We start from the raw sequence: 133,032 nt of genomic DNA, 5'->3' as shown, positions 1-133,032 counted from the left end.
AAAACACTCAAAAATTATTCACAAAAATATTTTTCATACATGAATTGTTTGACAAACTTATCAACTCCAAAACCCTTACGCATTTGATGTTAAATTTATCGACATACTATTTTTGGGTCTAGCTCATTTCCCCGAATGACATTTCCCCGAATGCCATTTCCCCGAAAATCATTTCCCCTAATTGACCACATCCCCGAATACCACTTCCCCTAATCAGCCACATCCCCGAATGCCATTTCCCCGAATATCATTTCCCCTAATCGGCTATATCCCCGAATGCCATTTCCCCTAATCGGCCATTTCCCCGAATACCATTTCCCCGAATTCCATTTCCCCGAAGTGACACTTACGCCAATTGCCGTTTATTTAAATTTAATTTTCCCGAATTTTCATATGGGACCATCCATAAACCACGTGGACACTTTTTTGGGAAGCTGTTACCAACCCCCCCCCCCCTCGTGGCCAATTGCCTATACAAAAAAAAACTTTTTTGTATGCTCGTCATACTTAAGTTCGACAATAAAAAATTAGGTATCGATTTTTTTTTCCGTGAAATTTTTCCGAGGCCTTCGGATAAATATTATTTTATTTGAAATAAATCGAGTCTAGACTGCACTAGATTTTTTTTGTTCAATTAACATTTGTATTGAACCGCATAATTAGATGATGTTTTTGAGAATTTTGCAAGGAAATTTGTCTTTTTTCGAATTTTGTTCAAGAACCCAAAAATCGAACAAATAGGTAAAAAAGGCTGGTACAAACTTAATTTAAATTTAAATTTAATTTAAATTTTTCACCAGATCCCAAACCAGCAATGTGAATAAAATGATCAGTGTGAACGGGGTTCTGTACTATGAAAATCGCACGGTATGTTTTTTGAATCATAAACAATAACAAAACTTCTATTGCATTATTATTATAATGTCTATAAGAAAAAAGTATTTGTTTTCAGAATATATAAAAAAAAGTCTGTAAAAATATTTATTGTATTTGAATGAATAGTACCAAACCATTCAACACCCCTTCCCCCCAAAAATGCTACGTCTCTTTCGAATGAAGCCAAAAATAAAGTTGATCATTCAAGGCCAATACGAACCGTTTGGTTTATGTTATAAAAATTGCCATCATTTTTTTTTTTTTCTAAAATGCTATTTTCCCGAACGCGGTCAAGCGGAAATGCCCGGTGCCCAGGAGCGCGCGCGCTCCAGGGCACCGGGCATTTCCGCTTGACCGCGTTCGGGGAAATGGCATTCAGGGAAATGACTTTTCAGGGATATGACTAATCGGGTAAGTGGCATTCGGGATTGTGGCCCATTCGGGAAAATGGCATTCGGGGATGTGGACGATTAGGGGAAATGGGAAATTCGGGTAAACGGAATTCGGGGAAATAACTATTAGGGGAAGTGTCTTTTCGGGGAAGTGGCATTCGGGGAAATGTCCCTTCGGTAATATGGGTTTCGGGGAAATGTCATAGATTCTCAGCTTCAAGATTAATTAATTGGGCTGGGTTTTCATACATAGTTTCCTTTAGTATAGTTGTACATAACTTACTGCAGTTTGAACCTTTTTTCAAAAGTTTTGTAAACAAAAATTTCCAGCTTTTGTAAACATGCTTAATTTTGGTCTAAAAAATAATATTTTAAGTTTTTAAATATTTTACATACTAAACTTGTAATATTTTGAACACAAACGTACATGTTTTATGTGAAATTGCTGTAACTTATAGAAAATTAAAAGTTTGGATGAACAAGAAACATTTTGCTTACGATTTCTTCAAAATGTTGAAAGGGGGAGTTACCCCTACCCCTAACATTTTTAAAATGCCCGTTTAAAATATTTTTTTAAAACGCTTGGCATGATTCGAAGAGTTAATCTGATTAAATGCCCTTATTAGCCAAACACAGATGAATGTTTAAGCTTTCAATTCATGCAAAAAGTTTATAGTTTTGTGAGAAATTGACAGAATTATGTGCGATACAAAAAAGGGGATCAAGTCTCCCCACTCTCCCCTACCATTTGATAGAATAAATAAATAATTCAGCAAAAAAGTATCAAAATAAATTCTAGGTAGTACAAAGAATGAACCTCACTAATTCTCTCTGGAGGTTATTAACAGTCAAGACCCGAAGAAAAAAATTTCCCTGTACAACCCGAAGCCTGCAAAATGCGTTACAGTAAATTTTCGCAGGCTTGGGAAATATGCAAAATAGCACCAAACTTCAATGTTTTATAGTGTTTTGGAATCGTCAGAATGTCTACTTTAAGGAAAAAATATGCAAATTAGTGGATTTTTGGGCGGGGCTCGGGGGGGGAGGGGGTGAACGAAAAAATATCCGAGCAAAATGCGTTACAGTAAATTTGTAAAATTTATATCTTATGCAAAACATGACCAAAACTCAAAGTTTTATAGTGCTTTGGAAAGGTCTTCACATGAACTTAATGTTAAAAATATAAAAAGACTACGTTTTCCATAAAGTTTTACTAAAAAAGTTGAGTAAACATTTATTGTTCTATATACTAATATCAGTAAGAGAATAAAAACATGACTTTTCATTAGAAACATAATCATGCGACATATCTAACTTCTCCAAATTTCATGAATAGTCATTCTGCAACAAAATTGAACCGAATCAGCTGAACCGGTTCATCCAGCCGGTTCGATAGTTGTACCGGTTGAACATGTCTGGCACAACAAGTATCATGCGACATATCTAACTCTTTCAAATTGCCTGAAAAGTCATTCTGTAACAAAATTGAACCGATTCGGCTGAACCGGTTCATCTTACCGGTTGAAAAGTTATGCTTCCTTAAATTCTTTATTTTTTAAAATTCTTAAAATTCTTAAAATTCTTAAAATTCTTAAAATTCTTAAAATTCTTAAAATTCTTAAAATTCTTAAAATTCTTAAAATTCTTAAAATTCTTAAAATTCTTAAAATTCTTAAAATTCTTAAAATTCTTAAAATTCTTAAAATTCTTAAAATTCTTAAAATTCTTAAAATTCTTAAAATTCTTAAAATTCTTAAAATTCTTAAAATTCTTAAAATTCTTAAAATTCTTAAAATTCTTAAAATTCTTAAAATTCTTAAAATTCTTAAAATTCTTAAAATTCTTAAAATTCTTAAAATTCTTAAAATTCTTAAAATTCTTAAAATTCTTAAAATTCTTAAAATTCTTAAAATTCTTAAAATTCCTAAAATTCTTAAAATTCTTAAAATTCTTAAAATTCTTAAAATTCTTAAAATTCTTAAAATTCTTAAAATTCTTAAAATTCTTAAAATTCTTAAAATTCTTAAAATTCTTAAAATTCTTAAAATTTTTAAAATTCTTAAAATTCTTAAAATTTTTAAAATTCTTAAAATTCTTAAAATTCTTAAAATTCTTAAAATTCTTAAAATTCTTAAAATTCTTAAAATTCTTAAAATTCTTAAAATTCTTAAAATTCTTAAAATTCTTAAAATTCTTAAAATTCTTAAAATTCTTAAAATTCTTAAAATTCTTAAAATTCTTTAAATTCTTTAAATTCTTTAAATTCTTTAAATTCTTTAAATTCTTTAAATTCTTTAAATTCTTTAAATTCTTTAAATTCTTTAAATTCTTTAAATTCTTTAAATTCTTTAAATTCTTTAAGAATTTAGAGAATATAAAGAATTTAAAAAAATTAAAGAATTTAAGGAAGCATAACTTTTCAACCGGTTAGATGAACCGGTTCAGCTGAATCGGTTCAATTTTGTTACAGAATGACTTTTCAGGCAATTTGAAAGAGTTAGATATGTCGCATGCTACATTTTGTGCCAGAAATGTTCAACCGGTACAACTATCGAACCGGTTGGATGAACCGGTTCTGCTGAATCGGTTCAATTTTGTTACAGAATGACTTTTCAGGCAATTTGAAAGAGTTAGACATGTCACATGATTCATTTTATGCCAGAAATGTTCAACCGGTACAACTATTGAACCGGTTGGGTGAACCGGTTAAACTGAATCGGTTCAATTTTGTTACAGAATGACTTTTCAGGCAATTTGAAAGAGTTAGACATGTCACATAATACATTTTGTGCCAGAAATGTTCAACCGGTACAACTATTGAACCGGTTGGGTGAACCGGTTCAGTTTAATCGGTTCAATTTTGTTACAGAATGACTTTTCAGGCAATTTGAAAGAGTTAGACATGTCGCATGCTACATTTTGTGCCAGAAATGTTCAACCGGTACAACTATCGAACCGGTTGGATGAACCGGTTCAGCTGAATCGGTTCAATTTTGCTACAAAATGACTTTTCAGGCAATTTGAAAGAGTTAGACATGTCACATGATTCATTTTATGCCAGAAATGTTCAACCGGTACAACTATTGAACCGGTTGGGTGAACCGGTTAAACTGAATCGGTTCAATTTTGTTACAGAATGACTTTTCAGGCAATTTGAAAGAGTTAGACATGTCACATGCTACATTTTGTGCCAGAAATGTTCAACCGGTACAACTATTGAACCGGTTGGGTGAACCGGTTCAGCTGAATCGGTTCAATTTTGTTACAGAATGACTTTTCAGGCAATTTGAAAGAGTTAGACATTTCGCATGCTACATTTTGTGCCAGAAATGTTCAACCGGTACAACTATCGAACCGGTTGGATGAACCGGTTCAGCTGAATCGGTTCAATTTTGCTACAAAATGACTTTTCAGGCAATTTGAAAGAGTTAGATATGTCGCATGCTACATTTTCTGCCAGAAATGTTCAACCGGTACAACTATTGAACCGGTTGGTTGAACCGGTTCAGCTGAATCGGTTCAATTTTGTTGCAGAATGACTATTCATGAAATTTGGAGAAGTTAGATATGTCGCATGATTATGTTTCTAATGAAAAGTCATGTTTTTATTCTCTTACTGATATTAGTATATAGAACAATAAATGTTTACTTAACTTTTTTAGTAAAACTTTATGGAAAACGTAGTCTTTTTATATTTTTAACATTAAGTTCATGTGAAGACCTTTCCAAAGCACTATAAAACTTTGAGTTTTGGTAATGTTTTGCATAAGATATAAATTTTACAAATTTACTGTAACGCATTTTGCTCGGATATTTTTCCGTTCACCCCCTCCCCCCCGAGCCCCGCCCAAAAATCCACTAATTTGCATATTTTTTCCTTAAAGTAGACATTCTGACGATTCCAAAACACTATAAAACATTGAAGTTTGGTGCTATTTTGCATATTTCCCAAGCCTGCGAAAATTTACTGTAACGCATTTTGCAGGCTTCGGGTTTTGACTGTTAAGGGAACTTTCTTAGTTTAGAAAAAAACAATTCTCAAAATCTACTATCGGTAAAAATTGATTAATTCGTGTTTTGAAGTTTTTAAACCTTACAAACTAGCTAAAATCTCATCAATGCATCTGAATGCCCTCAGTAAAACTCTACGAAACCTTGTGAATTTTAATCAAAAAGTGGATAGTCTTTATCATTGATAATCTTTTTCGTGTACATAAGTAAAAACTAAATAAATTCAGATGTTTCATAATTGTGGTAAGCATACCAGCAACCTAATGACTGCAAATGCTGCCACCAACAAAACCGAAGGTTCTTTAACTGCATTGAAAAACGGTTACTATCCACTTTTGGCAAAATCGGGGGTGACTATAAGTCTAATGCGATACACCTATCGTAATTTTTTAATAACAAAAACAGTTTAAATAACATCTAGAATCTTTTTACATAGAATTGTTCGTAGATAGTTTACTAAAATTTTCCCAAAATATGGTGGAATTTGATAAACTCTACCTTAAATGCCAATCGTTTGAAAATTGACAACATCTCACCCCTTTGAAATAAAAATGTTGCTCAAATTTACAAAAATATGTTAAAAAACAAGTCATCCAACAGTGTTTCTTGTTCGAGGTAGTCGTGCTGACATGCTACAATGTTTGAAGTTGAGATTTTCAAACATGTGTGTACTTTTCGAGCAATTCTAACAAAAATATTAAAAAGATGATTTTTCGAGAGGTCATTTTTGACCAAAAAGGTACCTCAATTTTAGACAGCTTCCAAAATGACAGGATTCGTTCTGGGAACGAGATTTTTTCAGCTAGGTCATCATTAGATGTCCCTTACTCAACCCTTTTAACAGAAATTAGTCTCATTGAGAAGAACCTGAGAAATTGTATAATCCGTAAAAAATCACTTTGGCCCAATCTCAACCCCAGACCCAGAAATATTTGGGCTTTGCTTTGCAGCATTTTTTGTTGTTGTAAAAAACAACTTTTAATCTTGAAAAAGCAAGAATATGGTCTAAACCAGTGGTTCTCAACTTTTTTGACCAATTCCCCCCTTGGGACCATCCACAAACCAAGTGGATATTTTTTTGGAAATATCAATCCCCCCAACCCCCCAACGTGGACAATTTCCATACAAATAAAATCTTTTTTGTATGGAGAGTGGACAATCGGCAACCACCCCCCCCCCCCCCCTCCTTTAAGGTGTCCACGTGGTTTATGGATGGTCCCTTTGGATTATTTTCAAGACCTTCATTCCCCCCTTCAATTTTTAATTTTGTATCAATTCACAAAAATCATTGTTTTGACTTTAATTTATGTAGAAAGATTGAAATTTTCTCTACAGAATATTGTTTCTACTCTTGCAAAAAAAGAACTCATTTTTAACGATTTTTTCTAAAAAAATTCATGCTCTGCTCATTTTAAACATAATACAAAACCTCATTAAACATATCTTTTTTAATTATCCATCACATACTGTTTCTGTATTAATAAAATAAAAAAAATCATTTTTTTCAGTCAAACATACTTTACTAAACTGCCTCATAGAAATCGATCTTGGGTCAAGATTATTGGATGACCTCATAAATATTTTTATTACCAAATTTCATTTTCAACGAGCTGTTCATGCTAAAAAAATTATTTAAATTTAAATCTCTTACGAAAAAAAAAGAAGACCTGATAATCAAAAAAAAAACCCAAAGCCCAAGGAAATGATAAAAAATGAAGTACAGCTCAAGTTTGGAAGAATGTAAATGAATTCTGTATCACAAACATTTAGCACTGCTCGTTTTTAAAACTGGAACAAAAATATTCAAGACATGTTTATGTTGCAAAAACCAGAAAATTAAATTCCGAGCAATTAATGTTCAACAAAAATTTATGAATTTGAAGTTTTCAACAGTTAAATCTTAAAAACATTTTTAGGTGAAACTGAGGGAAAAAATAAATTGGAAGAAAAATGCACAATTCGAGCCAAACATTTCATTAGGGCACAAAACCAAAAACCGCGATTCGAGAAAATCGCTTGCAAAAAGTGGACAACTTGTTTCAATTCCTATTTAAAAAAGAAGCCTGATTGTTGGTATTTTTACTGATGATACTATAAAACACATCATTATCCTCAACTCTGCTTAAATGCTTCTTAATTTTTGTTGATTTTCGCAATAAAACTCATAAATTAAGAAAATTTCGTTATTAGGCCCTTTTAACTTTCCAACTGTTGTTCATAATGGGCCCTTTCTAAATGCAATTTCGAAGAGAGCTGAAAGGGCACTAAAGCGCTGTCACCGCATTGTTGTTTGGAATGATGTTTACGGGCCCTTTTGTTTAGTTAGAAATAATGAGGAATTCAGTAGAAATTTTGATAATTAGTGAAGTTTTGTGATTGAATAGTGTAAATAAGGTACGTGAAATATAAAAATTCTTCTAAAGTGTACTGAACAGCAGCCGCGGGACCGTATTAAATATTGTTTTTTGACGAAGTTTTTCTCTGCAGAAATCCTTGGTGAAAAGTAAACCAAACTTTTTTTTGAGGTGAATTAGTGTTAAGAATGCATGAAAAGTTCACTTTATAACACAAAAAGTTCCTTAAGTACGAGAAACTAACGAAAAATAAAAGGGCACATTTGAACTTTTTTTTTGGTTTGCAGTGAAAATGGTTATGTGCCCTTTTGCGTTTTTGATTTTTTCAATAGGAAATTGTTTGTTATCAATCTGATTCTTGGAGGGCATGTAGGGAGTGTACTATTGAATGGAATAGTGGAATAATCCCGAATGTTTACGTTTTGGTTTTGTGCCCTAATGAAATGTTTGGCTCGAATTATCACACGGAGTTCAAAAATCATTTTCAGCATTAAAACTTTATGGAAGAAGAATTCCAGAGAAGGATTTAAGTTTTTGGCAAAAACGTTCAAAAACAAAGAACGTCTACTGCATTTTCCCTCCAAGAATTGCAAAATTCTCTCCCAGGGGGGATATCCTCACCGGTTGAGAAGCACTGGTCTAAACCAATCCCCGATAATAGTCCCTGGGAAATTGCGGCAGAAGTGTTCCAAGTGTGTGGGTGTTCCGAGTAAGTGGGATGATTGTATTTTGTTGAAAACGAACAACTTTTACTTGTAAAAATGCAAGAGAATGGCCTTAAAGACGATAAAAATGGTAAAAACAAATGAAAAGTTAACGTTTCGACGCCGTTTTGACGTTTCGAGAAAAACGCGTTTTAATGTTTGACCTTGAATAAACAAAAACGAGAGTACGCAATGTAAACAATAACAAACACGTTTTGTTTGGCTGACCATTCTGTGCATTCTGTGTTTGGCTGCCGGAGTTCCGAGTTATAATTGAAAATGTTTACGGTAGTCGAGCTCGTCTGTGTCAAACGCGTTCTGACCTGAAATCCCTTTGGCCAATTGTCGCACTTGCATAAATTTTCAGGGTGTGTCAAGATAGCACGACAAGATTGAAACTTCTTTCATATGAAAAGTGACATAAATTCAAGGATTTTTTTTCGGTTTTTATGGAATATCTGAGGATTGAAATCAAATTTCGGGGATCTGTATTTGACCTTCACATGATGAGGCATTGTGAGCTGCACTACTCGATTTGGCCCAAAATGAACGTACGACAAGTTAGCACGACGGCGATGATTTGTATTTATGCGATCATACTTGTTGTGTTGATTTCAGCTAACTCATAGCCTAGGAAACTTTATTTTTATCCCAAAATTATATCTGGAGAAGCTCCTAAAAAAAAACGCATATGCATATCATTAGAGTGTATATTAAACGTAAATCGTAAATACATAAATAATTTATGATTGATCAAAAAAGTCATACTAAAAAGCATTTCTATTAAAAACTGTAAAGCTTGCAAACTCAAAAGAGCAACTAAAATCTAAAACTAATAATAAGCAGTCCATTAAGTTTCTCCTAAAAGCTGTTGAACACCAAGAACCCAAAAAAAAAACATCTCGCCCCATTTCGATACAACCCCAAGCGCCTTCGAGCAATAGGAATCTTAAACACAATACTGATAATGTTCATGATTCACTTGAATTTCGATGTGTATGATTGATTCGCTTCCGTCCGATCTGCCATCAAATTTGCCTCGTAACGGGCAGCGTGAGCGTAAGGGTCATGTAGCTGTCGTTACCACCCGTTTCCCGCCCCTCGGCGTAACCCGGAACTGTTCCGGAATAGTCAAAGCCATCGCCATCCACCGAGGTGCCGCCGCCGCTGGCCCGTTTGGCCAGAACGAATCAGAATATGGCACCGAACTTTTTCGCGAGGAATTCTTTGAGTGGTTGGTAGTACTGGTAGCGCAGGCAGATCATCTCGGGCCAGTTCTTCATCGAGCTGAACATCTCCGAGTCGGACTCGAGGATGTACACGGCGGACACGGCTAGGACCACGACGACGAAGATGAACGACGGCACGAACGCCTGGATGAGGGAGAACTTTTTCACATTTTTCGCACTGTTGGTGGCGTTCTGCTGCTGGATCATGGCCGAGTTGTTGGCCATGCTGTGCATCGCCAGCGACGAGATGGCATCGGAAGTATAGTTTTGGCGGTGGTGCAGATGAGAGCCGAGCCGGTTCTCGATCACGTTGCTGGTGAAGCCGGACTCGGACGACGAGTGGTCGAACGAGTCCCGGAAATAGTAGTCGGACAGGTGGTCGTTGCTTTCGCCGTTGGTTTTGCGCGCCTCCTCCGAGACGGTCTCCAGCGTTGGCAGTGGGTTGTCGGTGCAGTACACGGACGACGCCATGTGGTGATCGTTGCACCCGCCGAGCGGTTCCGACATTGTAGATCGTGGAAGGCTGCTGTATCCTGGAAGCCGAGCAGAAATCGAAATTTTAGCGCTCGTGTGGCCCAAGAAGACGGTACTTACGTGACTTACGGATTTCCGCGAGATCACCTTGGGGACTGGAGGGCGTCGCCGGGACGCTCTGTGCTTTCCTCTTGCTCGGGCTTGTGTTGTTGAGCTTCTGCTGCCGCAGGGCGTTCAACGACTCGGACAGGATTTCCCGCTCGGTTCGACCGGAGTACTTAAACTTGGTACCCCACGAGAAGAACCCTCCGCCGGACATAACCGACGCTTGTTGGCTGTTTGGAAGACTGCAAAAAAGGAACCGTTAAGTGTTGTTGCAATGACAGAAACCTCATAATTCTTACGTAAAAAATAACATTTGTTCGATAGCACATCGCCACACGTATCGACACGCCGATCCCGACGGACACTTGAATCCAACCGTATGCTTTTTCTGCAACAAAAAAACAAATTCTCTCGCTAACTCTGTTAGTACGAACGTTGTACCCAAAACTTACCACCTCGCGCCGATCGTCCGTGTACGCCAGATGGATGATGAACATCTTGCCCTCAAAGTTAATCTTGTGCACCTCGGGCCACCGGAAGTGCTGCGCCCGCCGGCCCGCCGCGAACGTGCTGATGCCGGAAAAGTTGATGCCCAGGTAGAGCTGCGTGCCCCGGTGGTCCTTGACCGGGTGCGGATCGATGCCGTACGTCTCCAGGCTGCGCGCGATCCCTACAAACTCGTCCATCACGCCGGCCGCGTCCTGGCCGGGCTCGCGCTTCTGGTGCAGCTCCAGCACCTTCTTCTCCAGCGGTTCCGTCTGGCGCAGCGCGATCTTCAGTGACGACACGTACTCGCCGGTGTGCGCTTCCGGGTCGTAATCGCCGACCTCATCTACATGGGAGAAACCATTTGTGTGTTAATTAAACACTTTTTGAGTCATTAAACACGTGGTTGAAAAAGTTTAAAGTGAAAATTTCATCGAACATTTCTGTTGGATTTTTGTTCACATTTAACTCAACTCTTAACTGTTGAAGAACTGTTGAATATCTAGTTGTTTTAATATGGCTCAGATATTGAATATTAAAACATTAATTTTATTTTGGATCACTAATCTTATTTTGATTACTTCAACTTCAAAGGTAAAATCAAATAATCCTACATTAAATTCTAAAATATTGAAATTCTTCGTCCAGATCCAGAAAACTTACAAAATCGAATCGATCCGAAAATGTCGTGATCAGGCTCACTACACCATGACACAAAAAGACTTTATTTTTCGAATCACTGGGGGCATAATTGTGATGAACAGCACGTTCGAAGTAGCAGAAACCATTGAGGGACCCTTGAAGGTATCCAAATAACTAAGAACAACAACAGCAAAAAAAAAAATCGAAAATACAAAGTCTTATTCAATCTGCAGCAAATTATCAACATTCGCCGATGTGATGCTGACTTTACCGGTTGTGGATTCTTCAACGCGCTCGGTCAGGGAGACTTGTGTCCCGTTTTTAACGATCCTCTGTTTGCCCCGCTATTTTATGTAGGGGGAAGTGCAACTTTCAGATGTCCTGTTGAGAAGGTAAGCTGCAATTTATTAAAAAATATCCGCCTTATTTTTTAATCTCTTTCTAGGGAATCTATCACCTAAACAATACTTCTTTCAATGTCACTCCAATAATTCAAATGCCATCCGAAGGTTACAGATGGTACACAAAAACTAGTATCGTGGAGGTTAACAGAAATCGTACCGTTTACTGCACCGAGGTTCATACGAGAATAATCCAATTCAAAAGTAGAAAGAATTGATTGGAATTGGCATGTCATTCAGTTTGTAGTTAAAAATGGCGCAAACCAACTAACTGTATAACTTAATTGTTTTTTATTATGATGCCCAGAAAAAAAACAATTCTTGATTTATTACAGAACATGTTTCTTTTTTGTTACTTTTATATATTGTGTCAAATTAAAGCTGAATAGATTAAGGTTAAGGATCCACTACACGCAAATTTTTTTTCTTCGACTTTTTTACGGATTTGTCCTAACTTCGAATAGAAACAGGTAGAATCCCATATTTGTATTAGGTCCTGTAGAAATGTTTTGCAAAGTTTACAAGACCTAAGCTGATCTGATTGTTTCAATAGTTTCTTCAAAAAGCAAAATTTTAATTATTAATTATTAAGTTTTGCAAAGTAAACACAATTCCACTTGAGTCAATTTCAGTTGCAAACATTTCCCTTCATAGTGTGGAATATGAACTTCCTTCAAAAAAGTGGTCTCATGAAAAATGGAACAACATGAACTGAAATTTTTATTTCTGCTGTACACTTTTCTGCGGTAACCAGCTTGCCAGCTGAAGGCTGGTATTTTATTTCAACACAAGTCAACAAAAATCGAACCATGTACTGCCTGGAGATTAGTTCTGGAATTGTTTGATTTAAATCCAGAATAAAATAATATGTATCGACAGAAAACTTGTTGAAAAAATTAAATTAATACAGGTTTTTAAGTGTTCTTACATAGAAATTATAACAAATGATTTTTTTATGGGTCGTTCTTTCCCAACTATCAAAGCAGTTGCCACGACTCCTCTTCGATTTCCGTGAAACTTCACGATTATAAATAAAGAAAAAACAAGTACTTTTAAATTTTAAATTTTTATTCCCACTCAAAAAATTACCTTTCTGAGTTATTGCAGATTTGAAAAGTACATTAAATTTCCCTAAAAATTACATATCTCTCGTTTTTTCTATTAACTATTTTTTACCATTTTTCAGTGAAAAAATCTTTTTCGGGCCTTCAATTTCAATATCTATCGGTATCTATCCACAAAAATATTGTTTCAATGACTTGGTTCGAACAGAATTCTGTAAAAATTTAAGAACTCATACTCAATATAAAGTTTTATTTTTTTGATACTCTCAACCCCCGGTGGTTGGTCACTTTTTCGATTGACACTTTTTTAGTTTGTACCCCGTTGGTTGGTCAAAGCCAAACTAAAAAGTGTCGAACTGTCACTTTTTACACGGCGCTCACGCACACTATCAAAACAAACGTTGAGTAGTGTGTGTGAACTCCGTGTAAAAGGGGTGTCAAACTAAAAAGTGACCCCGTTCGTTTGACAACAATTGGTGCCAAACCATCGGGGTTTGAGTGTATAATAACATATACAAATTCGTACTTTTTTTAAGTGCTTTTGCTATGAATTGCGTATTTGCCATTCTTATTATTTCTTTAAAATAGTAGAGATTTTTTTCTAAGACCAAGAAGCTGTTCATTCGCTATAACTATCAGATAAAAGTATTCATTAATAGAGCATATGCCCATGGACCAACCATGATTATTTTGCCTAATACCTGAATAATTAAACGCACGAAATCTGCATTCACTGGAGCAAAAAATTACACTATCAAAGCATTATAAAAGAGGGCTCCGCCGTGAAGTTTTCACCCATTGAAAATATTCCGTCAAAATGTCCAAGTTGATCATTCTCGCCGCAACACTGCTGTTGTGTATCGTCATAGCAGAGGCTGCAAAGTTTTACCGGGTGGACAAGTACAAGCTGTGTGACGATGTCACGGATAGTGCGGCCAAGTTTAGTGATTTTCACGTTGTTGGAAAATCCCAAGCCATTTCCATCTCTGGAACGATGGAGGTGACCCGAATGGCAAAGATGCCGTTGCAGGTAGCATTGTAATTCTATTCAGACAGACAGAAAATTAATGGTAATTCGATTTCAGTTTCACCTGATGGTGAATCGCTGCGATGTTGACCAAAGCAACTGCGAGCATTTCGATACAATTGTGTTTGAAGACGTTTGCGCCATGTACAATGAAAGTCACCTCATGAAGGCCCACATGGCGTTCTTTTCGCCACCTCTAACCTGTCCGTTAAATGTTGTAAGTAACTTTGGAGCATTTGAGGGAAATTTCAATGACATCCTCGAAATCCAAACAGGGAAAGTACACCTCCAAGGACGGTCTCATGGACATGAAGATGTTTGAGATATTCCCCATCGGGAACGCCCACTGGCAGGCGGAAATGAGACTGATCGATGCTGCGAACAAAACCGCAACCTGTGTCTGGTCGGAGGTGACCATTCTGGAGAAGGACATGTAACAGGAGCATTCATTAGTTACCTTGAACGATGAGTGCCCCCAGCGCCGCAGCTTCCCCGATCGAACAGTACAGCCGCCCATGCCGCAGATCTCGCTTGAGCTGCTGAAACAGCATAACTTTTCCATTTCCCGTCAGCCGGCAGGGATCGGCTGGGTAGAATTTGACACGAAACGACAGCACCAGTGGTTCAACATCTGAAAATAGTTAGAAAATTTTGTATTGCCTAATGCCTGGTGTGTTTTATTAGAAGAAAAATAAAGTTCAAAGTAAAGACACTCAGTTCAGTTTTAGTGATCGAATTATGTTGATCCGAACTTTGCACGAAAAATTATCTTAAGAATCTGATGTAACCATTGCAAAAAAAAAACATGTGGTGCATCAAAACATGTAATCAAGTGTTGAAAGAGACAAACTGCTTAACGGCACGCAAACTCATTAGCAGAGGATGAAGTACATGCCACCACTGCAGTACTTCGTTCTAGAGCTTCTTGACCAGCGGTTCTCAATACCAGCTAACAAACATTTCAAAAGGTTTAAAATCTTATAATTTTATTCTTTCCGGAAACTTCGTGTGAAAATATTAAAAAAAATCTTGTTTTTCACTAAAATCATCTCCTCAGTCGGCAGTTATCAATCCAACAACTTAAATAAGCTAATTATGGATAATTAACCACACCATATTGTTCTTGAGAATTTTTATCAAAAAAAAAAACACTTTTTATCTCAATTTTTTTAGTTTTAGAAATATTGAATTTTGTCGGCTAAACATCAATGTTAATCCTGTAGTTTGGGAACCTCTGCTCCAGAACAACTGCCACAATATCTTACCTTTTACTTGTTTGATAATAGTTTTTGCAAGATCTAGCCAGTGCTGCAATTTCCACGCGTCGAAGAAAAGCGAGAGGAGAAAAAAGAGTACAAAAATTATGATACAAACTATCCCGCACACATTGTCAGCGTGCCACAAGCAGCCGTAGCCACATGTGCTAATTTATGCCAACTACATTATGATGACAGGCCGCCACCACCGCTTACCCTCTGCTTGGCCGAATCCACGAATCGAAGCCCGAAATAGTCCCGCTCGGTGATCTCCAGCGTATCGCAAATGTATTCCAGCAGAAAGCTGCCCTTGTGATGTGGCTAAAATTAGAGATAAAAGGCGAAATGAATCCAACGAACCAACAGTTTTGCAATCAGCAGTATAAAATTGTACGGTGTCCGGCCGCTCGCGTATGGCCCCGACCGTGCCAGGTTGGGGCGTTGCGGTTCCGGGCGAGACCGACCATCATCATGTTTCGTTCGTTTGTTGTTGATTGGTTGTCAAATTTGTGTGAGGACTGAGAGAATTGTGGAGTGGGTATGTTGCATCCATGAAATTTGTTTCATATTGATAAATCAATGTCTCTGTGTTCTCTTGTGTGAACTAGATTGGAACCCCTGCAAGCAGTGTACAAAATAGCACAAAGGCATCGAAATGTGACAATTAAAGAGCATTTAACTTAATTAATTAATAAAAATGTGTTAACTACAAAATTCAAATCGCACTGTAGCATTGAGATTGCTTAGTGGATAATGTAATGTAATATGTAATGTAATGTAATGTTATATAATATTTGGACCCGATGCATATATTTCTCAAAGAAAACAAACAAATGTTTTCTCATCATTTTTTCTACTTTTCTCAAACTAAGACTTGTTATGACTTCAAAATAACAAAACAACCAATATAATATCAATTAACTAAACGCGTGAAAACATTACAAGGTAATATTTGCTGCAACCTTCCATCGGATGAGGAAGTAAAATGTCGGTCCCGGCCTTGGTTGTTAGGCCGTTAAGTCATTATTGCTTATTGGCTTATTATTGAGTGATATACAAACATGGGCTCAGAGGTGGCTCCGTGGCTAAATTGTTAAGACTTCTATCTCACAAGCAGATGGCTCAGGGATTAAATCCCGGTCGGTACCGTTGAAATGGAATCAGGCATTTGAACATTGAATATGAACAAAAACGAAAATGAAACAGGTGGGATTCGAAATCACACCTTTGGATTGGTGGTCTGGGACGCAAAGCAATCGGCCATCAGAAGGTTATTTTCATCTGAAGGGCCTATTCTTACTTTATATACAAATAATATTGAAAAAAATTAAAAAATAACATGCTTGTTATTCACGGTGTGTTTCCCAGAACAATCTTAAGACAAAACATTCGGCAAGTCTTATACAGTCTTTTCTCATATTCGGAACAGTTTACAGATCGACCAATGTTCAAAAAAATCATAGCAAATCGATAATTGAACATAATGATTCGCTCTTACCTTCATGTAAAAGCTTTTCTTGTGATCATTCGATTGATGCATAGACCGGCTGTAAATTTTTACGTTTTATATCAAGTTTTCAAAGAAAAACATTGACTCTTGAAATCCACAAATTCGGAACACTTTTTTCTTACGCATGTAAACAAACTTTGATTCTCTCCAGGAGTACATATTCTCTACAAAATAATGACTTCACATACTTGAACCAATGAAATTAAAGCGTAGTAATGTTTTATGAATGGTCTGATAACTTTTTTTGTGAAAATATCTGTTAAATTCAGGTGTTCTACAATTGTGGGAGGCACAATAACATCCCACAATTATGGAACAAGCAATCTGGAGGCAGTGTTTTACTGCTCTGCATAAAATAGTCTTGAAATAAGGTTTTTTGTTCAAAAAGTACTTTTTTTACTAGCGAAATAGCAAGAGAATGTCCAAATAGCAGGGACGACAGCAAAGTTGCATTTTGCATCCTATTGACAATATACCACAAAAGTGTGCCGAATTTGTTGGTGTTCCGAATATGTGAGATGGCTGTATTGCATTTGAAAACTATTTATTTTCCAAAAAGTTTTCAAAATTATTTTTTAATCCTCTGCCATACAGTCCAGACTCGATTATTCGAAGGCCTCGGAAAAATTTCACGTCGAATAATCGAATCACGAAAAAAAATTATTTTATTTATTATTTTTGCATGACTCATCAAAATCAAACCATCCACATTAACGACCCTCGGGTCTTTTGTGGTCTCTATTGCAAGTTTCTGCTCGAACCTAGGAGTCCGAAGGCTTGAATGAGGAGAGCACCCAAACCTCTTTTACTCCAAGGAACCTTCCACCCCAATGTTTGAACTGACGACCTTTGGATTGTGAGTCCAACCGCCACCAGCGATTCCACCGGAGTAGGCTTGGTTTGGTGTGTTGTTTGTACTTATGGCATGGAGACGACTCCTACACCTGGAATGACTTAACGGCCTAACAACCAAGGCCGGGACCGACATTTTACTTCCTCATCCGATGGAAGGTTGCAGCAGATGGGAATCGAACCCAGAATCATCCGCTTACAAAGCGGACAGCGTAACCATTCGGCCACGCACTTTATGACTCATAAACTACTCTAAAATTATTAAGAATTTTTAATTCCATGATGGCGACCAAAATGGCGGCGACACATATAAAAAAAACATTTTTCAATTTGAAAGGCAACCAAAGATTTAATTAAGACTAAACTGGGGTTGCAGAACTCGAATTTGATGTTTAAAATAAGAAAATAAAAGAAACGAAAAAAAAAGTTTGGTCATGATTCGAATATCCGAAGTCCTATACAAACCTTTGGATAATCGAACCTCGAATAATCAAAACTTCGGATAATCGAGTCTGGACTGTATAACAAATGACGTTTCAAAACAATTCAGAATCAATCACATTGTAGAGAGCAGTTTTCTGAACAAGTTTTAAAAAAGTATCAATTTGGGATCAATATAAGCAGAAATATACCCCACTTTGTAAAATAAAAAATTTCTGGATTCAATTTCCATTCAAACGATGAACACCGCCTGAAAGAGCCTTCTATCATGGTGTCAAATATCAGACTTGCCGAATTTGTTATCTTAATGTTCGCGGAAAAATACACCGTGTGTTATCCTATTAAGCAATTCGTTACATGAGTTCATTTTTGATAGCATTTTATAAGGAGTTCTCGATCCTCAAAATGTTGATAAGAACACGATACACTCAACCCCCGGTGGTTGGTCACTTTTTCGTTTGACACTTTTTTAGTTTGTACCCCGTTGGTTGGTCAAAGTCAAACTAAAAAGTGACGAACTGTCACTTTTTACACGGCGCTGACGCACACTATCAAAACAAACGTTTGGTAGTGTGTGTGAACTCCGTGTAAAAGGGGTGTCAAACTAAAAAGTGACCCCTTTCGTTTGACAACGGTTGGTGTCAAACCATCGGGGTTTGAGTGTAGATGCTCATTTGTTTTACGTTCTCCAACCCTGGTACACAGAAAATAAAGTAGAATCTGTCACTATTTCCGGATAAATATATATCAATATATCAATTTTCATCAGTTGGATCATTACTCCGGGCGATTTGACACCGTATTGCTTTACGAGAACAAATCGCCCGGAGTAATGATCCAACTGATGAAAATTGATATGGAGTGCATTCTTGGTTATCTGGGAAATAACCTATTAGCACTTAACCTTGAAAAAACAAAGATGATGCTGTTTCGAAACTCACAAACCGTCGTGCCACCACATCCACCCCTCAACGTTGCCAACGAAGTGATCGAAGAAGTCCAAAGCTTCAAATATATGGGAGTTCACCTGGACAAACGTCTCACCTGGAGAAAACACATTGACGAAGTGGTTTCTAGCTGCTCTGCGCTTTGTGGTATTCTCAGAAAACTAGCATGGATACTTCCGCAGCATGCTCTTCTGAAGATATACTACGCTTTCATCAACAGCAAATATCAGTACGGAATCGCGATTTGGGGAACAGCGTGCAGGACATTTTTAAAGGACGTACAAACTCAACAAAATCGGTGCATCAAGGCAATCTTTAGGCTCCCGTTCCTGTACCCAACATTCGACTTGTACGCAAGCCAGCAGCATAGTATTTTGCCAATTCTTGGAATGTTCAAGCTGAAAGTATCAGTTCTGATGTACAAAATCGAAACCGGACAGCTGCATCACAACTGGCGATTCACGAGAGCAGTACATCAACATTTCACCAGGCAGGCAGGAGACTTTCAACAAGAAAGATTCAGAACAGAAATTGGAAGGCGAAGATTTACAAATCTTGGAGCTGATATTTACAACCAAGTTCCGGACTTAATTAAAAACCTACCAGAGTTGACCTCGTTCAAAAGCAGATTAAAATATCACCTGAAAGAACATTTGTCATCTATTTTGTAATTGTCAGCTAGTTTTTCATGTTTGTTTAAGTATTTTTTGTTATTTGTTTAATTAACTTTAATGTACATTTAAATGAAACTTAAATGCCAATCGTGTTCCCTTTTAAAGAACAAAAGTTCAATGGGGAGAGCGATTGATATTATGGCGGTGTAATATTATTGTACAACTGAAATAAAATAATTTTGATTGATTAAAAAAAATATATATATTACCATTATTTTTTTCTGTGAAAATTAATGTTGTTGTTCTGTGTCTATACTAACATCAAAGCAAAACAAGATAGGGTGAAATTCTCGTATGTTTGGCAAGTTAAGAAGTCGGCCCTGTTTCCACCTATTACACAAATTGTCACTATTTAACAACATATTTTGCAAAGTTTATTACTTGATATCGGTGGAAAAGAAATTTACTAGAAGCTGTAATCAAATGTCAAAGTGCTGTTATGCCAAAAATAGTGTTATGTATTGCACAAATGTTAATTCTTGCTCTTTGATTTTATTAAAGGCTATCTAAAACAGTTTCAATCAAGTAATAAAAAGCTTACTTTTATTACTGCTGTGTTTCAAAAATATCAAATTAGAACATTTCTTTGTTACAACCATATTTCCACGGAAATCCAAGAAGTTTTGTAAAAAAATAACGTTTTCCAAGGTTTTGCAAACCTTGATAAATTTGAACCGCCCGTGTGAATCAATCGGACCGCGCACTGGACTCACAATCCAGAGGTTGTTGTTTCGAATCCCGCGACGGGCGCTCTAAAATTCTTTGTGTAAATATGGGTATCCGGCGCCGTCGCTCCGTGCCGTACTCAAACACTTGGTAGCCCAGAGCGGCGAAGTCCTTGTAGATAAAAAGGAAGACACTAGTGGTTGGTACTAGCAATAGTGGCCGGCAGTTATAAAGTCTTCGATAAATTTGAACGTTCTTTTTTATTGGCTATGAATAGATATGATTTCAAGATTTCAAAAAAGATGATACTTCCTCTAGTTTAAAAATAAACTAGGAAACATCGCACCCTACCCGCTATAGCAGATGTCGCCTTTCGTTGAATTAATACATCTAATGGATAATTAATTTAAAGTTCTATGTGTATAGTCTGGACAGTGGCGCTATTTTTAGCCTCGCGCGTCCAACCGCCTTTTTTGAAGCGTCTTACGTAAATCGCGGGAGAACGCTGCTGCTGTCCGCGAGAAACAACAACAGCAGAACATCAGCATGAAGAAGCATCATCCCCATATAGGTTAATAAGGTTTTTTTGGGGTGTGGGTGGGTTGACTGGAGAACCTTAACAACGTTACAGCACCCATCCTTTGGAATTCTGGGGGGTTTCTCCCATGTATACGCATACAATCAGCGAATTATGTTGAAAACGATTTGAAAAGATTGATAAATCAGGCATCGACGGCAATTAATAGGCTCTCGAAAAAACAAGAAACAATAGGAGCGTCCCGTCATCCTGGCACGAAACACACTCCAATCAAGGACCTGCTCTATATATTTCCCTTTGCTATGTGCAGCAGCAGGGTGAAAGTGAGTGTGGTTGTGTATATAGAACGCGAACAGGGAACGATCCGTCAGATTTTAAAGGGGCTGAGGACCTTGAGCTGGAATTCGGAAGCCACCTTACCTGGAACTCGCACTCGAGTACGTCCAGATCCTCCAGCAGTCGAACGGTGCACTTGTAGACGACATTTCCCTCGCTACGACTCTTGAACATACTTTCCCCACGACACTGACCAGCGACTCGCAGCGATGACCGACGACCGGAGCAGGTTCCCTTCCAGCAGCAGCACCAGCACCAGCACACTTTTACACCAGAAATGAAAAATCAGCACAAAAAAAAACACTCCCCCACCGTGAGCGAAACGGGACGGAAAATCCACGGGAAAAACCAGCAATTTTCCGACCTTCCCGAAGTGCTGGCCACCGGAACCGGAACCAGTCTGAGGAACTATTTCGGACAGAGAGAAAGAGAGGAGTAAGGAGGAGGACGAGCGCAATCGGAAAAATCCACCCGAGAATTTTCACTTTTCCTGCACAAAATTTTTACGACATTGACATTTTCCACCGTCGTCGTCGTCTTCGTCCCGTTGCTTCACACACTCTGAATCGCTACAACTGGTGTGGCGGCGGCGACGATGGTCCTGCGATTTGGGTGTGTGTGCGTGCAACAGTCCCTTAAAAGTCATGTTCATTCATATAGGTACCTTCTGAAGGGGGAGAGGAGCTAGACGTCAGTTGCTGGATATCGCGCAACGACGGGGACTGACAGGACGATTTTATGGGGTTGGTGGCAGTAGCACAGTTGAGTTGTTGCGCCATAAAATAAGGGTGGTCTCGGGTTTGTGCGCGTGTCAAATAGGGGTGGAAAACTGTTCGAAAATGGGGTGGTGTAAGACAAGAAAGAATGATCTTGGTTTATTTTAGAGAAATGACACGATACCAAAAAAGTCATTGAAATAATAGTTTTTTTTAATAAACCTCATGAAGTTGCAGCAAAAAAAAAAAACAATGGTAAAATCCCACGAAAACCTCCCACATTACTTATATGAGATTTGTTTTCTCTTGTTTACACTGACCTACAAAAATAACACAAATGAAAGCGCAGGCATGACAAGCAGGGTAGCATGAAGTTTGGGATCCTCCGAAACACGCGCACTTTGAATTTTTCAAAGATATTTAGACAGGGCCAAATGGTTTTTCTCCAAAGTTTGTATAGATATTTAGGGCGGTTCGTCGCTGTTGCATACAAGTAAAAATTGCATGCAATATGTGGGAGTAGCGTTCCCCTTGAGTTGAGAGTCTGCGCAATCTATTCCGATTTTCTTTTCCATGTACATTCGTTCAGTTTAAAATATTATTAAGTATCTAATCATAATCGGTGATTTCTCAGCTTAATTTAATATACAGTCCAGACCAGTGGCACCGATTAGTCCAAAATGTTGGGGGTCATGGTTGATTTCCAAAAACGAAGAGTAGGCGTGGAGTTTAAATGTTAAAGTTTTTCGTATCTCATGAATTTTACTAATTTGCATATTTATGCACAAAATAATTAACGATAAGATATGATTTTATTGTATTATAATTATCTGGAAAAAATGTTGGTTAGAAAAGGTAATTTAACTCCAAACTATGTAGAATGTTAATTAGGGAAATTCTTGTTATTTGGAAAGTTTAAGACTCAAATTGAATTCCGTCTAATTTGCAAATTCTTTTTATTTTAACAAAGTATTGCAAAAGATTTGATAGAAACATACTGTTTCACTTCCCATAAGCTATTTATTACTTGATTTTGATTAAAAACGCATTTACGGAAAAATAAAAAAAATGTAAAAGAGTTTGTTTTGACGAAACAAATTGTAAATAAAAAGCTTTTTGCGGTTATGTACTTTGAAATTTCAACAAAATTCCAAAGAGTTTTGAATCAATCCAAACATGCTAAAATTATTTTAAACGTAGAGGAATGCATTTCAAATTGATTTCATTTGATTGCATGTAAAATTCCTTTAATTATTTGAATTTCAAAAGATTTTTTTTGCCCCCTCAAGAACTCTTCAAAATTTAAGAACATTCAAAATTCAAGGAAATGAAATAAGCGAAATTTATGTAAAAATTGATAAAATTTACGAATGTTTAAAATTCAAGAAATTTATGAAATTCGAATGATTTAGTAAAACTTGAGAAATTCAAATTAGATAGAAACATTGATAAAATTAATAAAACATTTATTGAAAATTAAAGAAACCCACGATTTTAAAATGGTTAAAAACAAGGAATTCATGCGTACTTTATCAAAATGACACATTTTTGCTTGTTAGTAGTGGCAACGAACTTAAATAATTTATAAATTGAAGAAATTAAAAAATCAAGAAATTTAAATAAGATATTTGACATTTCTTTTCCAGGAATTGACAAAAAATTAGACATTCATTCATTCATTCATATAACTCAAAAAAATTCAAGAAATTTAAAAACCAACTTGAAAAATTTAGTTAGGCTGTTGCAATTATTTTCCCCCCTTCAAAATTGGTCCGAAAAATCAGGGGGTGAAAAAAATCATAAAACTTCAAAATGTTCATGAAAATAGAAGTCTAATCAACTGAAAATAATCTAAAATGCATTTTTCTGCCTTGATAATCATATTAAGCATTGTTTGGGCTCGTCTAAAAAAAAAGATTTTTATGAAATTTCGATGTACAATAACATTTTTGTCAATTTATTATATTTTGGAAACTAATGAATGCAAAACAACTGGACAGGTGTATAATGCATTTTAAAACATTTTTTCATTAAAATGTCGAAACCATGGCTCATAAATTCAATTTGTATACTTTTTATTTATTTTTTGCCAAAAAATCATTAAAATTCTAGAAATTCAAAAAATTATGAAATTTAAATAATACAATAAAATTTAAAATAAATGCAAAATTCAACAAAAACAATAAAAATGCATGCATGAGGTGAAGCTGTGAATCATTTTTGGAGATAATTGACCATCACTCTAAAATATTCTGTAGAAAATTAAATTTAACGAATTTCTGCACCAAAATGAATCAGCATGTGCCTGTTGTTGCCTTCTTGAAGCCACTGAAGAAATTTTTGATCTAAATCAAATGTGTTTCAAAATTTATATAATTTTGTTTAACAATCATTGATGTCCTAGTTGGCAATCATTGATTAATGACGATTTCCATAACTTCGCAAGGAATGGAATAATCGTTACCAAAAGGTATCAGCATGTGTAGAGCACTATTCTAAACAACCTGTAGAAGGAATTTTGTCAAAATATTGATAGCGATGAACAATTTATATCATTGAACGAAAAATCATGGCAATGATCGAAGTCTTCACGATAAGTAACATGCAATTCTTAATGCTTGGCCATCAATGATAAAAGTGTTTTTTTCTGAAAATTTTCTATTTTTAGCATAATTATTTCTGGAGTTTTTTTTTTTTTTAAAAGGTCCAATAAACCAAATTTTGAGTTTTTGAATTTTGGGTGTTTTTTTATAACCCTGACTCAAGGCGGTTTCAAAACACCCAAAAAGCAAAAACCGGAAATTTGGTTTATTGGACCATTTAAAAAAAAACTCCAGATTTGTCCCCTGAATTATATTTTCAAATTCTTTCAAAAATCGGAGAAGGCGATAGCATTGTGTTTTTTTTTTTTTAAATTATTATGTGGAATTGTTTCAGATTTTGTTTGAATGTCATTTCCAACAAAAACGTTATTTTAACAATTGTGTTTTTCGGCTAAAATTGGTATGAAACGTTTTATGTATCAATTTTCTAATGTACTTAAAATAAACTTTCCAAATTTGACAAACAAAATAGGAAATTTATCTGCATTTTTGTAACTGTAAACCAGTCAAAAAAAAAATTAAAAGTGGAAAAATGTTTCAGTTGCATGGTTAAGTCGTTGCAATTATTTTTCAAAGTTTATTTCTTAATAGGTGTGAAGGTATGGCACCAGGAGAGGGCACCGAAAACCTATATTTACACTTAGAACTGGAACCGGAGACCTTTGGATTTTGAGTCCAGTGCGCGGTTCGATTGATCCACACAGGCAGACAATCTTATGAGCGAACCCATAAAATTTATGTTGATGACATCTCTCAAATTAACACCGATGTCTCTGTACAACGTTGTCAAATTTGATAACTTTTGTATCGAAATCCAGAAAGTTGTAAACGATTTTGTTCTGAAATCGTCACTGACTTCGAAAATAGCAAATGTTTTTTAACATGGATTTTACGTTTTTTACAGTTTTTTGTGTGTTTATGAATAAACAATGTATTTGTAATGTTTTAAATATTATTTTTTAAATATTTCTGTGAAATTTTATTTTCGATGTTAAAAATAAGAATATTTTTTTCCAACATTTGGAGGGGGGGAGGGGCCCAAAGCATGGGCTTGACCTCCTAGACCCACCTTCATTTTTACTTATCGACTCAGAAACAAATTCTGAACAAATGTATGTGCGTGTGTGGCGATGTTGATCAAAAATGTGCACTTGATTTTCTTGGCTTTGGCTGAATAAATTGTGTCCGGATGTGGTCCATTCGGTTCACTTTCAGGCCCTACAGCTTGGTATTGAACTTGAAATTGTTTAGTGGTTAATCGATTCTACGTCTCATTTACTTCAAAATGAGTCCGCGTCGACCTTCTACGATTTGTGATTTCAGAGATAGAGCAGTTTTTTTTTAATTTATCACAAAAAAGGTAAAATTTTCGGGTGGTGCCGAAACTGAAAAATTTGATTTGAGTTAAATTATGGGATTCTTGTTTGTTTTGATGGTATCAACAGCCCCACCAAATTTGAGCTTGATCAGAAAAAGTTTATTTCAAATGCTGTGTACGTTTGAAGCAAGAAACTTCGATGAAATAACTCTAATGGAAGACAACAATTTTACAGCCCCACCGATCTTTGAAATACCAAATGTCACAACACCACTAATTTACAGCTGCTTTTGCCGACCATGACCGTGTGCCGGCGGCTTCAGCCACACACCGCCCCGTGAGTGCGTCACAGTTATGGGAAACTGCTCCCTTTCACGCGCGTGCAACCGCCTCGTCCCGTCTAGAGCAATCCAGAGCAAATCGACAAATTTCAAGTATTCGACCGATTAGACGTTTTAGCAACAATTAAATCGTGCACGCCGACCAACGTCAACAAATTCTCTAGTTTGGTGGGCCATTGACCCGCCTCCACGTTGGGCTAGCGAGGACGTTCCATCCATCCATAAAACGGTCTGTTGAGTGCCATTTTCAAAAATACACAGTAAAAATATTTTGATATAACAAATTTATATTCGTTTTGAACTTTCTAAGTGAATTATTGTTTGTTATAAACTGTAATGCTTAACTCTTTAAATGAACAATCTGAAAGCCAATGCCTTTTTCAATTGAATCTAAATTTCATGTAATGTTTTATATGACTTGCGTTTAAACTGTTCAAAATTTTGGCTATGTGATAATTGACAGAACCGAACACGAGCTAAAATAATTCCTCGTGTCGTGTTCTATTGGGAAAACGCCGGTCCCACAAAAATATCCGACATGTGCAAATTTCGCCCTCACCAGATTCGCAAACCGTTGCAAAAATACAGACTAACAACAAAAACAGACAAAGTAACGCCAACAAAAAACAAGAAACAGAAATACAAATATAAATCTTTCTAAAACCAACCCACCATCGTGTGTACGTACCCGCATCGTCTAAATTTGGTTTAGGAAGATTTTCCTCCCATGTTGCACCGAATTTTCCTCACCTGATACTCTCGTGAAATGCGAAAGATTTCCGCGCCAAGTTTGAAGGTCTGGTGGGTACTTGGGTCAGCTGACCCCGGCGGGGTGGTGGTGGATGGTAATGATGATACTCAGCGCCACAGCAGTGCTAAGGTGAAACCAATCGGTTTGGGGGATGAAGAAATGACACACTTTCTGCTCAGAATCTATGTCACAGATTGTTGCCATTTGGATGGCGATCTGTTTTTCCCGCGGAAAGTGAAAATTGTCCATTAAGCAGCAACGACTTGGGTTTTAACGTGAGCGTGTAAATAAGTATTACCTTGAGCGTAAATCTGTCAGTGGGAAGTGGGCAGACCATGAGGCTTGATGGGAGCTTGTGTAAACAAAGTGTGGTAGTTAATTCTACTCAACTGAAAAAAATGTATAAAAACTCGATGATTTGTAGCTCAATCAAAAATAATTAAAAAGGAGATCTGTACAGCAAAAAAATACGATTTACATGAAGAAATTAAATTTTGCATCATACGTTTTTTTCCGTACGAGTCTCCATACATATCGGTATGTAAATGTGTGCAGTTCGGTATCTTAAGGAGGAATTCTCTGAACGATTTGGTGTCTTCGACAAAGTTGTAGATTGTGATTAGGACTTTTTGGAAAAAAATAGGTAAACAGAATAAACATCAGATTTTAATATAACTTTTTATAACTAAAAGTTAAATTCCCAAAATCTCTCTTTTTTATTTATGAAATTTTATCTTAAGGAACTTGAAACGACATCTCCTGAACTAGAAGGTGACAAGTGGGAATTCCCGGTAAAAAATTCCCGGGAAATCGATGATTTTTGGACCTCTCGATTCCCGGGATATTCGGTTGAGACTTCCGGGAAATTTAAAATTTTAAAATATCGAAGCAAAATAATATAAACGAATCAGAAAATTATTTAAAAAAATAATTGTTTAGAACATTGGATGTTCAAAACCGAATAAACCAATGCTTCCCTAATCATTTTATAAAGAAAGTGTAAAACTTAACTTCAGTTTTTTTAATTCTTAGTCCCTAAATTTATTTCGCTGAATTAAGGTAATTTCCTTTTTTAATGAAAATAAGTCATTTTGTGTTTCACGTCAACATCAATATTCAGTTATATTTTGGAAAAAAACTCTGACAATCTTTGTAAAGTTGAGGACCACCAATTGTGAACATTCGAGTTTTACTGATAACTGTAAATGAATGACAAATTTAAATTTTTGTTTGGAGTCATTATTTATCATATTGCAAACATCCCGATACTGAGAAATTATATATTAGCTATTTTTTACTTACAAAAATATAACAAGAAGTTCATGCAACAAATTTGCGAAACCATTGAAAAATCACTCAGTGCGAATTAAAATTCGTAAACATTTTAAACTACAATGTTGAGTCCCAAAAAGCTCAAGAAATGATCTTGTATTTGCTGATTCAGAAAAAAAAAATCAAAAGGTAGATATAGTTCAAAATAATGCAGAAACTGAAATTAACGTTTCACAGAACAAGTATGAATGAATTGTAACTAAATTCGTTGAAAAGAAACAAAATTATTGCTTTTCCATTCAAATTATTGCCATTTATGACGAAAAAAAACTCCCGGGTCCCGGGAATTCCCGGGAAATGGTCAAATTCAACTCTCGATTCCCGGGAAATTTAAAATCTTGAGAATCGTCACTCTCTATTCTGAACCAACGTGCGTGATAATGCAAAAATTGGTTTAGGAGATATTTATTTTGGGAAAAAATGTTTTTGAAAAATATTGTAAAACTGGACAAAAAAATATTAAAAATAATTTTTTATAGCTAAATTGAATTTGAAATCAAAACACGGTATATTTTTCTTAAAACATAAAGATAAACAAAATCGGTAAGCTTGATATTTGGTACCATAAAAGAGGGGCTCTTCCCAATATATGCCCGATTTTGTAAAATGAAAAGGGACTTTCTACAACAATTCTGGATTTAATTTCCTTTTATATGGTGAACACCGCCTACCGATTTTTCTTAATAAATCGAAAAAAAAATATTCAAAAAAAAAACTTGCTCTAGACCCCTCGACGCAATATTCGATGAACGCCGGAGTATGTCACGAAAGAACCCTTCTTTTATGTTCCAAATATCGGACCTGTTTTTTTTTCGATTTGAAAATACCTTCTAATCATGTGACGCAATTGAATTATCATCACTAGGCTTAGTGATTTTTCACGCTCGAAAATTGTAAATTTCACGGGGACCACAATTTCAAAACACCAAATTTCACGCAAATTTCGCGGAACTTTAAAAATGTTCAAATGACTCTGAAAATCCTATGTTTAAATCACAGAAACTACTTTTTATGCTTCATTATATATTATTCTTCAATAAACTAAAAAAAATCTTCACTTAATTTGAATGCGACACAAAAAAAATCTCCTGGTTTCAAAAAAATCCTTCAGGTTTAGGGATGGGCTCTACACATATTTTGAAACAAAATGTAGGGCACGCGTATTCTCGTTTACTGAACTGCTCTTTTAATATTCGACTAATCAAGCTTAAATGTTTTCGCTAATTTGCTTCAATTATATCATTTTACATTTTATTGAATTTAATATCAAAGCAAGATTTAACAATCTTCTACGGTCAAAATGAGAAAAATAATTTAAATTTTCTGTGACATATTTTTTAAGGGTTTTAGCTCTTTTTTCAAAAACTAAATTTAACAATTTGCAAAAATTATATCATTTTTAACAAAATTTAAATTTTTATTCTAAATGAGAGAGAAAAAAAAGGTAAGTAATATTTTTAACTTTCACTGTAATAATTCACCAAAATAAACAAATAGTGTTAAAATTAAACAGGCCCTACACGAAAATTTGATATGTTTTAAAATATGATTCCAAAGATAAAAAATACTCTTCATTTTATTTTTAATAAAACAAAGCTTAATTCTTTTAATTTCTTTTAAAACTAAACCATTCAAATAAAATAACAGTAAAATTTTTAATGCAGCAATTAAAAATATTACTAAATTTAGTTAGTTTAAAAAAAACTCAAATACTAAATATTTCTTCAAATTGTTCATATCAACTTGACATACATGTTTATTGTATATTCAAGCTTTTTAATTGAAAACTAATAATATTTAATGAAATTGTCTTTTTGGATGAAATATTTATTAAGTTGTTGTTGTTATTAAAAAAAAAGATTTTAGAAAATTGATAAATTTCACGAAATCGTAAAAAATCACTAACCCTATATTAGTAATTAAACCAGGGTATTCACTCTTTTAATTCTACGGTAGTTCATAAAGTTATTTTTATTCCTTTTTGAATTAGATGATATATTTTGAGGAAAATCGTTACATTTTCACACAAACATAAAATTTCACGGGATTTCGCGGAAAAAGCCAAATTTCGCGGATTTCACGCTGTCCGCGAAATCGTGAAATTTCACTAACCCTAATCATCACGTACAATAAAGTTCAACTTTTCGTCGTGGTTAGACTTTCAACTCCAAAAACTCAAAATAAAAGCACAAAAAAGTTGTAGTAATTTGAGTACCGATGTGAGTTACGAGCAATAACTTCACACCACCAATTGAACGGTCACGTTCGATCTCCATCCACGCCGGTTTCTGATCCTCATCAATATCCAACAAGTCACACCAAACAGGAAGAGCACTCATCTGATCTTGGGCGCCTCTGCGCATGACCTCGCTCCGCATACAAACGACTCCCCCCGATCAGAGTAGGGGCCATGGGGTGGTTTCAATTTGACTTTTTTCTGTATAATTTTTTGCAACTTGTTATGATGTCATAGCGAATTCTGAAATGCGTGAATCATACCAAATAATTTTATTATATTTAATTTATATGAAACAACTTTTAATTATCAAACCGAAAATCTTGAGAACTGATTGAAATTAAAAATTGTAAAATTTTTGAAATAAAAGTACACTCAAACCCCGGTGGTTGGTCACTTTTTCGTTTGACACTTTTTTAGTTTGTACCCTGTTGGTTGGTCGAAGTCAAACCAAAAAGTGACGAACTGTCACTTTTTACACGGCGCTCACGCACACATCTAAACAAACATTTGGTAGTATGTGTAAACTCCGTATAAAAGGGGTGTCAAACTAAAAAGTGACCCCGTTCGTTTGACAACAGTTGGTGTCAAACCAACGGGGTTTGAGTGTAGTAGGAATGGGAAAATTAGATTGTATTAACCCGCGGAACATACGAGAATTTAACATGTTTGATATAAGAGGGAAAATAAATTGCAACTTAAAAACAAGTAATTTACCGACAATGTTAAATTTGAACCACCCTACCAGGGACGCACTCTGTGGCCCCAGCAACCCCAGCACGTCGGTTCGTTCTCGGTTCAATTCTCCACACGCGCGCACTCTCCGCTGCTGGCTTAGGCCGGTTGGCTGGCCAGTTGTCGGCCAAAGATTTTCAATTTTCCCAAAAATAATTCCTTGAGCGATCTTCGTACAGACACACAAACACATTTTCCCTCTCTCTCTCTTTCGCTCTTTTGCGCGCACACATAGAGTTTTCCGCGCGCCGGCAGCCGTCGTGTGTGTTTAGGTTCTAAAATAGGATCAATGCCAACTGTTCCGATCAGTCCGCCTCGCCCTCGGACCGGTCGGTCGTCCGTCGGACGGCGGTCTCCGACGGCGGACACGAGCAAACCCACGCCTCGCGGTTCTGCCACGGTGTGTGCGCTTACCGGTGTGGCGATGGACGGAATATTCGCCATAACCAACACCAAGAATTGTACGACCAGAGATACATTTTCGGCCGAAATAGTTTAACCATTGTTCGAATAAAATTTGCTGAAATTAGAAAAAATACTTTTGAAAGCACGCAATTAAGTTTTAGAGGAGAAAACATCGACATACAGCTACCGTCATCGGGAGTGACATTGGGTCTGGAGTGTGTGATTGGGTCATTAGGGTGTAATATGGTTGTATGGAAAAAAAAGTTGTCCGAATTTAGTGAGCACAGCTCTTTTTCAGTTCCTTTTGGGTCCCTAAACAACTTCCCAAAGTTTGGGACCGATTGGTTAGTCATCACTTTGCGCAAAGCGATTCAATTTTCCATATAAATTTGTATGGGGAAAACCATTTTTTGGATTATGATAATTATCAAATCCTCGTTTCATGCTATATCAAAACCGGACTCATATTCGGATGCTCTGGAATGTCCCCTACAACTTTCCCGAAAAGAGTATGGTGCTAGCTTGCCACTAAAAAAAGATACAGCGTGTTCAAAACTCGTCTAAAACGTGTTTTTTGCTCGAAAATCACGTTTTAGACGAGTTTCGAGGACGCTATATCTTCTTTCAGGAGCAAGTTAGCACCATACTCTCTTGGGCATCCGAACATGAGTCCGGTTTTGATATAGCATGAAACGTGGATTTGATAAAAATCATAATGAAAAAATATGGTTTTCTCCATACAAATTTATATAGAAAATTGAATCGCTTTGCGCAAAGTGAGGACTAAACCAATCGGTCCCAAACTTTGGGGAGTTGTTTAGGGACCCAAAAGGAACTGAAAAAGTGCTGTGCTGGAAAATTGATTTTTGATGTTGCACCCTATTGGGCCATACAAAAATGCAGAAATTTTTATGACCAATAAACCCTCAGACCCCTGATGGCATGTTTTACCCTCTTTTCGATTGTGTTTTTCATGTATTGATATGTTTTGGTGGAAAATAAATGCAATATACAAAAAACGACATCAGGGATACCCTCTGACTCAATTCGTTAGGCAAAAATAAATATCTGTGCCAATTTTAAGCCAAATCGGTTAAGGTTTAAGGGTCGCTTTTTATCGATGAAGTTTATATGGGGAAATCGCAAAAATGTATGCAGAAAAACTAACTGAATCCACCTATGTGGTTGGTGCCTTCCTCACTCTTTACAAACAGTGGGTGACATGATGGTACACATACATTTGAACACAAATTTCATCTATTTTTTTAGATCCGGAATAAAAAAGTACACAAATACCACTGAAGTGGTCATAACTTGAGACAGGTTTGCCAGATCATCAATGTTTTGGACAAATTGGAAAGGGTTTTCAATTACCTTACCAACGATGGGTCGGAACTACTTATCGAAACTTCAAACAATTCAATAGCAACGTATGGGACCCTAAACCGAGTCTAATGCGACTTTCTCTACAACTTTACCGAAGGGTGCAAAACAATCCGAGTTGATCCTGATTTTTGGTGATTTTTTTAGTAAAAAGTATTTTCTTATATACTTCCTACATACCCCTTGTATACTTTCAAGAACATAAGCCGATTTCTTATCATCGCGTTGCTAATAACTCCTCAGGAGTAACTCGGATCTTCTTGCACCCTTCGACAAAGTTGTAGGAAATTGAATTTCCTAGAAGAATCTCACACTTGAGCAATTTTGGGCGAGTACTGCACTGCCCCCGATCGCATAAATGTCCCATATGCATTTTAATCGATTTCGAGTTATTGATGCAGTTTGGTTCAAAATCGTGTGCTCTTTCAAAAGATCCTATAACATCCAGTACTTTGTTCTAGAAATCAAGAGGAAATCCAGTTTTTTTTCACGAAAACTTAACACGTAGTCATATGTATGGAACAAACTTCGAATGCGTTTTTCTCAGCTTGTTGTTTTTGCATATGGGACATTTATGCGAACATGGACAGTGCACCACCTGCTGCCAAAATCCTGAAGCGATGTTTTCCCCCACATTTTCGCGATTTTCCCCATATAAACTTCAACGATAACAAACCATAGCCTTAAACCATAGCCGATTTGGCTAAAAAAAAGGCATAGTTTACTGATTATTATCTAAAGAATCGAGCCAGGGGGTATCTCTTAAGATTTAACAAAATTTTAAATTTTTCTTGTCACTCTACTGAATTTGCATTTCCAGGATTAAAAGTAAATTGCCAAAATTTAGAAACGGAAATTTCAATTTATAATTGATTTTTAAATTAGAAAAAATAGGTTTGCTTATTTTTGTTAGGCCATTACGATAATTTTAGGATAGCCTTGACAAATCACATCACAACATTAGAAAAAAATATTTTGTAAAACATATTTTTGTTATTTCAATCATGAGCATACAGTGAAACATAATTGAAATTAAAAATTTCTTATAATTTTTAAGATATTTATTTAAAAATTAGCCTTTTTTCAATATTTGAGTAGGTTGTTAATAAAAACTAGAAAAAAATGCTGGACCTGGAATCGAAATCGAAAAATTATTAGAAAATATAGTAGTGATTTAGAAAATTAATTTTGATTTCTTATAAACACTCTAATAATTTGCACATTTTGCGTTAGTTTTATCTAACATTGTTGAATCAAAGAAAACTCTGACATGTACTGTTTCCTCCCTACATTCACACAAGTTCTGCCCATAACACTAGAATACGACAACCAAAGTGTACCCGAGAACGTCACATCGCAACGTCTAGGTTTGGGTTTAATCTTAAAGTTGTGTGTGGACGCGGTCAACTGTCGACAGGTTGTGGTGGTGGTGGTGTTGGTGATGTTTGACAAAAACGGTGGGCGTCCCGACGACGACCACGATCGGCGATCTCGACTCGGGAAACGTCGTCGCCGAGTAGGAAAATTCTGAATTTTCTCGTGCAAATTTTCCACCCGACCACTCAGTGTGAGTTGGACGATGGAACGCGTAACTTTAAGCCTGTGACTATAGAGCAGCAGTGTTGTCGGGTTTTCTCACTTTATTTTTTAATTTTTCGTTTGCTGTCTATTGTTCAAATATTGTCCTTTTATGGGAAATATTGCGCTCAAACGGCGAGTAGACAGAGAGGAACCGACAATCGCACAACAAAAGAAAGAAAAGTGACCGATTTCGAGCAAAAAGAGAAAAGCAAAACAACGGAAGATCCTCATCGAATGAAGAATGATAATTGCACCACCGGCAGCGATCTAGAAGTGTTCAAGGTGTGAAGTCAACAAGAGTATTCAAAAAGTGTTTAACCCCCCGTTAAAAAGAAATAGAAAAAAAATCTTCCCCCTTGAGACGAGCACGCCGACTGATTTATGGAAATTATCGTGAATTCTTTCAACGAGTGAATGAAAAACCACCCCAACAGTGTTTCTCAAAAGTCTCACACTCGGTTTAAAAGTTCAGTTACATTGGATGGTGCTTGAGTTTTTACTCGACAAAAGCGGAAGAGGAAAATCGTGTGTGATCGAACGTGTTTGTGTGTGTGTGTGAGTGCGTGCCCCCGCTGTATGTGTGTACGTAATTAAATTAGTCGCGAAAATCAAAGAGCAGAGTGATCATCGCGGCCGAGAGGACCTCTCACGAAAGAACCGCACGAACCTTTGCGCGTGAAAAAAGCAGCAGAAGCAGAAACAGCAGACTGATCAGCAAAGGCGGCGGACGAAGGATTATAAATCTCGCCGGAAAATGGACAAATCTTCAAGGTAAAAAAGATTACGTTTGATTTACTGTCAAAACTGAAACGGGACGACTGGCTTCAAGGCTGTGGGGTTGTGCAGCACGAGAGTGACATCATTTCTGAAAGTGAAAACTTGTAAGGGTTGATGAACCTGGCAAGGTTTCCAGGAAAGTGATCTACATATTTTAAAATATTTAGTGGACGATGGTTATTAAGAAATTTAGATCTAAACTGTTGCGAAATTAGCACAACTTTTACATTTTATTCAAGATTTTGCTATTTTTTTATTATTTACAATTGGAATGTATTGAAAACTCCACCCATCTATTTCCAAATTTATTGTTTTTTACTGCCTTCAAAACTACTGCTCTATTCATACTATAGGCCCCCGCCAAAGTTGAGAGTACAGACATATATATGAGATGGGATGATTATTTAAGATGAAACGGGACGCCCGTTCAACTGAAATCAATTTCTGAACTCGACAGAAGGCTTTGCTATCTTTATATCTATCGTCTGCAAAAGAAAAAAAAACTTGTTTAAGTTAGGTAAAGGTGCTTTCAAAAACACGAGTCGTGGTTTTGATATCCCTTCCCGTTTCACCCTAAGTACAGCAATTTTCAACACCAAACAAACACTCAAAATGTTAGGCCTTTATTGAAAACTCTGTTTCGCAAATCATTTGAAGTTTCCATACAATTATCAATGAAAAATGTTTTTATTATTCTCAAAAAAGCTAAAAATAACAAAATTCATGAATCTGGCCTATATGAATACGGTACCGATTAGGGTGGTCCAAATTCGGGCTTTTTTGGGGCTACCCCCTGAAATCAAAGATTGACCCATAACTAGGCTAAATTCCAAATTTGAACTCATTCTGACCACGGGAACCAATCCCTCCAATCACTTGAAGAAAAATCCTAAAAATATGATGTCTTCGGGAAAGTTGTTCAAAATTTAATGAAGGTTCTACATCTGAGAATTGATAAAGATTGGACGACTATTGCGCCCTCCACAGGTAAAAAACTGAAACAGTTGCTTTTCTCCATACATTTTGACGATTTTCCCCATACAAACTTCAAGCGATTGGAGGGAGGGGTTCCCGTGGTCAGAATGACCTCAAATTTGGAATTTAGCCTAGTTATGGGTCCATGGGGTAGCCCCAAAATAGCCCGGATTTGGACCACCCTAGTACCGATGTAAATCGTTGAAAACATAAGCAAAAACATAATTTTCCCGCACATGTTTGTATAGAAGCTTCAATCGCTCTGTGAAAAGTGGGTTTCAGCCATAGAGCTGAAATATCTATGAATTTATTACACCATAAATGTAACGTAAGCTCAATTTGTGAAATAAGTATCAAAGAATATAAATCAAATAAAATCTAAAAAAGCAATTAAAAATAAAAGGAAGAGAAAAGATACCGACAAAAAATCGTGCGATCTTTTCAGAGTTCATACTGTTGAAAATATTGAACTAGACACGCCCTAATAAAAAAAAATATTTTAAAAAATCACAATTGATCCAAAGATAAATTTTGGATCTTTCACAACATAGCACACAGTTTTCAACGAAAAAACGAAAATAGTTTATGATCTCAACAAATCATCCTCTGAGTACGCAAAAATTGTTCAAGTGGAAAAAAAACCTTAAAAAAGCGAATTGAACACCAGTCTCCAATTATTTGTAGAAATCTTCTTAAAAAATCTTAATCTGGTAAAAATATTTTTTCTGTTGGTTTGAGCCACTTACCACAAGTTGTAAGGTTTTATGAAAGAAAGCAATTATATAAAAAAAGAAAGCAATTATATAATAAAAATATTTAAATCATATTCAACTGTACAGTGCCATCTGGTTTTGGCAACACGAATTTTTCAAATAATTCTGTTTGCCAAAAAATAACTTCAATTTTTTATTGATTATTATTGTGTGAAGTTTTAAATTGGTTTTCGATCATTAATTTGAAATAAAAATGAAGTAAGTCTCATTCATCAGTCATGTTTTACGAAAAGAAATGTGTCGAAAAGTCGTGGTGCCAAAAACGGGATGATACTGTGTTTTCAAATGGGTCAAATTCGATTTTCAAAATTGGATAATTATTTGCGAAGATTTGCCTTGAATTAAATACTCTTCTGATTGATTTAAACTAACCTTAATTTTTCAAGTTGCAAAATATCTTGACCAAAACTTTGTGAAATTTACCGATCACGTGAAAAAAAAAATAAAACCAACCCTAATATTTAAAAATGCCTTAACAGCTGTTTTTGTCTTAAACATTTGATACAGTAAAAAATAATAGAGATCAATCATTTTAGAGTGAAGAACTTTGCTGTAAACACTTAATCTATCAGAAAATCTCCACCCAAGATAAAGGCATTCAAATATTTTAATTTTTAAGTAGTTTTGGCAAAGAAGACAAAAATAATTTTAAATCACATTTTAGGAATTCACTCGATATTTTGTTGAAAAGTTGAGTGCCCTAAACAATAAAAAAAATACTTCTTTTCGGAAAATTTATACCTGTTAAAAAAAAACTTGCGAAATGAATAGCATAAAGACTTCAAGTTCCAAGAATTCCCGGTAATTTTACTAGGGCGTCCAATTTTCCCGGGTTTTGAATTTCCCGGGAAACGGGAAAAATATTTTTGGAATCCCGGGAATTCCCGGGATCCCGGGAAATTTTTGAATCAGTAATAAAATCTATGTTTCATTATACAGTATGTAAAAAAAGTATTTACACCCCTTGGGCACTATGCACATTTTGTGATGAAACATGTTAAAAATTTAAAGTTTGACAGGAACCTAGTACTAAGTTTTGTTCAGAAACTCATGCCAAACATTTTGCTACAAAAAGTTCATGAAAAGATGATTTCTATAAAAAGTTGTATAACAAATACTATTACGAAAATAAAAAAGGTGCAAAAAAGTTTGTACACCTTTCGAAAAATTAACATAAATAATGTTATTTGTTGACAAATCACCATAAATCCAGTCTCCCAACTCCAAATAGGCATCCTTGACTGATTAAAAAAATAATTTGGATTGAATATAAAGTTAACTAACTACTTAGGATAAAAGTTTATATAACTCTGGAAATTCTATATAAAACTTATCTAAACTTAATTTTGCAAACTTTTAATTCAACTAAATGTCAATATATTACCATAGAATTGCTAAATAAACATTTTGGAGTGGGTATAACACCGTTTTGGGGGTATTTGTATCGTTAGAATAGATTTTTCGTTGGAATTTCGTACCAACCCGGAATTACGTCGTAGGAAAATCCGCCGGCATCCGAACCGGTCCACGATTCACAAGTCAACCTATGTGGAATCGGAAAGGGCATAAAATTTCTGATCTTTTGATACTCATACATCTAGGTTTTCTTTAAAACCTACGTTTTTAAATACCTGGGCAAAAAGTAAGTTTGATCCACGAGAACAAAAATTACGAAATTCCATACATTTTTGGCAGGTTGCTCAAACGAAACCATAACAACGTTTTTGCTTAGGTATTTAAAAACGTGGGTTCTATAGAAAACCTAGTTGTATGGGTATCAAAAGATCGGAAATTTTATGCCCTTTCTGATGCCACATAGATTGACTTGTGAATTGTGGGCCGGTTCAGATGCCGGCGGATTTTCCGACAACGTAATTCCGGGTTGGTACGAAATTCCAACGAAAAATCAATTCTATCGATACAAATACCCCCAAAACGGTGTTATACCCACTCCAAAATGTTTATTTAGCAATTCTTTGGTAAAATATTGACATTTAGTTGAATTAAAAGTTTGCAAAATTAAGTTTAGATAAGTTTTATATAAAATTTCCAGAGTTATATAAACTTTTATACTAAGTAGTTTGTAAACTTTATATTCAATCCAAATTATTTTTTTAATCAGTCTAGGATGCCTATTTGGAGTTGGGAGACTGGATTTATGGTGATTTGTCAACAAATAACATTATTTATGTTAATTTTTCGAAAGGTGTACAAACTTTTTTTGCACCTTTTTTATTTTCGTAATAGTAGTTGTTATATAACTTTTTATAGAAATCATCTTTTCATGAGCTTTTTGTAGCAAAATGTTTGGCATGAGTTTCTGAACAAAACGTAGTACAAGGTTCCTGTCAAACTTTAAATTTTTTACATGTTTCATCACAAAATGTGCATAGTGCCCAAGGGGTGTAAATACTTTTTGTACATACTGTATTTGTTATGTTTTCAAGCTTAAAATCATTGAATTAGCTTAATAATATCAAATGGTTATAATCCTCACTTCAATCTAAACAAAGACGACAGTTTTAAAATATCTTAAAGATTTTTTTTTGTCTTTGTGGTGTTTAGAATTTTATATCAACTACTATTTTTGATTCCAGTATGATTAATCATTTTTTTATTTGCGAATCAAATTACATAATTCTTGAGTTTTTTTTTTTGAAAAGGTCCAATAAGCTTTTGTTTTCCATATGTTTATAGGACCTATTCAAAAAAAACTTTGGAATTCTTTCATATTTTTTTTCTTTTATATATATTTTATATGACATGACTAAAACAGCTAGAAAACAAACAACGACAATAAATAAAATGATACCAGTCAATGTAAAATTTTAGATAAGTTTTGAATTCATTGTTTTATATAAAACATATTTTAAAAATTATCTTCAAGTTACTACCGCCAACCGAGGGAAAATCAGAATTACAGTCTAAATAGGTACAGGAGATTTGAGAGCAATACATTTGGAAGTACAAATTGTTTTGTTCTGTTACTGTTTCAACCGAAGTAGTCCAAAACGTCATGCAAATATTTTTTGCTTTAATAGCTGTATTTATTCGTTACATTTGTACGTATTTGCCCTAGATGCCGGTGTTTGATTATAAATAATTTGATATGAGATTTATTTTTTTTTATTTAAAATCGAAAATATACGTAAATATATCCAGTTTTTCAAAAAAATAAAATAATAGAGAAAAAATGTAAAGCACTAGGCATTTTGCGGACCTGGTAATTCAAATTATAATATTTTTTCCCTTAATGCCAATTTAATGCTGAGATTTGCTGAATACAAATTTTAATTCATTTTATTGTTCTACTATTTTCACAACCAAATCTGAATTTCCAGACCAAAATATGATTTTTTTTTCAATTTCGGGAATTCCCGGGACAAATTATAGAAAATCCCGGGATTCGGGAATTCCCGGTTTAGGAAAAATCCCGGGATTTTTGTCCCGGGAATTCCCGGGATGGATGCACTAAATTTTACGTTATAATTTTCAAGCGTTTTTGTTCTCTGGGTGAACATGACCTCATCTCTAAAAGCAGAGTATTTTGCCTTCCTCACCTTACTGAGGAAAGGCTATAAAATCACTCGAAAATTAAACTTCTTAATTTGACGTCCTAGACCCACCTTCACGTTTACATATCGACTCAGAATCAAATTCTGAGCAATTGTCTGTGTGTGTGGTGGGATGTTGATCAAAAAATTTGTACTGGGTTATCTCGGCATTGGCTCAACCGATTTTGTCTGTTTTGGTCTCATTCGATCCGTCTTGAAGTCCCACAAGTTGCTATTGAAAATTATAAAGTTTAGTTAAGTACCGTCAGTGGGGGTGACATTGGGTCTGGGGGGTGAGATTGGGTCAAAGTGATGTTTTACAGATTTTACCATTTCTCAGGTTATTCTCAATGAAACTGAATTTTGTTAAAAGGGTTGTGTAGGGGACATCATAATCCTAGAACAAATCCTGTTACTTTGGCAGATGTCTGAATTTGGGGTACGTTTTTGTTAGAATTGCTCTAATATTTTTGTTAGAATTGCTCGAAAACTACCCAAATGTTTGAAAATCTCCACTTCAATAAGATTCCCTCGAACAAGAAACACTGTTGTATGACTTGTTTTTACCATATCGTTGTATTTGAGCATCATTTTAGCTTTATTTGACCCAATGTCACCCCCTCTAAGGGCTGAGATTGGGTCAATTTTCAAACTATTCGCATGTAAAGTAATGTTCATCAAAATCCACCATATTTTGGGAGAATGTTAGTAAACTATCTAAGAACAAATCTACGTTGAAAGATTTTCGAAGTTATTAAAATTGTATCATTTGTCGACCCATAGTCACCCCCACTGACGGTACTTCAAAATTTATGCTAAAAAAACGATTTTAGCAAGTCCGGAAGATTGTAAGAAAACCCACCATGATATACATTTTTAGAAAGGTATTTAAAAGAACTTTCCAACGAGTTCAAAAGATTGAAGATCTGACAATCCTATCAAAAGTTATAAGCACTTTAGTGTTATTTATGCACTTTTCGGAGGCCGGATCTCAGATATTTCGATGAAAACGTTGTCCGGATCTATCATGCGACCTGTCGTTAGATAAGCTATCAAAAGACCTTTCCAACGAGTTCAAAAGATTGGAGATCTGACAGAGAGAGCACATAAGTGCCCTGAATTATGAAGATCTAACTACCCATGAATAATGAGTCAAATTGATAGAACACTGAAAGGTCCGCCCTTTTGTGTCATTTTGGATAGCATTACCCTTTAAATGTTGGGAAGGCACCAACCACATAAGGGTGGATTAAGGGGTTACATACATGTATATTGGCAAAAAAGTCAGAGGTTAGTATGAGCACACACCTCAACTTTTTTTAAATTCTTTTTTCACGTCATTAAAATATACATTTTCACCTACTTTCAAAACAAATTTGAAGATATTTGGTTGCATCGTTGCCGAGATATAGCAATTTTAAGTTAGCAGTTTCAAAAAACGGGTGCCACGATATCTCAACACAGTCTTGACCAAATCGGCTCAAAATTTTGGTAGATACTTGTTAAACCGATTCTGTGTGCATGACGAAGCCCGATTTTCAAAAAGTTTATTATAAAAAAAGATAAAAATATTTTTGTGTTTTTCATATTAAAAAACCGTTTGTTTTTGATTTTTGTATTTTTTAAAAAGCTAATTTTAAAAATTGGGCTTCGTCATGCACACGGGATACATCTTGAGAGTCTTCACCTAAAATTTCAGCCAATTTGGTCCATCCCATCTCGAGATATCGTGGCACCCGTAAATCAACTCGGGGTTTAGAGAAAAACGCCAACAAAGTATGACAGTCCGCCTTGCGCATGGCAAAATTTTGAACTTAAATCGTCTCTAACTCAGTTTAATCATTAAATATCTTCATGAAACTTTCAGGAGTGATTAAAAATCATGTCTTGAGTGGATTTATCAAATAATCTATAATATAAAATTTTGTGATTTTCTACATGTATGTAACCCCTTAAGTAACGTTTTTTTTTATATGTTTGATGTTTGAAGGTTAAAAATTAATGCAACGTCATCAGTGGTGAACTTGGGTCTGGGAAGTGAGACTGGGTCATACAAAAAAGCTGAAATTGGTATAACTCAATATCACCCCCCGGCCCAATGTCACCCCTGATGACGGTATCTATGTTTTTATGGAATCTTTTTTGTTTACTTTCAATTAAGGTATTAATATTTTCCTTCCAACTAGATGAGCTGCGATCAGAGAAAAACTGTAATAAATAAAATATTGGTATTATCATTTCTTTGAAATTATGATATTATTATGAAAAACAAAGGAAAGGCTAATTGTATAAAATTTTTAAAAATCGGTCGTTTAATTTCAAATGCTAATGCTAGTATTCCTCACACCTCACAAAAATAAACATTTTATGTATGATAACCACAACAGACGATAAACAATAGCTCCTCGAATCTCAGCGCAATAAAATCGGACTAACTGCCAGTACACACCTAAAAATTATAGTAAACATCCAACATCTAAGTTCTAACCTACCGGCGGCCATTGATCGTGCGGGACACCGCGCGCCGGCCGTCAGGTTATTTTTGATCGCACACCCGTTCTCGCGTAACAAGAAAGTGTAAAAGTTGCGTAACAATTGTGTACTAAACTTCGCAGCATCCCCTTGCGAGAAAATCCCACTTCGTGCGTTTTATGTCACATTGAAGAAAGAAGAAGAAAAAAACGGACGCACATTCAGTATACGCGTATTAAATTACGTCCCTCTCGTGCCGTTCCGACAGCCACCGGGTTTGACCGACACCGCGATCTCGTGATCTTCCCGCCCCTCCCCAAAATCAGTCTCGGTGCGTTCGAATGAAAATTGAAAATTTTGCCTTCAGGTTTTCAGGCGTGAAAAACTGAGCTGCCCTCTTGAGAGACACACACACATTTCGGGTTTACACTTGTTGACGGCGATCAGTTTTTTTTTCATTTTCACGTTTGAAGTGAGGAAAATGAGGAAGAAGATTAGGCGAAAATTTATGAGAGTCAGTTGGGATTTTTTTTAATTCATTGATAGTGGGTACGAATTATATCGAGAAAAAGTAAGACAGTTGTAGACAGTTTTTCTTCTCGAATGAAATCGCTTTACAGGATTTTTTTTCTTCCACCAGATCTGGCTGAAGTGGCTGAAGTTCACGGTCGGTCAAAAAACATCAACACATGAAATGCTTTCTACACACTTTTGATGAAAAACCTAAGATTTTGAGTAAGATTTGCAATTTTGTACATAATCTTTTTACTTGAAATTAACTTTAATTTAAAATGTTGGATTCTAATGATGTTTTTACCTACATTACAGATACACAATGTACATAAATATTTTTTTATAATTGTGCCATGCTCATTAGGACCTTTTTCCAGGTTTGTTTTGTATTGATGTTACGTCCTGCACGTACGCAATGATAATTTTTCACCAGATGACATTTACCTAAGTCAAACATTGCGTCTAAAATGGTTATTTCGCAACATGGAAGTTTGTCACCCAAAACGCACAAAAACGTACAGCAATTAAGTATTTTTAGCTGCCCAACGGTCTATACTCCACGCTCACACACAGTCCACCGATTGAGGCAAATAAAAACGACAACGGCTTTTCATCATTGGTCCCTCTCTCTCTCTCTCTCTCTCTCTCTCTCTCTCGCTCATGGGGTCGTGGGAAATGAATGGTCCAACGAAAGAGAAAATAATAATTTCATAATTTTTCCTTTGGGACGGTCGAACTGGTGGTGTTATGGTGGAAAAAGTTGGGTGATGAGGAGGACTCAAACAGCTGTTTTCAAATTGATTTTGAGAAGTTGTATTTTGAAAGGAAGAACGTCAAGAAGTAAATTTTTATGGTCAGAAAACTAAAACAAAATCGCAATGTAATTATAAATACAGACGGAAACTTATCATAAAATCTCTAAAAGCATTCAAATGAAAATGTTTTTCATTAAGGGTACACAGCACCTGGGTGCTGAATAGTGGTTCGCAAAATGACCTCAGTTTTGAACTGTCAAATTGGAACCAATTTACTGTTTGCCAAAAGTAGAAAGAATTGTTATCGATCATTAAAAACTGTTTTTTTTTTTGCAAGAATGAAAAATGTATGTGTATAGTTGCAGTCAAGAAATCTTAAGAAGGTTGAAATCGAGATTTTTTATAATTATGAATGGAAGTTGTCCATGGAGTCGATGCGGTTGTATCCATCCAGAAGCTGTCTTTATTGTTTGATTCCGTTTAAAAACCTGGTTTAGTGAAAATCTTCTCTGCTTGTTGGATCAGCTAAGCAAGAATTAACGACGTTTTTTCGCTGGACCAGGAAGAGCTGCAGGATTCCAGAATTAGCCAGGGAATTTATTTGCGACATCACAGAATGAAACTCTCGCCGCAGTTCTTCGTCACCCATTAAAAAGAAAAATATCTTCTAACCGATCGAAACGCGACAATTTTGTAGCTAAAAATGTCAAAAACTAGATAAAATAAAACACATACTACTGATTATAAAACAGCTGAGCAACTCTCTACGAAATCGGCCGATTTCGACCATTTTTATTTTTTGTATTTTTTTATTTGACTCAAATTTTGTGGGGGCCTTCCCTATGACCAAATAAGCTATTTTCCCAGCAATCAGCCCACCATTTTCTAATGACAATATCTCAGCAATTAATGGTCCGATTTTCATTGTTAATACATGAAACATTCGTGAAATTTTCCGATCTTTTGAGATATCGTCATTAGAAAAAGGTGGGTTGTTTTGGTGAGATTTAGAAAACTTCAATTTTCGTGTTTCTTTTTCTTAAAGCGGCTCTATCTCAGCAACCCGAGGTCCAATCTTCAATGTCTCTTAGACAATTTTATAGCAAATTTTCTGAACTTTTCAAAAAAAAATTTTTTTTTTTGGAAATGGTCACTCATGGTCACTATTTTTAAAAATTGAAAAACTGCAAATATTTCGCTAAAATCAAACTTTCGGTGGCTATATCTTGAAAACGGAGCCCTTTATCAAAAAATCTGTAAAGAACTTTTCGATTGCAAATTCAATTTTGCATTAAAAAATAATATCAAACTTGTTTTTGCATGAAACTTCGATTTTATCCAAAAATCACTAATTTTTCAAAAAATCATAACTCGGCGGCAGATTTTTTGACCATGTTTCTCTATGGCTCAAAAGTTGCGGATTTTTGTCCCCTAAAACATATCAAAAAATCTCGAAAATCAAAAAATACGTATATTGGGAAATTGAGTTTTAGTGAAAAAAAAGTTGATAAAAAAAATCTACAATTTTTTTCCGTGTACCTATTTTTTTCTCAAAAGTCCTCAACAATACCTACAACTTTGCCGAAGACACCAAATTGATCAGAAAATTCACTCAAAAGTTACAGCTGTTTGAATATTTACATACCATTTTTGTATGGACAGCTGCCAAAATTGTATGGAGACTTGTATGGGTGAACCAATGACACAAAATAGCATATTTGGTCATAGGGAAGGCCCCCACAAAGTTTTAGCCAAATCAAAAAATACAAATAAAATCCATTTCCGGTTTTGGTAGAGAATTGCTCAGCTCATTTACCAGTAAGAAAAAAGTCATGCTTGTGCTTGAACAGCCTCCTACTTTGTAGATGTAAACAAAGTGGAAACATTCGAAAATCACGTTACGCATTCTCTCTATTCCGTAGTAACAGTTCAATAGGACCAATCTGCGTTTGTAAACAAGCAGTCTATCCCCCTCTTACTTGACGTGAACTGTCACTTGAGCGAAAGGGATAGACTGCTTGTTTACAAATGCAGATTCGCCCTATTGAAATGATACTACGGTATTCAGCACCCAAGGAAGTTGTTGTCTTCTTATTCCAAATCTTATTGAATAACCAAGACCTTTTATATGTCAGGTGGAACGAGCCTACATGATTTCTCGGCAAATTATGCTTTAGGCTGGTACATTTTTTTAAATTTTGTTAGCTATGCTACTAACAAAATTTCTCAAAATAGTAATGAGAAATAAAAAGCTAAGTTTTAACAGATTTTGGGTCTTAAATTCGAAATTAGTAAAAAGATCAAAAAGCCTTTATTTGTTTTAAAATGAATGCTATTCTCAATTATTAACAATAGATTTTACAATAATCTAAAAATGTCAAAAAGGGGACTTCAAAAATTATAGGACACTTTTAGAGTTTAAAAAAAATAGATAGAAGAAAAAACTTTAGGGAAAAAAATGTTTTGAAAAATTATTTCCACTATTACCGATTTTGAGAAATTCAATACTTAAAAAAAAGTGCAACAAATAACGAAAATTCCTCCCATTTCACCTGTTCAGCTTTCGCTACCAGGTCAACGATTGCCCCATTTTTCCACCCGTTTGTGTAGGTATTTTGAGTGATGCGCCGCCGGGGCTGATGTAACGGACACACCGCGAAAATTGCGCACTCAAAACAAATCAATCTTGCGCTTAAATTGCGCGCGCCCATTGCGTAAGTGACGATGGAACCGATGGCAAAACGTTTGACATTTTGTTTGGCGCTTGGCCGCCCAGAAAACCTCCGGCTCCACTCCACTGACACGCTCCTGTCAGCGGCGCGTTGGCCGCGCCGGAGTTGTCAATGGACGACAACCTAGAAATGAAAAAAAAGTTAGTTATTCGAACGATTACCATCGCGAGTATTTTGGCGATTTTATTCTATTTGGTTCGCACCAGCGCAGCTGCCGGTGCCGTTTTGCGTGCTCTCATTTAAAAATACTTACTCTGGTGAAAAATTTCCGCTTTCTTCCTGGTCTTTTGTCTTTCTCATTTTTCTATTTTTCATTTCGTCACACGCGGGACGATTTTGGCGTTTTTTTTCCTGTATTTATTTGTCAGATTTATTAGTTCTTATTCTTTTGTGACTTTCCTCGATTTATACCCGTGCAATATGTTTCAGTGTGTCGCAGCACGTCAACTTTTGATACAATGAATGCACTCGCGCCACAAGTGGGCAGTGAGATGAAACCGCATGCGCGAGTGGGTGAGATTAAGATTTGCGTGGGCGCGCGCTTACGAGGTGTTTATTCGGAAATTATAATACCGCCTTGTGCCGCGGAATTTCAAACATTTAAATGAACATTTGTGTGATTTGTGCAAAGCATGGATTTTTTTTCTTTATATGGGATGAACACAATCGTAATCGAATAAATGCATTTTTGTGATATTCGTCATTGCATTATTTCTCAAAAATGTGCTTTAGATTCGTTGTAATGTAGAGCAAAGATTTGTGTTACTAGATAACAAAGGTATGCCAGTCAGTTACTTATCTTTGAAAGTCAACACTAGAAAATCCTACTTGCATGTTGAAATAAGATGACAAGTATGAAAAACTAGTGATTTTACAATTAGCCTCTTTCGTTCATTTAAACCCCATCCACTCTTACGAGTTGTAACAATTTTCAAAAATTAAACTGTCGATGTTTATAGTTTATAACAGGTTTTACCGATTAAATAATAGTGAGTTAAAACACTATTATGATTCAAGTTCCGTTTATCAATAATTTATCCAAGCACGAAGACATACTCTTAATTTTTTTTAAAGTTATGTAGGTATTGGTTATTAGATTTGTTTGTTTTTAAGGGGTTACATACATGTAGAAAATCACAAAATTTCATATTACAGAAAATTTATTGAATCCACTAAAATGATGATTTTCAATCACTCCTGAAACTTTCATGAAGATATTACATGATTAAACTGAGTTAGAGACGATTTTCAGCTCAACATTTTGCCTTGCGTAAAGCGGACTGTCAACTTTTCTGAGCGTTTTTCTCGAAACACAGAGTTGATTTACGGGTGCCACGATATCTCGAGATGGGATGGACCAAATTGGCTGAAAATCGTGGTGAACAATCTCAAGAACTATCCCGTGTACATGACGAAGCCCGATTTTTAAATTTTGCTTTTAAAAAAATACAGAAATCAAAAACTGACGATTTTTTTTACATGAAAAACACAAAATTATTTATATCTTTTTTTTTAAATAAGTTTTTTGAAAATCGGCCTTCGTCATGCACACAAGACCGGTTTAAAGAGTCTTCACCAAAATTTTGAGCCGATTTGGTCAAGGCAGGGTTGAGATATCGTGGCACCCGTTTTTTGAAACTGCTAACTTCAAATAGCTACATCTTGCCAATGATACAACCAAATGTCTTGAAATTTGTTTTGATAATAGATGAAAATGTATATTTTAATCCCCTGAAAACAGATCTTAAATAAAAGTTAGTTTATGCTCACACTAGCCTCTGACTTTTCTGTCGATTTACATGTATGTAATGCCAATGTTTTGAAAAATGTAATTTTGTCAGAGATCGAAAGACTCAAAAAAGACTTCAAAAGTTGTAGATTATGCCTCATAAGACCAGTAAAAAAAACAATAATTGAACAAGAATAAACTGAAGAAGCAGAAGAAAATCAAATTCAGATAAAATATTAACCCTCTACTGCCCAAATTTGTTTCGATGGTCATTTGAGCAATTTTTGTTAGGCCGTTGCAAATATTTTTCAAAGTTTATGTTTATGATTGGAAAGTGACAAGCAACAGTACGCCTGTAAAATGCATTTTAAAACACTTTTTTCATCCAAATGTTGAAACCTAGGCTTGTAATTTCAATTTTTATATATTTTTTTTATTTTTTGAATTGAAAGTGATGTTTGGCATATTTATTGAGTTTTAAATCTATTTTACCAAATATATAATATAGGATTTTACAAAATTTAAATGCTTTTAAGTATTACTTTTGCTAATTAAAGTTTCAAGTTGGCAAAATTGCTCTAATTCTAATATGTTCATGGCAAATTACCTGCAATGGTACAACACAAAAACATGATGTTTTGCTAGACTAGTTATGATTTTGGTGGAGTGTCTAATTGTTCCCCAGCTGTCTCATTGTGCCTGCCAAGTGCGTCTACAATGAGACAGTTAAATAACTGTGGCTGTATACGATCTCATATTTTGGTCAATGTTAGAACACATAAAAATACATAAAATGCAGCAAAAAGCTCATCAAAACATGCTGGTAAAAAATACAAAAATCGTTGAAAGTTAAAAACCAAATGTGTCTCAATGATGACTAGCCTACCCTACTGCATACTTATTTTGCATCAAAAATAGGAAATATTAGTGAAAAGCACAGCCAAAGTTGACCCTAGAAATTTTTTTAAAACATTGGCAAAGTCACTTGAAACAAGTCACACTTCCAACCCAAACATTTGCTAAAATTTCAAGAGTTCTTCTTTTCAATGCGTTTTAAAGACCCAATAAACCAAATTTTCAGTTTTTGCTTTTTGGGTGTTTTCAACACCCCTGACTCAAGGCGGTTTCAAAAACACCCAAAAAGCAAAAACTGGAAATTTGGTTTATTGGACCTTTAAAAAAAAAAACTCCAGAATTGATCTTTGGCGAATTTTCAGATCGAAGACCACCTTGAAGCTGGGTTGGGTTGTAGAGGGTTAAACCACTTTACCCCTGTCAGGCCTGATTTTTTTTAAATACTTTTAAATTAAATGATGGAAAAATAATTCTCGAAAATTATAGCCTAGTTTAGAAAATGTTGATTTTTGTGTCATACAAGACTCAAAAAAACAAAGCAATCCACTTTAACGAGCCCCGGGTCTTTTGTGGTCTCTGTTGCAAGTTTTTGTTCGTTTCTAGGCGCCCGAAGGATATGTGTGGTGAGTCACCCAAAACCTCTTTTACGCAAATGGACCGACGTTTCACTTCCCCATCCGATAGAATTGCATGCAAGTCAAATTCTAATATTAAAATGGCTATAAATATGCGTAGAAACAATCAAATTTAAAAAAACCAGGGGTGTTTCAGAAAGGGGAAAACGTGAACTTTAAGATACATGTATTGGTTTAGTTGTTTATTCAATAGTTCTTTTGTAAAATAGTCGACAAAGTAGCTAATTTTGGCCTAAACTAACATTTCAAACGGGCGTATCTCAAAATTGGGACCATTTGGAGCAATTCTGGACCCGGATTCGGATTCAGCAGGCAAAAATCTACTAGGAACACATATTTTCGTCTCAGAGACAAGAAACATTTGATTTTTTGTTGAACTGTGTTATAAACGACTTGTCACTAATATCAATTTATCTATGCTTCAGCATAATGTAAGGAAAATTAACATCATCGAAAGATGTATTGTTTTGAACACCTATATTTTATCGAAATTATGGTACGTTGCACAATTGTTTCCACCTGCAAATTCCCATCTAGCTCAAATAAAATCGGCGTGCGGCAAGTTTATTTGGAAAGGATACATTTTTAAATTAGATAGAAAACAACTTTATTTAGATTTTTTCAAGGGAGGTCTTAGGCTTGTTGATCCAGAAGCAAAATCTAAGGCATTATTTCTGAAAAACATTTTCTATAATTTAAATGCACATGGAACACAACTGGATGAAAGTTATTTGATAGATTTAGATTCACCGCAGAAACTTACACGTAATGCAAGGGAATGGTTGAATGAAGGGAAGGCAGTTGTTGCCAATCACAATTTAAATACTGTAAAATTGATGTATAATTATTTTGTTTCACTTAAAAGTGAATCACCAGCTATTGAAGGGAAATTGAGTTTAAATTGGACTTTAATTTGGAAAAATTGTAGTGAAAGCTTCCTCGAAATGAAAGATCGTGCAAAAATGTTTGGTTTCGTAAAGGATTTGTTACCTAACAAAGAAAAATTAGTAAGTTACAATATTGGAAATTTGACGTCAGGGAGCGGTCGTGGCTGAATGGTTACGATGTTCGCTTTATAAGCGAATGGTTCTGGGTTCGATACCCATCTGTTCCCAACGAGAAAGTTCTGGACTGATTGAATTTGGAATTAATGAAAAAACTTCAAGCTCACGGCGGGGTTCGATCCCCTGTCCTTAGGATTGGTAAGCAAATTGCTTTCCACTTAACCGTGGAGCATTGGTAGCTTGAGGAGGAATCAGACTGGTATAGTTGAATCCAAGAATCGGACTTAGAATCGCATTGAATGCAAGTTGAACATCAGAACTCAAACAAGATTGCATGCAAGATTTGCAAGCGCAGTTGAAATTGAATCTAAAAAATACCTCGCTATGAATAGCCTGGGCGACTGATAGAATTCATCCAATAAGAGATGAGAAGAATTGAAAGCATTCCCATTAGAAATGAGAACACACGAAGAATTCGAACAACAACGCCAAAGGTCGTTACCACTCGCCTAGGGTGGCTCCTCAGACCATTCACCTTCCCAAAAACCGTCCAACTCCAAGCGAAACTTACTTGAGGATACCGTGGAGATTTTCCCTTAATACTCTTAAAAAAGTGGAGCATCAACACTTCCCGTCTTCCAATTCCCTTTCCTTGTCCCTGGTGCGCGGTGGAGATGAGAGCGGCCGGCAATGGACGGCTGCCATGGTGGTGAGAATCTGGTTCAGGTGGAATTGGTTCTATTCCCAATTATCGATTCCTAGGCAACTTGGGCTTAGACAATCATCACATCACATGGCGAAAATCCAGTCTGCAATCCGCTAAAATCACCGTCTCCTAGCAAAGCAAAGCAAAGCAAAGCATATTGGAAATTTGACGTCAGCTGTCTACGACAAATGTGGTGGAATTGATTCTAATTCACACAGAATAAAAGAGTGCCGTAAAAGAGTGAGTAAAAGAAGTGTGGGAATGGAGTAGCCGTATTGTCCAAAATCGATATAAAATGAATGTAGTTGATTTAGAGGATATTCTTCAATTAGATCTCGATGAGAAAAGCGAATCAGAAAAGGCAGCTTTATGGCTTGCAGTAAAAACAATCAGTTACAATTTGAGCGTATCAGAACCGTCATTATTTGTTTTGAAAAAGGAAATAAGAGAGCATAGATGGAATGAGCTAAAAAACATAAGGATTATTTTTGGAAATAGTTTGAACATTTGTTAAGAGCAGGTTATGATAGTTTGTCACACGAACAATGGGTAAATAAACTATTTTTAAAAACCGAAAAAAACCCAGGCCTTACTGAGGTGAGAGGCTACCACGCTAACCACTGCACCACCGGACCCGGGTCTGCGCAAAAATTATCATTTTCAGAAGCTAATCACTTATCGGCAAAAATCCTTAAAATATGGTGTCTTCAGGAAAGTTGTTCAAAATTTAATAAAGGTTTTACATTTGAGAATTGATAAACATTGGACGACTATTGCGCCCTTCACAGGTAAAAAACTGAAACAGTTGCTTTTCTCCATACATTTTGAAGATTTTTCCCATAGAAAATTTAGAGGGAGGGGTTCCCATGATCAGAATGAGCTTAAATTTGGAATTTAGCCTAATGATGGGTCAATCTTTGAGTGCAGGGGGTAGCCCCGGTAAAGCCCGGATTTGGACCACCCTAATGAACACTGCTCAGCGATATTGTGATGGAGGGCAGTCCAAAAACATGTTCTTTTCTTGTGCGTGCTAGTTGAGCAAGGTTGACAATTTCTGTAGTATTTTCTTTCATGTGAGTGTGCAAATTTAAAAAAATACTAAGAGTAAATATTATGGCTAGGAATATAATATTGTTGTAACAAAATCGAAATTGGCAACACGATTAAAAACGATAAATTAATCAATATAATCATGTATTCATTAGTCCACTGACGTACACTGTTCCGCATGCAAAAAATTTCCAACTTTCGCTCCCGTCAAACCAATGTTTCCTAAATCAGAGGGAAAACGCCACAACGGAAGAGACCACATGGCCAAAGGGTGCAACCAGGCCACTGGGTATGTTCTACCACCAGCCCGAACCGCCACCAGCAGGGGATTTATCAAATTCATTAGCCGACAGAAAAGTGGTAATTTTGCGCAACACACAGCCTCTCCTTACTTGCTTCCTGATTATTTCTCAATCATGCCCGCGACATCGCATCGATGCAAAACAAGTTTTCCGATTTGCTGTGCAGTTGCGGTTTTGCCACCACGGTCGATTCGTTGAGGGGAGATTGGCACAAGCGGCCAAAAACTGGATTTTTGAATCATAGTCTCCTGCATCCGACGCTAAACGGTGATGGCAACTAGTTTCTACGCTGGCCACATTTGGAAAGCAACTTTTCCCGAAGGTGGCCCAACGCAAACGGTTGGTTGGTTATGGTGATGAGTTTGATGGGTTTGGCCCCTGTCAGCCGGACTCTTCCTGCTTCGAGGAAAAGTGTCCGGACGTAAAATGGAACCAGCTCGGCGAAAACGACTGCGAAGACTACGCAGCAGGTTAATGTTTGCTCAATGTATCGCTTAGAGAGAGGTGTTTAGATAGAGATCTTGGTGCTGTCCAATCCGGGCTTGTCACACGAGATAAAATATGGCATTGTTGTTGATGCAGCTTTTTGCCCCGAGGCCATAACGCACTATGGAGAAACGGTGGAAGTTACGCTGAAGATGATGTCGTAACACGTGACTCAAGTGAGGTTATGTCAGGAGCTTTCTTTCGATCCTGTAAGGATCTAAGTTGAGGTGGTATGGAAGATGCAATAACGTATTTCAATACAAACTCATAAGATAGTCAAATATCGAGAATGCTAATTTTAGGAAAACATAACTAAAGAATCATTTTAGGAAATTAATCACCCCCTTATTTGAGAATAAATCCATGGAGAAATGGTTCTGTCGATTGGAACGGCTTCGTGAAGCGTAATTTTATTAAGCTGTGTAATTTAAATGTTAAGAATACGTATATTTCTTGTATTTGAGTAAAATGTATAAGAAAATGCTAAATACATGATAACAGTTATCTTAATTTGAAGAGAGAACTTAATTTCAAGGTATTCATTATTGTGCAATATCGAATTTGAATTTCAAAAAGGACGTGTTTCTAGGGACATCAAAATACATGCTACCACATGACTCGTTTTTTTTTCAAATTATTTGAACCTTTTCAATGTACTGTTTTCCATTTCAGTACTTTAACTTAGAGTTGATGTCATGTCCCAAAAATAGAGTCACTGGGCCAATCGGTTTCAATTACCTCAAGCATGCATGAATGATAGCATCGCAGACGACGCACACCGGGTCGGTTGCATCGTCTCCTATACCATGTGGAGGCCACACGCCGCTCGACCGTCCGAACGAAAGTAAAGGTACAATCAACCTTGGCATTAGGCGACGCTATTTTAGGGCCTAGATCTTCGAGACGTTGCCTTGTAGGTTCGTCGTCGTCGTCCGTCCGTCCGCCCGTCCGTCGGTGATAGCAAAGTGAATGACATTAAGCCACTACTTCCCTATTTTTCTTTTTCGAGCAAACAAGGAAATTGAACCCAGGGCTGGTTGATCGACAAGGATCCCAAACATTGTAAACGATAGCATTTGGCAGGAATGTATGAAGGGGCGAGCAGTGAAAATAGGTTTGAAAGTGAATTAGGTATTCATAAAATTTTATTCTGTTTCAACTACAGTCATCCCTCATATTCGGAACAGTTTACAGATCGGCCAATGTTCAAAAAATCATAGAAAATCGATAATTGAACATAATGACTTGCTTTTACTTGCATGTGAAAGCTTTTCTGCCGATCTTTCAATTGATGAATTTACCGGCTGTAAACTTTTACGTTTTATATCAAGTTTTCAAAGAAAAACATTGACCCTTGAAATCCACAAATTCGGAACACTTTTTTCTTACGTATGTAAACAAACTTTGATTCTCTCCAGGAGTACATATTTTCAACAAAATAATGACTTAAACACACTGGAACCAATGAAACTCAAGATTAGTTATGTTTTATAAATGGTCTGATATCTTTTTTGTGAAAATATCTGTTAAATTCAGGTGTTCCACAATTGTGGGAGGCACAATAACATCCCACAATTATGGAGCTGGCAATATGGAGGCAGTTTTTTACAGCTCTGAATAAAACAGTCTCAAAATGCAGTTTTTGTTCAAAAAGAACTACTTTTGCTAGTAAAATAGCAAGAGAATGTCCAAATAAAGGTCCTAAAAATAGAAGGGTCGCTAGGAAAGATGCATTTGGCATGCTATTGACAAATAAACACAAAAGTGTTCCGAATTTGTGGGTGTTCCGAATATGTGGGATGACTGTACACAACTTCAGAACCTTCCTGAGCCGTTGCACCACTTTTTGCATTCTTCAGTTAAATGCCTCGAAATTGTGGCTCTTTTGCGTTGTTTTGCCTGTTTTGCTTCAGTTTCGCACACCTTCTCTTCCGATCTTCGAAAACCGTGAAGAAGTCGTAAATTGGCGGTCGGAAGAGGAAAAAAAAGGCATATTTCTCACACTGCAGCGACGCAGAGCACTGACCATCGTCGTCGACGGGCCTTTCTGCGTGTGCATCTGCAGCGAGTTTTGCTGGCGGGCAGTTTAAACCTGATTCAGTTCTCGCGTGAAAAACGCAGCGGTGGAATTAGACCAAAGTGTAGAGCAAAAAAAATGCAATTTTTAGTAACCAAATTTGAAAATTGTCTAAATTTCGTAAAAATTAGAAAATTCTCTAAAACTTTCCCCAAGAAAGTATTGTGCCTGTTAAAAGATACAGCGTCCTCAAAACTGGTCTAAAACGTGATTTTGCTCGGAAATCACGTTTTAGTCCAGTTTTGAGCACGCTGCATCTTTTAACAAGAGCTAGATAGCACAATACACTCTTGGGGAAAGTTTTAGAAAATTTTCTCAAGTTAAACGCTTTTGTGTTGGTTTGAAAAAAATAGTGGAGATCAATCGCTTCCAAATTTTCGTAAGCAAGTCGAAAACCGATCCAAAAAAGGCTTTATTCGCCATTGGCTCTGAAGTCTTTTTGAAAACTAATGCGAGAATATATAATATATAACAATTTTTTCCGATTTTTTTTTTGCGGTGCTGTAAATCTGGATTTTATAAAATCTCAAAATATTGTTAAACGATCCCAAACCCAGTATAATCAATGCAGAAAAAATAGTTTTAATTTGTTTGTACAGTACTTGTTCGGCTGAGAACGTAGCCCAGTCACCGAATGCTACTTGCTAACTAGGCTGAACGAAAAATGAGGGGACCACCGATGCATGATATTTTCCTGATGAAATAAAAGCTTCTCAAATTTATTTACAGTGCTTACTTTTCATATTTCTTTAATTGTGACTCGAAATTAAATAAAAGTTTGAAAAAAGTTTTTTTCTTTATTAAACAGGCTTTTGGCATCCAATAGCCCATCGGTCATTTCAGTTTGTTTTGGTTTTTTGACGTTTGTCTTCTTTTCAACTGGACTACGGTCCAGTTATCGAGCGCCCATTTAAAAAGCAGCTTAGTTTAACAATGCCCAGTTATTGTTATTAATTAAACTTATTATTTTTATTAAAATTTTAAAACATTAAAAAAATAGTTTTTTTGTCCTTTGATTTTTGGACCAATTTTGACATAAATGACAAATTGCAAAATATTTGCAACGGCTTTTTAAGTTACAGAATAAAACTTGAAATGATACAAATGAAAACTTGAATTCGACAAAATAATTTGTTATAATTTAAATAACTTTAATTCCGTAACCAAAATAAGCCATCTTACTTTTTTCACGCACATTTCTGGAGTTTTTTTTTTTTTTTTTGAAAAGGTCCAAAAACCAAAATTTCAGTTTTTGCTTTTTGGGTGTTTTGGAAATGCCTTGAGTCAGGTGTATTAAAAAACACCCAAAACGCAAAAACTGAAAATTTGGTTTATTGGACCTTTTAAAAAAAACTCAAGAAATGTGCGTAAAAAAAGCTTTTCTAAATAAAATCAAAAACATAAATGTACAAAACTATATTTGAAACATAGAAAACTATTTAAAAATATTTATTTCATACCAGAATTAGATGTTAAAAAAAATAAAATGTATTTTTTAAACTTGAGCATTTAAAAAAAGACGTGTTTTTCAAATTTTGCAGCCTGAAATGATGATGATTTCGAAAGTTGTTGTCAATGTGACTTTTATGTAAAATTGGATGATACAAAAATAGTTTTTAAATCTCTGATTTTTTTCCAAACTTAACTGTATTTTTTTAGGACAGGTCAGTTTTGGGAAACTTTTTTTACTTTAGGAATCTTTAATAACCCGTAAGGAGCAACTCTCTACGAAATCGGCCGATTTCGACCATTTTTATTTTTTGTATTTTTTTTATTTGTCTCAAACTTTGTGGGGGCCTTCCCTATGACCAAATAAGCTATTTTGCGTCATTGGATCACCCATACAAGTCTCCATACAATTTTGGCAGCTTTCCATACAAACATGGTATGTAAATATTCGAACAGCTGTAACTTTTGAGTGAATTTTCTGATCGAGATTTTTTGATATGTTTTAGGGGACAAAATCCGCAACTTTTGAGCCATAGAGAAACATGGTCAAAAAATCTGCCGCCGAGTTATGAATTTAAAAAAGAAATGTGATATTTTTGGAAAAAAAAAGTTTTATGCAAAACAAGTTTGACATAATTTTTTAATGCAAAATCGAATTTGCAATCGAAAAGTACCTTACAGATTTTTTGATAAAAGGCTCCGTTTTCAAGATATAGCCACCGAAAGTTTGATTTTAGCAAAATATTTGCAGTTTTTCAATTTTTAAAAATAGTGACCATGAGTGACCATTTCTAAAAATATTTTTTTTGAAAAGTTCAGAAAATTTGCTATAAAATTGTCAAAGAGATTGTAGATTGGATCTCGGGTTGCTGAGATAGAGCCGCTTTAAGAAAAAGAATCACGAATATTGAAGTTTTCTCAATCTCACCAAAACAACCCACCATTTTCTAATGACCATATCTCAGCAAATAATGGTCCGATTTTCAATGTTAATACATGAAAAATTCGTGAAATTTTACTATCTTTCTGAAAAAGGTGGGTTGTTTTGGTGAGATTTAGAAAACTTCAATTTTCGTGTTTCTTTTTCTTAAAGCGGCTCTATCTCAGCAACCAGAGGTCCAATCTTCAATGTCTCTTAGACAATTTTATAGCAAATTTTCTGAACTTTTCAAAAAAAATATTTTTAGAAATGGTCACTCATGGTCACTATTTTTAAAAATTGAAAAACTGCAAATATTACGCTAAAATCAAACTTTCGGTGGCTATATCTTGAAAACGGAGCCCTTTATCAAAAAATCTGTAAAGTACTTTTCGATTGCAAATTCAATTTTGCATTAAAAAATAATGTCAAACTTGTTTTTGCATGAAACTTCGATTTTTTTCAAAAATCACTATTTTTTCAAAAATTCATAACTCGGCGGCAGATTTTTTGACCATGTTTCTCTATGGCTCAAAAGTTGCGGATTTTTGTCCCCTAAAACATATCAAAAAATCTCGAAAATCAAAAAATACGTATTTTGGGAAATTGAGTTTTAGTGAAAAAAAGTTGATTAAAAATCTGCAATTTTTTTCCGTTTACCTCTTTTTTCTCAAAAGTCCTCAACAATACCTACAACTTTGCCGAAGACATCAAATTGATCAGAAAATTCACTCAAAAGTTACAGCAGTTTGAATATTTACATACCATTTTTGTATGGACAGCAGCCAAAATTGTATGGAGACTTGTATGTGTGAACCAATGACACAAAATAGCTTATTTGGTCATAGGGAAGGCCCCCACAAAGTTTGAGCTAAATCAAAAAATACAAATAAAATCCATTTCCGGTTTTGGTAGAGAATTGCTCTAAGGGCATTTTTTTCATTTCAATATTTCAAGTCTTTGTAACTTTGTAGGGTTATTTATCGCGTTCTAACAAAGCTCTTGAAAGTTGTAGAGCAGATCTAAATAGTTATTTTTTGGCCAAATCTGTCTCTTGTGATCCATTAGCAATCATGGTGTTTTATCTTTTCAGCGCATTCATACATGCTGTTGATAAGGGAAACACTACTAGATCGTCGAAGCATATAATCAGTAGTGCTGAAAGGATATTACGGTTCTGTTCAGCAACGGAGGGGCAACCATGGGTGATCTCTCATGCTCATGCTCATGCTCATGCTCAAATCTGTCTCTTGTGATCCGGTTTGGTAGATTAGAATGTTATAAACAAATTTGATTTTCAAATCAAGTCGAGTCCAGACTCGATTATCTGAAGGTATTCGGATGATCGAAACTTTGGATAATCGAGGCTTCGAATGATTGAGCCGAAACTGTTATTCAAACTACTTACTATTGAAACCTAAAATGTTATGTTAACGACAAACAAAAATCTCAGTCAATCGAAAACCAAAATTGTAAAAATCAAAGTCAAAAGAATCTTGCTGATAATCAAACAATTGATTTTTTTGATTGAAACCGACGAAGATGGCAGTTGGCTTTTAAAGTGGCAGACAACTCTAAAAATTTAAAGAAATTTAAATATGTTTAAAAATCTCCTTCCATCATCGCGCTTTTTGTCCACCTCGAGCTGATTTCTTCCAGTTCCCATCATGAGACGTAGAAGAGACCATTCCACAGGAGACCATCCCCACATACCATACCATGCTCCACCATGGTTCGAATCGCTCAGAGTTGCCCACAACGAACATGAGCCCACCCTTAGCTATAAGCGCCTTACGACCGATCGGCGACCCGACGACGACGGTGGGATATTTCTCATAACGCCGTAGTCTGGGGCGCACAAGACGCTATTCCTCCTCAGTCAGTACGAACTGTAACGTCTCGTCGAACAGTCGTCGTTCAATAATTACACCACCTTCGCCGACGGTCTTCGCGTTGCGATCAGTAGGAACACTTTTCAGAACCTCGACCTCCCTTCTCGGTGATCTTTAGTTCCGCTAAAAAGGAAGTTCGGACGCGTGTGTGATTATCGTCAGAAGTGCTCAAATTCCGTGACCGTATGACGTAGTCCTCCCCGGTTGGTGTCTCAAAACATATTGATATATTAGCTGACTGTGCGTAAACCGCGCTCCCAACGCTGGCGACTGGCTTGTTTTTGTTAGGAAGCTACAGGCCAAGCTGGCCGGGTTTGTTGATTTTAAGTGCAAAATGGTGCAGCATAAGTGATTTGTGACGTGAGGAGCGGCCGGAACAGTTAATGACTGTCGTCATTTGAGTTGCGAAAAAAAATATACACACTTTCAACGAGAGACACCACAATTACAGAGCACGAAAAATGGCCACCAAAGCGATCCCCTCGAGTGACCGATCCGCTGGGGGCAGCACCAGCACCGGTGGGCCCAATCCCCAGCTCAAGAGCCTCGTGTACTCCAAGTACCGTGAACTGCTGGGGTCCTACAATGGGAAAGCCAACGAGATACTGCAGTCCTATCCGGCGTACATGGTCAAAGAGGACAAAGGATTCGACTTTGTGGACAAGTAAGTTGGGAGGTCGGGTTTAGAGTCGCGATGAGTCATCATCGGTCGTGGGTTTTAGGTGGACCCGCGAAAGTGGCGATGACTTAATTGACCACGTAATAGCCGAAGCATATATGCTAATATGGGCACTCACAATCGCCGTTTATCTTTGGGAGCCGTGCGGCCAACGCGTGTGAATCATGGGGCCCGATCAATACGGACACTTGAGAAGTTCGATTGAACTCTGTGCGGTTGTTTTTGGAGAGGCATCAGAAGGGGTTTTTTTATTTCATTTTGTACAAAGCAATTTTGCAATTTTCACACAGTATTATTTAATTCTAAATCCCATAACTATTCAAGCCATTACAAAGAAAAGTATTTTCATATGTCATGATAAAATCTTAAATTTTCTTACTATGAATAGAAAGATTTACAACTAAGTTAGAATACTTTTATGATAAAAGTGTTTCAGAATTGGGTCCGTTAATGCAACAAATATGGAAGAAGAAAACAAAAACTTTCTTATTATTATATTATTATTTGACGTGTATCAACCATTCGTAGAAATGGTTGTCTTCATTTTCCAAAATTGCATCTACGAACCCAGTCTTAAAATAGATTTGAAAAATATTCATACTTAGTTATAAATCGTTTTCAGTCCATACGTCAGAGAGTAGTTCTCTAGATTTTTGCAAATTATTTCGCGTTTTTTTTTTTATTTGTTCTTCAATATTCATTAAAAAAATAGAATTAGATTCCCGAAATACTCTTTTGAAACTTTAAAAAAAATTTCTGGGACTTGAAAAGACATCTTTTAAGATTCCATGGTGCAAATTCTGGTTCCAAAAATATAAATATTTGAAAAAAATGAGATTTTTTGTAAAAATATATAAAACGCAGCAAAAAAATCATTTTGTTAAGAGCTAAATTTAATTTCCAATCGAAAAGTACTTCACCAAAAAATTGATAAATTGTACCATTTGGAGTTACCTTCAGCACGGTGCTCAAAATACCGTTATTATGAAAAAAAAATGCAATCCGAGATTTTGGGGTCTATCGATTCCATACACCATAGGGCACCTCTGTATTCGCTACAACATTCGCTGATGTAGTTGTCGAGATAGAGCCCTTTTAAGATGTTACATCCGATATTCTATAAGAAAACCAAAACAATCAACACAATTTTAGCACTTTAAAGAATATGCATTTCGAGATAATGTTGATTTTTGCTTCATAAGTTACAGAAAGTTTGCTGATGTAGTTCTCGAGATACAGCCATGTTAAAATGTTATTCCCGACTTTTTCTATGAAAATCTATAAAATCAATACAATTTCAGCACAAGGAATATGCAATTCGAGATAATTATGCCATTTGCTTATGATGCATTATTTTTTAACATTGAAAATCGAACCAATAGTTTCCAGATATAGTCCGCTGAAAATTACAGGCTAGTTAGATTACACTTAAAGAAACTCATCTCTTTGTAAGGCTTTATCTCAGAATTTTGATCTTTTCGAAAAAAATGTTTAGAAAATTTGAGAATCAAGACTAACATTTCAAAAGGGCAAAACATTATTTTTTAGAATAAAATGGTTAAATTACTTTTTTTACAAAAAAAAACACAACAAAATATGTTTTTGTAAAAAAAGATTAGTTAAACCCCCCCCCCCCCCCCTCGTGGACAATTGTCCATACAAAGAAAAACTTTTTTGTATGGAGCGTGGACAATCGCCATACCCCCCCCCCCCTCCCTAAAGTGTCCACGTGGTTTATGGATGGTCCCTTGACACTTGTTCATGATTTTCGGAATCCATTTTTCTCCGTGTACGTAGCATTTTTGTATAAGCAGTAGGGTGACAAGAAAAGTAGTTCTTTTTTGTAAAATCCTAAGAGATACCCCCTGGTTTGATTCTTTAGATACAAATAAGGAACTGTGCAAATGTTGACCCAAATCGATTAAGGTATGAGGGTCGTTTTTGCCTTCCTCACCTTACTGAGGAAAGGCTATAAAATCACTCGAAAACTGAACTTCTCAATTAGACCTCCTAGACCCACCTCTTCATGTATACCTATCGACTCAGAATCGAATTCTGAGCAAATGTCTGTGTGTGTGTGTGTGTGTGTGTGTGTGTGTGTGTGTGTGTGTGTGTGTGTGTGTGTGTGTAGGGATGTGGGTCTGTGCAACAAAAAATATGCACTCGATTATCTCAGCACTGGCTTAACCGATTTGGACCGTTTTGTTCTCATTTGATTCGTCTTGGGGTCCCATAAGTCCCTATTAAAAATTATGAAGTTTAGTAAAGTACTTCAAAAGTTATGCTAAAAAAACGATTTTGACTAAAGTCCGGAAGATTGTAAAAAGGGTGGTTTTTGTAAGAAACCCCAGCATGTTATACATTTTTAGAAATGTATTTAAAAGACCTTTCCAACGCGACCAAAACATTGAAGATCTGACAACCCTATCAAAAGTTATTAGCACTTATGAGTTATTTATACACTTTTTGGAGGCTAGTTCTCAGATATTTAGATGAAAACGTATTCCAAATATATCATGCGACCTATCTTTGGATAGGTAATTTAAAGACCTTCCCACGAGCGTGTCTATTTGGGATAGCATTACCCTTTGAATGAGAGGAAGGCACCAACCACCTAAGGGTGGATTAAGTAACGTTTTTATCGTTGAAATTTGTATGGGAAAACCGCAAAAATGTATGGGGAAAAGCAAAAATTTCAAAATTCTACCAAAAGGTAACGTTAAGTGTGTAGGATCATTGTCAAGTGTGAGATTCTTAAGTAAAAATATATGACAAACAACTATATCGAAGACAGTAGCGTAAGACCAAAGTTTTGTTTTAGTTTTGAACGCCAATGTTATTCCTCATAATTCCAGCAATCACAATGTTTGTAGAAAAGACGAAATAACACCTCTTGAAGTTAAAAAGTATCCAAGATATCTGGAAAAAGAAAAATCACGATAAAAACAACAAATTCTGTAAAGTTGATCTGCAATGTTCACCGTTCAAGCCCCCGCAAAACCATTCATAAACTGTATTGCGCCAAGGTATACTTGCTGTTAATTGGACAATAACAGAAAACGTCATTACTCGTAGTGCTTTCAAAGGTACTACACGACCCCACACTCAGTCGTCATTGGGGACGGGCCCATAAAAGGCATTTCATCAACAGTGCTGGTCCTGCTGACTGGCGCCACACGTCGCCCAGGCCTACGACGCGGAAATCGCTTATTTCCTAGAGGTGTTCTAATGCCCTCACAATAACTGTGCTTTATGGCCCGACCGACCAGCTGGAAGGCCCAGGGACATCCACAGACAACGCAAATCTTCCCTCCGTGTATGAAAGTGTCTTCTGCAGGTGCTGCGAAGATCTGCGCATACAATGTAGCTCAGCTTGCTTCAAGATAAAGTCATTACGTTGTGCGGTTTAATAAATCTTGTTTGTACAATGAACGATCATCTCGGGCAGGCTCATTGAGATCGGCGCTAAGCTTACCTCGTTATACCTGATTTCCCTTTCGTACAGAGCGCTCTGGTACAGTTTGAGGGCAGGCCAGTGCCTCTCGAGTTGATGAGAGTCATCTTCTGTTCGTTCAGATGTGATCCAAGAACGTGCGATAATTTTATGACCGGTATTACGAGCTTACGCCAATCAGCGGAGAGTGGCAGCGCAGTGTGTGACACCAGTAGACTATATAATGCGTTCGCGGGATTTACCCATTTCTGCGTGTCATTCAGCGAGGAAGAAGTTTTAAACCTATTCAAGAAGATCAAATAAAACTGCCGCCTCTCATCTGAGTTGTTGGTGAAGACTATATGATTATACGCGATTTTTTTTGCGGCTTTGAATAACTTAAGAAATGTTCAAAACTTGCTTCGAAATGTTAAAAGCAACCACAACTCATCTAATTGACACACGACTCATCCACCGAGTTAAGTGACCTTTTACCGATCATCTTTCGAAAGCCTGACTCACAGAGTCTTTCGTAATCTCGGTCCAGCCCTGAAACGCATGGTCCGGTTCCGCAGCCGATACTGTTCCGGTTATCGAATCACAATCTGATGGGTCGAACTGATTTCACCTTTTTGTAAGCCAAACTTATAAAATCAAAGCCTCCTTCATAATCTGCGCACTTTCGCTGTCCGTTTTTGTGATCGCAACTCCCTTTCGCCAATCGCGCTGTCAATCATCGCCCGTGAACTGAACAGCCTTCCTCCCGTTGGAACGTTCCAGTCGAACGAAACACTCTCCGTGGTGGGTCAATAAATCTACAGCGGTTGACCGGCCGGCCTAACCGTTCAACTCACGATGTGAGGTGGAGGGAAGGGAGGCAGTAGACTAAAGTGTAAACAGGTTCCATACTTGGGTCATGAGTCACAGGGCAGTATGCTTTTTTTTTTGGTCTTGTTCGATACGTAGGAATGTTCTATATTGCAACGGCGGTAGCCAGCGAATCGAGAAGAGAGAAAGAATCTTCATTGTGGGTTTGGGGGCATGACGGCATCGTGAGTAATAATTTACTGAACTGTATACAGATTGGCGGCAAGAATGTGTATCAAATCGTTAAGAAGCTTGAGAGGATTTTTCACACTTTCAGCATTTCAAGTAATTCTTAATTAAGCGATTTGTAGTCGAGTAGTGAGCATTAAACATTCTTATTTGTTAATTTCAAAATAATTTCTATTGGAAAGAAAGATAAAAGTTTTGTATTGAAAATCGACCCAATAGTTTTCGAGATAACGTAGATTGAAAAAGGGGATCGAATTAAATGACCCTGCGAAAAACATTTTTTTTACAAAATATAATATATAAGCAGACAAAGTAATTATAGATTCCACGGTGATCATAACCAAATCAAAAGTCAAAAAAGATTTTTGTATTAAATTTTATCAGCTTATCAAAACTATTATTCCAGGGGTAAAGCACCCATCCATCATATTTTTTATATAAAAATAACATTTTTTGGAAACTAGTACCACAATGCCTGTAAGCAATTCTCTGAGATTTCGGTCATTCGTTTTTTTTTTTGTTGTTGTATTTTTTAATCCGGCTGAAACTTTTTTGGTGCCTTCGGTATGCCCAAAGAAGCCATTTTCCATCATTAGTTTGTCCATATAAATTTCCATACAAATTTGGCAGCTGTCCATACAAAAATGATATATGAAAATTCAAAAATCTGTATCTTTTGAAGGATTTTTTGATAGATTTAATGTCTTCGGCGAAGTTGTAGGTATGGATAAGGACTACACTGAAAAAATGATACACGGTAAAAAATTGGTGATTTTTAATTTAACTTTTTGTCACTAAAACTTGATTTTCAAAAAAACACTATTTCAATTTTTATTTTATTTTTTTATTTGTTTTAGGGGACATAAAATGCCAACTTTTCAGAAATTTCCAGGTTGTGCAAAAAATCTTTGACCGAGTTATGAATTTTCGAATCAATACTATTTTTTTCAAAAAAACGAAATATTGGTCGCATTTTTCAAAATCCTAGCGCAAAAGATGCTTCTTTAGTGCCCTAAAACATGTCTAACCTTTTTTAAAAATGAATAAAAAAGATTTTAGAAATTTAAGTTTTGATGACAAAATGTCATATAAAAAATAGAAAATTTCTTTCCCATGTCAACTGGGCGAATCGAGATTATAGTTTGAACAGCAGTTTTAAAAGCATGGAATTCCAAAGCCAATTAAAAAATATTCAAATATTGTACAGTTAAAAAAAACCTTTTTAAAATATAAGGAAAACTCTCTCTAGAATAAGATTTCTTTGCGAATTGAAGTTTCTTTTATTTGGAAATTTTTTGTGTACTTTTTCTTTGGCAAATGGCTTATTTTGTACATAATTTCAGCATCTGACCATAAAAAAGGTTATAAAAATATTTAAAAACCTGGAAATCGGAATTTCTGATTCATGGGTGTAATCGTCAAAGTTGGAGATATTGCTTAGAACTTCTCAGAAAAAAATAGTTACGCTCTAAAAAAATCGCAAAATAATCATTAAAACCCGATTTAATATCACCAGAGGTGAAATAGAGCCTTTCTTACAAAATGATGAAACTCCGAGAAATATATTGGTGCAATTATTTTTTCAAAAACATAATGATACCATCCAGTGAGAATTTTACCTAAAGCTTCGAATCTTTTAAGGCTAAACCTCAAATGCCATTTTTTTTTAATTTCAGAAGTACATTATTTGACGCAAGACATAAAAAATAAAATTAAGAAAAACATATTGGATTGACATTATTAGAAAAATAATAAAGGGTACTCAGTCTATAATGTTAGTCTACGATTAACTTAAAAAAATATGTATCGCTATTGCACTTTGTCGATCAATTATGAGAAGCCAGAAAGAACACTTTCACGCGCAGCGTAAAACGCGCAAGCGTTGAAGCGCTGGCGTTGAAGCGCTGGCGTTGAAGCGCTGGCGTTGAAGCGCTGGCGTTGAAGCGCTGGCGTTGAAGCGCTGGCGTTGAAGCGCTGGCGTTGAAGCGCTGGCGTTGAAGCGCTGGCGTTGAAGCGCTGGCGTTGAAGCGCTGGCGTTGAAGCGCTGGCGTTGAAGCGCTGGCGTTGAAGCGCTGGCGTTGAAGCGCTGGCGTTGAAGCGCTGGCGTTGAAGCGCTGGCGTTGAAGCTTCGACTTGACGACTTGTCAAGCTTTCGAGCGAGAACGAGCCGGGAAAAATCATACAGCTATAACTTTTGAACCAACCGTCTGATCAATACCAAAATTTACTCGAATACAAGTCATACCAAATGCTTTCGATCGAGAATGGGCTGGGACTTTGAATTTTATGTTCAGTATATGATTTTGAATAAATCCAAAAATTTAATAGGAAAAAATAGGGTAAAAATAAGACGAAAAACACTAAAATCGCTATATCTCTGGAAATACATTTTGGAAAAGCTTCAAATTTTGGGCCCAAACAGTTTATGGCGCATGTTTTCGAATGGCTTTTTGTTTGAAACTGAATTCTTTAAATTTGATAGTGTTATCTGTAAAATAGTCCAAAAAATATCTCTAAAAATGGCTTTGACCACATTTACTGGTCGAAAATTGTGAATCGAAAAATAAAATGTTCGTCTCCGACCCAACGGCTATAGATCTGGCTTTTAAAATTTGTGGGTTTTACGAGCGGTTTTCCAGTGATGGAAGACACAAATTTTTAAGAGCGGATACAGACATCGGCCATGTATTTCAGAAAAAGAGCTCTCAAAAATCAGACTTTGAGTTCCGGGTTTCGGGCCAAAATTCAATCGAAAGAGCGCATCTAAACCTTCAATTTAGTAATAGGGTTTTTTCCTGGGACGAATCCTCGCCGTGCACGAATTTTTTTAGATTTCTGAAAAAAGCGATTTTCCAAAAGCAAACCTTAAACCTTTCTTTTGTAAGAAAGGCAAAAAAATATTTTTGGATATGTTTTCGATAACAAAAAATGGCATATTTTGAGCTATGGCACAATTGATTGGGCGAAATTTGTTGGCCCATTTTTTAAGAGAAAAAAATCCTAATTTTTGAAAAACGTACACTGAAATAATAAAAAAGGACCAAATTCCTTAAACTCAAGGAATTTTGCCAAGGAACAATATTCAGCTTGTGGAACGAGGTTTTGAGAAAAAAGTCCCATATTCTGGGCACCCTATTGGTGAGTTATCGTAACTTAAAAATTCGACGCTAATTTGGTAATGTATAAACAAACTTCATTGTTCCTGTTTGCTCTTCTTTCAGAAGCTGTGTTGGTCCAATCATCAATGTCTTTCAAGCAAATTTGTAGGACATTCTCATCTCACGATTTTGACTAAAAATAAACTATATTTGATCCACATAAAAAAATTTAATCAAAAAATGTTTTGGCTTTTTTTATGTTTATGGACGAACTCATGATGCAAAACTGCTTTTGTGGACATAAAAAAAAGTACACACAAAGTTTCATTCAAATAAAAAAACTCATTCTTGAGAGAATAGCTTTATTACATTTTCAGAAGAAAATTTATTCATTTCGGTTTCTTGATTCCCTGTCGATATATTTTCATGGAACATTGCGTTTTTTCAAACTAAAGAAAATAATTGCTGGTATTATTTTGAACCGAATGGTTCAACAATTGTGACTTTTCGATTCAAGAATACTCTAAGACGTTATCCAACGTCAAAAGCTAACACGTGAAAAATCTCTTTAATCTCAATGATTTGCTCAACACCCAACAAAATTAATAAGTTCTCCTCTCTATAGTGTTCGCACTCACAAAGATCAGTAGTAATCTAAATAGTGGTCGTAAATCTCCCGCGACCGGGACCACGGACACAGCTCAACCTGTTGCCATATGGGCCGCCGGACTACGACAACCACCCTTTTCTCTGTATGCGGTTTCGAAGGGCCTCCCAACGTAAAAGAGAGATGCACCATTTCAAACTTAAATTTAGCCCTGCTTACTCATGGGAAAAGTATTTTTAGTATACACGAATATTAAACACACACACTCAATATTGAAATCCGGGCGCGCGCGGGCGGAGGTTGACCATAAAACACGTTGTTGCTGTTGTTTTTATTGTGGGATGTTTTTGTTTTTGTACGGTTCGATGGAATCGCGATCATCATCGTCGCGGCGTACATCAGCTCTATAAAACCCAAGCGTGGATAAATTTATTAAGTTTGAACTTGAACCCTGCCCAATATGGTGCATGCAGAGCGGGTTTAATAGCAGCGATTGTTGCGGTTGATGAAACTGATTCATTCGCAGTACAGGTTTGGTAATTGCAATAATTGACCTCCCAATCTCACCGTACTCAGGATGTGGATGTATCCGTTGTGGCCCTTAAACCAGCTGCGTAGTTTGTTGAGCCGACAGTGAATCAGCCGGTGTAATTTACATACTCCCTCGAAGCTGACAGCAAGTCACGAATGGTACGTACGAAGACCTTCACGCTGCGCAGAAAGGTCGCCGCGACACTGCTACAGTTTGTACAGCATCACTTCCGACGAATCTTGTCAGGGCCATGGCGAGCTGGCGACAGAATGTCCACTTGAGCAGTTGTCACGCAAATTATAGTAAATACAAGTACTGCAAACATTTAGAACAACTTGGTCGAACCACGCGGTCAGTCGACTCGTTTATCTTAACAAACACGTGTGCTTCATAACGGTTCTCGCGAAATTCGCCAAGATCCATGCGAAACACGCGTGAACTTGAAAATTTTGTTTTCAAAAATAAAAACCATTCTTCACGCACACCTTCGCCCATGATACGTGCGTGGTGTCAGTTTAACGGTTGTTGTTATGAACTGTCGACTCCCACCACTCACTCAACACTTGTTCGCAGAATTTGACCGTCAAAAAATGCTCCTGACCAGGCCCCTACACCGAAAACATCACGCAGCTTGAACGTGTATGTTTTGGTTTGCAAAATGTACCAGTTTGATTAGTTTACGAAAATTTTATCGATAAACCCTGTTGAACCATTTATGGATAAAATTTATTAATTTTGCAAAAAAAACTACACCAAGACCAATGATTGCTGCAAAGCGATGCAATTTCAAGGTGAAAGTGCTCCAGTTCGGATCTCGGTGTACCGTCAACTGGGGCGAATCGCAACGGTAGTCTGAAAAGGGACAGGAGTGATAGAGCACTTACAAATATGAAATTTGGCAAACATTGCACTATATTTGTTATTTTGTGTCTGTTCTATCGGAGCTATCCAGAAACCAAACGGATTTTTTTAGAAATGTTAGATCAAACGGATAAAGTCTTACAAATTCATCCAAATAGCCTTAGTTATGAACATTTCATTAAAAAAACTGGTGAAATTCCTTTTTTGCAATTCCGTTTTAAACTGTCAACTTTTCCTGTCCTTCTAAAGAAACTAAACGACCTACTTTTCCCTACCAAAAATAACAGAATGAAAAATTAATATTATTCAATAACAGTGCTGAAAAGTTCTACCTTTTGGCACTGAAATGGGTGCTTTAAAGTAGAACTTTTCAACACTAGTATGGAAAAGTAACATAATATTAACATAATAAAATAATAGTAACATAATAGTAATATTTTTTTGTTTGAACGGTCCCATTTTCGTCCCATTTAAACGCGTTTAATGAAAGGCCGTAAGAGCAATGTCGTACGGCCCTTTTCAAATGTTGCTCCAGATTTACTAAACACATTATGGTTTGACATAAAATACCATTCAAGACGCGTTTTTCGGAATTGCAAAAAATGTTGTAAGCAACTCGTTGCAAAACTTGATTTTTCAGCACTCGTCGTATTCATCCAACTCGGTTAACCTCGTTTGATAAATGTACGACTCGGGCTGAAAAAATCTTCTTTTTGCAACTTGTTGCATATACTACTAATTCATAATTGGCCTAACTAGGGTATTTCAACCATTAGTGGACCCCCTTATAGAGCCGAAGGACATTTTTCACAAATATTCAATGTTTTAAGCACTTTTTCATAACGCTTTGTGCAAAACAATGAAATCTGAAGTCTTCTGAACAATTTTGACTATTTGTTTCATTAGTAATTTGTTTTTGAGCAGAAAAATAGCCATTTGAAAAAAAAGTTTTTATTGCCTGTTATGGACACCCTTTTCCTATAGTGGACCCGGGTCCATAATCCGATTGTGGACCCGGGTCCACTATAGGCAAACTGTTATTTTTATACCAAATTTAACCGATATTTGATGTTTTGATGCATGGTGTAGGTCTAATGATAGATATAATGAATATAAGATGGATTTTGCTCACTTTTCATCATAAACAAATATGTTTTGTTAACAAATTTGATATTAAACAACGAAAAAATCCAAACAGATATTTAAACACATTTATTTCCGAAAAAGATCAGAGAAAACGTTTCAAAAACCACTGCAAACATAAAAATTATTTAAAAAAGTAATGTTGATGCAAAATTTTCCATATTAATTCAATAAATGGTTGACTGAAACTAAACAATAGATTTGTTTACAGTTGCTGATAAAACCATGCATGTTTATTTAAAAAAGTTTTGTTGTTGATTTATTACTATAAAATATCATTTCAAACTGCAATTATGATGCTTCAATAATGTACAACTAACTATAGTTTTGATTAATTATAAATTCTAACGGCATCAGCATTTTTGGTACTTTTAACATGAAAACAGCTATATTTATACACATAATTAAAAAATATGCGTTTAGGTTGATTACAACAAGCATTTCTTGCATGTTTAAGAGAAACTTTTGCTTAAATAAACAGTTTTCTTCATTTTTGAAGGTTAAATTAACAGGGGTCAACTTTTGGAAAAGTTTGGATTTTCGTTGTCCTATATTAGACCCCCCTGATTTTTGCTCGAAAATGGGCAGTTCTTCGCTTTATTTTAGTAAAGTTCCTTAAACTTACATTATTTCGACTTGCTGAAGTTAAATAATCAGTCAAAAAATGATTGGATAGTGAATTCAATCATAAAATATAAATGCAGTTTTGTTGTGAAAATGCTAGGGGCCATCCATAAACCACGTGGACACTTTAGAGAGGGGGGGGGGGGGTATGGCGATTGTCCACGATCCATACAAAAAAGTTTTTTTTTTGTATGGACAATTGTCCACGAGGGGGGGGGGGAGTAACAAACTCACAAAAAAGTGTCCACGTGGTTTATGGATGGTCCCTAGTGGCCATGGCTGATTTCAGATGTCGAACTCAAAACACTTATTTTGGTTAACGTACCCTAGGCTGGTACAAATAGTATTTAATGTTGTTGTCCCTCGGTGCTGGTCAATTTCGAAAAGGGGGGCGGGGAGCTTATTTTCGAAATTTGAAAACAAAAATTATTACAAAATGCTTTACACATCATTACAATTTTGCTATTATAAAACATGTGCAAAATATCTATGAATTTATGAAAATATTTTTTTCCAAAATTTCTTATCAAAGATCACTAAATTTGTAAAAAGATCAAAATATTGTTATTTGATTAAAAACGTACAATATTTTTTAATAGCTTTTTCAATATTTTTAATTTAAATTTAAATTTTAGTAATTATTTTTCCCCTGAAACTCTGAATAGGGGGAAAAACTCGAAATAAAATAAGCAAAAGTATAACTAACTTTTCTGAGGCACCAAATCGATAAAAAAAATTCTAAAATTCGTAAATGCTATGTTTTTTTTTAGCAATGTGAATGTGATTTGATTTAATTCGATTGGAACACCCAAAACTGGGCAGTGAATGAATTATTCGCTCGAGGTTCATTTGCAAAAAAAGTTCATCCGTCAGAACAAAAAACCAAAAGTGTCGAGACTACGGGAATCGAACCATAGACCTTTGACATTCTAACCCAATGACCTAACTGTCTCGGCCACCACAGCTTGGTGACTATAGAGTGGTCAGGTGTCGATGTATGACACTTGTTGGAGATCTATTGTATCAATTAACGAATGAACTCATTTGTGGTTTGGTTGAGCGTTTTAGCAGAATGCATTACTATGAATTAGAGGTGGGCAAAAAATGAACGAGCCGCTCAAAGAGCCGGTTCACTGAAAAGGGCGAACGAACCGTGGCTCAGAAAAAAAGAGCCGCGGTTCTTTTTAAACTTTGGTCTTTTGAAAGAACCGTTTCAAGATGGCATGATTTATGTTATAAACAGTGCTGTTAAACGTTTAAATTAACGACGTTTAACTTAACGGAATCGTTAAAAGTTAACCTAAACGTGAACGCGAACGGAGCCTACGTTGATCTTAACGAGAACGTGAACGGAGCACGTTAATTAACGTCGTTAATTAACGTCGTTAATCAACGCGTTAATCCTGCTGAGGCCCCGACTTTGAGGGCCTGTATCTCCCAAACGGAAACATCTAGCGGGTTACTTCCAGTTGCATTTTACGGGCATTAACTGGGACTATGAGTTCCCGGTGAGGTTATTTGTCCTAAGTTACCACCGGTTCCGGCAACCCGGAACATCCGTCAAGCATGTTTTTTAAGGCTTTTGTCATTCAATCGACATTTGAGCCAATGTTATGAAACGTTGTTTGTAGTACATCAACATGCATCTAAGTGGACATAATTTTCAATTTCATGAAGTTTGATATGTCGCATGAAAGGACTTTTCCTATACTCACTACACTTCCTCCGGTCACCGGTAACCGGTTCCGGATTGGTCCGATCGGGTCAAAGGACACCGGCATGATAATAGCTGATTAATGAGTTTCATTTCACTAAATTTGATAAGCAACATGTCGACTTTTGAATATCACAATCATCGGAACCATTTGCGTGGTACCATTGAATCGGTTCCAGAGTGGCCACAGATGCCCTGAACTGACCCAAGGTAGTCAGTGTACCTATGTACTACAAACATCGTTTCGTAACATTGGCTCGAATGTCGATTGAATGACAAAAGCCTTAAAAAACATGCTTGACGGATGTTCCGGGTTGCCGGAACCGGTGGTAACTTTGGACAAATAACCTCACCGGGAACTCATAGTCACTGTTAATGCCCGTAAAATGCAACTGGAAGTAACCTGCTAGATGTTACCGTTTGGGAGATACAGGCCCTCAAAGTCGGGGCCTCAGAAGGATTAACGCGTTGATTAACGACGTTAATTAACGACGTTAATTAACGTGCTCCGTTCACGTTCTCGTTAAGATCAACGTAGGCTCCGTTCGCGTTCTCGTTAATTTTAACGATTAACGGACGCGTTAAAGTTAATTAACGTTTAACAGCACTGGTTATAAATATAATTTATTGAATTTCCAAAAAAAAGTATTAAATTTGTTTTTGAGAATTGAAAATGCAATTTAAAATATTTCAATGCTAATAAAAATTTATCTCAAAAGTAAATGATTGTCTGAACAAAATGAAAAAGAAAAATCATTTTACAACTGATTGTACACTTAAGTTTAACCAGAATACGAATTTGAGCATTTCAAATTGCATAATTTGTAAAATATTACCAAAAATGTACTTAATAGTTTAGAGATTTTTGAAAAAAAAAACCCTTTTGTCCGATTAAGCTTTAGCGATTATAGACTTTATCGATTAAATCAGAATGTAGAAAAGAGTTCACAGAATTTTTCTTCAAATAAAACATCATTCAGTTCTTGCAGAAATAAACGCAATTAAAAACAATTTGGATGCCATTCAATTACCCGAATGTTTAGGTTCGTGTAGAAATCTTGACAAAGAGATCACCAACAACTATGGTTTCCAAGGGCATCTTCTCGTTTTCAGTTTTAATTTGTTTTATCAAATAATTTATAAAAGTCCAATGTTAAGAAACCTTTAAAATCACACTATTCAGAAAAAACCTTTCTATCCAAACTTTGAAAAAGAGCGAAAGAGCCGTTCAAAAGAGCGGTTCTTTTTAATGAGCGAACGAAAATGAGCGGCTCCTAAAAAAGAGCGGTTTTGCCCACCTCTACTATGAATACAAAGAGACGAGTTGTTCCTTTTAACTCCGCTATATATCGCTATATATATTAGGGTGGGTACGGATTTTTAAAAGTTTGAAAACAGAACTTGATTAAGTTCTGGTGTGGTTCCCCTTGTAGGGCATACCAATAGGGACTCTCACGCCAAATTTCAGCTCATTTGGTTGAAAACTGGCTTGTCTCAAGCGGGTTCAAGTTTACATGGAAATTACTATGGGAAATTTTGAATTTTCGTTCATTCGCTCCTACAGGCCTGGGGAAAACATGTAGAAACTTCTAGGATGGCCAGAAATGAGCGGAATCGTCTGGAGAACAACTTTTCCTAAGAGACCAGGTCGATTCGTTCAACCCCCATCGAGCTCAACGGCAATACATCCGGGGTTCTCGGAACCAACGGGTTTCCCCAGAAAAGCATCAAATTTTCCTTAGCATGCTATGAATGCTTGATGAAAACCGCGACGCCACATGCCAAACAGCTACCACGTGATTGTAAAATTTGCACCACAACAGTTTTTTTTCTGATTTGGAGGTTCAGAATACAGCTGAATAGTATCCTGATCACCATGAATGATAATTATATGGTTCAAAAAGTAATAAAAAGTAATTTTTTATAGGCGATGCTAGTCCACGTGGTAGCTGTTTGACACGTGGCGTCGCGGTTTTCATCAAGCATTCATAGCATGCTAAGGAAAATTGGATGCTTTTCTGGGGAAAACCGTTGGTTCCGAGAACCCCGGATTTATTGCCGTTGAGCTCGATGGGGGTTGAACGAATCGACCTGGTCTCTTTGGAAAAGTTGTTCTCCAGACGATTCCGCTCATTTCTGGCCATCCTAGAAGTTTCTACATGTTTTCCCCAGGCCTGTAGGAGCGAATGAACGAAAATTCAAAATTTCCCATAGTAATTTCCATGTAAACTTGAACCCGCTTGAGACAAGCCAGTTTTCAACCAAATGAGCTGAAATTTGGCGTGAGAGTCCCTTTGGGTATGCCCTACAAGGGGAACCACACCAGAACTTGATCTGAGAACTTTTCAAAATCCGTACCCACCCTAATATATATAGCGGAATTAAAAGGAACAACTCGTCTCTTTGTATTCATAGAACTCATTTGTTTATGGTGGTGTGAGTTGGTAGAATTATTCTCTCGATTTTGACGCTGAGCTCTCAATAAATTTTGAGGGAACGATTCTCTCGACTCGGAATTTAGGGTGTATCATTTTGAAGATTTGTTGAAAGAATCACTTATAACTGAGTGGAGAATTTGATTGTTTTAAAAGTAAAAGTGTGTAGATTTGAAACAATAAAAATACTATTCAATAATTGCACTGAATTAAATGTACATAAATAACTACATTTCCCCGTCACTTGAAGTACATGCACCAGAAATACTTTGACCGAATTTTCAAACAAACAAATGGCGCAACAAAACGCGTTGTTTAGTACTTCATAAATTTAATCCCCTCGAGAGAAAATAATGGCTTCCTTATCCCTTGATGCAAAATCCTGTTTCTCAGATAATGTGGTTTGAACCCAGGAAGAAGCAAAATAAAAAAAACATTATGAAAGTGGTGCATTCGCTGTTTCGCGGCGCGAAATGCTATTTTTACAAAACGAGTTGCAACCATCCGGTTGATCTGGTCAAGAAATGTGTCAAAACATTAGCGTGCAGCACGAGGTTTCGTACAAAGAACACACTTTGCCAGACGTAAACGAACGCGCGTTGTAGACAATTTAAGAGCCTGGTAAAAATTCGTGTTTTTTGCGACACCCACACGCGGGACACAACGGGAGATGCATCGTGCGATTTTTCTTTCTCTTTTTTTCTTTCTTTCTTTAGGCAGGTATATCCTGCAACATATCAGAAACCGATTGAAACCGAAACGTGAAAGTGACGGCGCTGTCGCGGTGGCGCCTTTTTTTGTTTTGGTTGTAAATTTTTCAGGAAAATTTGACCATACACTTAAATTTGGACTGACCTCGCCCACCCACACGTATTTCGAAACAAACTCACGCGTAGCCTACTTAGCGCAATGACTGTTGATAGAGTAGAGTGTTTGGCACTTAATGGATTCTCAATGAAACAGTCATGATGATGAATGAGCTTTCGTCCCGAGCGGACAAATGTGTTGACAGCCCAGGGCCAGCGAGGCAGCATTGGAGCATTTTCCGGAAGTGAACCACTTATGGGGGGGTTCGTAACTTGATCTGGCACACCAGGGCAGTATTTTTGAATCGAAGGATGTCTCTTGAAAGTCTTCCAATTCTTGAGTGAAAGTCGATTTGTTGATTTGGCAATGGGGTTCATGACCGCGAAAAAACAGATGCTAAAACGCCAATGAAAAGTTAGAAAGGAAAATTTCAAAACACGCACAGGAAAAAAAATGAAAATTATAGAACCGCGAGGAATATTTTCGCACAACGTCGTTTAGTCTGCAAAGTGTGTGGCGCGGCCGTGGATTTACGATTCGTGCGGATTGTCTAGTTTTTCCTCCTCCCCTAACTGGGGAAGGTTTGGTTGGTGGGAGAGCTTTGGGGGTGGCCAATTTGTGTTGTCTTTTCGCCGATTTTTGCCACCGAGATGTGATCGCGGGAGTAATTGGTGGCGAGATTCGGAGCTGCGGATTGCATCATCGGTATTTTTAGCATTTTATTCAGAGAAAGTCCCAAACTCAGGATGCCGGCACTGGATGTATTTTTTAATGTAGTTTACACTTTTTTTTTGTTTTTCCAAATTTTACTTCCTTTCAAACACGCGGAATTTCGCGGAATGGAAATAAAATCGATCGGAGTGCCAAATGAGCGCATTCAGAGGTTGCCTGAAAGGAAAACAATTAGATGCTTTCGTAGAAAATTGTGTTTATCTTCATACTTTTTTGTAAACATTGCAAGCAAAACTTCGATTACAGTACAGTTTAGACATAGTTTCGAGAATTTTTTTTTTTGTGATCGCTTGCAATTTCAGATTTTTGGGATCAAGGAAGAAATTAAAAAAAAATCACGAATCATCTGCACTTACACATTTTTGATATGGAAATTCTTCATATATTTCTGAAATGTAACTCCAGTGCAAAAACATTCATTATTCGAAAAAGGTTATTAATTTATTTATTTTTTGATTTGTCTATAGAGGGAGAGGGGGTAATATGCAAGCCCTAAACGAGAATCATGTTCCACTTGAAAAAAATAATCACAGAAGGTTTCAATGGTGTGTGTTTCGTAGAACAAACTTAGGATAAAAAAAAATCGGCAGGTCTGATATTTGGCACCATGAGCTCAACAAATTTGTTTACAAGATTTTTTTTCGCTTTTATTGGATGTTTCTTTCATTGAATTTGTTTCCTTGAGAGCAGCAATGGAATAATCATCATCAAAAGAAAATCTTTGGATGGTCATCAAGAGAAAAAATCCGAATGGAGCATGACTCTCCTCTCTCGCGCACGAGAGATCGGTAAAAAGAATCTAAAAAAATCATCATCTTGATTATTCGGCGGAACATCTTTTTCACTACTGCACTTGCAAGTGTAACGTCACACGTCGAAAAATGACCTGTCACATTTTGTAGATAGGCAATGTGTGTAAACAAAGTGAAAAAATATTATTGAGTGGTACTGACAAGGAAATTCACAGAAAATCATCAGCAGATTGATTTTCTTGGAGAATTTTGGGAGCGATTTTCACTTGCGTGATTTGCCTTCTCTCTCTTTCGCGGGTGAAAAAAGTTCGCAAGCGAAATTGATTTTTTCGCGATTATTCCATCCCTGCTTGAGAGACTTTGAATTAAATATTTAACCAATATTTGACCTCATAAAAGTTTCCTATCCACATTTACTAGATTTCTAACCTTTTTTCAAAATGCCTAAAAATCAAAGCTGGAAGAAACAATTGACGACCAATAAATATCTTTTCTTCGTACAATTTGTCATGAAAGCATAACAAAATACTGGCTGAATCAATCACATTGTACAGCACAGTTTGCAGAGGTTTCGATTATCCGATGGTTTGTATAGGACTTCGGATAGCCGAATCACGATAAAAAAAAACTGTTCTTATCTATTTACTAACTTTTAATAACAAATTCAAGTTCTGCGACCTAATTTTTAATTGATTGGCTATTGAGCAATTCCAGCTCAAATCAGGAATGTTTCTGGTACTTTTGTACCCGACCCTCTCCGATTTCAATGAAACTTTGTAGACATGTTATCCTAGACCTATATAAGCCATTTTTGTGTATATGGAGCCAATAGTTCTCGAAAACAACATTTGAGAAGGGTGTAAGGTATTTAAATATTTTTGTATTTTGCAATTTAAAAATTACTGTATCTCGAAGCGTCGTATCAAAAAGTGGTCAAAGACAAACTTGTAGGAAATTGGACGAGCTTTCTGAAAAAAATACACTGAAACAAAAATACAGGCCACTAATATGAGATTTTTTTATTTTGAAGTCTAAAACTTCAATTTAAATGTGATGTCACGATTTTTTTTCGTTCAAAATTTTTGAGGAAATAGCCTAAACTGTTACCAAAAGACTGACGAAAAATGCAGGATGGTATGTCTCTTCTGAAAAAAAAATCATTTACTAAAACTGTTTTTTTTTAAGTGGTCTAAACTTCAAAATTTTCAAAAACCTGTAGTGGGAATCGATTCTCCAGACAATTTTACATAAAAGTCTCCATATTGACCATTGTCCTATGTCCAATTCTTGGGAAGATACAGCGGTTTTAAAAATAAAAATGTTGAAAAAATGGGTTTTTTTGTGGTTTTTGGCAATTTCTATATGACAGACATGGTTTTTCAGTCTGGTAAATATTTTTACCGGAAAGCGCGTCCAATTTCCCATAAGTGTGTCTTTGACAGCATGTTCAATTGGCTATACATATACACAAAAATGGCTTATATACACGGAGAAAAAAGAGTTCCCAAAATCGTGAACAAGCGTTCATGAAAATGGGAACCTCGAACAAAGTGTTCAAATCCCATGGTACGATTTTGAAAAACGTACCATGAAATTTGAACACTTTGTTCGAGGTTCCCATTTTCATGAACGCTTGTTCACGATTTTGGGAACTCTTTTTTCTCCGTGTAGGTTTAGGATAACATGTCTATAAAGTTTCATTGAAATCGAGAGGGTCGGGTACAATACTACCAGAAAAATTCCTGATTTGAGCTGGAATTGCTCTATTAAATTACAAAATGAATCTTTTTTTTTAATATTTCATCACCGCCATTTTGGCCGCCAACTTGGACTTAAAAATTCTAAATTACTTTAGCTCGTCAATAAAAAGTAAGACAGCGAAAAAAACTTTTTTTTTAGATTCGAATATCCAAAGTAAATTTTTTCCAAGGATTTCGGATAATCGAGTCTGGACTGTACAATAGGAAAATAAAACACTTAAAATATTTTTAAAAAAAGTTACTGTAATTTTTCAATTTTTTTACTAAAAACGTTGAAAACAGCTCGAAATGTACCATGTATGTCAATGCCATTCAAATCTAACCCTGCGTGATGCGTAAAACACGCAACATTTCGCTGCGTGTCGTCGGCACAGAAAATAGAATTGTGAACATTTCAAAAATATGTCAAAATTCAGGAAGCAAAAATACGCACCGCGTGACTTCATTACTGTGCACTCACTCTATTGTCGATCCCCCCGAATATAGGTCACGGATGCGCGCGTTAATCTGGGGCGTTTTGAACCAGCACAAAAAAAAACCCACTAATGATCGATTCCCACGCGCATCTGAAGCGCAGCTGGTGCGCGCCCCCCAGCCAAAGACATCATCGCCGACCAGTCGTCCCCGATAATTTTTGATTTATTTATCTAGAGTCGCGCTAAGAATAGCCTAAAGCGGTTACTAAACGGACGTTTTTTTTTTTCTCTCTTCTTTCCCCTCCCTCACAGTTACGGTGGCCCACCGCAGTCCACGATCGGCAGCTCGGCCCGCCGGATACAGGCCCAGTTGCCGGCGGAACCACCGGCCTGCGTGCAGAACGCCATGATGCGCCGCGACAAGCAACCCTTCACGTACACACCCGGTGGCATCGACCTGTCCCAGATCAAATCGCCCCGAATGGCCAAGCGGATATCGCGGAACGCCCAGTCGGAGGGCGTCTCGAACCAGCCCAAGGTGTCGCCACTAGCACAGGTTGGTTTGCTTTTGAGAGTCACGATCAATATCAAGGTTTGGGAATCGATGGGGTTCTTTCCTGTATCGTTATGGATATCGTCCCTTCAAGATCAAGCGTAATAACCTTTATTTGGCCTCTGAATGTATTTCGTAGAACAAACTAAAGTTAAAAATGTCGGCAGGTCTGACATTTGGCACCATGAAAGAAGGGCTCTTTCCCGACATTTTACGGGTTCATCGAAATATTTCGTCGGGAGGTCTAGAGCAATTTTTCAGTTTTTTTTTCAATTTTATTGCATATTTCTTCAGAAAAGTCGCTAAAAAGGAAGGGTTTATGTACATTAAGGTGACAAGAAAAAATTAAAATTTTGCAAAATCTGGTTCGATTCTTTAGACAATAATAAGCCAATTTTTTTACCATTGATATAGGTTTATATAGGAAAAATCGCTCAGCAGATGTAAGATTCTTGAAGGAAAATTAATTTCCTACAACTTTGTTGAAGGGTGCAAGAAGATCCGAGTTGAGTTGAGTTGAGTTGTTTAAAAACATTCTAAATTTAAAGGCTACGTAGTAGGGTGGGTACGTTTTTCAAAAAGTTCTCGGATCAAGTTTTAGTATGGTTCCCCTTGTAGGGCATGCCCATAGGGACTTTCATGCCAAATATCAGCTCATTTGGTTGTAAACTGGCTGCGCGCATCAGGGTTAAAGTTTACATAGGAATTACTATGGGAAATTGGTACTTTTTGTTCAAACGCTCCTACAGGTCTGGGAAAATCACGCGCCAACTTCTGGTATGGTCAGGCCTATGGGGAATGGTCTGGAGAACACTTTTCCCGAAGAGAGCATATGGATTCGTTGTCCCTAGACCTGGCGCATCGGCAATCAATCCGATGTCTCTGGAATCAACGGTTTTCCCTCAAAAAGCATCAAATTTTCCTTAGCATGCTATGAAAGCTTGATGCACACCGCGACGCCATATGTCAGACAGCTACCACGTGGGTGAGAAACGGCTGGAATATTTAATTGCAAACCTTCTTTTAACTTAAAAAAAATATCATTTCGTGTAATCCTGATATTATTTAGTCGAATTCAAAATCTTTGCATGGCAAATTTGTAGTTTTTTGCAAATATTCCAACCACGTGGTAGCTGCCTGACGTATGGCGTCGCGGTGTGCATCAAGCTTTCATAGCATGCTAAGGAAAATTTTATGCTTTTTGAGGGAAAACCGTTGATTCCGGAGACATCGGATTGTTTGCCGATGCGCCAGGTCTAGGGACAACGAATCCATATGCTCTCTTCGGGAAAAGTGTTCTCCAGACCATTCCCCACAGGCCTGACCATACCAGAAGTTGGCGCGTGATTTTCCCAGACCTGTAGGAGCGTTTGAACAAAAAGTTCCAATTTCCCATAGTAATTCCTATGTAAACTTTAACCCTGATGCGCGCAGCCAGTTTACAACCAAATGAGCTGATATTTGGCATGAAAGTCCCTATGGGCATGCCCTACAAGGGGAACCATACTAAAACTTGATCCGAGAACTTTTTGAAAAACGTACCCACCCTACTACGTAGTTTATGCACGAGCACTTATGAGAAACTGTGTCATGCTACAACGACTTTTGGGAAACCCTCTACTGCCCAAGTTTTAAGCAACTTTTGTTCTAGGACTTAACTTTACTTCTTTTATTTTATTCGCGCTTATTATATGAACACATATAAAACAAGAGAAGTCATCAAACTAAAGATTTTCTGAACATTCAAAAACTCAAAATCTTTTTGAAGATTTAAAAAAAAGTTTTTTTCCAGCATTCTCTGATGGAGTTAGTAATTAGAAATTAGTTTTCCAACGTGACGCCAAAAAGCCCACATTTTTCGGTAAATCATTACAAAAACTATTTATTCAAATTTAAAAAAAACGAGTAAATATTTTGAAATTTTTTGACTCTTGCCAAAAAATATATTTGAAAAACAAGCCTGACATTTGAAGAAAAAAAACTTGAAATATCTGTTTTTATCAGTTCAGACTTGATTTTAAAATTTAAAAAATATTACTTTTCATCATATTTAAAGTCTGGCCCATAATTTTCGAGATCAAATTATAGGGTTTAATCATTTTTTTGTATGTTTTTTTTTTAATTTAAATTGATGACAATTCCATGTGATTTATTTAGATGAGGGAAGTATCTGTATTCTTGAAAACTTTATAATCAAAAAAAAAATCTATGCTTTTTCAAGTAAGCCTATAAGGCTCTTGCAAATAGTTTTTGAAGTTTTGTAGTATGTATTGCCAAAAATTTTATTTTTTCGAGAAAAAAAAAGTTTTGCGGTGATATTCAATGGAATTCCATAAAATTTCAAACTATGTTTAAACCAGCCCAAACATCCTAATAAGATTATCAATGCAGAATAGAGCATTTTAAATTGTTTTTAGTTGGTTAGACGTCTATTTCCATTGAAATTTTCAAGATTGTGGGAAAAAAAAAAATTTGTCCAGTGATTTTTAGGACCAGGGAGGGTGACATAAACATTGAAAAATATTTGCAACGGCCTAAAACTGGTAATTTTTGTTTTAAGTTTTTGTCCCCCCACCAAAATCGTCCCCAAAAATCGGGGGGGAAAAATATGTTTTCAAAAGACTTCAAAATTGTTGTAGAAATTCAAGTGCAATCAGTTGAAATCAATTACAAATGTACTTCCCGCGTTTAGAATCACTTTTAGCATGATTGGATTTTATTAAAAATCATTAGATTTTTTTTTATTTCGGTGTACAGTCATCCCTCATATTCGGAACAGTTTACAGATCGGCCAATGTTCAAAAAATCATAGCAAATCGATAATTGAACTTAATGATTCGCTTTCGCCGTCATTTGAAAGCTTTTCTTGCGATCTTTCGAATGCTGCATCAAACACCAACAAATTTTAACTTTTATATCAAGTTTTTGAAGAAAAACTTTGACCCTTGAAATCCACAATTTCGGAACACTTTTTTCTTACGGATGTAAACAAACTTTGGATCTCTCCAGGAGTACATATTTGTAACAAAAAAAATGACTTCACACACTGAAATCAGTGAAACTTAAGCTTAGTGATGTTTTATTCATGCTCTGATAACTTTTTTGTGAAAATATCAGTTAAATTCAGGTGTTCCACAATTGTGGGAGGCACAATAACATCCCACAATTATGAAACAGGCCATTTGGAGGCAGGGTTTTGCTGCTCTGGACAAAATAGTCTTTAAATGAAGTTTTTTGTACAAAAAGTACTACTTCTACTAGTGAAATAGCAAGAGAATGTCCAAATAAAGGTCCTAAAAATAGTAGGGTCGAGAGAAAATTTGCATTTGGCGGTGCTATTGACAAATTATCAAAAAAGTGTTCCGAATATGTGGGATGATTGTACAGTACCGCAAAAAGTTTTTTTCGCTAAAATTTATGTTTTCGTAAAATTTTACATTTTTTGAAAAATAATGATTGCAAAACAACTAAACTGCCCATGTTCGCATAAATGTCCCATATGCAAAAACAGCAAGCTGAAAAAAACGCTTTTGAAGTTTGTCCCATACATAAGGCTACGTGTTAGGTTTTCGTGAAAAAACTGGATTTCCTCCTGATTTCTAGAGCAAAGTACTGGATGTTAAGGCTTTTCTGAAAGAGCACACGATTTTGAACCAAACTGCATTATTTACTCAAAAACGATGAAAATGCATTTGGGACATTTATGCGATCATGGGCAGTAAACTAGTGTAATATGCTTTTAAAAAACTTATTTTTCATTCATATGTTGAGAATTGGCTTGTTATTTCAATTTTTATATTTTTTTTTGCCCCCTCCCTCGACCCCGCCAAGAACAGAGGGGCAAAAAGCCTTGAAAAATATTTACATTGGCCTAATTCTAATAAATAAACTGGAAGCGATCCATCACAACATCGTGATAAATCTTGGTTAAGGTATTTCATCTCTAAATCATTATTAGAATTTTTTTAGAATGTCCTATAAACATCTGAAACTTATATATTTGGAAACAATAAGCTTATAGCACCCTTTAAAAAAATCTAGAAATAATTCCCTAGTAATATTTTTAAACTCAGAGGTTTTATCAACCCTAATTGTTACTAGGGTTCAACCCCAGATTTTGTTTTAATGCAACTTGGAAATGTTTGCCAAAATCAACGAAAGTCAATAAAAATGCTTATGCCGATTTGAATCCCCCAACAGTATGCCTTTAACTTTGCCCAAGACACCCAATCAATAAATTTGACTTTTTCTCAAGATATAATTTTTTGAATGATTTCAAACATTTGTAAACTTTTTATGGAGACTTGTACGAATGGGAGTACCAATTCAGCAAAGAAGCTTATTTAACACATGAAAGACCTCCATAAAGGTTTTAAACATTATACAAGTAAAAACTAAATCCGATTTCCGACAGAACTGATCAGAACATTAATTATGGGGATAACCTTGAATTCTTTTTCTCCAGAATAACTCCAACAGTAGCAGTAACGGCAACAGCCAACCAGCAGTATCACCCGCCGCAACGTTAGGGGCCGCCGCCATGGGCATGCCGTTCCAAGTATTTCCCACCGGGCCACCGGCACCGCCGCCACCACCTCCCCCAAGCATGGCCAAGCGGCCCAGTGCACCGGCGCACAGCACAACAAACGGTAACAGTGTAACGGCACCTCCTCCACCGCCCCCGCCGGTGTTACCGCCACCGGCCAGCAAAGTTTCTCCAAAGCCACAAAGCTTCGAGCCACCTCCGATGGGATGCCGGCCGGAGATCAAAATTCCGCCCAATCCGATTGCGAATCTTCGGAAGGCTCCGAGGCCCCAGCCGAAGAATGACTTCTGGATCCAGGAGTACCGCAACGAGAAACTCAACGATCCGGTCGATCGGCCAAGTCTGCAGATTTCACAACCGCCGCAACTACCACCAGTACAGTACAGCAGCCGAGATGCCGACGATGAAGGTATGGAGGTTGCACGTGCGCACCTGAATGTTCTAGTGTCACTAATCCTCATTATTTCATCATTCCAGTCGCTAAGAATACTCAGAATCGCACACACGAACTTACCGTTAGGGATCAATCACCCAAGAAGCGATCACCAAGCCCATCCAATCTAACTAAACCGCTCGAAAACGGTTCACGGGTGTCCTCCATCAAGACACCGCCAGTCTATAGTCAGAGCCCAGTTCCAGCCAGTCTCCCACCACCCATCACACCAACCAAAGTGTCCCAAACATCACAAGACACGCCGACGAAAAGTACACTACAACAAGACCAGTCTTCTAAACCACGACAAAACTCTTCACCATCACCACCCAAAACGGCACCATCGTCACCCAACACTCCCAACAACAACTCAAACAACAGCAACCGTACATCACCGGTGAAGCCACCCACCGCGCAGAAACCTGCCCCACAAGCCTTAGGGTCCCTCTATATCCCACCAGTTCATGAAGTGTTTGCGCACAGCAAGCAAGCCCTTCTCAATCAAGCTAGCCCACCATGGATGTCATCACGCCAAAACAGTGCTAAAGAACAACCCGAATGGGTGCACAAGGAGGACTCTGAGTCTCTCGGGTCCAAACAGCCCCAAGTGTCCAAGTCTAACGAATCTACCGCTAAACCAGCGGATCCTATCGCCGCAGCTCCCGCGAGTCCGGCCAAACCTGCCCCCCAACAGAAACCACAACCTCAACAACAACAACAACAGCAACAACCTTCACCACCACCACCTCCACAACCCACCACTCCCGTGAGCCGGCCCCTACCGGTCGAGGCTCCCGCTCCCCAATATCAGCAACAACAACAGCAGCCGCCGACAATCTCACAGACACACTACATCCAACTGCAAAATCCTGCGGCGAATCGCCAACCGCAACTCCAGCAACAGCAGCAGCCGGCAATGCCGGCTAACCGGAGCTACCCTCAGACTCCGGTTTACGCGCAGAATCAGGTGTACACTCCCCAACCGGCGCCGTCCCAAAAGGTTCGTACAGTGAGTCCGTTTTCTTGTCAAATTCTTGACGTGTTTCCTTTCCAGGAACGTATCATACCGATCCAGATGGAGGCCTCGCCCGTCAAGGCGCCGGTATCGGCACCCGCTTTTGCACCGCCACCCTACTACAGCCCAGGACCGCAGTACAACAACGTACAGTCTCCCCTCACCGTGGGTTATCCTCACAGTGGTAAGAAACCATCAACCCGGTAGTCACAGCAACCCGCTACCAAACCGACCCTCTTCCAGGTTTCACAACACCGACGGCGATGTTCACCAACCCGAACCACTTCGTCAACCAGGGCTACAACAACATCACCTACCCGCCGACGTCTCCGCAGATCTACCAGCAACACCACTATCAACAACCGCCTTCGACACCCCAGCAACAACAACAGCAGCATGCCCACATGATGCATCAACAGCAACGCATGCAACAGCAGACCCCAACCCAGCAACAACAGTCGTCGGGAGGTGTCCGGATCATCCCGATCAAGGTTGAAGGCGGTGAAACTGCTGCTGCGACCAACGTTCGGGGACCGCTCTCGCAGACGCCAGCGATCATTCAAAGGTAACCGAACCGAACCTGCGCGGAGTTGACCCCTGCTTGCAACACGCCGCTTCCCACCCCTTTTGATGCACTCTAAAACATCCTCAAAATCTAAGCTCTGACCACCGCCCGGTTCAACAACTCGTCTAACCAGTGTTTTCTCTCTTATTCTTCCTCTATTTACAACCAACCCCGCTGTAATGCCTCTCCGTGTACAACAACACGCAATTACCCCGAATGTACAGCGGTGACCATAGATATATCATTCACGACATCCCACTAGAAGCTAAGCTTCGTTTTCTTAAAAATAGACTCAGGTATACCGACTACCGGCGAGAAGAAGGCGGGCACAAACACGCGCGCGATCTTTCTCTTCTTGTTCTTTGTTTTTATTGCTGTTTTTTTTCACTGTTGATGGTTACTTTTTATCTGTTTTTCTTTTTCGTTAAATTTTGCCGTTTCCGCGTTCACTTTCTTCGCATTCACTGTTCGTTGTGTCATTTTTTGTGCTGTTCCTTCATGCGCCACATTTTTGGTATATGTTTGTCTAATTTGATTTTCATAGCTGCAAATTTCAATGCATTTCGGCATCTTTGTAGCGGTTGCGGGTAATTTTGGTCAAATATTTCGTAGTTGTTCGATCAGCGATGGAAATTTGTCGGTATAAAATTCATAATTTAATTTTAAGAGCAAAATAGTAAAATGTTCATAAAAAGAATAATTGTAAAAAGTGCCGGACATTGGTGGAAACACAATGTCCCATCCCTGAAGGTCCTGAAGCACCTAAACTTCTTAGCATGGTGCTCTCAACGACTTATTGCTCTAACAAACAGGAACGTGAGGTACTACTAGTACTTTCTAGATTCAATTAAACGAAGGATTCTCAGAAACTTCGAATAATCCAAAAATGGACCATTTTTCGAAAAATTAACCATTTTCAACAAAACAACAGAAAAATACATGATTCGACTATCCGAGGGGTCCTGATTTTCGGTTCAAAGATCAGAAATCGCTCACTCATCGCCGAACGAATCTTTGCCGACTTAAGCACGCAACCATTCGTGAGCGAACACGACTCTCCAGCTGCCAGTGTCTTGGTCAATCGGTTCACCCAGCGATACAAATACTTTGTGAATTTCTTTGCCTACTCCGTCCGTCGACGACCCGAGACCCAAACGAAAATGTTCAGAGAGGAGAGAATCTAACAAAATACCAGCGCGGCACTCTTTTGGCCTGCACCACCACAGTTCGTCGTAAATTTGTAATTTGACAAGATGGCAATTACTGTCAAATGTGTCTTTGATGTTGTGTTATCAACAAAATTTCAAAACATTTTTGATAGCATTGATTTTGCATTTTAATAAATATGATCAAAACAAAGCCAATCGAAGACTATTAGAAGTAAGCTTTGAGCGACAAAGCGCAATCAGCCTCTCTGAGACATTTGCTGTACAACCCGATTGGAGTGAGAGGATAAGCAAAGTGAAAGTATTCTTTAGCGATTGGTGTGGAAGTGACAAACGGTAGGAAACGGTCAGAGCATTTTTTCGTCGCGTTCGATTTGTGATCACTAGTGAATGAGTCTTTTTGGAGCAATCAGGACCCTTTCTGATATCTAGCAAAAAAAAATGCGAAAGGGCCGTTGTGAGTTTGTGAACAAAGAGTGTGACCTGTGATGTTGTTTACATCTGGCATGAAAGGGGCACACTCTTTGTTTGCAAAGCCACAACGTCCCTTTAGCACTATTGTTTGTTGAAAGAGTTTGGGAGTCTATCATCATTGGCCCGCTCGCTTAAAGTTTATGATCTTTTTTTTGGATGCGACCGTCTGTTGGTACACACGAAGTTGACCCGAGAGAATACCGAGCTCAATACTCAAACACACGGGTGACACGACGACACATGCTCTTCCTCTTTCGCTCTTTTCCTACCGCTTTCTTGTTTGTGTCGGTAAGTGTGGTGACAGCAATTATTTGAGCGTAGTCTTGGGCCAAGTGAATTAAAATTCAGTAAAAATCAAACGAACGTGCTGATTGCGCGATTGAACATGGTGGAGAGAGTCAAATGACTGTGTGGTTGACTTTGCGTTGCGCTCATGCGTTCGGATGTGTGTGAGCGAGAGCAGGGTATCACAGTCAGACGGACTTTGCGAAAACGAAAGACGAGCTCAGTCAACTGTCAAAAAAAATGTCGATTGATCACTAGCGTTGCTCGCGAGAACAAATCGAGCGTGACGCAAGCTTACTTTGACCTACCGTTTGCAACTACCATGCCAATCTCATTTCTCTTTTGCTCCCCATCTCACTCTGACCGCTTGCTATGCAATTGATATTTTTTTTTCATAATTTTTTTTTATTAGGTCCTTTTTGGTAAAGCTAAGAGTAATTACAGAGGATCTTGTGTGTAAATGTTAGTGGGAGGGGAGTCGATTCATTCAGACGCTTAAGGTGAAACGGGAAGACTGCCTCGACTCGAATTTATAGGGATATTTTTTAAATCACGTAACGCAAAAAAAAATGTATGTGACATAAAAAAGTATATTGTATTCTTGCGCTTCATTCATTCGTCGACATCGTGTTAAAATTTGGCACAGTTAATTGTTGAAAGTATTTTCATTGCTTGCCTCGATTTTTCCAGGACCTGCAACAATCTGTTTCATTTGTGAAATTTGTTACTTTTAATGCAACGTGAATCACGTTCATAAATCATAACGTGATAATTTATCAATAATTATTACGCATTTTCCATTAAAAATTCAGCACGCTCTAATACTGTGTCCTTTCACCACCCCGTTCCAATCTAGTGACCCACGCAGCAGCAACAACCCGCAGGTGTGCAACGGCAGCACCACGCCGAACCAGTCCCGCTCGTTCCGGGTGCTGCAGCAGATCACCGACACCATGGACCAGGAGGGCCAGGAAGCGAAGCCGGCCACGCCCAAGCCCGGCGACGAGGCCGAGGGCCAACTCCGCCGGATGCAGCTCAGCAACGACGACAAAGCGCTGATGAACCGAGTCAAAAGCCAAGGTGAGTGCCAATAGAGTGCCATGTTAGTGCTAGGCGTTGCATTTCGTTTGAACACAAGTGACTGACTGACTTTCGTATTACCCCCGGAACGCGCGCACAGTCGACGGAGAGGTGTTTCTCCATAACGAAGAAGATCCTCGCTACCGGGGCGCGACCATACCGTCCAAGGCGTTTCGGTATCTGCAAAATATGACCGACGGCGCCGGGGCAAGTGCCGGCGGAAGTCAGCCGTCGAACTCGAGCAACACTGGTACGCGAAATGCTGGAGGAGTTTCCTTTCTATTCACTTTCCTTTTGGCTGGTTCTTTATTATTTTCTTTTTGCATAAGGTGTTTGCTTCTGTTTGGGTAGTTTTCTTTGTTTGGATCTGGTAGTTTGTTCAAAGGTGGTAGATTTTCCGGGAAAAGTTTGTATATACAGCAATTCCCCACGAAAACAGCATGGAAAAAACAAAAGTCCTCGGATCGGGCTCAAAATTTTATGGGAGTTCCCTAGCCGAAATGTAGACCCGTATTTTTTTGTTTGGCCATTAGGGTGACCTACGCCGTGTTAGGGTGGTCTGAAAAATGGCCATTTTCGTCGATTTTCGCAAAAACCACTTTTTTTGAAAAATCATTACTCCTTGCCATTTCAACTCTGGATTAAATTTTCAAAAGGTCCTATCTGCATAGGAAACCCATGACGGATAGGTTGTTTTGAACATTTAATCTAGATTACTGATTTCAATTGTCTTATACGCAAATGAAAGGTGATAAGTTGGCCTTTCAATGAAAAATAACAAGAAGTTTCAAAAATCTAGCCTAACATATGAAAAGGGCGTATGAAACATTAAAATGCCGTTTTGACGGTGTCTGGACCAAAGAGCCTATGTCTGGAAATATTTTTATCGGATTCCCCGGACATTTTTACGTAACATACTAAAAAGTGGGAGGAGTTCATTAACAGGATTCCAAGATATGATTTTTGAAAATAAAATCCGTGTTTTTCGACGCGCCGCGCGCAGAAACCGGAAAATGACGAAATCGGCAAAAAATCAACTTTTTTCACTAAAATTGCGATAACTTTAAAATTTCAGCGATGACCTATACATGTCTGGGTACCAAAAGTTGCGTCTTTCAATTACGAAAATTTTGGTGTCCAGTTATCGCAGTTTTAGTGAAAAAGTTGATTTTTTGCCGATTTCGTCATTTTCCGGTTTTTGTGCGTCGAAAAACACGAATTTTATTTTCAAAAAATCATATCTTGGAATCCTGTTAATGAACTCCTCGCATGTTTTTGAATGTTTCGTAAAAATGTCCGGGGAATCCCATAAAAATAGATTTTTGAAACTTCTTACTATTTTTCTTTGAAAGGCCAACTTATCACCTTTCATTTGCGTATAAGACAATTGAAATCGGTGGAAACGGCGAGGAGTTACGATTTTTCGAAAAAAAAGTGGTTTTTGCGAAAATCGACGAAAATGGCCATTTTACAGACCACCCTAACACGGCGTAGGTCATCCTAATGGCCAAACAAAAAAATACGGGTCTAATTATTTCGGCCAGGGAACCCCCAGAAATTTTGAGCCCGATCCGAGCACTTTTGTTTTTTTTTTCATGCTGTTTTCGTGGGGAATTGCTGTATAAATGTAATTGTTTCGAATTTGAATCATTCGAAGTGTCGGAGCAAATGTCCCAAAATTTTGTTATTTGACTTAAAAAAAAAACCTTGTTTAAGCCCCAGGGAATTGCCTACTATCTATTTATTAAGCATTGCATGTTTATGATTTGGAATAAGTAAAATTGTTTTAAATATTGGAATTGGGTTTTATGTTTGAATTCGGCAAAAAAAACCTAAGGCAGATATTTTTTAATAGTCAAAAAGTACGGAAACAATACTAATGCAATTATGTGAGCACTTGTTACGTTTCAGCGTTGATGCTATAATGCTATAAGATATAATTTGCGCAAATTTCAAAACCAAACCTCACATTGGCAAAGTATCTAAAAGTTCCCTTCATTATAGGCTCAACGAACCGTACTAATCAAATGTTTGTGCGAAACCCTGGGAACACCAGTGAATCAGGTTGGTACCAAAAGCGTTGACAAAGTATCCCCAATCTAAAGATTTTCCTCTCCCTCTCCACCCCCACAGAGGAAGGATCGGCCCAGCAGTACGTCTCGCCCAGCGAGCAGCGGGTGGAGGAACCGAAAAAATACACCGGAAGTGCTATTCCGAGCCGATCGTTCAAAATGCTACAAGCCATGACGCAGTCGTCGGACGCTCCCGGTAAGTTACCTGGCGACTTTTTTAGTTCCACAGTCCGACACACAATCAAGTAGGAAACAGACAATCTCTCTCAATTACGTGGAGGAGGTTGAACAATTTTCCCTTTTTTGGTTTTCTTTCATAACTTCCCGGGTGGACAAGTGGTGGGGCCCAGTTGGGGACCAGTTTGATGTCCACTTTATTCTAGTATCATCATCTACATTTAATAACTGTACTAGCACAACATTTTCCTTAAAACACCAGAGATGGAAAGTGTTTCTCTATAATTTATACAAAACATCTAACCTAGTAACTTGAATCTTGGTATTGAATTGAGATAAGGTTTCCTCTCACAGCTAATGACTGACGATAACCTGATAAACAAATATTATTTCAACTAGTAATGATTGATCAATTTACCATTAGGCTTGTGTTGAAAAAGTTGCTACCTTGATGTTTAGCATATCTGTACTGATTATATCGAGAGAGATTCGATCTCTCGCAAAAAAAAAACAATACATTCGTGATGTTGTGTACTTTCATTCCGTGTCCATCATCGTAAATTGACCGTTTTCGGCTGAGCTTCTTCCATAGCGAACGTTGAAAACTCTCAAACCATCATACCATTCTCGTTGTCGCTCTCTATCGTGATCGTTCCCTCATTCATTCATCTCGAACCAATTGGTGCATAGTTCCATAATCACGATGATTTTCTCTTTTTTCATTTATCGTTTCTTTCAACAGCCGATTCAAATTCCTCTGACCTTGAAGGTAATCAAAATTTACCATGCAACGGCGACATCCGATACTCACCCTATCCGTATCCCTTGCAACCACACTACTGCTGTAATCCCAACTGGCACTATTACGATCCTAACAATCCCCAATACTATCCCACCCATCATCCACCACCGCCACCACCACCACCCCCTCATCATGCACCCGGGTATTACTACCCACAACCTCCGCCCCCGCCACCGCCGCCACCCCACGGTCATTACGACCGCGGAAGTGCCGCTGCTGCGTACTACGCGGGTTACATGTCACCCCATCACTTCTACTACCCACCACAAGAACCATGCTCACCCTGCACACCTCCACCATACTATCAACTCAGCCAGCAGCCACAGATCGCTTACTGCGAGAACGTCGTTCCGGAATCCCCAACCCACACTTACGTCATAACAACACCTCCGCCACGCATTGTGGTCACTCCGACACCCGAAGACTCCTCGGACGCCGACTCCATTCTGAACGAGTTCAACGCCATTGCCCATCCCCTAACGCGCTCCCAAAGTAGCCTAAAGCGCCTCTCGGAACGGCTTGCCGACTTTAGCACTTCACCGGAGAAGCTCTTCTCAGCCTCAGACGCAGATCAAAAGGTCGTGCGCTGTTCACCGATCAGCAGTCCCCTCAACGAGCGGTACCGTACGTACGAGGAGAGCACCTCCTCGGCACCTTCCTCTCAGTCTGAGTGTTCAGACTCGGAAGAGGAAGCTCACAAGAAGCAAGACCGTGCGGCGACAAGCCCGAAAGCTCCCCAGCAAAACGGAACAAACGGTCACCACTCCGACAATGAGGAGGACGAAAGCAGCGAAAGCGAAGACGAAGAAACCGTCGGCTACGACAATAATCCGCCGGAGCATCTACCGCACCAATTGAGCGTTATTTTCGAGGAGGAAAGCAACTACTCGTGCTCGGCGAACCCAAGCCGTAGGGCTAGCGTATGCAGCAACAGCTCAACCCTGAGCGACTGTTCGTCAACGTTGGCCAACGACCTCGATGACGACGGCGGTCACGATCAGGCGCTCAAGAGCGGACACGGCAACCAAACAGACGACGATATCGATCACCTGGACGACGAAGAGTCACAGGAGTCGCAGGTGTCCGTGAAACCAGCGGCAGAAACCAACGGGCACAAAAGCGACGACGAAGATGAAACCGATGAAGAAAGCACGGAAGAGGAAAGCGAGGAGGAGTCGACAGACGAAGAGAGCAAACCGGCTGTAAAACAGCCCGCGAACCAGCATAACAAAGAATCTTCCGAGGAAGAAGAGTGCAGTGAAACGGACGAAAGCGAACAAGAGTCGGACCACGAACCGAGCAAGAAACAGCAGCTCGTGAAGCCGATTGTGGAAACCGTAGAGAACGGAGATCACACCGACGTAACGGTTACCATTACCATCCCTTCGATGAGCAGCAAATCGGTGAACGAAGGCAGCGTCAGCAAGCCGAAGCAAAGCGAAGATTCGAAGCCAAACTTCACCGTCGACTACGAGCAAGACTCGCACGTGTCGGTTTCCGTTTCACTGCCACTCAAGCTGAGACCAGCGCAAGTGGTCGAGCAGCCAGCACCCGAACAGGAGAAACCCAAAGAGGACGAAACGCAGCAAGAGGACGACGAGGAGATCGATTTCTGGAGCCAAATCGGCGAAGAGGATGAAATGAGCCGACCGAGAAGTTCGTACTCGCGAGAGTTTTGGAGTAGTCGCGAGGTCAGCATCGAGCGTGATGACGAGGAAGCGACGACCGCAGACGATGGAGACGTCGACTTTTGGAACAACGAAAACGGTCCGACGGAAGCGCTCGATCTGTGGAAGGCCGATCCGGCCATCGGAAGCTTCCTGGACCGCGAGAAGAATGAGATTTCGAGTGATTCGATACACTTTTGGCACAGCGAAAACGAAAGAATGTTCAGCGATCTGTACAGAGGCAAACGACGCGAGGAAGAAACGGCGAGAGCAGATGAGAACAACAACGCGAGCGGCTGGAACAAGGTAGAGCCGAGTGTGGAGCCGCCGACTAAGAGCGGGAAAGAGAATGTAAGCGAGGTGAAGGTTGAAGACGTTGAAGCTGACAGTGACAGCTCGGAGGAAGAAAGTGAGGATGATAGTGAGGAGTATGAGACGACAAACACGTCGAAGGAAGAATCAGAAGCCGAGGAGAATGAACCGAAAGGAGTGGAACAGAGGCCGCCGGTTGAGGAGCCGCGTATGCCTGAGATAGTCTTGAAGAAGGTACAGGCAGCGGATAAAGTAGACCACAAGTGTAACGAGATTCTGTCGGTGATCAAAACGATCGCCAAGGAGGACGATAAGACACTTTCGGTGCGCGATAGAATCTCGATATTTGAGCAAACGGCGAGCAGTCCGGTGCCGGGCAAGCAGACGAAAACGAACGAATCAAACCATCACCTGAGACCTCCCTCGGGCATGAAGCTATCCTGCGACGAGTCGGAAGCGGAAGACGACTCTGGCGTTACATCGGACATGAGCAAACACATATCGGAGGTGGAAACAGACTCGGAATGTTTCCCGGAGATGCGGAAGATGACACGTTACCAACGAGCAGCGACACATTCCAGGTTATTTAAGCTTTTGCAGGACGAAAGTAATAACGGTGATAGCGAAGACGAAGATGGCGCAGAAGACGCGATAACATCTGAAGAATGCAGCAAAACGATGCCCAACGGACACACTTATCAGAACGGATCGGAAAGCCCTCGACCCTCGGATATGACTAAATACAAAGGATCCTCGTACGAGGACAGTAGCACCAGTATAGTAGCTCCCAACACTGCCACCGATCGCAGAGATCGCCTTTCACTGCCAATCCGCCATCAGTCCTCCTCGGGCATCGAGAGCTTATCGTCCTCGACCTCATCTGCATCTCCTGTATCAGGAGTTACCAATGATAAGCTAGCGGAAGAACTAGTACAAAGCTTACTGATGAAGAAAAAGGGTAGACTGTTCCGTAACTTGCCGCTCGAGAAGTTGCACGCGGCCGCACTCAAGATCCTCCAGGAAGATCTGGAGTCCAACGATACCATCAGTTCCACCGAAGACAACATCATGACGGTGGACTCGACACCGGCCCTAACTCCGCAGGAGTTCAAATCGGAGTGTCCCAACTCCTACTCCGAGTATTACGACACCTGGAGCGAGCTGAACGACGGCAGCCAACACGAGGCCAACATCCCCTCGAAGCATCCCACCGGCAGCCGGAAGTCCGTCAACGGGTGGTCTCCGCGGTGTCCCCGCGTGCTGAGCAACAAAAGCATATCCCGGCTGGCGGAAGTTCGCGAGACTGAAACCCCCGAACTGCCATCACCTATCGGCACCACAATCTCCCGATCACGCCCACCATCACGTGCATCCAATCAGTCACCCTTTCCCGCACTGTCCGCCGGGCTAATCGAGGATAGTCAGCTTCCCAGGTCCGGGTCGAGAAGCAGCGCCAGCTACAAGCATTTCAAGCTAAATAACCTTTGATTTCTGGCATCCCAGAGAGTTAAACCCTCAAGTCAGAGCCGCACATAATCCCCGTAGAGAAAAGAAAAAGAAGATGCAAAATTCGCAGTGCCACTGGAGCACGATTACCGCGACGAATGTTCTATGTTGTTTGCAAGAGATTGTATTTGAAGCATAGTTGAGCATTTTGCGAACTGTATATTTATGAGAAATACAATAAGAAAGTTCAATTCACAAGAAAATGGTAGCAGAAAGCATTCATTACCTAAAGCATATCATCAAGATTTCAGAAAAGCAGGTATATTCAAAATTACTTCGTTTTTATTTACTTGATTGGCTGTAATATCATCTCACATCTATGTTTAATCGATTTCACCAGGGGTAGTATTTAAAGTAATATTTTTTCACGAGACAAATGAAAAACCGTGGAAGGTGGGTTCCACGCCCTGCGCAAAATTAAACTCAAAATTTCACTCTGTAGTGTGTCTTCTTCTTTTTTGTTTCAAAGCTCAAAATTCCCGCAGCAAAAAAAAAACATATTTACAGCCATCGCAGTGATAATTGCCCAGTCCTTTGTTCAAATATTACCTTAAATACTACTCGTCATGCCAAAAAAAAAAGTCAAATTTAGGTCACAAATGAAGAGAGCTAAAATCCTAAATTTATCTTTTTCGTTTGTTTTTATTTTTCTCCAAAAAAAAGCAACAAGAGACAAACTTTCGAAGCTTCTTTGTATTGTTGATTTTTTTATTCTTTCTTAGAAACAGCAACGGAGAGTTTGTTCATTACACTAGTTGTAATATTTATGTTTTTTTTTTCTTTCTTTTATTTCCTTACGAACACAACACCACCGAGTAGTGCTTGACATTAATAACCAAAATTACTAAGAAAATTGCATCGAATTGTCCATTCGTCCAACACAGAAAAAAAAATAGAGTAAACTCCACCTTTGGCGTAACGTTTTGAATACTTAAAAAGAAGAAGAGCATACCGTTTTGATATATTTTTTTTCCTCAATTTCAAGGCGCAGTAACTTTTTTGAACTTCCTTCCGACCTGCATTCAACACAAGAGAGTTATGTTAAATTGATTACATCATGAACTAAGTTTGAACAAACGTTTGACTTTCGGTCCTCTTGTTCGACTCGAGTAGAACCATTTTTTAGTTTGAAAATAAAAACATATGCCCAGTGCTCATAATGTTTAATTCTCAATCATTAAAATACTAAAACAAATGAGTTAAAGGTGAAGTTTTCCTCTAATGATTCACACTAAAAAAAACACACACATACATTTGTGCAATAGAACATAAATTTGTCCACCAGCTTAACTTGAAAAACAATACTAACAGATTAAACCATCCCTAGTTCGATCGAAAATCATTGCCTTACAATATAGATAAACAAGAAAGAAAGAGTACAAAATGCAAAACATCGAAAGATCAAAGAATGCATCAACCGTTCTCATTGTTCTTTCTGTTTTTTCAGAAGCGGATGTACCGATAAAATAACTTGTGTCTAGCTGTATATTATGTGTAGTGAAAACAAAACGAAATATTTACGCAAACAACATGTAGTAACCACATAGAAAAAAATACTGAACATTTATTCACACAATATACACAATATAGTGAGTAAAATATGACGGAATTGTTTGCTAACCGCAAATCACGCTGCTTTTATTCTAGTTTGCATTAATCGCTACATAAAATAAGGGCTGTAAACAACATTTGTTACAATTTGGAGCTTTATCAATAAATTGAGCATTCTAAGAAATTTAAATACATGTTTCGCAAAAAGGTTTAGTTAAATCTATCATTTCTTATTGAATTGCTTTGCAGTTTTAAAAACTGACATCTCTAACAGGAATCATCAGAAAAATATCTCTTAGAATTTTTACTTAAATCCACAAATATTTTGACAAGTTTTTTTTTACAAAAAAGCTTGGAAAAAACCAATAAAGCGTGATCATTACACAATTAGATCACCAAAATCAGTAAGGTGCGGTGACAATGAAACGTATTTAACTTGATTGTTAAAATTGATGTAGTTTTGCTTTAATTTGTGTTGAAAAAATACACAAGAGAACAAGGGGTTGGAAACTCTTAGAGCTATAATTATTATGTTAACCAGTATATCAAAATATATGTTAGTATACTTATTATTTCCATTACATATCGCCAGTATACTTACCAATATACTGAGAGTATCTTAATACACTAACAGTTTATTGCTTTTCGGTTAGTATACTAACAAGTATACTGGAATATCGTTAGTATACTCAGTATTCCTAAGTAATATTAGAGTTTCCAGCCCCTTGCAAGAGAACCGTTTCAACCAGCAAAGTTTTAAGATTGTAATTGTGACGAGAGCCTGTTAGTTTACAACTTTTTATCAGTTTAAGAAGGGATCAGGTCTATCCACGCAAAAAAGGTATGGATCTTTTCGATCATTTAGGATTTTTTTCAGAAATGGACAAGTATGGCCACTATTTTTTAAAAGAATTTCTTAAAAACAATAGGCTAAAATGGCGATTATTGTTTGACCAAATTTTTCATACATTTTGCCTTTCTTACAAAAGAAAGGTATAAGGTTTGCTTTTGGAAAGACACTTTTCTCAGAAATCTTAAAAAATTAGATTATTTTCGTCTTATTTTTACCCTGTTTCTCCTATTAAATTGTTGGTTTTATACAGAATCATATACTGAAAATCAAATGAGCAATTCTCTACCAAAACCGGAAATGGATTTTATTTGTATTTTTTTATTTGGCTCAAACTTTGTGTTGTTCCCTATGTTGTTCCCTATGACCAAATGTTGTTCCCTATGACCAAATAAGCTATTTTGTGTGATTGGTCCATCCATACAAGTCTCCATACAATTTTGGCTGCTGTCCATACAAAAATGGTATGTAAATATTCAAACAGCTGTAACTTTTGAGTGAATTTTCTGATCAATTTGGTGTCTTCGGCAAAGTTGTAGGTATTGTTGGGGACTATCCATAAAGAACGTGGACATTTTAGGGAGGGGGGGGGGGGGTGGCTAAGTCGATTGTCCACGATCCATACAAAAAAAAATTTGTGTGGACAATTGTCCACGAGGGGGGTGGGGGGGGGGTGGCAGATTCTCAAAAAAGTGTCCACGTGATTTATGGATGGTCCCTTGAGGACTTTTGTGAAAAAAATAGGTACACAGAAAAAAAAATTGCAGATTTTTTAATCAACTTTTTTTTCACTATAACTCAATTTCCCAAAATTTCGAGATTTTTTGATATGTTTTAGGGGACAAAAATCCGCAACTTTTAAGCCATAGAGAAACATGGTCAAAAAATCTGCCGCCGAGTTATGATTTTTTGAAAAAACAGTGATTTTTGGAAAAAATCGAAGTTTCATGTAAAAACAAGTTTGACATTATTTTTTAATGCAAAATTGAATTTGCAATCGAAGTACTTTACAGATTTTTCGATAAAGGGCTCCGTTTTCAAGCCACCAATAGTTTTATTATAACGAAATATTTGCAGTTTTTCAATTTTTAAAAATAGTGACCATGAGTGACCATTTCAAAAAAATATTTTTTTTGAAAAATTCAGAAAATTTGTTATAAAATTGTCTAAGAGACATTGAAGATTGGACCTCGGGATGCTGAGATAGAGCCGCTTTAAGAAAAAGAAACACGAAAATTGAAGTTTTCTTAATCTCACCAAAACAACCCACCATTTTCTAATGACCATATCTCAGCAAATAATGGTTCGATTTTCAATGTTAAAACATGAAACATTCGTGAAATTTTCCGATCTCTTCGAAAAAAATACTTTGAAATTTTTTAAATCAAGACTAGCATTTTAAATGGACGTAATATTCAATGTTTGGCCCTTTAAAATGTTAGTCTTGATTAAAAAATTTTCAAAATATTTTTTTCGAAAAGATCGGAAATTTCACGAATATTTCATGTATTAACATTGAAATCAGACCATTTGTTGCTGAGATATGGTCATTAGAAAATGGTGGGTTGTTTTGGTAAGATTAAGAAAACTTCAATTTTCGTGTTTCTTTTTCATAAAACGGCTCTATCTCAGCAACCCGAGGTCCAATCTTTAAGGTCTCTTAGACAATTTTGTACCAAATTTTCAGAACTTTTCAAAAAAATATTTTTAGAAATGGTCACTCATGGTCACTATTTTTAAAAATTTAAAAACTGCAAATATTTCGCTAAAATCAAACTTTCGGTGGCTATATCTTGAAAACGGAGCCCTTTATAAAAAAAATCTGTACCGTACTTTTCGGTTGCAAATTCAATTTTGCATTGAAAAGTAATGTCAAACTTGTTTTTGCATAAAACTTCGATTTTTCCAAAAATCACTATTTTTTAAAAAAAATATAACTCCGCGGCAGATTTTTTGACCATGTTTCTCTATGGCTTAAAAGTTGCGGATTTTTGTCCCCTATAACATATCAAAAAATCTTGAAAATCAAAAAATACGTATTTTGGGAAATTGAGTTTTAGTGAAAAAAAAGTTGATTAAAAAATCTGCATTTTTTTTTCTGTGTACCTATTTTTTTCTCAAAAGTCCTCAACAATACCTACAACTTTGCCGAAGACACCAAATTGATCAGAAAATTCACTCAAAAGTTACAGCTGTTTGAATATTTACATACCATTTTTGTATGGACAGCAGCCAAAATTGTATGGAGACTTGTATGGGTGAACCAATAACGCAAAATAGCTTATTTGGTCATAGGGAAGGCCAACACAAAGTTTAAGTCAAATAAAAAAATAAAAATGGTCGAAATCGACCGATTTCGTAGAGAGTTGCTCAAATTCAAAGTCCCGGCACGTTCTCACTCGAAAGATCGACAAGTTAAGTCGAAGCATAAACGCCAGCATTTTACGCTGCGCGTGAAAGTGTTCTTTTTGGCTTCTCATAATAGATCGACAAAGTGCAATAGCGATACATATTTTTTTAAGTTAATCATAGACTTACATTAAAGACTGAGTATCCTTTATATTTTTCTAATAATGTCAATCCAATATGTTTTTCTTAACAAAATTTTAATACCTTGCGACCCATAATGTACCACTGAAATTTAAAAAAAATGCTATTCGAGGTTTAGCCTAAAAATATTCGAAGCTTTAGGTCAAATTCTTACTGGGTGGTACCATTGTGTTTCTGAAAATTTAATGGCACCAATATATTTGTCGGAGTTTCATCATTTTGTAAGAAATGCTTTAAAATAATTATATTCTTTAGATAAGTCAGACATTACTGTTAACATGGAAAGAATTTAATAAACATTATTATTATTATTATTATTATTATTATTATTAAAGGCTCTATTTTACCTCTGGTGATATTAAATCGAGTTTTTTTTAAATCAATTGCCCATATTCAGCAATTTCTAAAAAAATATACTCTAAATGTTTAAAAAGATCTTAAACTATTCTCATCTTTAAAAAAAAGTTAAAGTTAAGCTTTTTTTTATTGTCAAAGATTTTTTGCTAGAAATGATGGGGAAATTTCTCGAATGATTGTGAAATGTTGCTGGTTGCTATGCGAAGCCAAATTAAGCATTAATTTACACAACATTGAAGTGTTTTGCACAAAATCCAGTTTTTTTTTTTTTAAATCAGCTTATTTTGTTATTTTCCATTGGATTCACATTTCACTTGATCTAGCAGCATATCGATTTGCAATGCACTTAAAAACCAGACCGAAAAACCACTCAAAATTCTAAAACACTCAACATATGCACAACACCAACATGTCGCTAACAAATTTCTGTCGAAAATTGCTTCGCGCTTCTCAGGATGAGCTCAAAGAAAAAAAAAACAACCGGCTAAGCCGCACCGGAATCATCAACATTTTGTGCGTGTTTTGTGTTTTGTTACAGAGTGTTTCGTTGAAATGTTTTTGCTCAATTTTGTGGTTAACAAAAAAAAACTATTTTTCCCTAAAAAGTTGTTGCGCACAAAACTAACCACCTTTCGTATCGTTGCAGGTCCCGGCGAAACCGACTTCTAAGCAGAGCAAAGCAAGGAAATTATACTTTGAGCAAAGAAAAACCCAGCAGAGCTTACTTCATCGGATCCCTCACGAATATGGCCACACGTTATTGAAATTGTTGTAGCATTTTATTAGTTTGTACGAGAAATTAGCAGAGCTAGGTTTAACTTCCTAAATAAGCTTTCCCCGTTGAAACAAAAAAAACTGACAAAATAATTACAAAAAAAAACCTCCAACGATTTTCTGATTATGCTATAGTTTACTTACTCAGTGAAAATTAAAGAAAAAAAAAATGTGTGAGTGTGAGATCTCAATCTAATCTATTGAAAAAAAAACATGTTGTGATTTTGTTTCTGGCCCCCTCTTCTGAAATCTTGATAATATTTTGCTTGACTTTTGTTTTACTGCTTTGCCATTGAGTTATATAAATAATAAAAAAAGCTAAAGAATGGTTTTGTTTTGTATGATAATACTGATGAAGCGACGTGTGCCACACCAAACAATACGTGCGGTGTAGAGAAAAATACATATTTTTTTGTTTGTTGTCATTTTATGAAACTATTTATTTCCATTATTCGAGCAACTTTCATAAGTTAATCCAAAAACATAAAAAGGAAAAGGTTCGACTGTGACCCTTGCGAAGGGGCAAACGGAGGAAAAACGATCGATTTGATAAACTGCAGAATACAATAGTCTGAACTGATATTGAAAAACAAAGTATGGTCAACAATAAAGCATATTGAATCTTTACAATAATTGCAATCTCCTATTTAAATATCACCTCCACTCTTGTAGCAGGCGTGGCCGAATGATTACACTGTTCGCTTTGAAGGCGGACGATCATGGGTTCGATTCTCTTCTGCACCTGATGGTCCTTCTACGGATAGGTATGTACACGGTAAAAAATCATTGTTTTCGTTTTCGTTTCGTTTTCGTTTCGTTTTCGTTTTACGGAGCAAGGTGGGGGACGCGGCCTCAAGTCAGTCCAAGTCCGGTTTCTTGTGGAAAAAAGGGTAGTGGCCGAACTAGTATTGTATACCAAATGAACACCACCGGAAGATATAGGGGATCGGGAGGGGGGAGGTGAAAGAAAATTAGTGTTGATGTGAGTAGTAAGAACTTGGATGATTTGAGCAGTTACGGTAATCTAAGTTTAACACTGAATAAAGAAAATCTGAAATTATGATTCAAAGTAAAAAGGCCCGGAATAAATTAAATTATTAGTCAATTAAATAAGAAAATGTAACTAATCGGAGATCTATGCAAAAGAAACCTATGATGTATTCCAAATTTAAAGGAAATAAAAAATACTAGAGAAAAAAAGATGAAAACTAACTGCCGACCTGTCACGTCCGTCAATAGTCTTGTCGTACATTACAACTAGAAACAGATCTGCCAATGAAATGTTACACTTCGTTCAAATCAACTAATCATTTAAGTCCAATTATTCATCTACGGAAAACTATCTAACTTTAATCAACAACCTAAACTAAACTGTCTGAAAGTAAATTTAATCTCAAATCCCCGAATGTTTTATTATAACGCCAAATAAGGTAAAGGATCTTGTTTTTAAACCAGTCTTGCCGCTTCCAAAAACCAATAAACATAAATGAACAGTTCATAAGTTGAACACTAGTAATTAAGACGACTATTTCATGCCATTCATTTCATTAGGGCATAGAGCTTTGCAAACAAGAGTGCATCTCTATTATACCTTATGTAAACTGTCATTTGAGTGAAGGAGACACACTCCTGTTCACAAAACCCATGCGCCCTTTTGAAATGTTAGGCTCCATTTGATCGTCAAGGCTCCAGTAGACCCTCGTATACGTATTTTTGCTTTCCAATCATTAGTTTTATTAGAAAAAAATTTCGCGAAAAAAAAACTCTTCGTCTGACTATATATTGGTATTGAATGAAAATTTCCAAATGTTTTTAAAGCAGTTCAAGAAGAAATGCATTTTAAATTGGTTTCAGTTAAGAGTAGTTCTCTACGGAATCGGTCTTTTTTCTTTAATTTTAATTTTTGTATTTTTTAAGCCGGCTGAAACTTTTTTGGTGCCTTCGGTATGCCAAAGAAGCCATTTTGCATCATTAGTTCGTTCATATAACTTTCCATACAAATTTGGCAGCTGTCCATACAAAAATGATGTGAGCAGTTCTCTAGGATTTCGGTCATTCGTTTTTTTTGTATTTTTTAATCCGACTGAAACTTTTTTGGTGCCTTCGGTATGCCCAAAGAAGCCATTTTGCATCATTAGTTTGTCCATATAATTTTCCATACAAATTCGGCAGCTGTCCATACAAAAATGATGTATGAAAATTCAAAAATCTGTATCTTTTGAAGGAATTTTTTGATCGATTTGGTGTCTTCGGCAAAGTTGTAGGTATGGATACGGACTACACTGGAAAAAAATAATACACGGTAAAAAAAATTTGGTGATTTTTTTATTTAACTTTTTATCACTAAAACTTGATTTACAAAAAAACACTATTTTTATTTTTTTTATTTTTTGATATGTTTTAGAAGGCATAAAATGCCAACTTTTCAGAAATTTCCAGGTTGTGCAAAAAATCACTGACCGAGTTATGAATTTTTTAATCAATACTGATTTTTTCAAAAAATCGAAATTTTGGTCGTAAAAATTTTTCAACTTCATTTTTCGATGTAAAATCAAATTTGCAATCAAAAAGTACTTTACTGAAATTTTGATAAAGTGCACCGTTTTCAAGTTATAGCCATATTTAAGTGACTTTTTTGAAAATAGTCGCAGTTTTTCATTTTTTTAAATTAGTGCACATGTTTGCCCAGTTTTGAAAAAAATATTTTTGAAAAGCTGAGAAAATTCTCTATATTTTGCTTATTTGGACTTTGTTGATACGACCTTTAGTTGCTGAGATATTGCAATGCAAAGGTTTAAAAACAGGAAAATTGATGTTTTCTAAGTTTCACCCAAACAACCCATTATTTTCTATCGTCAATATCTCAGCAACTAATGGTCCGATTTTCAATGTTAATATATGAAACATTTGTGAAATTTTCCGATCTCTTCGAAAAAAATATTTTTGGAATTTTCAAATCAAGACTAACATTTCACAAAGGCCAAACATTCAATATTACGCCCTTTTAAAATGTTTGTCTTGATTTGAAAATTCCAAAAATATTTTTTTCGAAAAGATCGGAAAATTTCACAATTGTTTCATATATTAACATTGAAAATCGGACCATTAGTTGCTGAGATATTGACGATAGAAAATGGGGGGTTGTTTGGGTGAAACTTAGAAAACATCAATTTTCCTGTTTTTAAACCTTTGCATTGCAATATCTCAGCAACTAAAGGTCGTATCAACATAGTCCGAATAAGCAAAATATAGAGAATTTTCTCAGCTTTTCAAAAATATTTTTTTCAAAACTGGGCAAACATGTGCACTAATTTAAAAAAATGAAAAACTGCGACTATTTTCAAAAAAGTCACTTAAATATGGCTATAACTTGAAAACGGTGCACTTTATCAAAATTTTAGTAAAGTACTTTTTGATTGCAAATTTGATTTTACATCGAAAAATGAAGTTGAAAAATTTTTACGACCAAAATTTCGATTTTTTGAAAAAATCAGTATTGATTAAAAAATTCATAACTCGGTCAGTGATTTTTTGCACAACCTGGAAATTTCTGAAAAGTTGGCATTTTATGTCTTCTAAAACATATCAAAAAATAAAAAAAATTAAAAATAGTGTTTTTTTGTAAATCAAGTTTTAGTGATAAAAAGTTAAATAAAAAAATCACCAAATTTTTTTTACCGTGTATTATTTTTTCCAGTGTAGTCCGTATCCATACCTACAACTTTGCCGAAGACACCAAATCGATCAAAAAATTCCTTCAAAAGATACAGATTTTTGAATTTTCATACATCATTTTTGTATGGACAGCTGCCGAATTTGTATGGAAAATTATATGGACAAACTAATGATGCAAAATGGCTTCTTTGGGCATACCGAAGGCACCAAAAAAGTTTCAGCCGGATTAAAAAATACAAAAATTAAAATTGAAGAAAAAAGACCGATTTCGTAGAGAATTGCTCATGTATGAAAATTCAAAAATCTGTATCTTTTGAAGGAATTTTTTGATCGATTTGGTGTCTTCGGCAAAGTTGTAGGTATGGATATGGACTACACTGAAAAAAAATGGTACAAAGTAAAAAAAAAAAGGTGATTCTTAATTTCACTTTTTGTTAATAAAACTTGATTTGCAAAAAACACAATTTTTAATTTTATTTTTTATTTTTTGATATTTTTTAGAGGACATCAAATGCCAACTTTTCAGAAATTTCCAGAAAGGGCAAAAAATCTTTGACCGAGTTATAATTTTTTGAATCAATACAGTTTTTTCAAAAAATCAAAATATTGGTCGCAAAAATTTTTCAACTTGAGTTTTCGATGTAAAATCGGATATGCAATCAAAAAGTTCTTCAGTGAATTTTTGATAAAGTGCACCGTTTTCAAGTTAAATCCATTTTAAGTAACTTTTTTGAAAATAGTCGCAGTTTTTAATTTTTTTAAATTAGTGCCCATGTTTGCCCACCTTTGAGAAAAATATTTTTGAAAAGCTGAGAAAATTCTCTATTTTTTGCTTTATTGAACTTTGTTGATACGACCCTTATTTGCTGAGATATTGCCATGCAAAGGTTTAAAAACAGGAAAATTGATGTTTTCTAAGTCTCACCCAAACAACCCACCATTTTCTAATGTCAATATCTCAGCAATAAATGGTCCGATTTAAAATGATAAAATATGAAACATTCGTAAAAAATTTCCGATCTTTTCGAAAAAAATATTTTCAAAAATTTAAAATCAAGACTAACATTTCAAACCGGCCAAATATTCAATATTACACCCTTTTGAAATGTAACTCTTGATTTAAAATTTTTGAAAATATTTTTTTCGAATAGATCGGAAAATTCCACAAATGTTTCATATTTTAACATTGTGAATCGTACCATTAGTTGCTGAGATATCTACATTAGAAAATGGTGGGTTGGGTTCGATTCACTTCAATTTTCATCAACATCAATTTTCTTGTTTTTTATCCTTTGCATGGCAATATCTCAGCAACTAAGGGTCGTATCAACAAAGTTCAATAAAGCAAAATATAGAGAATTTTCTCAGCTTTTCAAAAATATTTTTTTCAAAGGTGGGCAAACATGGGCACTAATTTAAAAAAATTAAAAACTGCGACTATTTTAAAAAAAGTTACTTAAAATGGCTATAATATGAAAACGGTTCACTTTATCAAAAAATCACAGTAGTACTTTTTGATTGCAAATTCAATTTTACATCGAAAAATGAAGTTGAAATTTTTTTGCGACCAATATTTCGATTTTTTGAAAAATTCTGTATTGATTCAAAAAATCATAACTCGGTCAAAGATTTTTTGCCCATTTTGGAAATTTCTGAAAAGTTGGCATTTGATGTCCTCTAAAACATATAAAAAAAATAAAAATAGTGTTTTTTTGCAGATCAATTTTTAGTGACAAAAAGTGAAATTAAAAATCACCACATTTTTTTTACTGTGTATCATTATTTTTCAGTGTAGTCCATATCCATACCTACAACTTTGCCGAAGACACCAAATCGATCAAAAAAATCCTTCAAAAGATACAGATTTTTGAATTTTCATATATAATTTTTGTATGGACAGCTGCCAAATTTGTATGGAAATTTATATGGACAAACTAATGATGCAAAATGGCTTCTTTGGGCATACCGAAGGCACCAAAAAAGTTTCAGCCGGATTAAAAAATACAACAAAAAAATCGACCAGTTACTCAACTGTCACAAAACGTGTACTTTTTAAATCATTTTTTCATTTAGAAATTTACGTGTTTTTTGTAGTTTTGCGGGGATATTTTTTAGAGTGTAACAATGTTCTACAAAGATGAAGAGAAGACATAAACAAAAAAATTGATATGGGATTTGTATTTATTCTTCACAAGTTTTCAGAATTTAACTTTTTTTTTTTTTTGAAAAGGTGATTTTGGCCATTATGAACTGTTTTCGAATTTTCCACCCCTAAACTGTTATTCTACGCATAATTGTCCCATGTTCAAAAAAGTGCTACCGAGAAAAACGCGATTGAAATTCATCGACTGATTTCTGTGTTTCTACGCAAAATTGTCCCGGTGGTCCTCATTCACTCGATATGTCCCTAATCGCCCCAGTTAGCAGTTTTTAACACTCATTTATGGTCCTCTTGCTAATAGCATATAATATAACAGGTAAACAAAACAAAATGTTTCGTTTAATTAATGATTCCGTGAAAAAAAATACTTGGTGAGACAATTCTGCGTAGAAGCGCGAAGATGGGACAAACAGACTTGGTATTGTTTTTAACGAGTTTCCGAACAAAGTAGATTTTATGTGTTTTTCTTAAAATATACAACAAACAATACTTAAAAATGTAAAAAAGTTAAAATCGTCCAAAAATGACATGGGACAATTATGAATAGAACGGCATTAAAACTCAATCGTGTGCTTTTGAAAGTATTTTTTTTTTTTTTTTTTTTTGAAAAGTTAAGCTAATTTTGCATAAGACGATTATGTGCGCAGAATTCTGCAGCCAGCAAAAGTAAAGCAGGTATGACAAAAAAATGCAGTTTGGCAGTTTGCCTGCAATTGTTTGCAGAAACGTCAGCCTGCATATATATTTTGCTTTGTTAGCGAGTTTGGCGAACTGTCAAACAAGAAAAAGTGCGAATTTGTTTGTTTGTCATAGTCTAATACCTGCTTAACTTTTTTGAAACGCGTTTCCATACTTTTCTGTAACTCTCTCTATTGCAGAAGTTCTGCAAGAGAGCTAATAAGGGAGAGCAATATTTACATAAGAAGGTTTCCAGCAGAGGGCCAATACGCACCTCCCAAGAAAATGGGGGTCAAGAAACAGCTTTACGAACAGCAGAACAAAGGAGAGGGAACGATTCATTGGGACTTTTCTTTACCCTCTCCCATTTGAAATTTTCCTTGATCGGTACCTCATCAAGTGCGCAAACCACAAGAGGAGAGAAAAGGCTACCTGCAGAAAAGGATGGGAACGGATTTGCTGCTGCTTCTCGCTTTGCAAAAGTTTTGCCTGAGAGAAAAGTAACTTTTGGTGCAGGAAAGTACGGGGACGCTCTGCTGCAGAATCTGTGCAGAATTGCAGAACTTTGCGGTTCTGGACTAATCCTAATAACTCGTTGACGTGACCTCCGAGCAGCGGCACCACGAGAAGAATAAGAAGAAGCGTTATTGGAACAAACGAAACAAATAAAAGATTTTGGGGCTTTCGAAGATGACATTCCAGACAGAGATTGTGATGGACAGGTTTTGAGGTTTCAGCCTAATTTTATTAACGTCCTTTCGTTTAACAATAAACTATTGCCGTGTCGGTATCCGATTGATTTTGTGGTGTGTAGATACGTCAGAAGGTTTTTTGTTTTAAATTATAAAAAAGTACAGACAGAGATTTCTTTACAGCGCGTTTGTTTTTTTTTTTACGTGAATATGTATTAAATTGGCCCTATCAAAGGTCACAGTTAGACCACGCCCGTAAAACACTTGCGGTTATAAGATAATAAACTTTAAATGCTCCTGTTGTCAAGTTTTTCATCGAATTGACAGTTTAAATTTCAATGGGAAAAGTACCAAGTGTTTCAGGGGCGTCGAATAGCTGCGCCTGACGGGCGTTATTCCGTAAAATGTTGATGATGAAAATGATGTTTTACGGCAATCAAGATGTGTTTTTAGAAAATTTCATGAACAAACCGTGTTCCTCTCAGACTAAATGCATCCATAAATGGGGTTCGTTTTAACGCGTTTTAGCATAAAATGTGTGTTTCGTATTCTATACGATTTTATTTGTTTTCTCTCCGATCGTCGTGCGTGCTCACTTCCACTAAATTTACTGTACTTTCTTGCAAGCGACACGTACAATTTTTACCACAGAGCTTGTTTTTTTCTTCTGTTAGAGTTACAGTTCATTTTTTTAATTGTGTTTTTGTTTTAAACTTTCGTATCATCGAACGAAAGCGAGAAACTGAAAAAGTGATTGTTGTTGACCAGGTCGCGCACACACGCAAAACAAGAAGAACGCGGAGAAGAAAACAGAAAAACGAAATGAGCTTCATCTGCCTCACTTACCATACTTTGCGTTTCTTGAACCAATAGGCAGAGGCGACCGCCGCACCACCACCAACGGCAAGCCGTTCCACCTAGCTCTGGTCCATCGAGAGGCTGTCGGCGTTGGCGGCGTTGGTCAGCACGGACGAGTCCTTCTGCACGGACTCGAACAGGGGCTGCAGCTCGGACGAGCTGCGGATCAGCGACAGGAACTCGGCCAGGTGCTGGTTTTTGTCTGCGCGGGGAGAGATTGGTTGATTGAGCATTTCTGAAGGAGTGTGTGAAGAGTGGGTTAGGACGTACCTGCTTTTGGAATCTGCAACAGGGCGGCGACGGCTCGCAGCGCGGATCGCTTCAGTTCGTCCTGCTTTTCGTACTCTTGCTTGACCGAGTTGGCTTTGACCTTGAGCGTGCAGGTTGCCCGCAGGGGATCGACGAACTGGTCCAGTTCTGAAAAACGAAAACGTAGGTAAGAGCCATTCGAGCATCGATGCTGCGCAGTACTTACTCTGAAGCACCGCGGACGGGCACAGCACGGCGAGTCGGGAGGTCATCAGGTAGGTCAGCATTTTGATGTCGTAGTGATCCTTGAGGCCGGCCTGCACGTGTTCCAGGAACAGCATGATGTCCACCCGGTCCAGTCCCTGCTCGAGCAGTGTGTACATACATTCGAACGCCGCCTTCCGGATGTCCAATCCGTCGTCAACGGTGTGCTTGAACGGGCCCATCTCGACTTCGCGGATCAGATCTTTCTTGACCTTCGTTTCGGAGTAGAGCTGGGGCAGGAGTTCGGGCAGCAGTTCGCGCACCAAGCTCGGTTTGTTGTGCACGGCTGAGTTGAACGCGACAAGCGCCACTCGCCGGACGGCCGGCTCCGGGTCCTGCAGCGCCATCAAGAACTGTCCGATGCACTGTCGCAGCAGCGGATCGATCGACTGGGGCTGATCGGAGATGGTGAACTTGATGGCGGTCACGACGGCCGTCCGCATCAGGTGACTCTCGCTGCGCAGCGCCATCTGCAGCTGGGGAAGCAACTCTTCCGGGTTCACAAGCACCAGCTTGCCCAGACATTCGGCCACGACGTTGCGCGAGCCTTCCTCCGAGCATTCGCAGTGCTTGAACAACTGACCCCAGATCGAGGGCACCGACGGGAGCAGCTGCTCCAGGCCTTGCTTGCTGGTCGACAGTGACGTGATGACCTCCTTGAGCGAGTGCAGCAGCAGATACTGTCGCTTCGGCTGGGCTTCAATCTCGTTCAGGATGAAGGGCAGGTAGTGGGTCAGATTTCCGACGGCGATGGCTCCGAGCGCGTGCGACGCCGCTCCCTTTACGTCCTCCGACGAGGCCGAGAAGCAGTTCAGGATGATCTGGGCGAGCGAGTCGATCGAGTTGAGGTTGCTGGAAAACGAAAAATGGTTTACAATGAACTAAACTTTGAATCTAATCCAACTTACAAGTGCCGTCCAATCTCCCCAATCGTCAGCAGGTAAAACACCAAGTGAGCATCGCTACGTCGGTTCTGAATTTCACGCAGGAACTCCTTGGCCACGGCAACGGCCTCGTTCGGCACCTGCAGCGTGAGCGCGGCAATGCACTTGGCCAGAGAGTGGTAGGCCTGCTTGTGCAGCGGTTGACCTTGCACCTGGTTGTGCACGGGATGCATCAGCATGTTCAACAGGTGGCGATAGCTGAGCCCGGGCAGGTTGGCCACCACGAGGGCCTGGAACAGGTTCAGCGTGCAGTTCAGGGCGGTTCCCTGCAGCAGTGGCGAACGCACCAGGGTCATGACTTCCGGCAGGATCTGCTCGTGAACGCCAACCAAAGCCTGCGGTTGCTGACGGGCGACGGTGGTCAACAGAACCAGGGATAGCTGAGCCACGTGAAGGTCGGACTCGCAGAGTAGCGGCGGAACCTCGGCCACGGCGTTGCGCAGCAACATCGGGTCGATGAACTGGTTGTAGTGGTTGACCAGCGTATCGAGCAGCGTCAGCGAGTTCAACTTGAGGGCGCGCTGGTTCTTCCTCAGGAACGATCCCAGCACGGGAACGACCTCCAAGATGATGGGACTGAGGTTAACTCGCAGCGGCGACGCGGCAATCATGGTGAGTGCTTTGACCGAACTCAACCGGGTCACTTCGTTGCGCAGACGCTCCATGAACAGTGGCAAACAGGTGATCAACTCCTGCTGCAGCACATCGCCCATGTTTGCGATGATCTGGCCCATGCAGGCGATCGCACGTTCCTTCACTTCCTGATCAACCTCCGGAGAACGGAGCTTCTGCAGAGTGCTCGAGTACAGCGGAGCTACGTACGGGGAGAAATCGAAGCTGGTCTGAATGTTCAGCGGCCGGATGACCTTCACCATCTGCTGCAGAACCAGCAGAGCCTCGGTAGCGATCTTGTAGAAGGGATCAAACACCGCTGCTTCAACCAACGGAACCAGCGTTTTGATGTGAGGATGGAAAACCTGCGGATTGTGTCCCCCAAGCATAACGTACACGAATCCGAGCGCATCGATCTTCATGTTGGACGTGGAATTCTTGTCGTTCAACGAGTAGTGAATGCCACTCATCAGCTGGTCAATGTGGTTGGAAAGCGCCCCCGGAAGGGCGTTCAACAGCTCGCGCAACAGCAGGAAACAATCCTGCCGAGTTTTGACCGACTTTTCGCGCATCAACGGCTGCACCGCCTTCACGATCATCGGCACCTGATCTTGCAGCATCGAGATCGAGCTCGGAACCTGCTCCATCGAGTCCGGATCGTGCCCGATATCGTCGCCGATGGGCCGCGTCGACTTGAGCAGCGCAATGTACGCGTGGAAAATGTCCGACTTGACGTTCTCTTCACGTTCTGCAAAAAAAGAAAATCTTATTGTTAAACACAATCCCGAATTTCAACTTCAACCCGTCCCACCCTTGAATCGCGCAACCAGCGCCGGCGACAGCGTCTTGTAAAACTCTTCCAGCAGCTCGTGCCGCGTGGAAATCACCGACTCCAAGCACTTGGCCGCCGAACGGCGCACCTTCCAGCTCATGTCGTCATCGTCGCTGTACTCCTCACTGTCACCGTCCTCGTCGTCCTCCATGTCCATCGCAACCCCGCCGTCGCCGTCGTCCGCCTCGTAGTTGTAGTTGGGATCGTACGTGATGTACTTCAGGCAAAGGTCCACAATCTAAAACGGATCAAAGTCACTGTAGAACAACCGCCAAACCAAAGCGCTAGTTCATCCCACTCACCGACGGGATGTGCGGCATGATCGCCTCCGGGCATCGCTGCACGAACGCCTCGCACGCCTGCAGACAGAACTCGCGCAGCTCGTCGTCGTCCCGGTGGCTGTACTGGTTCAGCAGCACCATCACCCGCTCGATGTGGTTGCACAGCCGGTGACCGGCCTGCCGACAAATGGCCGCCAAACACTGGATGTACGTCCGCACCATGCCCTGGTTCTGGGGCTTCTCCAGCCCGTCCAGCAGGTGCTCGATCACCTTGTTGTACGCGTTGCTGTTGCACGTGGTCAGCAGGTGGGACAGCGCCACGATCGTACGCTTGCGAACGGCCTGGCGGGCCGAACCCAGCTGCGGAACCAACGCCTTCAGAATCAAATCATGGAACGGCACCAACAGATCGCCGAATCGCGACAGCAGATCCGACAGAATGTCCAGCGCTTCCAGCTGCACCGAGACGTCCTCCTTCTCGATGGCATTGCTCAGCTTGCCCGTGATGCGCTGGCACACGTTCGGAACGAGCGAGTTCGACGACTGCGGCAGCTCCGAAATGACCGTCTTCAGCCCGATGCTCGAAATGTCCCGCAGCTGTTCGTTGTTCGAGACCATGTTGGCGCACAGCGAGTCCACGATCGTTTCCACCTGATTCTCCTTAACCTTGTTCACCAGCGGACCAAGACTGCAACCAAACAAAATAAAACATTTGCATTAACAACCACCCCAAAAGTGAACCGTGCTCCCCGGAGAACTCACCACTTGACGGCCAGGTTCTGCACCTCGCCGTTTTTGTCCTCGAGCAGGCGCAACACCATGCGGACCACCTTCTTCTCCGACTCGTCGTCCAGCTTGATGCTGTCCTTCTGCAGCTCGGTCATCAAATCGTTGGTGGCCATGAAGCGGAAGTCCTTATCGTTGGACGTCATCTGGGAAAAATGGAGAAGTTGTAGTTAGATAAATCGTGTCGAAGAAAAACTTTCCTAAAGACTAGAAAGTGATTCGGCCACTCTAAAGAATTTTACATTTTCCCACACAACTCCAAAATTTCATCATATAATTTAAAATTCAAATTCAAATTCATATTATTCGCTTTACAGCATTGCCTTGGCGTTCTCAATTGCGAGATTCCTACTCGAAACTAAGTGACCGAAGACTTGATTGTTGAGGCAATTGCAAACTTATTTTTACACCTTAGCTTCCATCTACCCCGGGATTCGAACTGACGACCTTTGGATTGTGAGTCCAACTGCCTACTAGCGACTCCACCGAGGCAGGACCCAGGGAGACGACTCCTACACCTAGTTTAGATCGGGGCTTACATTTACTTCCCCATCCGACGGAAGGCGTAGTCAGACCCTTACACCACGGTGTCAGATTAATTTAATTAATTTAAAATTAATTGTCGTAATACTTTCACGCTTTAATGATCTAGAGATGTTTCTATTATCAACAGCATATATGAATGCGCTGAAAAGTTAAAACATCAAGATAAATCAAAAGCAGGAGAGAATAAGTAACAGTCATTGACCACCAACGGCGCCCGCCATGTCAGTTTGTAGATCTCGGGGGAATAAGGCAGGAATGTTGGTTTTGGTTTTTGTCAGTTTTGAGCCTTTCTTAACGATTTTTGCATTTTTCAAAAACCTTAGGAGCTCATAGTTTGTGTTCAAGGAACAACTTCGCGGAACAGTGCGAAAAGATTCGTCAAATATTAAGAATGTTACAGAATTTAGAAAACCGCCGCTGAAAATTTCAACTTTTTCTTCAAGCTCAAGATCGAGACGGCATTATTTCATCTGACACTTTCTCGGTGAATGCAAAAGCGAGAAGCGCTATTTCTGCTTCTTTTCTATTCGGGTTTTTAAATAAATATATATTTTTTTTAAATTAGCAGATTTAAAAATATTATTTAAGCTTTGAATAACATTCCTTTGAGTTTTCGCAGAAAAAGAAATAGAGAAAATTTAAAAAACTTAACTCATTTCATTCCTGATTTTCAAAATTTATAGGCGAAAAGTATCACATAATTGCAGTTTTGCTACTAAAAAAAATTGCAAAACATCAATAAGTTTAAAAAAAAGGTTACTTTAATCTGTATTGTTTTGTCCTGAACCTGAAATGTTCCCTATTGTTAGATCGTATTTATCCGTTGCTATTTTTTCTGTTGGTGTTTTGTTACAATGTTTTCACTCTAAGCATTTTCTGTAGTTCCGTAGTTCTGTTAGATCATCCGAATTATCTTGATCAGAACAGTATAGCTCTGGTTTCTTGCGAGTGTCCTATTTTCTTACCTCCACGTTGGCTTGGTTTCCATGATGACCTAGCTGGTGGCCTGTGGAAACGGATCGTAAACCTTTGACCACCGCGGGTCAAAGTCGAGACGGCTAAAAGAAAGGGGCGCGACAATGTGGGAAAGGGAAGTAATTTGTGATTGTAGACGGTATTGCTTTGATTCGCAGTATGTTGAGTCAACTGCTGTGGATGTACCTGAAACATCGCACAACGGGGTTTCTCTTCTCTTCATTTTCAGCTACCACCTATCTACTATTTTTATTTTCAATCCTTCACTGATTCTTCTGTTTAATATCCATCATTTGATTTTTATTTTGCTAACTTTTGATTCTCTTATCTCTCAAAGCATTTCCAATCTTTTTTACCAATTGATACTGCTGTAACAAACTTTGTTTTGTTTTTTTTCCTTAAAATATACTTTTCCTTAATGTACTAGTAATATCAAGTCTATTTATCATTTGCCTAATCTTTTTTGATGTCATTGCGAATTTATTTATTTGAATAATTCTTTATCTGTCCTATAAATTATCATTACTATAATCTAAGCTTGTTTTGTATCTCTATTTGTTAACTATTGTCTAATTTTACATCTAATACATTTAGCTTCTCATTTTTATTCTTTAAAATACGCTCATCATTCTCTTACTATTGATTCTTGATTTTAATAAAATAAATTCTCTGTTACTGTCTATTATCTTCACCCTTTTTTCAAACAAGTGAGGTTTGAGCCCTTACTCAATGGTTAAAGGATTAACACAAATATTACTATTGTACTTTTGGTAAACTTTTATAACATGCTTAGGACCAAAAATTGTAACAAAACACCGCGACAAAAGAAATAGCAACAGATAAACACGACTCAACACTAGGAAAGATTTCAGGAGAAAACAATACACAGTAAATAACAATTAGTTTTTGTATTCAAACTAAAAATAAAACAGTTTTTGCTTTAATGAAAATTGATAGGCACACTTTAAATGGTTAGGCGCTTATACTTACATCAAACCCTACGTAATGTACCACCCCCGGCCGAGTTAAAATGCGTAACCGGAAAAGAAGGTGTGCATGCCTGGCACGAACACTCAGAGCGTGTTCTAGCGTGCTGCTCGTACTGACTCAGAGCAAGGGTGAGATGTAGGTGTAAGGGCAGTGCGTGTTCGTCGGGAACCTGGTGCATAAGATCGGTCAAGGCCAGTTCTTACACTGAAAATTGCGAATTGCGAATTGCGAATGTTTTCACTCTAAGCGTTTTATATAAAAAAAAAACATTCCCAACGTTACAATACTAGAGTTTTTTAAGGTCCTGTAAGCTAATTGGGTTTCATATGTTTATAGGAACTTTTAAAAAAAACTCTAGAATAGTAATATTTGTGTTAATCTTTCAATCATTCCGTAAATATATAAAATAAGAGGTGAACCGGAAAACAAAATTTCAAAAAAAATAATAACACAAGAAATGTATAGGAGACCCAAGCAGCAAAAAGTTTAAAGAGCTCTACAAGAGCTCCACAAGAAAGCCACAGCACACCAATCCGAACCGCGACAGGACAAAACTCTCCTCAAGGTCTCTTCCAAACTCCTGAAGAGGCTAAGACGAGAATTTCATAGTCATGCAGCAGCCATCTCGAAAAGCTTCATTCTACTTGGAGAGAAACCCTGCGATTTTCGAGGTACATCGACAGCAGCTCGTTGAACATGCTGCAAATCAAAACAATACTTTCTACAATCTTCCCACTCCCACATTTTCACTCACTGACTCTTACCCGCGGTGGTCAAAGAATTAAGGAGGTATAAGACTAGGACAAATAAACAAACTCGCATATTTTGCCAGTTTGCCAGTTTGTCTGCGTTGTTTGTTGGCCAACATTTGTTTGCAGAAACGTCAGCTTTTGTCTTGTTTGCGAGTTTACCGCAACAAGTTTGTTTGTTTGTCTTAGTCTACAACCACTTTTACAAGCCGTTTTCATAGGCTATCAGCTAGGTCACAACTTGTCATCATGGTTGTCAAACGAACGGGGTCATTTTTTAGTTTGACACCCCTTTTACATACAGACTGTCCAGAGGAAACAGACTAAAAAAAACGGAATCGACGTAACACCTTATAATGTGGCCCTCTTAAACCTTGCGGTTTCGTCAACGGATCCACAGGCATGTATCGTTCTTTTTGCGACAAGACTCCGCCTCCCGGGTCTCCTAAGTGTGAAGGTATGGGCACGGGGAGAGGGCACCGAATACCTATATTTACACTTAGATTTTTTTGCGTCCGCCCCGGGATTCGAACCGGCGACCTCTGGATTGTGAGTCCAGTGCGCGGTCCGATTGATCCACACAGGCAGACAGGCACAGGCACAGGCAGAGGAAACAGACTGACCGATGCAAAATAAATAGGCACTGGCAACGTATGTTTTGCGCTTGCAGCACTGCCAGTTTAGCTGGGCGTTTGGTGTCCAGCGCGTTTGGATCTGTCAAACATTGGCCAAATTGTTTCCTAGACAAACTGTACTTTTACACGAAGTTCACACACACTATCAAACGTCTGTTTTGATAGTGTGCGTGAGCGCCGACTTTGATCAACCAACTGGGTACAAACTAAAAAAATGTCAAACGAAAAAGTGACCAACCACCGGGGGTTGCCTAAGATACTTTGAGTGATCTAACAGAATTACGGACGTAGGTGCGCTCCTTCCAGGATGTTCCTGGATGTCAAACGAAGTGCAATTAAGTCCTAAAATGAAGCTTAGATTGGTGATGTTATTGTTTACAGCGATAAGCCTTTTTTTTCTGATTACAATGATTCTTTGGTCGACCACGAAAAGTTTAAAATGGTTGATAGTTGATCCATCGAAAAAATGTCGCCTTGTCAACTTTTTTTTTGCATTAAAATAACAAAAAGTCTGGAGTTTTTTTTTTTTTTTTGAAAAGGTCCAATAAACCAAATTTCCAGTTTTTGCTTTTTGGGTGTTTTAGAACCGCTTTGAGTCAGGGGTATTGAAAAACACCCAAAAAGCAAAAAAAAACTCCAGAAGTGATCAGAAGTAATTTTTAAACGTGTTTTAAATCGTTCGCAATTCGCAATTTTCATAGGGCTTGCTAACAGATATCGATTTTTATCCTGCAATTCGAGATAATACAAACAATACAAAGAAAACATAATGAGCGCTTCCCTAACACCGACGGCAATGTAAAGCTCCTAGAGTGCATTAAATTGGCCACTAAAAAAACACTTCCCTAACACGGATGTGAACTTCAAGTACCTATAATACATAACATCATGAAGGAAGCCTAACGTTTATCAAACCCTTCACAATTTCATATTGCCTATCAAATGGACAACAAAGTTCAACTATTTTTCGCAACTAAATTCTGGAGCAACATTTGAAAGGGCGGTACGAAATTCCTCTTACGGCCTATCATTAATCGCGTTTGAATGGGACAAAAGGGCGTAAGAGCGATGTCGCCCCTTTTAAATGTTGCTCCAGGATTGTAAATGCAACAATTTTAGAAGATTAAAACATTTTAATAAGTTTAACTAACAAAGGTTATCGTACCCAATAGAACAACAAATTACAAATTTATACTAGCTTGAAACTGAATTATTTTTATTTAATTTTAAAGACTGGGTTTTTTTGTTCTGAAAATTAAAAGAAATTTATAAGTAAAAAAAATGGTTTTACCTATACACATTTTTTCATTGCATTAATATTTAATTATTCTTTTGTGACGACATGGTTCCAGAGGAGCATTACCACGGAAAACAATGTTCATGTAAAAGTTCAAATATTTTCAAGGATAGAACCAAGAGATGCAACTCCTTTCTTTATTATTTTCCTTCTCCTTGCATTCATTCTCCCGGATCCATCCCCCCCACAACCCGTGGACTCCTCTTTCCGTCCGTTCCACACCACACCGCCCCCACGCTGAAAAGGCTGAAAATTCTGCGTACCTTCTCGAGCAAATTCGCAATCTGATAGGACGCCATTGTGACGACCTTTTCGGGGCACTTTCTGCGGACCTAGAAACCGGGACCACAACCGTACAGCACACAACACGGGGCACACAGCTCGAGCGCTTCAAGTTCCGACAGCGGGGACGGCGTCTGGGTGTTCCGGTAGCTTTTGCACACTTTTTTCGTTCCTTGCGAGGAAAAAACCACGGCCGCGAGAAAACGCGATGAGACGATGAAATTTTACTTTTTTGCTGCGGCGATATCGACAGACAGACGGTTGCTTTTGCTTGTGTCGCGGCGCCGGGTGACAGATGAAAGATTCACACGCAAGCACGCTAAATTTGTTCGGTGGAGGAAAAAAGATTGGTTTGAAGGGGTGCGCAAGTGCCCCTCGGAGCAGTGCTGCCAAAATGAAAAAGACAGAAAAACACACCACAGATACGATTTGCTAATTCGAGTCCTACTAATTCGAATTTGTTCCATTTTACAGTAAACTATCTGTTAACTATCTGTTATTCAGTTAACTGAGAATTCAGTAAAATCTAAATTACGGAATCGTTTACTGAAATTTCTGTTGACGAAAATTAAGTAAAACTTTACTGAATTTCTGCGAAAAAAAAAGCTCAGTTAAAAAGCAGACAAACGTCAACGAACCAGAATAAACCGAAATGACTTTAAAAAAAAATGCAAAAATCATGTTCGCAATAAATAAGGCTTTCTAGGCCCAGTGAAAAAAATATAATTTAACACAAAAATGACGAACTCCTCGTCACAGTGTCCTGATGCAAACAATAGAGATATCCACGCGCGAGAGTGTGTTAGTTTGGAGTTTAGTTACACACAGACATAGGCAAATCGAGTAGAATGATTCGTCTGTCAAAATCAGCTGTGTCCTTTGTTATACCACGAGCACGTGGAAAACAGCTGTTTTTTACAGGCGGGTTGTCTACTCGATTTGCCTATGTCTGCGTGAAAATAGTGTAAACAAAATCAGCTGCTTGAAATTCAGCCAATCACAATCGATCAAAACCAAAACAATACTTTAAATACGAATACTAACACAGAATCATGGTGTGCGTGAGAGAAACCGTGGAGATCTCTATGATCGAGCTGTAGCTGTCACAGCCCTGCGAAGTATGTTGTCTGACATATCGGGCAGTCAGTCAAAAAAACCAGCTAGAAGTCGCCTGACAAAAAACTTTTGCTAGAAAGAGATAAGAAACCTGATGCAAACAAACGTCCAGCTGTCATGTAAACATACTTTGAATGTGTTGGTAAATTTGTGACTAGAAAGCCTTATATAAAAAATGTTTTCAAACTTTATTTAATTTCAAGTCAGAATTATATAAATATCAAAAGTATAAGCATTGTTAATAAATTTGAGTAACTTTTATGTTAATATTTCGTCATCTCCTCGTAATTTTTCGTTTAGCCCAGTTTGCGAGCAGCATTTCGGTGACTGCATGGGCTACATTCTCAGCCCAATTACCGAAAAAGCAATGTACATTTTTCTGGATAACTGAGAATTTTGGCTCGAGTCTCGAGTCGATCTGGCTTGAGATCGAGCCAGAATCGAGTCGAGACCTCGGTCGCGACTCAAGCAAGTAAGTATTTATCATGTTAAAGGCTAGTACGCAGATTGGAAGTAAAGGGGTCAAGAAACAGCTTTACGAACAGCAGAACAAAGGAGAGGGAGCGATTTCTTGGGGCTTTTCTTCACCCTCTCTGGCTTGCTTTCGCTGCCGCTGCTGCCCATTTGAAATTTTTCTTGACCGATTCCTTCCGAAGTGCATACACCGCTTAAAGCGGTATACGCACTTCGGAAGGAACCAGTCAAGAAAAAAAAATCAAATGGGCAGCAGCGGCAGCGCAAGCAAGTCAGAGAGGGTGAAGAAAAGCTCCAAGAAATCGGTCCCTCTCCTTTGTTCTGCTGTTCGTAAAGCTGTTTCTTGACCCCTTTCCTTCCGATCTGCATACTAGCCTTAAACCTCATATAAAATGAAACTAACGCAAACTCTTGCGATAACAATCATCAAGTTATCGAGAGATCCGTCTACTGTCGAACATCGGTTGCTGCGATCCCTGTCTGCCATCAAAGTAGCAAAGAAAACTCGGGCAATAGTTACAGACGCAATATTCTGCGATTTGCCATTGTAGATCATGCTTTAGTTGATTGATGTTGTTTGCTTCTCGTTATTTTTTTTTGCTGATTCAAGCATAAATCGACGTCGTCGTGCTATCTTGTCGCACCCGCCATTTCGACGTTCCGAGAAAAACGTGTTTTAATGTTTGACCTTGAATATACAAAAACGAGAGCACGCAATGTAAACAATAACAAACACGTTTTGTTTGGCTCACCATTCTGTGCATCGTCCCAAAGTTTGGTTGAAGTTGGTTGCTGGAGTCCCGAGTTAGAATTACAAATGTTTACGGTAGTCTAGCTTGTACGTGCGACAAACGCATCCTGACTTTCCTGGCCTGAAATCCCTTTGGCCTTTTGTCGCACTTACATCAATTTTCATGGAGTGACAAGATAGCACGACAAGATTGAAACTACTTTCATATGTAAAGTGACAAAAATACACGGAGTTTTTTCGGTTTTTGTTGAATATCTCAGGATTGAAATCGAATTTTGGTGATCTGTGAAGGTCAAAAGGTGAGGCATTGTGAGCTGCACAAAATGGCGTTCTTAACTCAATTTGGCCCAAAATGCACGTACGACAAGTTAGCACGATGGCGACGAAATAAAACATTTTTCCAATTATATTTGTCTCGTCTTTGGGATTTCTGGATTTTCAGCAAATTAATATAAAAAAATGCGCTGATATGGATTAGTAAACAAGCAGTCTGTACTGCTCATGTTAAATGTATCCACTCCACATTCACTAACGTGAGCAGAACACACTCTTTGTTCACAAATTTAACTTTTTCTCAATTTTCTTTGCAAAGTTTTAACCGATGTATGTACCCCAATTTACCCTACCGTCCGCTATACACCAGATAATTTTGATAGAAATTGAACGAGTAAAATGTGCTTGAGTTGAATCAAAAGTGCGTATTGTTCAACTTTATCGAAGGTAATTAAATTATTTGGCAAATTAATCAAGTGTGAAAACGGTTTGAAATTTGGGTAAAATGTGCAATTTTGCATCTCCCTTCATTTTGCACAACTTCACGCATACGCAAAAGGGCTAAAAACGTCAAAACATAAATACGCCTGACGGCCAGACGTCAGTCGAGTGTAAAAAAATCGGAAAAATATTTTTGTGAGACTGCGAAGTAAAAAAAAACTGTTTTGTGCATAGAGAGTTTGTACGGAACCGGAAACCGGCGATGAACCCATCGTTCCCTACGCACCATCACCATCATCAGCCCACGTTGTACCACAACCTGGTTCCGGCGCAGCACTTGCCACCCCCTCATCAGCTACCGCAGCCGCTGCAGGTGCAGGTCCCTCCGACACAGGTCACTTCCGTCGACGCGGATGCAACCAACGACAGCAGCGGCACGTCCCTAACCAAGGCTCAGCGTCGTCTGCTGGGAGAGAGTGAAGCGGCCAGGGCAAAAAGGTTGGCCAAGAACGCCGAAAGGATGCGCCAGAAGCGGTCCAACGAAACGTACGAGGAGTACAAGATCCGGTTGGCGAAGAATGCCGAAGCGAACCGGAGGAGGCGGGCGAATGAGACGGAAGCGGAACGCGCCCTGCGCCACATGAGGAACGCCATGAGACAGAGACTGAGACGGGCCATGGAGACGCCCGAGCAGAAAGCGATCCGGAAGGCTCGGTTGGCCCAGCGGATGCGGGAAATACGGGCAAATGAAACACCCGAACAGAGAAAGGTGCGGCTGGAGAAGGGAGCGGCCCGGGCGCGGCACAAATTCCTCACCGAATCGTCGGAGGAACGAGCGGAACGTAACCGAAAAAAGGCAGAGTACGCGAGGGCCTTTCGAAGCGTTAAGGGGAAGAATCCACCCGGTCAAAATGAAGATCTGGGAAAGAACTCCGCGGCGGTTCAAATGGACATCAAAGTGGAGCAACCGCCGGTTCCGCCACAGAACGCCACACACCAACTGCAGCACAACCTAGTCCCACAACCGGCGGAACTGCATCCGCCTCCGGCCGGCGGCCGAGAACCTAACTATCCTATCAATTACACCGAGTTCGGTGCCGCATTTCCCACGTTCTTCAACTATCCCCATCTCAAGAATGGCCAGCAGAACGCGTACAATTACCCGTCGCAACCGTACTACCCGGACCTGTCCGTGCCGACGCCCTACATGAAGACCAACGAGCAACGGCCCGGCTTTTCCGCCCCAAAAGAAAACGACAAGAACTGATGTGGCGAGGAGCGTTAGCGTTCTGCGTTTCTTTTTTAGGTTGAGGGAGATTTGCATCCTCATTGATTTCTGTTTGTCTCGCGTCTCCTTGTGTATTTATAGATTTCGGAAACCAAAAATGCCATCTGTAATCAGTACGCTTCATACCTTCGATACCGTATATTCCGCCGACTCTGTAGAATGGTGCCCGCACCCGCCCTACCAGCATCTCTTCGTTTGTGGAACATATCAGCTAGCGGACGGTGAAGAATCGCTTACCAGCGGGAACTCTGGAACGACGACGCGCAAGGGTCGAATTTTGCTCTTCAGCTACGACCCGCAGCACGATTCTCTAGTCCACGAGCAAACCATCGATACTCCGGCCATTCTGGACCAAAAGTGGCATCCGAAAAGCGCGCAGCTGGCAGTGGTGACCGCCAGCGGAGAAATGCAACTCTACGCCGTTCACGAGGATACTCAACAGCTGAGCCACGTGGAATCGCTGCGGATTCCCGCTGAAGAAGTAGACTGCGAGCAACTTGCGCTGGCGCTCGATTGGTCCAGCGACGGGAACCGGGCAGCGGTCAGCGATTCGCGGGGTGGCGTTTCGATTGTCTCTATCGAGGAGCAAGGCATGCGGCACCTGCACCGTTGGAAGGCGCATTCCTTCGAGGCGTGGACGTGTGCCTTCGATAGGGCGGACCAGAATGTCCTGTACACGGGTGAGTCCCACAAATAACATTTAAATTTACGTTTATCTCAAACGCTTCCGTCTCAACAGGTGGTGACGACACGCTGCTCTGCACGTTCGACATTCGCTGTCTGGAAAGCCCCGCGGCCCGGCTCAAGAACAAGAGCCACGGCGCCGGAGTGACGTCGCTGCTGTCGCTCGAAGGTCACCTGCTGGCCACCGGAAGCTACGACGATTGCTTGCGGATCTTCGACACGCGCGCAATGAAGTCCTGCCTGACGGAGTTTAACGTCGGTGGCGGACTCTGGCGCATCAAGCCGAACCCTGGCCGGCCGCGTCAGCTTCTGTGCGCTTGCATGTATCACAACTTTAGCGTGGTGAGCGTTGGCGAGGATGGCCGCGTGGTGGCTCTGGACGCGGAGTACAACGAGCATGGAAGCATTTGCTACGGGTGCGACTGGAGCTATCGGGGCCGGGAGGAGGGAGGTGAAGCTAGATATTTTGCAACCTGTTCGTTCTACGACCATAAATTGTGTTTGGCCGTTCTTAAAACGGAGGAATAACTTGTACGAATAAAGAATCAAAATTTGAAAATCGGTTTGTATTTAACATTTCACAGTTCACAAGATCTCATGTAAGAAAGACCAAAATGAGCGGTTCAAGAAATGTCTTTACAAACTGCAGATCAAAAGGATAATTTTATTTCTTTAGACTTTATGGGACTTGATTTTCATTTGCATTAGGTTTTACGCCGACTCGATTTTCAGGTTAGAAATTTGACAGCTTGGCTGCACTGTTCACATTTTTTGCACGTGTGTCTCAGTAAAAATGTGTGTGCGTGTGGGCTCGTGACGTCACGCTGTAAAACCTAATAGAGGTTTCTACGTGCGCATGTATTGCGTGTACGTACACGTACAAGATTGAGGTTAAATTTTGTCCGGCCAGCAAAATCAAATGGTGCGCTAGTGTGCGTATACGAAACGTCATAAAGCTCTACAGACGGCATAGAAAATGTTAATCTTCTGAAGTAAATTTGTCAAAACCCACAAGAAATGCTTCTAGAACTTGAATTCTTTTTAGGCAGAAATGCCATTACTAGAAATTACTCATTCAAAAACTCACTGAATTCAAACTCTTTGGTATAACAAGTTCAGAGTGTACTGCACACAAACGTCAAAATAACAGTAGAGTCCATTAACTGTATCTCCCGCCGTTAAAAAACAACTTTCAAAAAGCCACGCCACGTGTTTACTTGATTTTTTCTCTAAATATTGCCCTTTTCGGTGCGTATTTTTGTGAATTTTGTTTTCTTTTCGGTTAGCTAACTTAATTTTCAAACATTTCCAATTGATTACAATTTTCAGCCATGAACCAATCGAACCCCAAACATCAAGCGGTGGAATCGTCCGGCTCCGATGAGCCGCGCCGCGTCCGCAAAACCGTCGAAGTGACCTCAACGCGCTACACCGAAATCGTCGAACCCTCGGACGGCGCCCAGCCGCCCAACGGTCCGATGGTGGTGAAGCGCGAGTCCCCGAGCCCCGACCTGTTTACCGCCAGTTTTGCCCGCGTCGACAACGGAATCGGCGAGTTCCACGACACGGTGGGTCGCGACCAGCGCAAGTTCCGCGAACAGTGCCTGGAAATGGTCCAGCCGTACGTGGCCCGGATGGAGCAGGTTCTGGGCGAGGTGCGCCGGACCGATGCGAACGAGCAGTTTGCCAAGCTGGAGGAGGACCGCCTCACCGACAAGGACGCTATCCGGGACGGGCTGAGCAAGGTGCTGGAAGCGTCCCGCGAGAGGCAACAGCGGCGGGAGCGGGAGCTGGAGGAAGTTTTGAAACATTTCTGAAATTGTTTTTCATAATTTCAGCAGCAACATTTGAAAGGGGCGGTACGACATTGCTCTTACGGCCTTTCGTCCCATTTAAACGCGTGTAATGAAAGGCCGTAAAAGCAATGTCGTACCGCCCCTTTCAAATGTTGCTCCAGATTTATGATTTCATTTTTCGGTTGTAACGGGCCAATTTGGTATGGAACTGAATTTTGAAAATAAACGAAATAAAATATTATTTATATAAAATATATCACCTGAACTAAATCCCAGCATTGTGCGGAAATCTTAGATATTTTTTATAATATAAGGTAGGGACCATCCATAAACCACGTGGACACTTAATTTGGTAATCTCTGGCTTTGAGCATGAGCATGAGCATGAGAGACCACCCATGGTTGTCCTTTTCCGTTGCTGAACAGGACCATGATATCCCATCAGCACAACCAGTCACACGCTTCAACGATCAAATGATGTTTCCCTTATCAACAGCATGCATGAATGCGCTGAAAAGATAAAACACCACGATCATCATAACTAGAGCCGGTGCGAATAGGAAACAGTCGTTGGCCACCAACGGCGCCCGCCATGTCAGTTTGTAGATCTCGAGGGAATGGGACGGGAAAGTTAGTTAGCACAGGCTGCTACCAAGGGTGGGTTCTATACGATATCCACACCCCCGCGTGTGCCGGAAAACTACTTCTACTTGGGATTTTGTTAGTGGGTAAGGGTAATGGCCAGGATTCAACATAGAGGATGATGATGCGACCCAATAATCAATAAATTTTGTTTAATGGTGTGATGTATTATGCATTCTCAAGGCAAACAGTCGGAGTATGCGGATGAGACTATTCCCGGTTATTTGGTGTTGAGTTTAGCATAAATGATTTAATCTTAGACAGCCGGCTGTGGAAAGATAAAACCAACTAAAATGCGAAAACGCGAAACCACCCGGATCGAAATACACACACAATCGGGGAGACAACAAAGACGGAAACGGCAACGAAAATCCTGCGTGAGGACCGCGACGCACACCGTTCAAATTCTCCAACGCAACTGTCAAACATCCCGAAACCGCCCGGATCGAAATACACACACAATCGGGGAGACAACAAAGACGGAAACGGCAACGAAAATCCTGCGTGAGGACCGCGACGCACACCGTTCAAATTCTCCAACGCAACTCATTTATTTGGTAATCTCTGGCTTTCAGGATTAAGGCAAACAAAATGTTGAAATCGGAGGAATAAGGCAGTTCCTCCTTTCTCTCCCCCCATTAACAAAAATTGACGCGAAAAATCATGAGCAAAAATATAGGTTCAAAAAACTTTAAAATATCAATGGAAATTTAAGTGCAATCATCTGAAATCAATTAGAAGTGCATTTCTCTGCGTTTAGAATCATTTTGGGCATGTTTTTTTATCAATTCACAAATAATTTGAATTTTTGTGCATTTTAGATGAATTTTAATGTTTTTTCGTTAAAACGTTTTTTTTTTTGTCGAATCTTATATTTTTTGGAAATAATGATTGCAATAAAACATTTTCTTTTTTTATTCTTTATTATAGAGTTTTTCAGCCGGAGGCTGGTTCAATTCTTTGTTAAAACATTTTCTTTTTTTGCTGAAAGGTTGAAATTCTGGCTCTCAACGATTTTTTATTAGTCACACTTAATATATAGATAATATTACGCTGTAACATGAATTACGTAGATTACATGTCACCATTTTCGAAATATAAAAATACTTCATTTTTTTTATTGAAAACACAAGTATGTACCTACAGTGAAAAACATTTCTTTTAAATACCTAAAACAATAAAATCGACATTTTATTTTATTTTTTTATTTCAGCTGAAAAATATATTTTCTTGTCTTTTAAATTTAAAAAAAATATTTTTTTAAAGATCTTATTTTATAAATTTGACCCGCAAGCTCATTTGAGCTTCAAATTTGGCGAATCCTCCAAAAACTTTGAGCATCCCTGATGTAAAAAATACACTTAGTTTCAAAAACTTTTAAATTGAGGAATAGAAAAATTAAATAAACGTCTAAACATACGAAAAAAAACTAGAAATTAACAATGCATAACAAAAATCTAAAAGTCAAAAAACAGCTGAAAAACAATAAAAAATAAAACTAACCAACAAAACTTTAAAATAAACTACATTAAAAATTCTTAGATTATCAATTTATAAGATTCATAGATTCTTTAATTCTTGAAAAAAAAATGTCTTCAGCTATAAAATTCGTAAACTCCTTAATTGGGTCCTAAAATGAAGCTTAGATTGCTGATATTATTCTTTACAACGATAAAGCTTATTTTTCTGAGTAAAATAACCCTTTGTACGACCACAAAGAGTTTAAAATGGATTTTAAAATCAATTTTGAAAAATTAACCTCGCGGTCCTTCTTGACAGAAAAGGTCCTACTTGACAGCTCGTTCCAAGGAGACCATAGTTGATCCATCGAAAAAATGTTGTCTTGTCAATAACTTTTTTTGCATAAAAATAAAAAAAAAGTGATCAGAAATGGTTTTTAATCGTATTTTTTACCGTTGTACATAAAAATTTACATAGGGTTTTAGTACCCAATTCTTAAATTCCGAGTTTCTTCTCAATTATTTCTTCTTTTTATCCGGACCGATTTTTTTTTTCGAGGACTTTAGGTAATCGAATACGAACTGTGTTTACATTTTTCAAATCCCTACATTTTTGAATGCATGGTTTGCAACGGGAGCGCGTGGTCGTAAAATAATTACTTGAAGTGAAAGGTGATTTTTTGTCCGTGCCCTTCGTTTCGCATTTTGTCGATTGCGGGCGGTGGGGCAACGCGGTTGCTTGACAGGATCGATCGTGTTTTCATGTGTCCTTTTTTGCTTGCTAGCAATGATATCCTTCCGTCCTTATCATCGTCGATCGGAAGGCACGCCGACGGTTGAGTTTGTCGTAGTAATTGTGTGTTCAAAATAACAGAGTCGATTGCGGGTAGCGAGGCCACGCGCTTGCCTTGCAACTATTCGTGTCTTGAGCGTCATTTTTGTTGAATAATTTGTGTTTTTTTTGTGCTTTTGTTATTTTAATTGCCCTTCCCGCATCATCGTTGATCGGAAGGCACGGCGTCGTCTTAATTGTGTATACCTACATTTTTCAAATAAGTGTTTAATTTTTACGGTGAAAAGGTCATTAAATATAGTCGTTGAAAGAAAGACACGCTGAAACTTTTGATAGTCGAGTTAAAAGTGGAGTAAAATTTTCATTTACACTCAACCCCCGGTGGTTGGTCACTTTTTCGTTTGACACTTTTTTAGTTTGTACCCCGTTGGTTGGTCAAAGTCAAACTAAAAAGTGACGAACTGTCACTTTTTACACGGCGCTTACGAACACTATCAAAACAAACATTTGGTAGTGTTTGTGAACTCCGTGTAAAAGGGGTGTCAAACTAAAAAGTGACCCCGTTCGTTTGACAACAGTTGGTGTCAAACCATCGGGGTTTGAGTGTATTGGATATTGAAACAACTGTGTGTGAATGATTTTGGGTGTTAACCAGAAAGTCCTTCCCATAGCATCATAGCTCGGGAGGCATTAAAAATTCAATACCTTATCCTACTAACCTAAACAAATACTAATTCCGTGATGCTTGTGGCTGCAACTTCAACTATCGGACTAACATTCCTCCTTTTCATTGACCTGCGGGCTTCTTGGGAGGGTGCCGGTATTGACAAATAAAGTACGGAGTAGCAGCAGTATATAATTAGGTTCTTCTCATAGCGTCGTAGCTCGGAAGAAAACGACAACGGGGGGAGGTTATACAGTGAGGATGATCAGCTCCCATTACTCATCTGTTGGTGCATTGTGTAACTCCAGCTGATCCGTCAATAACGGAGTAGCAGCTCATTATCATTCAACCATGCTTATGCTTAAATTTTTTATTTTCAATTTTGCAGATTTGAAATTTTTTTGCTTGCTAAATTTTTGAATTCTGAAATTCCTGAATTTAAAAATTTTAGATTTTTTGAACATTTGTATTTTCAAGTTTTTAAGTTTCTGATTTATTTTGAAAATTTTTAAATCAGGACTAGCATTTTAAAAGGGCCAAATATTGAATATTACGCCCATTTAAAATGCTAGTCTTGATTTAAAAATTTTCAAAATATTTTTTTTTCGGAAAGATCGGAAAATTTCACGAATGTTTCATTCATTAACATTTAAAATCGGACCATTAATTGCTGAGATATCGTCATTAGAAAATGGTGGGCTGTTTGGGTGAGGCTTAGAAAACTTCAATTTTCGTGTTTATTTTTCTTTAAGCCGCTGTATCTCAGCAACCAGAGGTCCAAACTTCAATGTCTATTAGACAATTTTATAGCAAATTTTCTGAACTTTTCAAAAAAAAATTTTTTAGAAGTGGTCACTCATGGTCACTATTTTAAAAAAATGAAATACTGCAAATATTTCGCTTAAATCAAACTTTCGGTGGCTATATCTTGAAAACGGAGCCCTTTATCAAAAAACCGGTGGAGTTCTTTTCGATTGCAAATTCAATTTTGCATTAAAAAATAATTTCAAACTTGTTTTTGCATGAAACTTCGATTTTTTTTTCCAAAAATCACTATTTTTTTCAAAAAAATCATAACTCGGCGGCAGATTTTTTGACCATGTTTCTCTATGGCTCAAAAGTTGCGGATTTTTGTCCCCTAAAACATATAAAAAAATCTCGAAAATCAAAAAATAAATATTTTGGGAAATTGAGTTTTAGTGAAAAAAATTTTTTTTTTCGTGTACCTTTTTTTCTCAAAAGTCCTCAACAATACCTACAACTTTGCCGAAGATACCAAATTGATCAAAAAATTCACTCAAAAGTTACAGCTGTTTGAATATTTACATACCATTTTTGTATGGACAGCTGCCAAAATTATATGGAGACTTGTATGGGTGAACCAATGACACAGTTTTGGTAGAGAATTGCTCTTATGGCTTTTCCCTTTGCTTTATTTAATCCTGAGTCAAAAATAAAATTCGTTTTTTTTAATATTTTCGGAAGAGAACAGCAGAACAAAGAAGAGGGAACGATTTCTTGGATCTTTTTTTCATCCTTGGTTTGCTTTCGCTGCACCCCAATCAAACCGTTCTCCGCTTGACGGGTTCATTCCGCTTCGAATTCCGCTTCGAAAATTGTTTCGAAATTTTCTAAACGGAATCTCCGGATGGACTCCGTTTGGATTCCGTTTGGGCCATTTTGGCACATTTGCGACACCTGCTGGTGTACAGTAGAACTT

The 133,032-nt window shown here is 37.9% G+C and overlaps 7 protein-coding genes across 14 annotated transcripts; 5 read left to right on the top strand and 2 right to left on the bottom strand.

Annotated features, from left to right (window-relative positions):
• Positions 1-9,066: 9,066 nt before the first annotated feature.
• On the bottom strand, positions 9,067-21,562 carry LOC120423268 (FERM domain-containing protein 5). 3 transcript variants are annotated; one of them, XM_039587007.2, is made up of 8 exons: positions 21,070-21,562; positions 15,238-15,342; positions 15,031-15,073; positions 14,223-14,396; positions 10,598-10,977; positions 10,445-10,533; positions 10,161-10,387; positions 9,067-10,099 (listed from the first exon to the last, which is right to left on the bottom strand). In XM_039587007.2, the coding sequence occupies exons 1-8, from the start codon at positions 21,157-21,159 to the stop codon at positions 9,528-9,530; spliced, it is 1,680 nt and encodes a 559-aa protein (XP_039442941.1). In that variant the 5' UTR covers positions 21,160-21,562; the 3' UTR covers positions 9,067-9,527. The 3 variants fall into 3 exon arrangements, with proteins under 3 accessions (XP_039442941.1, XP_039442949.1, XP_039442956.1); XM_039587015.2 differs by having other exon boundaries at positions 10,170-10,387; positions 21,070-21,560; XM_039587022.2 differs by lacking the exons at positions 15,031-15,073; positions 15,238-15,342 and having other exon boundaries at positions 21,070-21,560.
• Positions 13,504-14,213, top strand: LOC120423280 (uncharacterized). The gene is made up of 3 exons (XM_039587039.2): positions 13,504-13,768; positions 13,824-13,982; positions 14,041-14,213. The coding sequence occupies exons 1-3, from the start codon at positions 13,556-13,558 to the stop codon at positions 14,200-14,202; spliced, it is 534 nt and encodes a 177-aa protein (XP_039442973.1). The 5' UTR covers positions 13,504-13,555; the 3' UTR covers positions 14,203-14,213.
• A 12,793-nt stretch (positions 21,563-34,355) lies between the features above and the next one.
• On the top strand, positions 34,356-104,058 carry LOC120423216 (protein piccolo-like). 6 transcript variants are annotated; one of them, XM_039586954.2, is made up of 13 exons: positions 34,356-35,157; positions 81,003-81,246; positions 85,709-86,198; positions 86,267-87,222; positions 87,277-87,421; positions 87,481-87,802; positions 88,027-88,098; positions 90,584-90,807; positions 90,908-91,057; positions 92,812-92,871; positions 92,941-93,075; positions 93,799-97,602; positions 103,298-104,058. In XM_039586954.2, the coding sequence occupies exons 1-12, from the start codon at positions 35,141-35,143 to the stop codon at positions 97,323-97,325; spliced, it is 6,342 nt and encodes a 2,113-aa protein (XP_039442888.1). In that variant the 5' UTR covers positions 34,356-35,140; the 3' UTR covers positions 97,326-97,602; positions 103,298-104,058. The 6 variants fall into 6 exon arrangements, with proteins under 6 accessions (XP_039442888.1, XP_039442897.1, XP_039442881.1 ...); XM_039586963.2 differs by lacking the exon at positions 34,356-35,157 and adding an exon at positions 60,056-60,705 and having other exon boundaries at positions 86,864-87,222; XM_039586928.2 differs by lacking the exon at positions 34,356-35,157 and adding an exon at positions 60,060-60,705.
• Positions 104,059-110,648: 6,590 nt separating this feature from the next.
• LOC120422492 (cullin-associated NEDD8-dissociated protein 1) lies at positions 110,649-121,231 on the bottom strand. Its single transcript, XM_039585951.2, has 8 exons — positions 120,913-121,231; positions 115,434-115,603; positions 114,693-115,359; positions 114,370-114,628; positions 112,911-114,306; positions 111,965-112,854; positions 111,760-111,906; positions 110,649-111,691 (listed from the first exon to the last, which is right to left on the bottom strand). Exons 1-8 carry the CDS (start codon positions 120,946-120,948, stop codon positions 111,549-111,551), a joined length of 3,708 nt encoding a protein of 1,235 aa, XP_039441885.1. The 5' UTR covers positions 120,949-121,231; the 3' UTR covers positions 110,649-111,548.
• Positions 121,232-124,057: 2,826 nt separating this feature from the next.
• On the top strand, positions 124,058-125,253 carry LOC120422854 (uncharacterized protein C05D11.13). The gene has a single exon (XM_039586406.2). The coding sequence runs from the start codon at positions 124,249-124,251 to the stop codon at positions 125,251-125,253; it is 1,005 nt and encodes a 334-aa protein (XP_039442340.1). The 5' UTR covers positions 124,058-124,248.
• A 118-nt stretch (positions 125,254-125,371) lies between these two features.
• LOC120422846 (diphthine methyltransferase) lies at positions 125,372-126,517 on the top strand. The gene is made up of 2 exons (XM_039586394.2): positions 125,372-125,954; positions 126,014-126,517. The coding sequence occupies exons 1-2, from the start codon at positions 125,372-125,374 to the stop codon at positions 126,484-126,486; spliced, it is 1,056 nt and encodes a 351-aa protein (XP_039442328.1). The 3' UTR covers positions 126,487-126,517.
• Positions 126,518-127,249: 732 nt separating this feature from the next.
• Positions 127,250-127,886, top strand: LOC120423013 (uncharacterized). The gene has a single exon (XM_039586649.2). The coding sequence runs from the start codon at positions 127,290-127,292 to the stop codon at positions 127,773-127,775; it is 486 nt and encodes a 161-aa protein (XP_039442583.1). The 5' UTR covers positions 127,250-127,289; the 3' UTR covers positions 127,776-127,886.
• Positions 127,887-133,032: the final 5,146 nt, after the last annotated feature.

Source organism: Culex pipiens, chromosome 2, assembly GCF_016801865.2.
Source record: "Culex pipiens pallens isolate TS chromosome 2, TS_CPP_V2, whole genome shotgun sequence".
Classification (NCBI taxonomy): Eukaryota; Metazoa; Arthropoda; class Insecta; order Diptera; family Culicidae; genus Culex; species Culex pipiens.
This window is presented reverse-complemented; position numbering and strand designations above follow the sequence as displayed.

Excerpts from the sequence above, each read along its gene's own strand:
- LOC120423268 (XM_039587007.2), bottom strand. The coding sequence starts at position 21,159 with ATGTTCAAGAGTCGTAGCGAGGGAAATGTCGTCTACAAGTGCACCGTT. Across the intron at positions 14,397-15,030 it reads TATTATCAAACAAGTAAAAG|ATGTTGAACCACTGGTGCTG; the intron begins GTAAGATATTGT and ends AACTATTTTCAG. Across the intron at positions 10,388-10,444 it reads GAACAAATGTTATTTTTTAC|TCTTCCAAACAGCCAACAAG; the intron begins GTAAGAATTATG and ends CCTTTTTTGCAG.
- LOC120422846 (XM_039586394.2), top strand. The coding sequence starts at position 125,372 with ATGCCATCTGTAATCAGTACGCTTCATACCTTCGATACCGTATATTCC. Across the intron at positions 125,955-126,013 it reads CCAGAATGTCCTGTACACGG|GTGGTGACGACACGCTGCTC; the intron begins GTGAGTCCCACA and ends CCGTCTCAACAG.
- LOC120422854 (XM_039586406.2), top strand. The coding sequence starts at position 124,249 with ATGAACCCATCGTTCCCTACGCACCATCACCATCATCAGCCCACGTTG.
- LOC120423216 (XM_039586928.2), top strand. The coding sequence starts at position 60,503 with ATGGCCACCAAAGCGATCCCCTCGAGTGACCGATCCGCTGGGGGCAGC. Across the intron at positions 90,808-90,907 it reads GAACCGAGTCAAAAGCCAAG|TCGACGGAGAGGTGTTTCTC; the intron begins GTGAGTGCCAAT and ends ACGCGCGCACAG. Across the intron at positions 92,872-92,940 it reads TGGGAACACCAGTGAATCAG|AGGAAGGATCGGCCCAGCAG; the intron begins GTTGGTACCAAA and ends CCACCCCCACAG.
- LOC120422492 (XM_039585951.2), bottom strand. The coding sequence starts at position 120,948 with ATGGCGTCCTATCAGATTGCGAATTTGCTCGAGAAG. Across the intron at positions 115,604-120,912 it reads TTGCGAATTTGCTCGAGAAG|ATGACGTCCAACGATAAGGA; the intron begins GTACGCAGAATT and ends CATTTTTCCCAG. Across the intron at positions 112,855-112,910 it reads GGGGAGATTGGACGGCACTT|CAACCTCAACTCGATCGACT; the intron begins GTAAGTTGGATT and ends TTCGTTTTCCAG.
- LOC120423280 (XM_039587039.2), top strand. The coding sequence starts at position 13,556 with ATGTCCAAGTTGATCATTCTCGCCGCAACACTGCTGTTGTGTATCGTC. Across the intron at positions 13,769-13,823 it reads TGGCAAAGATGCCGTTGCAG|TTTCACCTGATGGTGAATCG; the intron begins GTAGCATTGTAA and ends ATTCGATTTCAG. Across the intron at positions 13,983-14,040 it reads TAACCTGTCCGTTAAATGTT|GGAAAGTACACCTCCAAGGA; the intron begins GTAAGTAACTTT and ends AAATCCAAACAG.
- LOC120423013 (XM_039586649.2), top strand. The coding sequence starts at position 127,290 with ATGAACCAATCGAACCCCAAACATCAAGCGGTGGAATCGTCCGGCTCC.